The sequence below is a fragment of the Corylus avellana genome, chromosome 2, assembly GCF_965113065.1.
Source record: "Corylus avellana chromosome 2, dhCorAvel1.hap1.2, whole genome shotgun sequence".
NCBI classification, from domain to species: domain Eukaryota; kingdom Viridiplantae; phylum Streptophyta; class Magnoliopsida; order Fagales; family Betulaceae; genus Corylus; species Corylus avellana.
The window spans coordinates 38,017,093-38,125,153 of record NC_142491.1 but is presented as its reverse complement, the minus strand read 5'-3'; the positions used below and the strand labels follow the sequence as shown (position 1 = coordinate 38,125,153).

At 35.4% G+C, this 108,061-nt stretch overlaps 12 protein-coding genes and 2 pseudogenes across 13 annotated transcripts; 7 read left to right on the top strand and 7 right to left on the bottom strand.

The window, feature by feature from the left end:
* Positions 1-2,115: 2,115 nt before the first annotated feature.
* On the bottom strand, positions 2,116-18,054 carry LOC132165891 (uncharacterized). Its single transcript, XM_059576589.2, has 14 exons — positions 17,747-18,054; positions 16,559-16,640; positions 15,786-15,889; positions 15,104-15,230; positions 14,027-14,121; positions 7,347-7,470; positions 6,717-6,797; positions 4,856-4,954; positions 4,365-4,523; positions 4,207-4,267; positions 4,003-4,073; positions 3,518-3,562; positions 3,103-3,279; positions 2,116-3,020 (listed from the first exon to the last, which is right to left on the bottom strand). The coding sequence occupies exons 1-14, from the start codon at positions 17,782-17,784 to the stop codon at positions 2,517-2,519; spliced, it is 1,767 nt and encodes a 588-aa protein (XP_059432572.1). The 5' UTR covers positions 17,785-18,054; the 3' UTR covers positions 2,116-2,516.
* Positions 18,055-23,025: 4,971 nt separating this feature from the next.
* Positions 23,026-23,358, bottom strand: LOC148587725 (uncharacterized). Its single transcript, XM_088512781.1, has one exon. The coding sequence runs from the start codon at positions 23,356-23,358 to the stop codon at positions 23,026-23,028; it is 333 nt and encodes a 110-aa protein (XP_088368907.1).
* Positions 23,359-27,326: 3,968 nt separating this feature from the next.
* On the top strand, positions 27,327-33,345 carry GS2 (glutamine synthetase 2). Of its 2 annotated transcripts, none has more exons than XM_059578263.2 (14): positions 27,327-27,658; positions 29,131-29,400; positions 29,506-29,545; positions 29,682-29,785; positions 29,866-29,914; positions 30,019-30,125; positions 30,459-30,546; positions 30,654-30,782; positions 30,866-30,940; positions 31,685-31,738; positions 31,815-31,852; positions 32,051-32,210; positions 32,313-32,373; positions 32,918-33,345. In XM_059578263.2, exons 2-14 carry the CDS (start codon positions 29,147-29,149, stop codon positions 33,055-33,057), a joined length of 1,299 nt encoding a protein of 432 aa, XP_059434246.1. In that variant the 5' UTR covers positions 27,327-27,658; positions 29,131-29,146; the 3' UTR covers positions 33,058-33,345. The 2 variants fall into 2 exon arrangements, with proteins under 2 accessions (XP_059434246.1, XP_059434318.1); XM_059578335.2 differs by having other exon boundaries at positions 29,117-29,400.
* A 700-nt stretch (positions 33,346-34,045) lies between these two features.
* LOC132167522 (AWPM-19-like family protein) lies at positions 34,046-35,558 on the top strand. Its single transcript, XM_059578559.2, has 4 exons — positions 34,046-34,207; positions 34,293-34,512; positions 35,243-35,288; positions 35,381-35,558. The coding sequence occupies exons 1-4, from the start codon at positions 34,081-34,083 to the stop codon at positions 35,498-35,500; spliced, it is 513 nt and encodes a 170-aa protein (XP_059434542.1). The 5' UTR covers positions 34,046-34,080; the 3' UTR covers positions 35,501-35,558.
* A 1,494-nt stretch (positions 35,559-37,052) lies between these two features.
* ABCI12 (cobalt ion transmembrane transporter) lies at positions 37,053-42,414 on the top strand. The gene is made up of 7 exons (XM_059578451.2): positions 37,053-37,556; positions 38,298-38,414; positions 38,993-39,229; positions 39,518-39,682; positions 39,794-39,869; positions 41,282-41,346; positions 41,886-42,414. The coding sequence occupies exons 1-7, from the start codon at positions 37,203-37,205 to the stop codon at positions 42,036-42,038; spliced, it is 1,167 nt and encodes a 388-aa protein (XP_059434434.2). The 5' UTR covers positions 37,053-37,202; the 3' UTR covers positions 42,039-42,414.
* A 9,956-nt stretch (positions 42,415-52,370) lies between these two features.
* LOC132180473 (F-box/kelch-repeat protein At3g23880-like) lies at positions 52,371-53,594 on the top strand. The gene has a single exon (XM_059593348.2). It carries the CDS (start codon positions 52,371-52,373, stop codon positions 53,592-53,594), a length of 1,224 nt encoding a protein of 407 aa, XP_059449331.2.
* A 3,601-nt stretch (positions 53,595-57,195) lies between these two features.
* On the bottom strand, positions 57,196-60,846 carry LOC132166397 (protein FAR1-RELATED SEQUENCE 7-like). Its single transcript, XM_088514003.1, has 2 exons — positions 60,485-60,846; positions 57,196-59,708 (listed from the first exon to the last, which is right to left on the bottom strand). Exons 1-2 carry the CDS (start codon positions 60,526-60,528, stop codon positions 57,386-57,388), a joined length of 2,367 nt encoding a protein of 788 aa, XP_088370129.1. The 5' UTR covers positions 60,529-60,846; the 3' UTR covers positions 57,196-57,385.
* A 2,403-nt stretch (positions 60,847-63,249) lies between these two features.
* On the top strand, positions 63,250-63,783 carry LOC148587724 (uncharacterized; annotated as a pseudogene).
* A 527-nt stretch (positions 63,784-64,310) lies between these two features.
* LOC132167293 (large ribosomal subunit protein mL101 (rPPR4)) lies at positions 64,311-66,808 on the bottom strand. The gene is made up of 2 exons (XM_059578212.2): positions 66,367-66,808; positions 64,311-65,771 (listed from the first exon to the last, which is right to left on the bottom strand). The coding sequence occupies exons 1-2, from the start codon at positions 66,664-66,666 to the stop codon at positions 64,527-64,529; spliced, it is 1,545 nt and encodes a 514-aa protein (XP_059434195.2). The 5' UTR covers positions 66,667-66,808; the 3' UTR covers positions 64,311-64,526.
* A 3,254-nt stretch (positions 66,809-70,062) lies between these two features.
* On the bottom strand, positions 70,063-75,842 carry LOC148587723 (L10-interacting MYB domain-containing protein-like; annotated as a pseudogene).
* A 4,539-nt stretch (positions 75,843-80,381) lies between these two features.
* On the top strand, positions 80,382-82,648 carry LOC132184598 (Tetratricopeptide repeat (TPR)-like superfamily protein). Its single transcript, XM_088513567.1, is given in 2 exon segments — positions 80,382-82,468; positions 82,471-82,648. Coding segments are annotated over 2 exon segments (1,821 nt in total). The 5' UTR covers positions 80,382-80,728; the 3' UTR covers positions 82,552-82,648.
* Positions 82,649-85,018: 2,370 nt separating this feature from the next.
* On the top strand, positions 85,019-87,387 carry LOC132167507 (Bax inhibitor-1 family protein). The gene is made up of 4 exons (XM_059578501.2): positions 85,019-85,371; positions 86,284-86,397; positions 86,486-86,643; positions 86,969-87,387. The coding sequence occupies exons 1-4, from the start codon at positions 85,104-85,106 to the stop codon at positions 87,173-87,175; spliced, it is 747 nt and encodes a 248-aa protein (XP_059434484.1). The 5' UTR covers positions 85,019-85,103; the 3' UTR covers positions 87,176-87,387.
* A 2,665-nt stretch (positions 87,388-90,052) lies between these two features.
* Positions 90,053-91,610, bottom strand: LOC132189125 (uncharacterized). Its single transcript, XM_059603663.2, has one exon. The coding sequence runs from the start codon at positions 91,473-91,475 to the stop codon at positions 90,246-90,248; it is 1,230 nt and encodes a 409-aa protein (XP_059459646.2). The 5' UTR covers positions 91,476-91,610; the 3' UTR covers positions 90,053-90,245.
* Positions 91,611-93,089: 1,479 nt separating this feature from the next.
* On the bottom strand, positions 93,090-99,678 carry LOC132183626 (Mo25 family protein). Its single transcript, XM_059596989.2, is given in 12 exon segments — positions 93,090-93,407; positions 93,409-93,476; positions 93,595-93,697; positions 93,869-93,913; positions 94,635-94,733; positions 94,819-94,884; positions 95,339-95,398; positions 95,492-95,585; positions 97,431-97,505; positions 98,150-98,268; positions 98,356-98,520; positions 99,235-99,678. Coding segments are annotated over 12 exon segments (1,038 nt in total). The 5' UTR covers positions 99,358-99,678; the 3' UTR covers positions 93,090-93,386.
* Positions 99,679-108,061: the final 8,383 nt, after the last annotated feature.

The window sequence follows — 108,061 nt, the reverse complement described above, 5'->3', positions numbered from 1 at the left end:
ATATATGGGATTATATTTATAGTTTTTTGAAGTAACATATGTATCTATCTCTCAAAAAAAAAAAAAAAAAAACTCTTAAATAGCCGGTTCATTACTTAAAAGACCGGTTCACTCACTAAAAAATATGGGTTTATGCCATATGTCGTAATTCTAAGCTATTCTATGAGTCGGCTATTATATATATATTAGCTTAGAGCCCGCGCTACGCGCCTGGTTTTTTTTTATTTTGTAATTTACTCAAAAAGTCTTTAAAAGATTATCAACAACAATTTTTATTTTCTTCTCTTAATAAACTAATTAGCTACCAAAAATGACAAATGTTCATAAGATCCTTTTAAACCATAGTTTTACTTAATACATATCTAATAAATTTAAAAATTCATAAATTTTAGTTCTTATAAATTGAAACATATTAAATATTTGTTCCCATATATGTAGTTTAAAACGAAACATAAAGGAAAAAAAATTCAAAATAAAAACATAGATTAATCAATTATACAAAATGATTGATTAATCATTATATTCCAACAATGACACCACTTCTCCTCCATTACACAATCCATTATGGTAAACTTTTGTCTTTAGGAGTTGAACTTTCTCCTCATAAACAATTTTTTTGAGAAATTTTTCTATTACACGAACAAAAATAAAGAAGTGTTCTAAAATATATGAGCATATTGATATTTTATTACAGTTATGTTTACTAATTTTGTAAACAAAAGAATGTTGGTAGTTTAATTTTTCTTTTTAAAAATGAAAGAGATAAAAAACACTGGCAGGAATATTGACATAATCTAATTATACATCGTACCAAAAATAATGATAGGAAACTTTTTCACTATCATTTCCCTTAAATCAACGTGAAATTTACAAAAGAAAACTAATCAATTTGAATAAATAATATATAAATTAGTATAAAATTTAAGGGAAAAAAAATGGAAGAACATAACCACTTTTTTTTTTTTTAACAACCATCCTTCACATATATAAAGTATGGAGGTGTTAAACCATCATAGTCTTCAATAGCAGAAAGATTACCTTCAAAAACCCATGGCCTCCCCTCCAATACCCTTTTCTTATCTCTTTCATTCACAAAGTCCACCAGAAAAAGATTATCTCCGAGGATTTTGAACGAAGGTGTACCTGACGGTTTCCAGATCCTCATCAGCGTGGTTTGAATGGTCTCCCTTCCCACCAGATGATCTGCGATTAATTTCCCCACCACGCATGTCTTTCCTCGCTTAGTCCCCTCCTCCCACGCATTGCTTTGGATTTCGACTTCTGTCCCCTCTACCTCCGATAGAGAAAAGTTTTCCCACATCCGGCTTAGATCGTCCTCTACCTGTGCTTCTTCCATCATCGATAAACAGATCAAATTACTCCCACAGCTATGCCTGGAATAGGCAGCTTGAGAAACAGTCCTTCTCCCCTAGGTTCTTAGACGCCTAGAGAGAAAACATTTTTATATATTAAATGTTTGTTAAAAAAATTCATTAACAAAAATAGAAAAGGAAATTATTAAAAATCGGAACCGGTTCAATTTTTAACTGTTCAGTTTTTAAAATAATGAATTAAAAAATGGGTTCACGTTACATGTCGCGATTTGAAGGCACTTCAAAAAAGGGTTTCGGCTATTATATATAATATATGATTTGATTTGTATTATTTATTTCCTTATTTGATTTGGACATTGATAATACTTAATTTATGAAATAATTTATATATGAAAAACTCTTGAAATATAATTAAATGTCATATATATTATGATTTCTCTTTCTTTTTTTCCTTTTTTTCCTTTTTGTGGATAGAATATTATTATTTCCTTTTTTATTTAGAGAAAATAATTTTAACACCTTTCTCGCTTCGAGTAAATTTGATTTTAAGATTCCAATTCTTAATTTTTATTTATTTTAAGACCTAAATGTTAACCCATGTCCAATCAAAAACCTTATTTGACATTTTGGTCTATTTTTAGGACCAAGTCAAAATTTCATTAAAATAATTGTTTGCCCTAAAACATTTCAGGAAAGAAATAACTAATTAATCTCTCATTGCTAAAATGGATGGGCAAGGCAAGAAGATTAGCATAACCCTCTGAGAAGGATTTCTAGCATCTGATACCAAAAAGGGCTGTAAATAATATTACACTTTCTCTGTAAAAACAGCATTCATAATCTTGAGTTTAAGAAAATAGAAATCTGACCAATTACCAGATGTCAATTGTTTTTAACTGGTATTGAAAAATCATTTCTTACATTGAAGTAACACACAATCAACTTTTCTGTTTTCTAATAGTGAATGCAGCGTTGTAATAAAATGAGATGACAAAAAAAAAAAAATACAAGCCTTCTTACACACATATACGTCACTTTTTTTTTCTTTTTTTTTCCCTTTCTTTTGTAGGAAGCAATTTACAAACTACATTTCCTGATGCTTAGGTACAAGCACAATAAATCATCAGATTGCCCACCAAAAAAAAGAAAAACAAAAAATAATAATAATAAAAGCTTTTCATCTCATCGATTGTTACTGTTTCGGAAGAAGTTGAGATCCCATCGACGCATCAAACCATCCATAATATGGCTTGCCGGGTTCCGTTCAACAGTTAATGTCGCTTTTGTATTGGCCGACATGTCAGCATCCGATGAGCTCTGTGTGCTTAATGATGTATCATCACTACGAGCAGAAGTTCCTGTGGTTGTGGTTCCAGTTTCCATGCCAGGAGAAGGAGCACTGAATGCAGATCCCGCAGCCGCATTCGTGTCAGGAGATGCCAAATTTTGGGCATTGACCAGTACTGAAGTATCAGTGGATTCTGATTTTGAAGGTCCACGATCCTCCAGTGAAGTGCAAGTGGATTCTGTCTCTAAGGGCAGCGCACCACGCTCTGTAGGTGAAGCATCCTTATCATCTATATGTGAAGGCTTTATAGAACTGGCGCTAACACAAGGCGGCTCTCCTGCGTGAGGTGGTCTCATTTCCAAGTCTTTTAATGATTCAAGCACTGCTTCCATAAACATCTGAAGATATTTGACAAGTCAAAAGATCATTCAAATATCATTTTGGAATTAGAAGATGCGAAGAGCCAATAATTTGACTTACTCTTTCTTCCTCTTCCAAATTGGATGGAAAACCTGCCAAGTCATCAAGTGGGTATTCTACATATTGATCATCATCCGAAGTGGTAGGAACATGGGGGCCAAAAGGATGGCCATTGGATAACTCAAAGCTAATCATGTCGGAAGATGATGGGCAAAGATCGTCATCAACTTTTTCATGCTGCAGCCAAGTATCATGCACTGTTAATACACTGTGATACCTTTATTTTGATTAGTATTCTTGGATACATTATTTTTTCACTTTCCTTTATCCACTAAATTGTCGTTTTCGTTTTCCTCAAGTCAGGCAAGAGATAACTTAGGCACCGTGAATATTGGTGACCCAGAGGCTCATTGCTTTGCCAAGATGGAACAAGCTCCAGCTATAGTTTAAATATGAGAAAATGTAAAGAAGATACCTCATCTTCAGATTGATCATCTTTAGAAGGGAAATTATGAGGAACCTGAGCAAATTCAAAGACAAAATGAACAGACATGCCACAAAAGAAACAAAACAACATTCTCAATAAGATTGAAGCATCAAAAGTGCCACATGTTCTAGGGTAGGTCAAGTCAATCTCAGAACCCTGATTCCCGAATTAAAAAAAAAAAAAAAAAGTCTACCTAATTTCATAAACTACTGCTTGGCATGCAGTAGTAGCCATTTTACATGGTCTAAATTCTATTCTTTGTCCACTGGATTTCCTGTGTGCGGGCGTGAGAGTGTGGAGAGAGAGAGAGAGAGAGAGAGAGAGAGAGACTTGGGTGAGGACAGGAATCCTCGATTTGAAATACGCTAAATTCAATGATAATTGGTTTGAACAAAGTGGCATGTGTGGTCAACCCTTTGTATCGTCTATCAATTTGACAACTAAGAACAATAGAAAATCAAACAATCACTAACCTCTGTCCTACTCATAGGTCTTCTTGAACGGAGTGTTTTAATGGCATCTGCTGTGCTGCTTGTTGCCGGTTCTGCAACTCATTAGCAATTAATGAGAGAGAGAGAGAGAGAGAGAGAGAGAGAAATAGTAATTGTGAAATAAAGATCCAGAAAGACATCAGCAATTGTGAAGTTAAAGAAACATTAGGTACTTGGGAGTCATGCCTTTAGATGTAGTTGAAGATTCATGGCCGTAACCTACTTCATGTACAGTTCTCCAACCACCCTGAAGGTACAACAATCAACAATGTTAAAGTTTGTGAATATGAAACCTGGCAATTTGAATAAAATCAAAAAATAAAACCAGATTTATTGATGTTTACCTTACCAAAGTAATCATCCATAGGATCAAAAAATGCTCCAGCTACTTCATCCTCTGGAGGTTGCAAAACATTGTGGAAAAATATATTTATAGAGTCGAAGTAGAATTGAGGGCGTGGAGAATTATGATCTCCCTCAAATTTGATAATGTTTTTGTCTCCCTGCAAAAAAACATGCTTCAAAAGACAAGCCCGACATAGCAAACAAGGCAGGGAGATCCGACAAGTGTATCTTGCTTAAGAAAATTCTAGAAGACTGGGCTCCATGTATCTCTAAAATGAAACCTTCTAAACTAGGGATTTTCCTATTGAGTACAAGCTTTTTTTTCCCAGAAAATGGAAACCCTAGATGACATGAAGCGTGCATGACTTCATACAAAAAATTTCAACTTTTCCTATTAGGGAAAAACATAATTACCTTACAGATATGATGCATGCCTGCATGATTCTTTACAGATTAATCAATTTTTTGTATAAATATGACCGATAATTACCATATAAGCTCCAAATATACGATCCGAGTGATGGGGATTTATGAAATCATCATCAATGGCGTGCCCAAGTAAAACCGGAACAAAGCAAGAACTTGCCACCTGCGGTAAGAAATCAGTAATGGAACACTTTCGTCAATAAGAGTAAAAAACAAGAAATAAGCACTCAACAGAGAACACAGAAAATCATTCCATTTTTTAACATCATGAATATTGTAAGCTTCTTTTCACATATGCTTCTTAAATTTTTTTGCATTCCCTACTAGAATTAAATCCCTCCCCAATTTCACCATTTATGCATGCCCAAAAACCTTGGGGGTCCGTGGAACCAAGAGATTAGTGGAAACAGGAGTACAGGATCATGAAACAATGGTGACTCCCTCTTGCACTTCATTGAGTCACACCAATTAAACTCTCAATATATTATGAAAATAATTCAGTTAAATAGCCACGACAGCAATAGCAGGTAGAGTCCAAGAGTTTGTCTGACTAAAACTAAGGGCACTAACCCAATCTCATTTTATCGACTCCTCGTCTCTGTTCATATCCACAAATGAAAGGATTAGGAAAGCCCTAGTGAAAGCAAACATGGACCAGTTCTAGAAGGTTATCATGCATGGTGTATCAATTAGAGAGCCTGGGGCCAACGAGCAAGACCCATGACCTTCGGCCCAAACGGAGCATACATCGGCCCATCAGCCCCTTGTGAGGCCAAAGATTGCATAGCAGGAGATTATTCCCCCTAGCCAAGTCACCATAACTACCCTCTACAGGACAAAGGTGACAGCTGCAGTGTGTCAGGAAGCAAAGGCAAGGGGCATTTTTGTTGTCCTCCCACATGTACAGACAACTAGCAAGCGACATGTGGCTAGGCACCCCACGACACAGCGAGCCCCATACGGCCAGAGCATTCCATTGTCTTCCATTATCCTCCAATAGCAACCCCAATAACTTAAGCATCGAAAGCATCCCCCACCGGCACGCCCAGCAAGCCCCCTTGCTCACATTCACCTTTGTTGCAAGCATTCTTAATCGGATTTTTGGTGTGTGGTTAACAGTATCAGCAATGCATAAACAAGTGCTTCTGCCATTTGGTGATATCCAGCACATATACAGCGCTGCTTATGCCTGACATTACTTGCCAAAGGAAAAGTTCCCGCTTCTCACCAAAATGTAAAACCCCTGCCTGTTTATGTGCTGTGACAACAAAAGAAAACAAATAACAACTCCTTATCAAGCACCTAAATTGGCGCCAAAATGTATAACCCATATGTTGCTATTGAACTTAGCCCTGATCACCCATTGCTGCACTGTCTTCCAGACTTTTTGGTTCAGCACTGGATATGCTGATAGTGCCAAGATACACCTTTAAAGTAGATTTGGGTGTGAGAGTGCATTAGGGTGTTCTCATGCAGCCAAGAAAAAAGGGGAGGAAAAAAGGGCGTAGGGGTAAGTGAGGCAAGAAATATTTTTGTTATTAACAATCTAAACTGGTCCAAAGATCTTGTCTCATTGATGAAGCTAATTCAATAATTTCTGTATAGTCAGATTTGGTTCCTGAGTATGTTTTAGTGACTGATTTCTAAGTGCTAATTATTTTAGTAGGTAACCAAGGAAATCATACTGTTTACGTTATGATGGTGATTTTATTTTTGTACAAATGAAATCAAAAATCAAAATAAACAAGCTTTATTTAACCAACTTGGCAACTATCAACCCATATATATTAGCCAGAAAAGTTTTGTACATTATAAGGTTTTAAACATCATACAACAATATAAAACAAAAATCATAATCCACAATGCTTTTATTCAAAGTAATCAGCAAGACATGCATCAATGTAAAATTAAAGATAAGATATAACCTTAATGGTATTCAGGTTCGTTATGTCAAACTTTGCCTTCTTCTGAATAGCTCTTCGCATGTATTGGATTGCGAACTTCACCTAGAATTAGCGAAGAGAGAGAGAGAGAGAACAACAACAACAAAGGTGATCAGAGTCCTCAGAACATTTACACAATTGTGCCTGAATCATTAATAAAAGAAAATGGTCAAAAGAATTTGATTGTAAATTCAGGGTGAAAGCAGATGTGGACTGTTTAAAGGTGATGAATACTGAAAACATAGCAAGTACCCAATAAGAGCAAGATATAACTGCAACCCAATTAAAGTAAGACTGAGGGAGGCAAGTCTGACAAAGTTACGGAGGCCATATTCCAAGGAGTTCAATGGAAATGATTTCCGCTATATGTGACTAACTTGACCAAATTTAGTAGTACAATTCACTATTCCAGAAAACCCATACCTGCTAAAATTAACATATATTTCCACCAATTTTTGACGAACTTTACTGCCTACATGGCATATAATACACCAAGAATCTATCATAAAGATTCTTCATAACCGTGCTTGCCTCAAACCAAGTAGAGATGGGTTTTACAATTTTGCCTCAAAATTTGAGTATCTAATAGTTTCTGCAGATAAATTTACTTACAGTGAATTTGGGTAAACGGATCTTGTAGGTGTCTACCAGTTCCATCATCAAGTCAACTAGATCAGAGAAGGGACTATCAAGAACCATTCCAGCAATTGAAGGATCCTCAGCTCCATACATTAGGCTGTGAAAAAAGAAGTCTATATTGTCAATGGCATATAAACAACCAGAAAGACCCGACTAATAGAGCAAAAGCAGTCAAGCTAAAGAGCCATAAATAATACTTGGAATGTCAGCAACCCTACCCAAAAAAAAAAAAAAAAAAAAAATCCATAAATTTATGCTGGTATATTATAGCTATCAAATAAATCTGTTCTGCAATAAACCACAATTACAGTAAATAACACAAAACAATCACACAAAAATACATAAATTTGTGGTTCCCTCAATATGATGTACGTTCACAGACGGAGGCAATCACAAAGAAATTCACTAAATAAAGATGGAATACAAAATTATAGTTTAGAAAAATCACTCAAGCCCAAAACCTAATACACCCAAATCTCACTCTCACACAAAACAGAATTTTTCTTTTACACAAATTTCTAGTCCTAATACACAAAAGTGAGCATTAAAAAAAAACACACAATTTGCAGCCGGCGCCAAAATACCTTATTATGCGGCAGCTCAAACTCTCGATCTTTTTCTCCTTTTTCTTTCTAAACAAACAAAATTTCACTCTTTTCTCTTGTGTGGCAACACCTCAAACAAAGAAGAAAAGGAGCTCGCATGTGTCCCGCAACAAAAGACAAAAAGACCAAAAATATATGAGAACGTAGGTTTTTGTCGGCTAGGTTTTTCGTTCCTTTCTCCAAAACCAACTAAATTTGTGACACCTTTCTGCTTATTTTTATCTTCCAAATCTTGTTTAAACACCCTACAAAATCTTTAGTACCTTTTTTTGTGAAAATAATAACACTCCACATCTCATTTGCATCTGACTGAGATTCTTCATCCTTTGTTGATCGTGACTTAGATCGAGATTGTCTACTTCTGTCATTCTTCCCCTTGGACTTATTCCTTCTGCGATTTGGCTCAGACCTCCCCATAAGCCAACAGCTTTATCATTACCAAGCTTTCTACTCGTTTCATGTGACAAGAGAGCTCTAATCACCTCTTCTGGCTTTGAAGTTTCTTTCCCATACAATAATATTGTAGCCAAGCGATCATATGAAGGGGGAAGCAATTGTAACACCTCGACCGAGCACGTGTCAATCATAACTAAATTAAAACATTTAACAAATTTTGAGAGCAAGATTAAGGCAAGAAAATGAGTGGGGTCAATAATTAAGGAAGGATTAAGCTAGATGTGATTGGAATGTAAGAAAAACAGAGTTCAGAGCACTTAGGAGTTTTGAATCAAGTGCCACGTTTGGACGAGACAACTAGGTAGAACAAGGAAACCCGTTTAAATGGCCACGCAAGGCGCCAACGCCACATCTAATAATTTGGAACTACGGTTTGAACAAGAACGTCCTACATGCAAATCAGATAGGTCGAAAACGCTGCAGAAACAGGAGTAATGCTTTGAAAGCCCTAGAGAAACCCTAAGTCTTCATTTCCCTTTGTTTTCTAGCTGCCAGAGAGAGAGAGAGAGAGAAAGGTGGAGGTTTTTAGAGAACTTGGGCTAAAGAGTGGTGCAAAGCTTCAAAGAGGTAAAAGTATCCTCGCCCTTCTCTTTATTTTTAAATGTTAATGTGTATAGGGGCGGTGTTGTTCACTATGTGTGTGAGTTTAGGTTGGTTGAGGTAAGGAATGGAGGAAAGGAGGGGTTTTCTCAAGGTAAACACCCAAACTTTGGGAAAAAAAAGGTGGAACTGTTGAAAGACTTGGGCAACCAAACGAGTTGAGCACTATAAAGGGGTGAGCTTTTAGGGTAGATGAGTCCAAATGCTTAGAGATAAGGGTTGTCTTGAAGTGTTGATTGGAGGAAAATAGAAGTGGAGATGGAAAAGTTGGAATCTTTAGGATAGGTAGAAAAGCTAGGGTTTTTAAGGCTCAAAACGGTATTAGGAATAAAAAGATAACTTTAGGGTTTTGGGGTATTTGGGGAATGGTAAGAAAGAGAAAATTGAAACTTGGACAAAAGGTGGTTTGGAGAAGATGACGAACAATCGTTCAAACCCTATTCTAATGAGCGTACAGAGAGTCTTATTTGAACTCCCATTAGAAGGCCATTCTAAAAGAACAAGGACTAGCATTCAAACGATACACGGGACAAAATGTAAAATCTTAAGTTTAGGCTCTAAGGGTTTTGTGATTTGGGGAACCGACTAATAATAGAAAACACTTGCAAACAAAGGAACCAAGTTTTACGAAGGATAATTTGTTGAGGAAGACTACACAAGGTAAGAAAACGCTCGTCAAAACCTTAAAGTAATAATTTTGCAAGCACAACTATTTTTTATAAATGATAAATGTGCATATTGATACAAGCATGAATTGTTTTGTGAATTATATGTTGTGAGCCCTATAGTTTGAAATGAAATAAAGCAACTTTATGACATCCAATTGCATCTTTCTTTCTTTTTTTTAATAATCGGAGTATCTAGGGCTTCGCCCCAACTAGATCCCTAGGACACCATGCAAAGCGCCTCCTTCACACCAATTACATGTTTTACATACATAAAAATGAGATAAAGAGATAACTTATATGACATAGCCACCAATAAACTATTGTATAAAAATATCGAAAAGAAACTGTGGCATATTTTATTTTTATTTTTAATGAATAATAAATTTTGTGGCATACACATACCAGTTTATATTGACTTGACCCTATGGCCCAATTGATGAGATGATAATTGTACACTTGTTCTGAGTGCTACTGTGATTGGCACAACCACTTATGGGGTGGGGTCACCAGTTGTGGGCATCACTAGGGTGAGTGATGTCACCCCAAAGTCAAACCCAGCCAATTAACTAGTTGGGTATCACGCTATGTGCAATGCTCGGGGCATTGAGATTGTACCAGAGGTCCCACGGGATACAAAAACCTCACCATAAAAAAGTTAATGGTATGGATAGGATATATGAAGGAGAATTACGACCCTTGTTACATACATGTAACTATATGTATGGATACTTGAGCATATCAACATTATTTTGTCTTACTTTCCTGCTAAGAACTCCTAATGCATGAAACATATTTTACTCACGTATGTTGTAAAGTATGGGTTCACTTCATAATTATGTTTTCACGTGCAACTTACTAAGTCATGGACTTATTTCTCCACCTGTAAAACATTTGTTTTACATAGGAGAGACATTAGTGACTGCTCAAGAAAATTTGGAGGTAGATGTGGCTGTCTAGGCCTTAGATGCTCCTATGTTATGACTGATGTTCTCTTTGCAAGTTTTGAACAATATTGACCTCTTGCCTTAGCTGTAATTTGATTAAGTACTAGTTGATAGCGTGTATTAAGACTTGATGTGGTGGACATGTATGAAAGCCAAAGATGTGAACTACTACTATGCTTATGAGATCATGTGTGTAGATGACTTATAGATGCTCTAGTTTGTATTTACTTGATGCTTACTGCTGGTAGTAATTTATTCCAAAAAAGGAAGTGCCAAAGTTTTGTTGTTGCAAATCTCATTTATGAGGGATAGTAATAACACTCCAAGTTATTTTATAGTCAAATAATTTGGAGGAATAACAGCGATGCTAACAAAAGTACCACTTTATCTTCTTCTTCAATTTTCACTTCACACAAAAAAAAAAAAAAAAAAAGTATTTTACACAATTCTCTAGTCCTAACACGTAAAAGAGAGCATGAGAAATAAAGTTTGCAGCTCATGCCAAAACACCTTTTTATGATGAGGAACCGCTCCAAGGCAGGGCCACTTCGTGTACCAACCCTTGTCAGGTAAACCTCGGATCCATGCAAAGTGCTCACTCCACATGGATTGAGTAATACTCCAGTTTTGCTGACGAGAAGGCCTAAAGGAATTATTTGCACCCAAGGGGATTCGAACCTTAAACTTGAAGACCAAGGCCCCTACTATTTGAGCCAACCCCTAGGGATTTCATGCCAAATACCTTATGATACGGCAGCTCAAACTCTTGCTTTTTCTCCTTTTTCTTCCTATTCTACGACTAACTAAACAAACAAAATTTCTCACTTTTCTCTTGTGTGGCGCCTCAAATGAAGAAGAAAAGGAGCTTGCATGTGTCTCACCACAAAATACAAAAGGGTCGAATATATAAGCAAGAAAGTAGGTAGGTTTTCTGGCTCTTTTCTCCTAAAGCCACTTGCACAAAGTTTTGGGCCTACTGATGTGATGGAAGTCAAATCACCTTAACAAAAACCATATATATATTTATCATTTTCCAGATAAAGAGCACACGACAAATATATGGCATGGAAATTTCATAAAGCCATCGTAACCTTCTCCAGCCCAAGGTCAAAATAGTTGATCATAAAACTATTTGAGAACAAAATGCATCCCTTCTTTCACTTATCATTTGTAAAAACACATTCTCCCCACCATCTCACATGCCATAATCCCTTCAACTTTTGTTCCCATGACCATCATCAAAGCCTAATCCAACCATTTGAAATTCCTCCCTACCATCTTCACCTAGGCCTTAGCTCAACTATCCTCAAGCTTCAAATTAGGTACAGTTCTGTCCTAAGCCTGCTACATACTGGGCCAACCTACATCACTGATAAAAAATAAAAATAAAAATTACTTTTGTGACCACATTATTGTGTTTCATTTTTCCAATTTTCAGCTGGTGCCTTTAATTGGTAAATGACATTAAATTTTACATCGTTTACGTTCTTCCACTAGGCATGAAGTTTAAAAATTCTTTGTCAATTCTTCCCTGGTTCCTTGGTTTCCAAGATCACATTTGTGAGTGAGCAAATGCATTCTATCCAACAAAACTTTAACTCAATGGAATTTAAATCGAAAGACATCATGATGTTCAATTCCTGCTTTCCCAAGCCATACAAAATATTGATCACACCTGGTGTTGCAAAACCTAGAATGAATGGCTTCATCTAAACTAGAATCCTACAAACAATTATAGTTGAAATTACTCGAATTATTTTTTTCTATAAGTAGTCGAAATATCAAAAGCGCAAAACACAATCCGGACACACAGGAAGTACACAAGAGAAACGCCCAACTTAAAGGAGAAAAAGAACATGAAAATCATTAAAACTAATCACCAAGGGAGCTAAAAACACAGTTATTCAAGTATAAAGAGAATAAAAAAAGGAATTGAGCTCTCCAATGTCCTCTCTCGGTCCCTCGAAATTTTTATCATTTCTTTCCCTTCAAAGGCACCATAAAATGCAAGAGGGCACCATCTTCTACACAACAACACTTTAAAGCACCCACTCGTCCCCCAGCAAGCAAACAAATCAACTACCTGACTAAGCATAACCCAAGATAACCCAAAGCGACTGAAAAAAGCATTCCATAAGGTGCATGCAACCTCACAATAGAGAAGAAGATGGTCGACGGACTTTGTATTTCTCTTGCACATGCATCACTTATCGACCACAATGACATGTTGCTTGCTAATATTGTCCATAGGATCTTTCCTAAAGCCGCCAACCAAGCAAAAAAAGCCACTATCAAAGGAACCTTGGTCCACCAAATACTCTTCCAAGGGAAAAGGAAAGCCATCTTTACATGCAAGGACCCTATAAAAGAAGCTAACATCGAATATCCCTTTGCGATTTCTCACAATCAACTACACCATCCCAAATAGATTTGGCCTTGTAATAGGCCCCCCAGAGGAAGACCAAGATACTTCAATGGCAAAGAGGAAACCCCACAACTCAAAATGCCAACCTGCCCATCCTATCCACAGGAAAATTGACTAAGAAATTAACCTTCAAATTGGGGGCAGCTTTAAAACATGAGAATAAAACACGCAAATAGTGAATGTGATCAAAGTTGGCTCCACAAAAAACCAAAGCATCGTTCGCAAACAACATGTGTGATATATTTACCACATCAAAGTGCCCAGTCCAAGCACAGAAGCCCGAGAGAAGACTCCCATCAACAGTTGCAGTAAGCATTTTACTTAATGCCTCCATGACAACAACAGATAGAAGAGGAGACAGAGAATCTCCTTGTCTCAACCCACATGAGCTATTGAAGAAGTCGGCCGACACATGCTTTAGTTTAAATACCTATTTTAAATCCTTTCTCAAAATCTCATAACCTCCTATCCTATCGAGCAGATACAAAATTCAGACTCCATTGTTCTTTGCAATCATCCAAGGCTTCCAATTAAACTTAGGACATCCAAATTTTGTAAAAGCCTTGAACACAACCAAACATCTTAGTTTGCTAAGGCTTTTACATGAATCAAAGTCAAAACTAAGAGTATCTTACACAAAATCAAAAGTAAGTTCCAATAGATTGGTTCATTTGAAACAACACGTGCTTGTTCTTGTCATAAGAGGTTCAAAATAATTAGGTAAAACACATCGATTCTTGCATAATTCATTAGATTCTTAGAAGCCATTTCATCATATTAGAAAAATAAATAAATAAAGTATTCATGGAGTAAATTGCTATCTATTACAATCCCCTAGATGTTCAATGAACTTTCATTACTTCACAGCAAAGTAAAGAGGGCTTCTATGCTCTATCTATGTTCTAATCTATTTACAGACAAGATTGAAAGAAAACATCAAGTGAATGGAAAAAACCTAGTAACAGCGCCCATCGAACGGCCCCACAAGCCTATCAAAGACACATTTCCATCTGCCCGCAGACATTCAACCACAGCCCTTAGATCATCCCTCTGTAAAACAGTAGACTGTCAGACAGCAATTTCATGATGAAGAATGGTGATCTAATACATAGACAGAATTCTGGTGAATAAGTATGAACACTTATATTTATATAGTGTATCTAATAAATTAAGGGAAAAAATGAAAATGAGCACATGTGATAAGGGTAGGGGAAGTCATCCTAGATAATTTGGCCAAGTGCAACAAAGTCCTATAGATGCACCAATGAATTTTATTAAGTTGGGGTGCAAAATAACTAAGAGGAGATCAAAGATAACATGGGCAAAAGTAGTAAGGCAGGATATGGTCATCAAATATATAACCGATTATGCTTTTAGATAAGGCTGAGTGATAAAAAAAAAATAATTCATATGGTCAAACCCAATTAGGACTTTTATAGCCTACAAAGGCTCTAGTTGTTGAGTTATACAACATGCATTCTTGTGTGGCTGACTTTGGATACACAATGAATTTCCTTTTCTCACATGACATTGCCCTCAAAATATGTATTTGACTAAAATACTAAAGACACATTAGACTTCTCGATAATAAACACAAACAGATATTGAAAGACCCTTAGCAGATCTAAAGGTAATCTTTGCATATTATTTATCGACAGCTGCCATATTCCAAGTGCATGTGAGGTCATGCATGAATAAATGTAGATGTATTTAAAGCATTAATTATCTATAGTTATTAATTTCTTAAATTTCCAATGAACTAGGGAGAGTTATTCATTTCCCCAAAGCAACTCACTGGAGGCACTTAAAGAGGGAGAAGGGGGCAAAAGCAAGAGACAGGGAAAGAGGGGGAGGGGGGTTTGAAGGCTGCTTATCTTGTTTATCTTTTAAGTTAAAAATGCAGAAGCACTTTTGCTTAATCATAGTATAACATTGAAGAAAAGGGGGATTAAACACAAATAAGAGTAGACCATATCCTTGGTAAAATTTATCTAGATGATGAATTCTTTGAGTTAGTTATTCAGCAACTTACTTCATTCCACCCCAGGGTGACATGCTCGCCTCCAGAGAGTCCAGATCCAGAGAAATCAAGAGTGAAAACTGTAATGTTCGAAGGCAGCAAAATTATTGCAGCTTCACTGGCATCAGCCCTGCAACCACTGCCAAGACAATATGCCACCAGTCAATATAAAAAAGTTAATGAAACAGCCAAAAACTTCATGCACCACAGGCAAAGGAGCTGCATCCAAAGAGACGAAAAATAGCCATGCAGTTATAAATTTAATAATGAAGAAGATAGGATGGTGTATTTGTAGATGACCATCCAGTGGTTCAATGAATGTTACCCAGGAAAGCTGCAGAGATTTTGTTGAATTGAAGTTCAAATTTTCTAAAGTTGCAGAAAGAGACCTTTTAGGCTATTCAGCAACGTGTCTGTCACGTGTGAAGCACTAATATACATGTAACAGTCAGGCATCCCCAAAGCCTTGGTGAAAATTTATGACATTTAAACATTGGTTGCCCATTGCTATACTAATTTTATTTCCGCACATCACGAGCAGACTAATTAGGGAGCTTTACCTTCATTGTAATAAAAAATCTCTTTTTTTTTTTTAAGTTCTAAAATGTCAACAAGAACAAACGTAGAATTTAGAGCTGGATGAAAACTCTTTAAATCTCCCTACGCAGCCATAATTATTAAGTCATAGATTCACCTGTTCCCATGGCAATATATCACACAGGGGAGAGGCTTTCCTTCAGGACTAACGATAGGAACATAATGACTACACTGAAGAACATCTCCCCGGCTGTTTTTAACCTGCACAATGTTCAAAGCCCTTTAAATGAAAGGCAGAAACAGTTTTGAATTCTCAAAGGTCATTAAAGAATGTACAGGATAAAATTAGTCAAGGATTTTAAAAAGAAAAAAGAAAAAGAAAAAAAAAAAAAAGGAAAAGAAATATCAGCAACAAAACCAGAGTTAAACCTAGGTTGCAATAGAGTGATAGCATGGATATTAATCGTGTGGGCCCTCTGAGGCTAGCTTCTAATAGAGAAAACTTGCAAAAGAACTCATTTTATTTTGGGTTGGTCCCTACACACTATTTATAGATTATCACTCTCCCATTAAGTGTAGGCAAAAGGCTTCCTAATCACGAAGGACAAAAGCACACCATGACACCATAAAAAACATTTTCCTTAATCAAGTTACTGACAATGGTACTGTATGCTTACAATATTGTAAGGATTGCTTGGTAATCTCTAAAACCCCAAAGGAATTATCAATTGACAACATTTCATACGAATTCTCGGGATTTTAAACGGCCAAAACTTTCTTGAAAAGTTCATAAACAAGCAAGTGCATGTATCATGAAAAAGTAAAAATTTGCCAGTGTTCTTTTAATATTATGAACGAGTTTGAATCTCATTGGTGTCTATGGTTGTGCTCCAATAGAAGTTAAAACATTAAATAAGCATGGATCCTTACCTCCAGATCTTTCCTCTGATACCATTTCCCTTTCAGCATGAACTCTTGATCTAATAAATCATTTTTTGGGTCGTATTCAGCTCTGCAGCCCAAAAATGGAAAGACCGCTAATCAGTCAATTACTTGAAGAAAAGTTTAAAACTTTAAGCCCAAAACAAAAAGAAATTACTGAGGTAACAGAAGTTTGAACAATCTTAATTTCCTAAAGATATGCCCTACACAAGGTCAAGTGATTATAAAATAGATGCTGCCTTATGCTTCATTCAGATCATTCCATAAGTTGTGCTTCTTTTTGCAACCTTGAGTATGTGCATCAGCAAGTTTCCTTTTTCCTCAAAATTTCAATGCAAAAGCTTAAGATTATTTTCAAATTTCATTCTTAGTTTTATAAACTATCTCCATTTAATGCCTTCCGGATATTCTTCACGACCATCTACCTAACAACCGCAAAATAGTCTATACCTTGAAACATTGACGTTCAGGAACTTGTTTTTAACATTAATAACGGTCTTGTAATTTAACAAAATCAAATAATAGCTTCAAAATGCATAATTTCAGAATTACAGTCACTCTGAAAAGCCATGTGAACCTCATAATTTCATAAGCTTATGAAATCCTGAAGCCCAATGTAACCCATACACAAAGTAAGAACTAAAAACTAACAGTTCTAAAAATATAAATTCAAATCTGAGCAAACCCAATTGTTCCCATTTAAAAATTTATGCCATATTATCAAAAGGAAAGAATATTAGCGAAACAAATTCAGAACATCAGAAGAAAATCTAATACAGTTAAGACCCTGCATATCCACCAAAAAGAAAAAACTCTGCTTGGCAGCTGAGAAAACTAAAGAAAATTAAACAAAATCAAAATTTAACTCCTCGCTCTACGCTTTGCTTCTTTCCACACACATACAAAATTAGTAAATTAAAAAAAAGGTACAATTCAATTGTACTCGGCCAAATCTAAATAGTTGAATCAGGGTTAGTACTTAGTTGTTTGAAGGGTTTCCCGTTTCATTTTCCTACCGTCCCAGACCCAATACCCAACAATTTTTTTTCAATTTTTATCACTTTCCCACCTTTTCTCAGCAACCAAACGGAGCATAAACCAAATCCCATCTACAATTTCATCAATAAAATCGCAAACTTTATCAGAAACGACGAAAAACCGATGCTTGTTCGTTACCTGGGTGGCCGAATGATAAAGTTGACAAGCTGTTCCATGGATTCAAACGTAGACAACCAACGATCTCCTTCTCTAGCTTTGTCCCAGCTTGTTCTTCTATTACTTTTGTCGAATATGATATTAATGTTTACAATTTCTCTTCTTTTTTGTGAAATTGTTTCTATAATTTGACGGTGAGGAAGAAGCAGAACAAAAACAAAAGAGAGAAGCTTCTTGATGGGTAGTGATGCATATTTCTCTTCTCAAACAAAAAACCAAAAGTAGAAGAAGAAGAAGGAGGACCAGCCTTGGTTGGTTTCGTTCCCCATGTTTTTTGTTTTTTCTCTTTGGTTTTGCTTTTTTAAAACATATTATTAATAAAATATAATTTGAGAAGAAAAAAAAAATACTATCTCTAATAGAAATAGTTAACGTAATAACTTAGTATAAAGGTATAAATGTGTTATGGGCTCCAAATGTGTAAATACTATAAGAAACAGTAAAAACAAACAAAATAAAACAAAAGGAGAAGCTAGATAGTGGGCTTTTGAAGTGGATCCCACTGGGGGTATGGCCCAACTGAGATGAGCTCCTCTCCTCTCCTCTCCTCCCCACATGCCAAATTAGCAAAGTCCCAACAGAGACCAAATTCTGACCAATAAAAAAATAGGAAAGAAAAAAAAAAAAAAAAAACATGCCAATAAGATTCTCTCTCTGTCTCTCTTTCTTTCTTTTTTAATTCTCCCTGTGCTTATATTATGTATTTAATCAAAGTTATTTCTTCTTAATTCAGTTTATTGAATAATGCTTCCTTTTTTTTGAGTTATTGGAGGGTCCAAATTTTGCTCAAGTTATATACACTAAATATAAGCTAGCACTATCAATGGTTTTATAATTTAGTAGTATTTTTGGGAATTTATGGGATAAATGAGATTAAGGATGCTTTCATCAATTATAGGAAGAAGGAAAAAAAAAAACATATTAGTGAATATGAATGTTAGGGGCAATGGGACATCTTCTAATGGAGAGAAAAAGGGATTTATTTTTATTTTTTTATTTATTTTTTTATGAGTAATGGGGAAGAAAAAGGTTAGAAGAAAGCAGTGGGCTCTAAAGACAGCCTTATTTTGTATGAGAGGTAGAATAGATAAATAAATAGTGTGATGATGACTTCATAGCTTTATTTAAACTTATTGATGTGAAGGATCACCCTCCTTACCAAATGGTTCCACCGATGATATCATGTTGTGCCAACAACAAGGTGTTAAAGAGTTTTTGACTCTTTTTTTTTTTTTTTTGACTAATGCTTTTTTCGTGACGGTTAAGAAGCTTATTTAAAATGAGAGAGGGTTAGGGTTTTCACATTCAACGTTAACTTGTACCTCTAAGGGCTAAGGGTAGAACCACGCTTAGTCTTTGCGGGTTTTTGGCCCCTATATATAAAATTTTTAAAAAGTCACAAAATTTAAAATTATGAAAATTTCTTCTAAATTTTATGTATTTTTATAAAACAAACCCTCCAAAATTTATTCTTATAGCTTTTCTCCCCTATCCTCTTTTTTAAAAAATTCTAGTTCCACCCATGTCAGGTGTAAAGTTGGAAGGGTGATAAATATGTCTCTCATTATTGATTAGATTCAATTTGTAAAGCATAGATCATCACAAATCTAGATGAGAGTTTAATAATCTCATCATAAAATTTTAACATGTGGTATTACAGCATTGACGTAAATGCTCATGCTTTCTGTTTTTTGATTCTGCACTTTGTTAGATCCATGGCAAGCTGCACTTTGTTTTTTTCTTTGTTTGTATGAATATTTCATTAACCAACAGAGAAAACAAACACCCTGGTGCTAATTCAGCTAGAACTCTAGGAAACCAACAAGTCTCCTAAACACTCCACTGTACAATAAGGACAAAAAATTTAAAAAAAAAAACTTTACAGATCACCAAAGCAGACAGAACCAACAGGCCCTGCACCTACTTACAAACTAAACAAGAGTACTTTCTATTGTGCAGTACACAACAGAAAACAGAAAACTAAATGGCTATACACTTTTAAAACTCAACTAACATGGTTTGTAGTGACAGAGCACACTGGCAATCTGCAATACTGCCAGTGCCAGCAACTGCAACCTGAAGCACAACAAAGAAACTGAATCCCACCCGGTTTGCATTTGATCTGGTCCGACGTTGAAAGATTAGTCCACGGCCCAAGCCGAAAAGTTTTTTTGGCCCGTTTTAGTGTTTTGATTCAGTTGGAGGTCATATTTATGGTTGTATTTTACAAAGGTTTTGTATGGATGTATTATTGACGCTCATGTATTGTTTCTCTCGAAAATAGTAAAATCTCATTAAAACTTTGTAGACGTAGCCCTCAGTGGTGATAGTGTAGACAGTTATACGCCGCGAATTGAGAAAGTAACGAAAGAAATGAATAACAAAAGTTGTAAGTAAAATTATGAAATATGATTTTTACATAATATGATATATTGCATAATTTACTCGTGATTACGAGGCTTGCATATTTAAAGTATGTTAATATGAAATATCGCATGTGTTCACTGTATCTTTACATGCATGTTCACAAGACAATAATTTGAAAGAAATTAATAGGCTTTGGAAATGGAAAGACCAGCGTTAAAGAATAATGTTTTCTGAGAAAAGAAACGTAAAGATAAGCTTTACAAAGAACACAATTTTTTGTGAAATCTATTATGTCGCAACTTAGTGTTGAGTGGGGTGAAACGCTCAATGACCCTAGGGCTAGAAGGGGCGAGGGAGTATGCTCAACAACATAGTGCTAGGAGGGGAGTACGATTAGTAACCCAACTTTAAGCGGGGGAGTATGCTTAACAAATCTAGTGCTAAAAGGAGGATAATGACTAGAAACTCATAGTTAAGCGGGGGAGTATGCATAACAAACCTAGTGTTAAGTGTGAGTTAAATACTTAACGAACCCGGTGTTTGAAGGCAGGGATGGAACTGGGGTGGCCGGTGTAGGCCATGTCCCCCTCCCCCCCCCCCCACACAAGGAAAAAAAAAAAATTGGATTTTTTTTTTTTTTTTTTTTGTGGCCTATTGGCCACTACCCGCTAAAATTTTTTGCCCTTGGCCTCTGGCCATACCAAAGTCCAACTCCGTCCCTATTTGAAGGGGAGTAAGATCAACGAATAATAAAATGAATTTTGATTATGTGTGTACTATGTGACTATAAATGGGGAGGCCAAAGAACCAAGGATGCATGGATTTTCGGGACCTTACCTATTTCAATAAAGCGTTGTTGGCAAAGCAATGTTGGAGAATTATCCAAAACCCTGAAAGTTTGGTGTCACAAATTTTGAAGGCTAAATATTTTAAGCGGGGGTCTTTTCAACATGCAAAAGTTGGAAGCAGGCCTTCATTGGCTTGGCACAACCTCTGCTCGGCCAATGAGCTGTTATATGAGGGTTTGATATGGAGAACTGGCGATGGAAAATCAGTGAACATATGGGGGCCGATGGCTGCCAAGACCATCAACTTGCTCCATCCATCCCCTTGTAGGATCCTGGATAAGACTGCAAAGGTAAGCTCCTTAATCAACCCGAATACTCAAGGATGGAACGCTAACCTTCTACGAAGCATCTTCTAGGAAGAAGAGGTGAATATTATTTCAAGCCTACCTTTGAGTAGATATAATCAAGAGGATGAGTTGATTTGGCAGGCGACAAAAACAGGGGACTTCACAGTGAGGAGTGCCTATTACATGGAAAATGAGAGGCTGGACAGATAGAAAGGGGAGGCTTCGCAGCAAGGGGAGTACAAATGTACAATGCTATATGGAAAATTATTGGACATAAATTTCCTACAAACCAGTTTGGATGAAATATCTTACAACCCATTTAAAATAGTGTCAAGTGTCTATAAACAATTAAGATGCACATTAAATTCTTAATGTCATTTATAACAGTTTACTAACTTAGACTAACATTTTAAATATTTATAAATACTTAGCACTATTTTAAATGGGTTTGAGGATACTTCCTCCAAACCAATTTGGAAAAAATTTCTGTCCAAAATTATTTGGTCTCTTCTGATCCCTAATCACACTAGAGTTTTCCTTTGGAGGGCATGTAATAACATACTACCCACCAAAAGAAATCCGCTCAAAAAAGGAGTTGTGGAGGAGGATAAGTGTATCGTTTGTGGTCAATGAAAAGATGTTATTCCAAAAAAAAAAATGACTATAAATGGTGCATGCCTTGATTTAAATATCGTTTTCCATTATTATCTAATAGCAATTGTGTTAATTAAAAACATGTATATGATTATGCTAATATAATTTCGGAATAGAAAATGTCAAGAGCATTGATAGTTTCAAATCTATTGTGAAATAAATTATCAACTTTTTGTAAGAGAATTGATAATTTGAGTTATATATTATGCTATTATTTACTTTCCTTTAAATATTCTTTTCCATTATTATATATACATTGTATGACATGGATGAATTATGGCAATAATTTTTTTGAATTAGACATGATTGTGAACCACATGGCATTAGATCATTCTTTCTTTATAATCTATTCTCTTCCCTACATAAAAATAAATAAAAAAATCACAAAAAACCACATAAAGTAGATACCCTATCAATTTCCTAAGTATTGGGAATGCAATAGTTCTACCAAATGTGTAGGGAACCAAAAAAGTTTTCCTTTTTGACCAAAAAAAAGTCTTATTATTTCATTTCGAAGAATCGTAATAAGAAAACTAGAGTAAGGGCCCGTTTGGGAGTGCGATTTCAATAAGTGCGATTTAAAAAATTGCGTTTTTAAAAATTGCGTTTTTAAAATCGCTACTTTTTAAAATCGCACAGGCGTTTGGTAAAACAAACTTAAAAGTACTTTTTTTATCAATTGAGTGTTTTGATAACATTAGCATATAATTGCGGTTTCATAACCAAATTACCAATAAGGATGAACAAGACAGAGAGGATGAAGAAAAAAAAAAAAAAAAAAAGAGAAAAAAAGGGTTTTAATATATTTTAGGTGAATATTCTTGGTATTTTTTTCATTCCCGTTCTAAAAAAGGTAACTATTGCGCCAAATATCTTTTTAATAAAAATCATGATTTTGTTTTAAATTCGCACTTTTTCAAATAAGCACCCTCTAATCAACTTATGAAAATCGCAGATTTTTTTGCGATTTTAAAATTTACGTTTTTAAAATCGCAATCCCAAACACCCTAAAGTTGCGATTTGGTTTAAAATCGCAAATTATTTTTTAAAAAACGCACTCCCAAACGCACCCTAAGACAATGCTCTAAACAGGAAGAGCCAACCGCTCTAAAGTTACAATATCATAAATACTTCCTGGGGTCTCCTTCATCCGTATAGTGTCCAGGGCTTCCTTTGATGCTAACTTAGCTAAACCATGAGTAGCATTATCGGCTTCCCTTTTCACATGTTCAATATCCCATCTCCGAAACCCCTTCAGGAGTCCTTGTACGTCATCCACTATTTGTCCATATCGGCTCCAAACCGATCTATGGCCCTTAATGGCTCGTACAACATTCGTCGAATCGCCTTTGAAGATGACATCTTGCACTCCTATATCCCTGCAGAATTCTCTACCATCTCTCCTCTCATCTCTCATCTCTTTGTCTTTAATTGGGGATTGTACTGTAATTTTGTAAAAAAATTGAGGGTAAATAAAAACTTATATTTTGTAAAAAAAAAATATTAATTAACAAGGGAAATGTAATAAAAGTTATTGTTGAGTGTATTTGGATAAAAAAACAAAATTGTTCCTTAAACTTATGAAAAATCAAAAGAAAATTGCAGGGAATGCTCTTACGACATTAACCTTGGTCTTCACTATAAATGGTCATGTTGAATGAAGTTGCAAATGTTGTAGTATATGGTGCCTAAACTTTAGTCTTAAATCTATTAAATTAAAAACAAAAATCTTAAAGTCAAAATGATAAAAAACCAAATGGGATTGATGATCCTATTTCCCAAAAAAAATGTACAACACCTATAATTATCTCATTTTGGAATGTATCTCGTCCAATGAAAATCAGCTCATCATTTAGCTACTTGGTATTCTCTGTCCGATACTTGACTTTTGTTTGATGGACCTTTCAATTTTAAATCCATACACCATAACATAAAATTACATATATCATTAAATACACAAACTTTAAATCCTAACAATAAAATGGACCGACCTCTCAATTTCAAATAGAAATCCGTGTACATGGTTAGCATCGTATTGTAGAAGGAAGAATACCACTTTTATGTCTTAAGACTTAACTTGTAGAGTAATGCTATTTGAAATATTATGAAAATTTTGAATTATACGGACAATTACTAGAAATATGTGATAATAGAGCTACCTCAATGCCAATATGCCTGGAAAATTTGGCAAAATGGACACAACTTTTACTTTAATCGTCAAAAGGATATCTTCTACGCATAATCATAAATTAGAAACCTTTACTCCTTTTTGAAAGCAACCAAATAAAAAGTGTCTACTAAGCTCTCAACAAACAGGGGCAGTTGTTTGGCTTTTAGCAACTATATATTTGAACTTGGACATCAAAATTATCATAATTGTGAAAATTCTTGGAATAAAGATCAATACCGTATATTACACCTCCATCTCACAAGGTTAACGTACAACGCTTGTTTACAAAAAAGCAAAACAAAATAAAAAATAAAAAATAAAAAACAAAAAATCAGTAACAGAGGAACACAGTCACATTAACCAAATAAATAAAGAGCAATGCTACAAACTCGATCAACTTGAACAAGCCTTGAAATTGGGTTGGAAGAAGTTTTTCCAACATAGCTTATAAAAATGATATGTGAAGCACATACATTTTAAATAGCACGTGAGAAGCACATGCTGTTTGAATAAAGTTTCTTATAACTTTGTCTTTGCAAAAGCATGTACTTCTCATATACAGATGACATATGTCATTTTTATAGGCTATGTTAAAACTTGAAAGAACTTCTGCTAATCTAGTTTTGAGGAAAAATATGTCCAACTTAACGTTTTACAATTCTTCTACAACTGGGTTGATGTGGAATGCTCATAAACAATAAGATTAACTTTAATTAAAAAAAAGCTTATAAATTCAATAATTTATAGACACTCTACGTTAGCTCAATTGTATAAAATTTGAATTTTTAAATTTATTTATAAATTATAACTTAAAAGTGGGAGAGAATTTCTCATAATTGTTTATTAGGGAGTTTGTGCATCTCTACAGTAAGATTCCTTGTCAAAGTGCTTCAAAAAGTTCAAAAGAGAGGTCATGATCACCAACAACCATTGAATTCTCAAGCATTTGTTGGGTAATTGCTGAAAGACCAAGAAAGGGCTCATGTCAAACTCAAACACAAGCCAACTCGATTTGGTCCAAGCAACCCAAAGAATATTACAATCAATAATTGTCCTTCATTTTTTTTTTTTTGCATTTCTTGTGTGGTGGTGGAGCTGAAAGGTTTGCACTTTTGCATTAATCACCCAATTCCCCCCATTTAACAGAAAATATACAAATTGAGTAATTTGATCTTCTCTAGCTCCGTGCTCATTGTTGTGTTATTTAGTATTATTTCAACATTTTCAAATAAAGTGACATGCTCAATCCACATTTGACATATGATTACAAGGTTTGAATTTGAATGTACATCAATCTAGATATAAGTTCAATCTTGAATTTGAATTTATCATTATTTCTCTCTTGATATTCACATTTGAATTTGCTGGTGTATTATGTTTTTTTTGTTGGAGTAATGCTATATATTGTTTTTCAAGAAATGCTACATATCACAAATTTTTTTCTCAAAAGTTGATTCCCAAATAATGTGTCACCATCCAATGAATTTGTAACACATTTTCTAGAATAATAAATTTCATGAGATGGTGACACATCATTTTGAAACTAACTTTTAGGTGAAAAATTTGGGATGTGTAGCATTTCTCTCGTTTTTTATCTCACAATTATTCTATAATGTCCAACTAATTTGTCCTTTTTTTTTTTTTTTTAACAATGACTTATTCAAAAATTGGTTGGACTATTACGTCAACATTGTAGAATACAAATGTAGTTTATAACATTAATCTATGGGAAAAGTCCACATAACCCCCTCAAATTACCACTCAATTGATAATGTCCCCCTCAAACTTTCAATTGTGACAATGTCCCTCCCAAACTACCAAAAATTGTCAATGTTCCCCCCAATAACGAAATTACCCTTAGTAAATTTTTTTTTTTTAAAAAAAAAAAACCTAAAACTAACCAAAAAAAAAAAAAAAAAAATCTCCAAACGATGGACAATTTTTTTTAAAAAAAATCAATTTTATAAGAAAAAAATTAAAAAAATTCGATTTTTTTTTTAATATAAAAATTGAAAATTTTCGTTTTTTTTTTTTTTAAAAAAAAAATTTTGTTTTATAATTTTATTTAAATAAAAATTTACGTTTAAAAAAATAAAATTTTCGTTTAATAAAATGATTTTTTTTAAAAAAAAAAACTAAATAAAAAATAGTTTTTTTAAAAAAAATAAAAATTTTCGTTTTAAAAAAAAAAATTAAAAATTTTTGTTTAAAAAAAATTGTTTTTTTTTTAAATATTATCTTTAAATTAAAATTTTTCGTTTTTGAAAAAAATCAATTTTTTTTTTGAATTTATAGGGGTATTTTTGTCTTATTGAGAAATCTATAGGGGCATTTTTGTCTTATTGCTAGTCTTGGGGGGGGACATTGACAATATTTTGGTAGTTTGGAGGGGACATTGTCACAATTGAAAGTTTGAGGGGGACATTGTCAATTGGATGATAGTTTGAGGGAGGTATGTGGACTTTACCCTTAATCTATCTATTGTATTTAAATTTTAAGTTTTATCTTTTAGAGTAATGGTAAAAGTAACTTTTTTATTCTAATCTCAACCAATTCTTAATTTTTTTTTTTTTTTGTTGTTGACATATTCACACAAGGGAAGGGAGATGTGGATTCGAATTAGTAACCTTTACTTCATGAGGCGTGGTCTATAGCCGATTGAGCTACCCTTTGTGGTCGATTTATTATTTTTTTTAATAAGTGCTAATTTACAAATGAGTAGTGATATATATCACATGGGCGTGCATGAACAATCATGCACGCCCGTGTTTAATATATATATATATATATATATATATATATATATATAGTTAAAATATTAATTAAAATATAATATTTTAATTATATTTTATAATTAAATCACGCGGGCGTGCATGAATGTTTATGCACGCATGTGTGATGTACATCACTGATCTTTACAAATTATTTGAAAGTGTCAATTTAATATTGTAAAATATTTATATGGTAAGAATATCATTTCTTTTTTTTTTTCTTGTTTTATTTTAAGAATATCATTTCTAAACATAGATTGAGTGAAAATTGTAAGCAAAAATAGTCAAACACAAAATTAGGGAGTAGTTGAGTAGAATGGTACCCCAATTAAAATTTTCCATAACCACTGTCGTTTCTCAATCAAGGAAAATATTATATGCAAGTCACAGGCTTAAAGTCAAAAAGTAAACCATCTCTACCATTATTTTTTCCCACATTATTCAGCAAACAAATATTTTAATCACCATTCAAAGCTCCCTGGGAAGGGGCTGTGGAGAAAGCTGTAGAGGGCGGCAACCTGGGAGCCTTATCTCAAAGATGTTATTATAATCCAAGCCTCTCTTCGCCCCTCCAAAGAGACCAACAACAATTTTCCTCCACTCATACACCACCCCTATCTACTCAGGAAAAGCCAACAAAAGGTTTACATATCGACCACTATTTTAAGGATCCCCACCCAAACACCCACTTGTCTCCTCTCTCTCTCTCTCTCTCTCTCCCTTTTTCTCTTAAAGGAAAATCCAGCAAGACCCATCAGCAATCCGGCATTCCTGAGGTATGTTCTTTGTCTAGCTTTGCTTTTTACATGTGAAAATTCAAGATTTTGTGAAGTAATGGGCTGATGGGTTTGTCAGACAGACACTAAGGTGGCAATGTGTTTGGCACATTTGGTCATATAGCAGCCTGAATCTGGCAAACTGGTCACCAAAATTTGACACATGCCCCATTTATTGCAAGTATACATTTTTTTTCTTTCTTTCTTTTGCTTTTGTCTATACATTACCCCAATAATCTTAAATCATTTGTTCAAGAGTGATTTTTAGTCAAGTGCCTGCTGGTGGGACTATAATCACCATTGGTTTAACTCTTTCTGAAGTTTTTGAGCATTGTCTTCATCTTTTTATTATTATTATTATTATTTATTCAATTTAGAGGTGGCTTACTTAGCAAAAAAGTAGAGTTTCCCTTTTTTTGAAATGATTCCTACGCATATATGGTCCACTTGAGGCATGGTTGGTATATGGCAATAAACAAATAGTTTATGACCTCAGAAAAAATAATAATAATAAAGAAGAATAAATAATGTATGCATCTACAAAGTCAACAATGTTGAACTTCATATTTGCTCATTAATATATTTTTCCTTCAACTTATCATTGACAAACGTCACGTTTGACTTCTTTTAATTTTTAGTGCTTGATTTCTTATTTAGTGTTGAAATAATTATGATGCGGAAATAAGAGTGGAAGCAATATAGAAAATAAACACAAAGAATTTTTATGGGTGATTCGGTGTTAGACATCTACGTCCACCACTCGGAATACCCTTAAGGTAGTGTCTAAATACAAGTATAGTAATCAAATCAAGGGGATTTGATTACAATCCCAATATTTGATTACAATCATGCCATAAATAGAGAACATTTGATATCAACATAATTATATAATATAAGGAAAATATAATATATTTTCCATATATTCTAACATTTAGCTTAAGTGAATTTGATTTCACGATCTAAGTTTTTTTGTTTCTTTCTGAAGGTAATTTAAGTTGATAATGGCTATCCATGGCTCTGCAATGATTATAAATGATGATACCAAAATAGATGATGAGAAACAGAGCAGAATTTTTTTTGTTGCTTATTCATTTACATGACATTTCAGCATATCACTGTGCTATGACGAAAAATACACATAATTGTCCATACAATAATACATAATCTAGTCCAGTGGGCTGCTACCTGAAATGTAATGAGTTCCACACCCACATCTCACTTTATCGGCTCTATTGGTCTGATAGATAGTGGAATGATCCACTCATCCACACCCCATTACACACACCCCATGATATACTTATCTTTGCTCAGAAAAAAGAAAAAAGAAGAAAAAAAGTGAAACGTGATAAGAACCATTTTACATGATATTTCATTGTTCAATAATGGTTTCCATAGGAATAGTACGTGTTCTGTTGTTGGATTTGTGCATGTACTAAACTTTTCAGTCTAAATCCAAAGCTGTTAATTTTCAGTGGGAAGCAGGTGAAAATGGCGCAGATTTTGGCACCCTCTACCCAATGGCAGATGAGAATTACCAAGAACCCCGCAAATGCAAGTCCCATGACAGCAAAGATGTGGAGTTCTCTGTTATTGAAACAGAACAAGAAAGGGTCATGTAAAAGCTCAGCTAAGTTTCGGGTTTTTGCTGTGAAGTCTGATAACAGCACTGTCAACAGGCTAGAAAATCTACTAAGTTTGGACATCACTCCGTATACTGACAAAATCATTGCTGAGTACATTTGGTACACGTTTTTTGCTTACATATGTTTGAGGCAATTTATGGTTCAGCTAGATCTATATGAGCACTCCTTAAATTTTAAGATAATGTCATAATCATTTTGAAACAGGATTGGAGGATCTGGGATTGATCTGCGTAGCAAGTCAAGGGTATAATAATGCTAATGACATGATAGAGTAGAATGCAAGCGTCCATTATTTCTCAATGTTTGATTTTTATTGTTATTTTTGTAGTTCCACATGTTAAACATTGATATTGTTGTTACTTCCTTTCTAAATTTTTTAGACAATACCCAAGCCTGTTGAACATCCATCTGAGCTCCCCAAGTGGAATTATGATGGATCAAGTACTGGTCAAGCACCGGGTGAAGATAGTGAAGTAATTCTATAGTAAGATCTTAAGAACAAAATGACATTTTTCAATTTTAGTGTTGGTTGCACCATAAGATTGACCTAGTATTTTTCTCCAGCCCTCAAGCAATTTTTAAGGACCCTTTTCGCGGTGGTAACAATATCTTGGTAAGTGACTAGTTAGTTCTGAAGATAATGTAATATAATCATGGAAAAACTACAGCTTTGAAATTGTTTGCTTTCTGATGATATTATGCCTTCGCTTTAAACAGGTAATTTGTGATACATACACGCCAGCAGGCGAGCCTATCCCAACAAACAAACGCCACAGGGCTGCTGAGATCTTCAGTAACAAGAAGGTTGCAGACGAAGTACCATGGCGAGTTTCCTCTGATTATTTTTAGCTTAAATTTAGCATCCCATGCTTTACAATCAGACTGTTAGCGTGTGAGAGACAGGCAGATTGCATCCACACTACTATGTTTGAAAGGTCTAATGTACAATTAAACGTATATAGTTTAGTGTTAACATCCATGATTATGAAATGCAGCTGTGGTTATCAGCACATTACTCGTATTTTTAACTAAATAATGATCATTACGTTTCCTGAATTGGACAGTATTTATATTAATACATAGTGAAGAAGTACCATCCTCGTAAAATATATTTTACGAATGAAAATTGTGCTTATGGTTTCTGAATAATAACTCAGGTATGGGATTGAGCAAGAGTACACCTTACTTCAAACAGACGTGAAATGGCCATTAGGTTGGCCTGTTGGAGGCTATCCTGGTCCTCAGGTGCTATGAATTTATATTAGATAACTATGATTATAGGATTGTGTAAATTTGATTGTGTTTTTTATTATGCGACATGAATGTATGTGATACTTTTTTGCTTGTTTCAGGGTCCATACTACTGTGCTGCAGGGGCAGACAAGTCATTTGGCCGTGACATATCAGATGCTCATTACAAAGCTTGCTTATATGCCGGAATTAACGTCAGTGGCACCAATGGAGAGGTTATGCCTGGCCAGGTTCTCATCTCACTCCTGTTTCTTATCTTGTTTTTGAAATCATGTTATGTTTATCACCATTGATTCTTGTGATTGCCTTGTAGTGGGAGTATCAAGTAGGACCTAGCGTCGGAATTGATGCTGGTGATCATATTTGGTGTTCAAGATACATTCTTGAGGTAATCAACTCCTATTTATTTTTGGGGCACATATACTATAGAGGCCAGCTTAATGAAAAAAAACCTTCATATCAACAATAGAGAAAGACGAACCATGGGCTTGCTGGTGGAGCTACGCAGGTTCTGCCGTAGTCTTCAACTGTGATTATTATTCTTAAACTCCATGATATACTCTAACAATGGTCACAAGAGATCTATTAGAAACATCTGCTATGTGTAATGCATGTCACTTACTAAACCTCAAGAAGTTCCATTTTGCTTATGCTCAAACTTGACGAATTTGCAACTGCTATGCTAAAGAATGTTCAGAAGTCAAAATTATAGCCAGGTTTTTGTCCAAACATCATCTTATTGTTCTTAGCCAGTGGGTGTTCTATGTGATATCATATTATAGGAAATATTCAATCGGGATATCAATAAAGAAACTTTTCTATTGAAAGCACCATGCAGAAAAAAAATGTCTTGGTTTTTTTTGGTAGTATGTTTTATTTTTGTGCTTTTTTTTAGAACCTACAAGATTGTTATTATCACAAACAAATGATGACCAACATAAGTTACACATGCTGAATTTGTGGATCAGATATCAAGCATGTAGCTAACAAGTTGGGGGACCAGTAGTTTAGGATTTTCCCTTTGTTGACATTTGTTCATGATCATGTGCTAGAGGACATGTCCTTGTGTGTGTCTAGGTTGGTGGGTCTTTTCTACCATTTACTCATATCTCGCTTCTCCTCTGTCCAACAGAGAATCACTGAACAAGCTGGTGTTGTTCTCTCACTCGATCCAAAACCAATAGAGGTAATAAACGCATATTGTATAGTATTCCATACTTTTCATGATAGATAAAGCTCTCATTACTTATTTGCATTCACAGGGCGATTGGAATGGTGCAGGATGCCACACCAATTACAGGTGTTTGACTCTGCTAGCTTTGTTTTTCTTCTGATTTTGGTTTGGCCTCTTTCTTTATTTGCTTCATTTTGTATCTCCTCTCTTCAGGCCCAAAAAGGGGAAAAAGAGAGGGACAGGATTCTATCAATTAAATCAATAATATGCATACATGGAGAGCATGCTAATTCTATGAAATATTCACTTATTGTTGGTTCACAGTACAAAGAGCATGAGAGAGGATGGAGGCTTTGAAGTTATAAAGAAGGCAATTTTGAATCTGTCACTTCGCCACAAAGAGCATATTAGTGCCTACGGAGAAGGAAATGAGAGAAGGTTAACGGGAAAGCATGAAACAGCCAGCATTAACACATTTTCTTGGGTACGCTCTTCTCCAAACCTATTTATGAACTTAAAACAATCAGAGAATTAAAAATATCTTCATAATTATATTTATAAAATCTCTTATGACTTCAATCTGCAGGGAGTGGCTAATCGTGGTTGCTCGATCCGTGTTGGACGTGAAACTGAGCAGAAAGGCAAAGGTACCAATTCAGCAGTACTGCAACAATTCTCTTGAAGGCTCTAATTAAATGATAGGGAAGAAAGCAGAAGATCAATTCAAAATTCTACTTTTATCATATTCTAAATCCAAATAAGACCAGTGGTTCTTTGACATCTAACTTTAATAATTCTCCAAAGAGTAGGAAAGTGTTGCAATTCTTTAAGTGATGCCACAACTATGATGACAAATCTCCTATTCAACTTCAGTGATAGACTGAGATTGAAACAGACACATTAAAAGCATACATGACTTAGCAAAGTAATTCTTTTTGAAACTGAAATAAAGATGTTACCAATGAATACTGTAAATCCTGCGCGTCACTACTGATCTTTTGATCCTGGAAAGGTATTATAATTTTACTTGGTCAAATTGTTTCAAAATGCTAGTACTCTTCCCCTATTTTGTTTTCACCATTTGCTTTCTGACTTTTCCATTGTTTTCTTTCCCCACCTTTTAACTATGAATTCTGAAATTGTTTCTATCTTGATTGCTAAATCTTTTGATGTTGTCTGCTACTGTTTTAGGGTACTTGGAAGATCGGCGTCCAGCTTCAAACATGGACCCTTACATTGTGACCGCACTGCTGGCAGAAACTACACTATTATGGGAGCCAACATTGGAGGCTGAAGCTCTAGCTGCTCAGAAGCTGGCATTGAATGTTTAAAGTGGATTGGTTCAACATTACCTGAAGGCATTCAGAAGGAAATCACTGGGAATTAGCTAGCAGACATTTAGGGAAGCTTTTTGCCTTCTACACTTGTTAGAGCAGATCTGTTGTAAATAAGGGTTCTCCAAGTGAGTAATCGTTCATGCCCAAGCTTGTTTCTTGTTTCTCAGATGGAAGATGTCCTCCCCACCAGATTTTCATCATGAACACATTTGACAGCTTATGTGCATTTTACTTGAGTTGTGTGCACCTTAAATGTTCTTCAATAATGACATTTTATGGCCATTCTACTCTAATTTTCATGAATCAAGATCTTCTCTAGTTCATTTAAACTGGGTAATATCTAGTTCAAATGAAATAGAGATGATCCTATTTCAATTTTTATACCACGAGAAATCTATAGTCATTTCAGCTATTTTTATATTACTAAATGACGCATTTCAGTACAAGTGGCACTCATCTATTTGGGTGCAAAGACATCGAGCTGGCCATATCAGAATGTTGACAATGATGATATATAGCAATATGAATTGTTGAGTCATAACTGTCAAAGAAATGTACAAAATAAATTATTGGGCATCATTTGTCATAGCCATCACCGATGGTTCTGGAGTGAGCCCTCATAAAAGGCTCAATTTGAATACAGGAACACTTCAAACAAGAAAGGAACAGAAAAAAATCTCAATTCTTTTCTTTTGTTTGTTTAGGCAGGGAAAGATATTCCAGCTTGATCATGTCCTGCAGATTTTACTACCAGGAAATTGCGAGAGATTCTTTTCCCTTCCATGAGGCAAGCCACGCAATGGAAAGGAATTTAAGCCGTGTCTTTGAGTCAAATACACTCCATTTTAATAATGAAAAGCAAGGAACATAGGGAAAGAAAAAAAAACATTATGGCTGGGTCTGGCAAGAAAAGAACAACTCCTTGCTTATATCTATATATTTCTCTCCTCAGCTCAATAAGGGAGACCCAGTTGAGGTTTTTCAGTTGTAGATTGAAACAAATATCAAAAAAGGGCCATGGCTTCTGGAGGATCAAAATCAGCGGCCTTCATCCTCCTAATCATCAATCTTGGTTTATATTTCATTGTAACTGTGGTTGCTGCATGGGCTGTAAATCATGGGATTCTAAGGTCTCGCGAGACAGGTAGTTTTTAGATTGTTTTTGACATCATAAAACTTAGTAAATCATGTCGTGGTTATAACTAATGGTAGCATATGTGCATTTGCAGCATCTGTTTTAGAAATTCCTGCTCGCATATTTCCAATATACTTCCCAGTAGGAAACATGGCGACCGGTTTCTTTGTCATTTTCTCGCTCATTGCTGGCCTTGTGGGCATGGGCACCTCCCTTATTGGACTCAATAATGTTACTTATTGGGATGCACCCAACTTACACGCAGCCGCCACCGCTTCTCTCGCAACTTTGGCACTGACTCTACTAACCATGGGGTATATATATATTATTATGCTCTTTTCTAGGTCTCTCTCTCTCTTTTCTTTTTTTTTAAATAATAATAATAACCAGGGTGTCCGGGTCATCTGAGGCTTTGCCCTAACTATCCCTAGAGCACCATATAAAGCGCCCCCTCCATATGGGTATGATAAAGTTCTGATGCGTGACTCTAAGAAATTGTTTGCACTCAATAGGGTCGAACCTTAGACCTGATGCTCAATGAGATACTATTAGGCTATGTGGACCCTGGTTTTGTATTCGAAATAGTTCGGACAAACCCGGTTCAATGTTAAAAGCCCTATAGTTTAAATGAGATTTTTTTTTTTTTTTCGAGGCTTAATTCATACTGTGGATGCTTGGGCCGATAGACAAACCCAATTGGGGGTCATATTGATGCTGCTTATATTATCTCTCTCGTAAATAGTAAAACTTCGTTGAAACTTTGTGGTCGTAGGTTTTAGTGGTGAATCACGTAAATATCTATTTTTTGTGTTCTTAATTTTTTGTGTCTCACCGGTCCTAAGAAATAGAATAGACTCTCTCATAAATAGTAAAACCTTGTTGAAACTTTGTGGTCGGAGGTTTTAGTGGTGAATCACGTAAATATCTATTTTTTGTGTTCTTAATTTTTCGAGTCTCACCTGTGCTAAGAAATAGAATAGACTTCCTAAGGGTTAAGTGAGATACTGCTGCTTCAGTTTTCTGATACTGAATTGAATGTTGCAGGTTTGCATGTAAAGAGATTGAACTTGGCTGGACAGATTCAAACTTGGTAAGACATTTTTTTTTTTTTCAATAAGCTTCAAAATAAAAGAGAAAATTGTAATTAAAGGACATTTGTAACATTGCTGTATTAATTTACAGAGGACTCTGGAAATCATCACCATTGTGGTGAGTGCAACTCAACTGTTTTGCACAGGTGCTATCCAAGCTGGGGTTGAAGATGTCGTTGCACGACAAAGAAGACAGCTTGGGGGATTTTGAGCTCCACTGCTGCTCTGCTTATGTGTTGATTGCCTTTCAGAGAAGTACATATCCATGACTGAGGATTATTATTGTATTGCGAGTGACTTCGCTTTTATGGTTTTTTTTTTTTTTTTTTAATTGTTTTAAGGAGAGAATTTCAAGGGATGGTTGTAAGTCCATTGTGTTTATCTGAATTGGGCAATGTGGGGTGTGATGATCCAGTTTCATCTTTACAAATAAATCAATATAATTGAACAAAAAAAAAAAAAACCTTCATCGACCCAATGAATTCACAAAACATGTAAAAGATTCAAAGGGATGAAATCCAAACAAAAAACCCACTTGATCTGCTCGTGAACCGTGGCCACGCACTTCTTGCGAGCGAGAGGTGTGGGTGGGACGGTGGGGATGAGATCGAGCTCCTTCTTGGCCTCCTCGAAGGGCTGGAACACGACGCCGGTGGGCAGAGGTGTGGGTCATTCGGACCCTTCGAAGCCAAGCAGATAAAATTAGAAAGAAAACACCGAAAAGTGAACAATCAAGTAGTTGAGTTCAGTAAAAAAAAAAACCAAAAAAGAAAATCACTCTCATCCAATACCAACTCTCAAATCCTCGGTTTTGGGTAGAAAAAGAAAACAGAGAAAATAATCAACCATTGGAGCAGATATGCGGCTGGTAGAGGTTCAATAATCCTGGCTCCTTCACCAAGATCCTCAGCCCTGGTAGCTACTACAGCCAATGAAGAGCCGGTTCTGGGCATGGTGAGGAAATAGAGAGAGAATACGGTTTGGTCACTAGAGGTTACCACTTTTGATGTATAATTGATGTTGTTAGACTTTTGATTATGGAACACTAGCAGCTGTAAAGGAAGAAGGTGCAATGATGGTTATGAGAGCTCTGGTGTTATTTTGTGATGGTGAATTGGTGATTATGATTTATGAATTTTTGCTGCATGTGTATGCTATTTGTCTTGATTATGTGTTGGGGGATCTATCTTACATCTAGTTTTAAAAATAACTGGACATCTCCTGTTGGTAGTAAAATGGACATAAAAGATTCAATAATGGACAGGGAATTCTGAGAACATTTAGTAATAAAACTCTTATTAAGCTGATTCATGCTGATTTACCAGCTTAATGTTTAAGTCTTATGTTGTGCACTTAAAAAAATGGACATCTAGAGTTCAAATTGTTACTTGCCTGGAATTGTGAAGCAGATAGAAGGCGCATCCAAAAACCCTAACAAAATCTACTGCATTTTTTTCACGATATATTTGTGTTTGAAGCATTCTCACTTAATCACTTACTCTTTGTTAGAATTAGAAGTCGGACTGATTCGAAACCGGATACTTTCTGGTTTAAATGAACTAGAGAGGAGTCGTTCTTTTAAAAAGAAGGGCAAAATTGTCATTTCACATTTGTTTAGACAATTTTATCCATTTGTTTAAAAGAACCGACTCCTCTTCGGTTCACTTGATCAAATTCGAGTGATCCTACCTTGCAAGTCTCCATTTTGCCTTGCATTGAATAAAAATTAAAAATTAAAAAATTAAAAAATGGAGGAGGTGGGATTCGTGGGAATTAAGGCGAGTCCGACTATAAACACTTGGCATGTCAAGAAAGAGGCATTCCCGCCCAATTTGGAGGACAACCAATTGCGCTAAGCCGCTAACTGAACGGAAACGCCTCTGCTTTCTTTTTTTCCAATTAAGCCCTCACCAATGAACTGCACGCACCGTCCCTTCCCAACGGTCACATTCCCTCCAAACCCTACTTCTCGCAAAACCCTAATTCCCCCAAATCTCACTTCCTTCCTCTTCCATACCCTCCCAAACCCTAGACCCCTCCTTTCTCCGAACAAAACCCTCCAGCCAGCGAAGAAGATAACCCTCCGAACTAGAGCTTCCGCCAGCGATAATGGCGCAACCGGGAACTGGGTGAAGTGGTTGCCCACCGGAGCTCTCTCCGCCGATAAAGTTCTCAGGCTGATTTCCGGCGCCACCGCCAGCCCCATTTACCAGTTCGTATCTTCGCCCACCACTTTTCTTCACTCCGTGGACCCCAGAGTCAAATTGGTGTGTTCAATTTCTAATTTTCAATTCATGAGTTTTGTTTAGTTTTGAGTATGATGGGACCCATTATAGAATTGGTAATTTGTGTTAGAAGAAAGTTGATTGTTTGGGAAATGTAAGTCATTTATCAGCATTGATTTTTCTTGAGTTCATTTATTCAATGTCTTAGAAACATAGACTTTAAATTTGAAGAACTGTTTATAGTTCGTTTTCATTTTGTTTTTCCCCTTTTCTTTTTTCATTAAGCTGGAAATCAGAGAATTAAGGAACCCTTAATAGGTTACACGATGCCTGAATTATAATTGAGGCAGTTAAGCTGGATAAGGTAGGGAGAACAACCACATCATACTAAAGGTGAAGTCTTTGAGATTTTGCAGATGTTAAGTCCTTGATAAAGAAATAAGGTAGTTAATAGTTGAAAATAAAAACACTTAGCAGGCGACTTATTTTTCAACCTAAAATTTCCAATCACTATATGTCACGAATTAGCATTTGAATGCTAGACTATATGTAGATTTAGTGAATGCATAGACTGGTTATGGTTTTATTTTGTATTCCGAGCAAATTTTGTCTATCTTCTAAAAGTTTACTGGTGGACCATCTCAACATTGGTAATTTTGCATAATAAGCAAGTGAAGGGAAAGTAAACAATATGGCTCTGTGGATTCTATTTCTGCTCCTTTTTCTTTTTCTTTTTTTGTGGTTTTGATTTTGTTTATAATATCAAGTTGTCTTGGTTTTCAGGTATGGCTTTTGGCTTTAGTTGTTCTACCAGCAAGGTCCAATGTGATAATGCGTTTTGGACTAGTGATATACTTGACTTTTCTGTCTATATGGTTTCTCCCAAAACATGTTTGGATGGTGAGTACTAGCCTTTAACTTATAAAGCTCAAGGAGCTGGATATAATTTGATAACTTTTGGATGTTCTTGTACATTTCTTGGTTAAGAAATTTGGTCATTTGAAGCCATAACTAGTTTGCATTCTAAATTATTAAGCGTGAAGAGGTGTTCGTACATTATCAATTTTTTGCACAAGAAACTTGGTTATTTCAGATAAGTTGGATATGCAATGCATGGAATGAGGTAATTTGTTTGATTTTAAGATTTGAGCCAATAAGTTCAGGTTCCACTTTCATATTGTAACAGGGAAAATACACTTCTTTTTAGAGTTAACACCTTGTTAATTGCTGCCTCCTCTCATGGTCATTGCTTACCCCCCCCCTCCCCCCCAAAAAAAAAAAAAAAAAGAAAAAGAAAACAAATCTTCTTCTTTTAGGTTCCGTATTATAGTTGTAGTTCAAACATGTATTATCTCTTCTTTCTGGTAAAAGTAAAAGTGCATACTAAATGCATATACTAGTGTGTCTATTTTGAAAACAATAACCAGTGTGCTGATGCAGGGAAGAATATCGTGCTAATTCTCTAACAACTCTTGTAGGACCAACTGGGAAGAGTGGGTTTGCTTTCTGGAATTTTATTTATTATGTTGGGGCTGGGTTCGGATGGTGTCCCTCCTCTTGTCCAGTTGAGAACTCCACCACCTGCAATGATGGGATTGCCTAATGTTCCTTCATCTTTGGGAGGTTACTCATATTTAATTATGCAACTGGGACCATTACAATTTACAAGGAAGGGCCTATCGGTAGCAAGCACTGCTGCATGCTTAACCTTCACTGTAAGTTGTTTAATAACTTGTTTTGGTTCAGACCTTTTTTTTCCCCTTACTAACTAACTTGAATATACTCTTGCCTTTCATTCAATTAGGGTGTGTTTTAATGTTGCAAGGTAGCATTTGGAGGCTCAATAATAGTTTTATTCAAGACTGGAGTCATTGGAACAAGAAAGAGAAAAACAATGAATATATAATAGTTATACAATTAATTTGAGGATTCATATAATTGATTTAAAATAGACTAATAATGAGTGCTTCGAAAGACATAATAATATATGCTTTTTCTGAAAGGTCTTCCAAAGTGCGAGCCTTTGCCTATCAACAACAACCCCTGAACAACTTGCATTTGCCTTGCGGTGGTTTATGCTTCCTTTGAAATATATTGGCGTCCCAGTGGCTGAGGTTATTCTTACCCTCATGCTTTCATTAAGGTTCATCAGTCTAGTGTTTGATGAGGTAAATGTTTAATAACTCTTGTGCCGAAACTATATGTTTTTCTTTTTTGGTTACAACACCTTTTCATATTAATATTTATCCTCTTGGAATATCTGCATAATGTCTTTCCAGGTCCGTAATATTGCATTGGGGATTGTTTCTCGTAGGATAAATTGGCAACAATTGACGATGATGGAGACAATTGATAGTAAGCATATATTTTAAGTGTAGAATTGTTATGTGATGGCTAAATGCTACTTTAAATTTTGGAAAATTTTGCTTAACATCTCTGAACTTCCATCACTTTTGCAATGTCCCTCCAAAGTTCAAAAACTCTCAATTTAGTGTATCGAATTTTCAATTTTTTGTAATGTCATCCCTCCGTTAGGGATCGGGGTAAAATCAGACGGCAAAAAGGGTGAAATGAGTCAAATGACCTTTATACTCCTAAATTTACCCTTAATTAACAATTAATTAATTAATTTTTGGAAAGGTGACTTGCATTGGGTCACAAGACCTTGTGTGGGTCATGGGGTGACCCACGGCAGGGTCACCACCAGACCTTGCCATGGCAGGGTCACAAGGACCATTCTTTTCTTTTTTTTTTTCCTAATTTTTTTTAATTTTTTATTATTATTATTATTTTTTATATAAGTTGGGGGTATCTTGGAAATTTCACGCCCTTCCGTTAAGATTTAAAAGAAAATCCTAATAGAGGGGGTGATATTGCAAAAAATTAGAAGCTTGATACACTAAATTAAGAGTTTTTTTTTACCCCTCTCCGTGATGTGTATTCTCTTGGGAATGTTGGTGTATTAAATCTCACTTTGGCAAAAAATTCTTTTTGATTTGATAATTATATTTTTTTTCTTCTTCTGGGTTCTTATGCTTTGGCAAAGGTGTCTCATCAGTGTCTTGAAATTAGTTACTCTGGTATTTTGTTTTACGTCTTACTCCCTCTAAAATAAACAATAAGGCCTCTCGAAGTTGCAATTTATGTGTGTGTTTCACACAGGATGGGTGAGGCAGCTACTTTAATTCTTAGAGGTTAAAGCCTTTTCTGTCTCCTTTTTCTCAAACTAACTTGACATCATTTGGATATCATGGTTGTCCTACTCTCTCTCTTCAAAATAACATTATAAAAACTTCTGAAATAATGCTGAACTCCTCCTTACCATGGTTGGCTTGAAAGTTTAGCCTTCACATTTAAGTTAACTTGCAACCCTCGGTAGTTGATATCAACTAAACTGTAGCTCATTGGTTTCCTTTTTCTTGGTATTGTCTTCATATTATTTCCAGGCTCTTTCCATGGCGGGTCAGTCTGTGCAATGATATGCAGCCAGTCATCTTTATTACTTGAATTTTTTCCTATAGATTATAACCTTCACTTTGGTCGTTACTTTGTACATTATGTCTCAAGGAATGAGAAGTCAGATTAATCACCATATTTGAAGAACCGCTTCATTTCTTGAAGCATTTTGTAATAGAAACGGTCTCATGGAATAGTAGTTGTACAGAGTGATGCGATAGTTCTTAAATGATAATCTATGTGATTGTGTCTGCTTGAATATGCTTTCCCATTACGATGCTTATTTTTGCTCATACCTTCTGTTTTTGCAGTTTTCTTTATCTACTTTCGTCGGATCTTCAAAAATTTATTTAGCCATGCAGAGCAGATTTCACAGGTTTATGTTTCAGCTAGATGCTTACATATTTTTAGCACTCCTTTTTTTTTTTTTTTTTGTTGGTATTCTGACATATGAAGTTTGCATCCTTCGAAGAGCGTTGTTTGTATTTGTGTTCACACATGCTGTTGTGCATTTGTGATGTTTGTGTCTCACAATGGTAAAGTATAAAGAAAATAGTAGATAATATAAATAAGTGGACCCAAACCCATTAATTTAGGCTTTTGAGACTCCCTAACACACATGCATGCATGCATAATGAAAAGTCTGGTTTTTAAAGTCCTAAGCTTTTAAGTTTAGGAAATTTACCAATGCCTATGTTAGAGTTTTTGGTACATTCAACCAACCATTGCAAATACCTATCAGGATTCTACATACATTGAGAGACCTATCAAGCCTTTGAGATATGATTAAAGGGTGTATAACCTATTTTGGTCAATCTGCATCAGGGTATTTAGTGTGTTTTGCTAACTTGAAAGAAAATGTTTTCTTCTAAAGGTTCTGATTTTAAAATTTTATCAAATTTGTGGCTTTTACAGGCAATGATAGTCCGAGGTTTTAGAGGGGACAGCAACGCTCATAAAATTTACTTTCTTTCAGACTCATCCTTTGGGATAGAAGATATTGTTTCCTTGTTGTGCCTGGTTGGTGTTACAGGTGCTGCCCTTTTGTCTGATTACTTCTTCGTGTGATACCCTTGCCCACTCTTGCTTTGGTAATTCTCTGATCCTTCTAAAAATTTTATTGGGAGTTCGAATGGATTTTGCTTATTTCTGCACATTTGTCACTTGATTAATTCAATTAGCAGGTAATGGAGACTCTTTCAATTTCTAATACCATACATCTTTTTTTTTTTTGGACTTATCCCATTACTTTAATGGGGAGCATGGTAATATACAACTTGTAAGTGTTGTGATTTACCAATCTTAATACATTCATGGGCACTTCATAAAGAGAAGCATTAGAGGTGCATATATCTGTAAAGGATACATGTATATTGCTCTTTACTGATAAGTATCTAGCAACTATACATCTTATAAGCATAAGTTTAGAAGTCATTCCTCCTCCTTGATTTTATTCATAGCAACTCTCAAGCACTGTGATTCTCATTTTGTTTGAAATTTGCAAATGCTTCATAAGCGTGGCCTGCGTGGGTAACCTGGAAAGTATGCACACAATGATGTCCTCCAGAACACTTGGCATGGCTATTTCGATTTTGATTGGGGTCACTTGGAAATTGGAATTCTTCTAAGACAACAAGGTAATGGGGAAAAAAAATGTTAAATGGGTAAATATAAAATAAATTTTCGAGTACCATTACAGATCATTCCGCTACTTTTTGAATAATAAATTTACTTAAATAAGTTTTTATTTTTTGTTTTTATTTTTTTTAATTTTTATTTATTTTTAACTCAATTGTCTATTGGTTCTTTATTAATGCTACTCAATGCCATCCCATATTAAAATAATAATTTTTAAAATTCTTATTTAAAAAGGAACTTAAACAAATTAAAAACTTAAGAAAAGATAAAGATGCAAAGGGTGGTCATAGCATCCACCCCCTCTACCGAAAGTGGCTTGTGCGACTAATATCAACTAAATGGACCATTCTCTAGAGGTAGGGGTGGCTACACAAACTACCACTAAAAGTGAGGGTGAATGCACAACCACTCAATAAATTAGGGCGTTCACTCCAGTAAATTAGGGTGGCTCGAGCAATCAACTCCCGCAAATTGAGAGAATCATACTAAGAGAGAATCATACTAAGAGCAAAGCACTAAAACTAAAACCCCAATAACTGAAACATAAACACACATCAATCATTAGAATAAAAATAAAAAATAATAATAATAATAAAAAATTATCAAAACAAAGGAAAAGAAACTTACCAACCAAATGGCAGAGCCGGCTGGTGAGTCAATTGGGTTTACATTTGAGTAAAAATATACTTTTCGAACATTTGGCTTGAATGGGACGTAGCTCAATTGGTAGAGCTTTTATCAGTGCTTGGATAAAAAGAACGAGGATCGATACCACGCGTCTACAGACCCCCTCTCTTTTTGTTTAAAAGTTGAATGAGTAATCTTGTATAGTTGTATTGATGAAAAACAATCTGTACAAACCAACCAACAAAACCAATACTATTGTGCAGAGATACAGCACTAAACAACTGCAAAAAAGAAAGAACAAAACCGGCAATTGCTGTCAGAAAAAAACCAGCACAGCAGACCAGCAACCTTTCACAGCAGACAGCTTCAGCTCCTGCTCACCCCAAACAACCACATCTATGAGGATCACTTACAATGGAAACCAAACCAATCTCCAACAAGAAACACAAGGAAACTTAATGCATGCGAACAGCTTCTCATGTCTCATAGCAGGAATATTGTCGCTTCTTGGATGGAGCAATTGGGTTTTACTCGTAAGGCTTGCTTGGTTAATCTATCGGTTCACCAAAATGCACCTCAATTGAGCCGTTACCTTATAGACACCAAATTGCACCTAACTTTCCTCAACCTTTCTCTCTCCTATATTTCATAAGATACCTGAACCTAGGTGTCTGCACTTGCACTACAAAGGTTTCACAACTCTAAATTGTTGATTTGACGGGCCAAGGAAATTGTAGCTGCCACCTAAGATTCATCTTGCAAAAGCGAGTGGACCCTCAACATTAATGCATCACTGAGCTGCCTGAAACTCACCAACTGACATGGAAGCTTAGGATCAACAACTTCTCTTCTCATTAGTGGCTGCAACTCTACCCTGCAGGAATTTGTGTACTTTTATCTGCTCCGATCACTTGGCTTCCAATGACACAGCAACATCAACAGCGTCCCTCCTAATAATATCAACCCAAACAGCCTTTTTCAGAAAAATGTTTTCTTCCAATATCTAAACGCAAACCCCATAACATTCCTCTGACAGCAACCAAAGAGAGAATCATATTAAGAGCAAAGCACCGAAACCCCAATACCTCAAATTCAAAACGCACACAAACCCACATCAATCATTAGAATAAAAATCAAATTTTGATTATCAAATAATGTTCCTCATAACTCATAAGAAACTTACCAACCAAATGGTAGAGCCTACACACAGCGTTGGTGGTGGTGAGACAATTGGATTTACATTTGATTAAGTATATACTTTCAGAACCGTGGAAATGACGGGGATGTAGCTCAATTGGTAGAGCGTTTATCAGTTCTCGGATAAATGGAACGAGGATCGATACCTTGCGTCTCCAGTCTTTTTTCCTTTTGCCAAAAGCTTGCCCAAAAAACTTTCCTTCCATATATGGGGATGGGGGATCTTGCTATTTCATGGCACATCCCAAAATTAAGAGAGCTAGACTTCTGCTCTGCTGCTCATAACTTTTAATATATAGCCCCATGAAATTATTTTCCAAATTAAGGACCATTCTGGAAGCAACATGTTAACTTACATCTTTTTTTGCCTTTTGTTTTCACCACATAATGGTTTAATGTTCTGCAGTTGAGATGGCAGGACTCTTGACGATTCTGTAGATGATGTTCATAGGTGTGGCGATGCCAATGTAGTTAACGGAGTGCTTTCTTTCATTTTCCTGAACCCCATTTTGTCCTTGTTCTGATACTAACTTTAGCATTAGAGGAGGTGCCGTTGAGTCTCTCCCAGCATGCCACTCTAACTTTTGGTTGTCCGACAAGACATTCGTGCCATGAATTCACATGTTAAATGATACTTGACACTTATTAGAGTAGGTTAGAGGAAATTTCCTCTCAACCAATTTGGAAGAAATTTGTGTCCACTAACAAATCATGTGCTAACTACTCTTTCTCGCCTGCCGATCTCAGCTAATACATTATTCTTGGAATTTATTGAATGTTTAATGTATATGATTTTTACAGGTACTTGTTGGAATGTTGTTGCTTTTGATTTATCGAAGGAGACATTCCTAGAGGTGCCACAGCCTAACTATGATGAATCTGATGATGATAGTGTCAGTTTAGATTTCTTTCTAGAGTTGGTGGTTGTACGAGGATCCCTTTGTTTGGTTCGTGATCACTATGTTCAATGTCGTGGAGCTGGAAGCCATTCTGCTGTGTGGATAATGAAGGAATTAGATGGAGTCTGGACCAAATTAGTGAAGATTAATCTTCCATATCAGCAAGATATGAATCAGGGCCAACAGTTGTGGCGATTCCTGTGGTTTTCAACAAATGGCAAATTCTTAATGGCTGCAAAGGACATGTTGGTTTTATATGTGTTGGTATCTTTTTTTTTTTTTTTTTTTTTTTTCATCATCGCATAATAGTATAATACCAAAGCTTTTATCTGAAATAACATATTATAAAATTATCCATAATGTCATTACAATAACATAAGACTAATATTGTCTTGACATCAAATCAAGAGATGCCTCAAAAGGCATTTATTCTCATAATTTAAATAAACTCAACATGAGTAAAATGTGATAGGCCTCCTGCGAATCTCATGAACCAAAAGCCTAGTTAGGCAGCATAAGTATCGTTATCTAACTTGTCACCAATATCTGTAGAATTACCATCATTTTATAGGAAAAATGTGTGAGTCCACCACTCAGTAAGTATAAAATATGTTAATTATACGTGTGTGATGTGAGTCGCTCTTTTTTCCTTGAAAATCTCTATCTTGAATTTACTAAACAACAATCTCACATAAATAGAGTTTTCATAAAAGTGTTTATTTTCTAACATTTCATAGTTGTTTTGTAAATCAAGTCTAGAGTTTTGTTAATGCATACTTTTGAAAACCTCAAATATTTTCCTTTGAATTTAATACGTATCAAACCCCACATATTAGTAAAACAGTTTATAACAAGATAATGAAAAATACAAATTAAAAACATAAAACAATATATATCATATCATATCATATGCTTGATTCACACAATATAATATCAAATTCATTTTCCATATTCTACATCTACATGCTCCTTTTTCATTTATGTCAAGTGTACTCCCACTTGGCCACCGAAGTTTGCTAAGTGTATATTCCCACTTAATCGCCGGGTTACTACAAATTTATCCATCTTATAGTTTTGAGTTTCTAAGTATATAACCCCACTTAACCGCCCCGTATCCATCTTTTACAAACTTTTCACTTGTCTCATATAATCATATCTCATTTTCATTTAAAACTCATTTTCTTTTAACACATTTCTTTAAACACATGTAATTATAATGTCAACATAATTTATCACAATCATATTCCAAAATATATAGGCTCATAATCACACTAAAAAAAATTATTGTATAGTTTATGCAATAAAACATCAAGTGTAGGGTCAGTAAGTTTTATACTTACAACTTTGGCTTAATCTCTTGAAACGATCTTCACTCTTGCTGAAACAATCACTACCCCTTTAGAAGCAAAACAAATGGTAGCAAATATAGGAAGTAGCATAGCTGAAGGGTTCAGAGATTTTTGAACTATTTTTACGCGATTTGTCTCTCCGGCCAATATTTTATTTTATTATTATTATTATTTTTTGACTCGTTTGGTTACCAGACTTTTAATGCAGCCTACCTTTTCTTTCTAATCTTGTTGGTAGGCGGCATGCATGCGTCTTTTGAATTTCTCATAACACATCTGAACATCTGAAGAGGGTTGCATTTTTCTAAGTAAACCTGAGAAGAATTGATTGGAGAGAGACATAGGAATTCACGTTGTTAAAGAAATAATTAAGTAATTAAATTTATCTATTTCTATCGGCTTAAGTTTTTGAGATAACTGGTAATTTAACATGGTATCAAAGCTAAAAGTCTTAAGATTAAACCTTGACTCCATCAATTTACTCCATTTAAATTAAATATTCTATGAAAAAATTGTCTGGCGTGCATGAAAGCTTGTCTTGTCATGGCATTTACATCTTTTATTATTATTATTCTTATTAATAGGAGCCAACTTTCACAGATGTGTGAAAGTTAGCTTTCTCTCCAAGACTCCAACTATTCACGCCGAAGATGTGAGTGTACTAATGTAGTAGAAAATGCTTCTTCTTTTTTATTTTTTTTATTTTATTTTTTTCAAACTAATTAACCACAGAATTTTAAACAATCTAATTAAATAAAAATTCATCAAATCTTAACTAATTAATTAATCCAAATATTACTAATTAATAACAATTCATTTCACAAATTTAAGCCAAAGTAATCTTGCACTATTTTACAAAAGTATGTGATATATGATTAATTCTATCGAGCTCTGATATTTTTGTATATAAATATGATTATAGTTTTGGTGATTTTCATGTGTTAAAATAAAATATGTTTTAAAAGGAAAATGTCTTATGAAAATTTGAGGTTTGAAAGTTAAACTAGCTAGTTTTGTGAAAATATCATGATATTGCATGTGAAAGATAAGATAAAGTTATGTAAAATAAAAATAATGTGATGATGTGATAAAATGATGCATGTGAGTACCCCGCGGTTAAATAGGGTAATACACTTAACACCCCGATATTAGGAAGGGAAAACAAATTTGTCTAATAGACCCGACGGTTAAATGAGGATAAAATTGTAGCAACCCGGTGCATTAAGTGGGGGTATTTGCTTAACACACTATGGGTAGGAAATTTCGATTAGATGTAATGGAAAATCATAACGAAATAGTGTAATTGAAAAGAATTGAAAGTTTAATACCCTTAATTGAGAATTTTTAAACATTGGGAGAATAGTATCAAAATGAATGGAAGTTCTGAAGAATTTTTTGAAATTTTACCTTTCTTTTTTCTTGAGCACTTGCTTGTACAACAACTTATAGAAATAGTTTTGGATTTTTTTTGGAGGCATTATTAGAAATACAACAACTTTTTGGGCTTAGAGCATTCCCAATGGAGGAGCCAAATTTTTATGCAAAATGACTCATCAAAACTCGCTTTATCTAGTTTAGTTTATGAATTTTTAAATGCCTTCTACATCCGATTAGTAATATTTTTATCTATATCATTTAAATATTATTATTATTATTATTATTTTATAAGGATTGTATTTTTCCTAAATATCATTTTTTTCTACTTTTTGGAAAAAAGAGATGTGGAAAGAAAAATAATATGAGAAAATTTTGGAAAAAGAGAGATGTGGAAAAGAAATAACAGGAGAAAATTTTGGGAAAAGATAAAATAGGTAATAGAAACAAAAAAAAAAAAGGGATAAATGCAAAATTGGTCTATGTGGTTGGCCTAATTTACAAATCACTTCATGTGGTTTAAAAAATAATTTATAGGTCCCTAGGGTAAGCCAAAATAACATTTTACTCCCTGAACTTATTTTCCGTTAAATGACTTAACAGAAACTGTTTCATTACCACCTTACACCCAATTAAAATAAGACACGTGTTCTTTTTTTATTTATGCTTTTAAAAAATTCAATAGCTACTTTTCCACGTCATTTTGAAGCTCTAGTATACACTCCACGTCAAATTAAATAAACAAAATCCCTCTATATCCCCTGTGCCGCCGTCGTCTTCATCTTCCCCACCGATTCACTATCCATGCCATCGTCTTCATCTGTGAGTTACTTTGAGATTTTGGGCATCTGCGTTTTTGGAGTAGTGCGTTTTTGGGCAGTCCTTCTAAGAAAATTTGGATTTGTTTTTGGGCATTGAAACATCTTCAAAAATTATTTCTGGGAATCAGAAACAATCTATCTCTCTCTTTCTGTGTCTTTTTCTTTTCTTTTTTGTTCTTTGGCAAGCACAAATGTGTTGTTTACTGGAAAGCACAATTCTTCATTTTGGAGTAACATCATGCACAAAGTGCGAATGATGGATACCACAAAGTAGTGTCTTAGGAAAGGAAAATAAATAAAGGAGGAAAAAATTGGGTGATGTTCATACAACAAAGTAGTGTCGTGCTACGAAACCTAACAACTCACCTGGAGATGGACGCAAGAATTGGTGGGGAAGATGAAGACGACAGCGGCATATGGAGATATAGAGGAATTATGTTTATTTAATTTGATGTGGAGTGTGCCGGCGCCTCAAAATGACGTAGAAAAGCTTATTTGTCATTTTTTAAAAGCATAAATAAAAAAGAACACGTGTCTTATTTTTATTGAGTATGAGGTGGCGATGAAACGGTTTCTGTTAAGTAATTTAACGGAAAATGAGTTTAATGAGTAAAATGTTATTTAAGCCTACCATATGGACCTATAAATTATTTTTTAAACTACAAGGAGTGATTTGTAAATTAGGCCAACCACAATGACCAATTTTACATTTATCCCTAAAAAAAATGAAATGGCTCCTAAGAAAAGTGATGCTACATCCTACATATAGCATTTTATTTGGCTAATCTAATAAAATATCCATTTTACATTTTTTTTTTTTTTGACTAATCCAATGTAGGGGGTTTTTTACAAATCTGATTAGCAATTTTAGATAAAAGTACAATTTGGCTCCTCCATTGGGAATGCTCTTACGACTCCAAACTATTTTTTCTTTATTTTTTATTTATTTATTTTTGACATGTCTACACAAGAGGGGAATGAGGGATTCGAACTAGTGACCTTCGTTTCATGAGGCGTGGTCTCTAGCTGACTGATCTACCTCTTGGGACACGACTCCAAACTATTAAGATTTTTTTCTTGAACAAAATAAAATAAATTTAAAAATAAAAAGTACAAGTAAAAATACTAGCTAGTGAGAGAGAAAGAAAAGGGCCGGAGATTTTTACTTCTTGAGGCTCACGGTAATCTATTTGAAGAAATTATCGATGCAATTTTTGTAGCTCATCTCGGTAAGTGGAGTCCTTAATTCGTATCCTTTTGCATTTCTTCACACAATCTTTCTGTTCATCTGTTAGTGGAGCACGATTTTTCTGTTCACTAGCACCTCTTGATCTCTTTTTATAACTCCTATTTACAGGTTTTCCATCACCATACGGTGAGAGGGAGGTAATTAATTGGAGGGGAATGTGGAAAATGAGGGGGATGATTGGGAGAAAGAGAAGAAAATGACAGGCGTTCTACGTACTTTCACTACAGCTTGAATAAGGATGGCCAACGCCACCATCATCATCAAAACAAGTCCTTTCGTAACCTTTTTATAATATCACTCCTCCCTTCTATGAATTCTTTCGTTTTTATGTGTGGCAGTCTTGTAGGAAACTACAATTTATAGCACCTACAGAACCATTTACATGGCAATATAATGACGTTTTATTATTAATTTTTTATTTTTTTCTTCGTGTCTTTTGGTTTTGGTTAAAGTCATGCAATTTACTCTTCGACTCGTTGATTAAAAAGGTAACTTTACTATTAGGTTTTATAGATTGGATCATTCGGTGTCCAAAACTCTACTTTGTGTTTTGGGTAGCTCTAGCTCATACGTAGGTGTGCAGTTGATAAAGATGGAAGAAGAATATCCGGTAAAGTTACTACCAAATTTCTATTTACCACTATTGAACGAATAGATAAAAGAAGTGTAGACGTTGTCCCTTCAATAAAAGTAATAGAAAAAACTTTAATTTAGACTCCTAAATTATTACGCGTTTTAAGAAGACTCCCTAAATTTTAAAAACTCTCAATTTAACTTCCTGAACTTTCAATATGATTTAATTGACCCCTTCCGTCATATTCAGCTGTTAACCCCAACATAAATTACTAAAAATACCAAATTACCCTTTGATTTTTTTTATTTTTTTTTTAAATTTGAAATTTTATAAAAAAGCCAAGAATATAAAGGTAATTTTATCACTTTTAATGTTTAAAATTTGATGGAGATGGTACATTGAATCCAATTGAAAGCTTAAGAGGTGAAATTGAAAGTTTTTAAAGTTTTTAGAAGTTTTCTCAAAATGTGTAATAATAGTTCATTCAGGGGTTTAACTGAAGTTTTCCTAAAATAATATAAAAGAACAAATCGAGTAATATGAATTGAACCATGCTATACAAACATGAAATGACACAATATAATGGTCAAACTTAAATATGAAATAAGAAAAAAATATACTTTAGCCCCTGAACTATCACCACATTTTCACTTACGCATCCAAACTTTAGAAAGCGAGATCAAACTTTAAACACCGATGCTTACGTTTTTTCATCCCTTTTGGTTTTGCAGTTTTCATTATCTACTTTTCGCCGGATCTAATTCAAAAACTTTTTTAGCCATGCAGATCGAGCAGATTTCACAGGTTTATGTTTGAGCTAGATGCTTACATATTTTTAGCACTCTTTTTTCGCTCCAAATGGACCAGTTTTTCACTCTTCCTAGGAAGCATTGCTGTCGTTTACTGCCCTCTTCTCAATCTTTAGCTTGACTGAAGGATCAAATACCCACCTTTCTGTGCTTGTTCTTTCTCTTATCTTACTATATATAAAAAAAACAGTAGTTTTCATTAAAGAGCCACAGCCACTCGACCTACTAAAGAGCCATAACCCTTAAAAGTCAATTTAAAGTATTAAACTAGTTGCCCCAACTTCGCCTTCAACGGCCACGCACAGCCACTCGACGGACTAAAAAGACACCACATGTGTTAAAAGTATGATTAAAGCTAAAGAAGTGTTATTTAATATAATTGAGAGAATATGATCCTATCCTGTCCATTTTAACTGGATTTTTTCTAGCCCAAAATGGACCGAAGAGGATCCTATTCCATAATTGAGATGACCTATCAACGAAAATCAATTATTAATGATCTAAAGGTTTATTTTCATTGTCACGTTATATCCATTATGTATTAGTATTATAACAGTCTACTAAATAGCATTATTCTTGGTTAAATTTTTTTTATTTTCTATATGTTTAAACTTTTAACATAAATAATAATTTAACATGGCATTAAAGTAACAATCTTAAGTTCGAATCATGTATCTGCCGTTCACCGGACGGGCGAACCTTAAAAAGTTAAGTGGACACCTTAACATCATCTTCAACAGCCACCAAACTAAATCTTAAATATGTGAACTTTGTTGAAAGCCATCCCTCACAATCTCTTAGCTTACTGCTTTACTTGCTCTTACTATTCATCTTCTTCATTTACCCCAAAAAAGCTTTAGCCAATGGCAAGTCAAAGCCATGCAGCAACGATCCAGAACATTCCACACGAAGTCATCACAGAAATACTCGCAAGGCTACCCGCCAAGTGTCTCATACGATTCCGGTGCGTCTGCAAGTCATGGCGATCTCTAATCTCCGACCCCCAGTTCCTTAAAAAGCAACTACATTTCTCGCACGCAGAGTCCAACTTCACTCGTCAAAGAATCATTGTGTTCAAACAAGGCCTTCCCAGTTCCGACCACCGCATTGCCAGTTCTTACTCTGTTCACTCTGTATTCAACGACCATGAAATGCCGTGCTCTTTTGATGTTCCACTTCCGATGACCGACCCCGCCAGCATTATTGAGTTTGTGGGTTCTTGCAACGGGTTGGTTTGTTTACGTGAAGGCAGGATATTACACCTATGGAACCCGTCTACCAGAGAATCCAAAAGATTGCCGCGCTCAATTGGCTACAACGACTATTTTGGGTTTGGTTACGATGAATCCGTTGATGAGTACAAGGTGGTGAGACTCTTAAACAATGAGGGTGATACGTGTAAAGTTGAGGTGTATGAATTACGGGCGGATTGTTGGAGAGAAACTCAAAACTTCCCTTACAGTTTAAATCGTTTTGCTGGGACTTGGAGTACTGTATACGCCAATGGTGCTCTGTATTGGGTAGTTGTGCGTGAACACGGCCCTGAAGGGACTCGTTGGAACGTCGTCGCTTTTGATTTATCGACGGAGAAATTCGCAGAGGTGCCACAACCAAACTATTTTGATGATGACAGTTGCAGTTTATTGGCCGGCCATGGCATGTCGGTGTCGGATTTAAATTTCGTTACAGAGCTGGTGGTTGAACGAGGATCCCTTTGTTTGGTTTGTCATTATATTTATATCCAATGTTGTGTTGGAAGCCATGCTGGTGTGTGGATAATGAGGGAAGATGGAGTGTGGACCAAGTTAGCGAAGATTCCATATCAGCAAGAAATGAAGCAGAGTCAACAGTTCTGGCGATTGCTGTGCTTTTCAAGAAATGGGGAATTCTTGATGGCTAGAAAGGACAAGTTGGTTTTGTACAATTCAAAAGAAGATACCTTTGAGGACCTTCCGATTCATGGTGGTGGTGAGCTTCTTCTTCATGATTCTATACTTAATAAAATCAAAACCTATGTGGAGAGTTTAATCTCTCCCAATTATGCTATGAATGAGAGCGAACAGTCGAAGAATTTGGTAATGGAGTAAAATTTCTACTTTTTCAATCAGCTCCATATCCCCCTGGCATTGGATCTCATCAGCTGGGAGGGATTTGGTTTCTATCTATGAGCATGAGTCTGTAATTTCATATGTATTGGTTGCCTAGCTGGAACTTGTATACATTTCCTATTGCGTAGTTCTGGAGGGAGCCATGTCTAGTTTCTGTATCGAATTTATAATTGGCATAATGTAAGCTTAAAATAATCCAATTACACAGGATCTCAACATTTCACATGGTTTGGCTTAACAATCACACATTCATTCAACACATCTATCTACACATGACCCATAGCAAACATTATGCCTACTTTACTAAACACTACGAGATGCTGTCAAAGTAGCAGAAAATTCAATGATCGATTGATGGAAAGCAATGCTCGATCGATTGATGCGACCTATGATGCAAAATGTCACTTTTTGAGCTATAAAAATATTGTTTTTGGACAGGAGTTCCATTTTGTGCGTCTTTAAACTCTAGACACGGCCCAACAGCCTTTTGAGAGAGAGAGAGATAAATGAAAAGGAAAAATGAGAACAAGAGAAGGGAGTGTGGTAGGAGCAAGAGGAGTTAGAGCAAGTTTCAATGGTAAAATCCTAACACTCTTTTTTAAGTTTCTTGATGTTTTGAATGATTTGTGGCACATGAATTCATTATTTCGAGATTTATATGGCATGTTGGTGTTTGGAGGTAATTCTGTCGTTTTCACCAGGTCTGCGTCTACTCTTAGAGTTTATTTTATATCTAAAGACATGATATATATTATTCTCTCAACTATCTCATTTTATAATTCCAATAAATCCACCATTGAAATTATAAACTCACGGTTTGATGATAACATTTCATTTAAAACTAACTTTCATAAATTTTATGGACTCGATTTTTTTTTTTTTTTTTTGGCAGTTTTGCAGTTTTGCATTTTTGCATTTTTAAACATTTACTAATCACTTTCCCTTAATTTCCATAAATAACCAAAAGTCCACAAAAATTATTTTTCACCTCGTTTAAAATTTGAAAAAATAAAATAAAATTATTTTACTGCTGAATAGACCAGGATCCCAAATGACATTGACCCTTAAAATTTTAAATATTTCTAATTATTCTAAATTCTTAAAAATTCTTATTTAAATTCCCAAGTGCTCCTAATAATAAACCAAAATTTCTCAGAGTTTAAATAATATTTTTTAAGCCTAAGGGGGGATATTACCTCTAATTTCTCTAATAATACGATCAAACATGAATCCGTGACAACTAGAAAAAGAAGGATAAATATAAAATTGGTTCATGTAGTTGGCTAAATTTACAAATCATTCTATGTGGTTTAAAAAATAATTTAAAAGTCCTTAAGGTAGGCCAAAATAACATTTTATTCCCTGAATTCATTTTTCATTAAATGACTTAACAGAAACAGTTACATTGCCACATCACACCTAATAAAAATAAGACATGTGTTTTTTTTTATTTATACTTTTAAAAAAATGACAAATAAGCTTTTCCACATTATTTTGAGGCTCCAACACACACTCCATGTCAAATTAAAGAAACCTAATCCCTATATATCCATTGTGCCGCCCGTCGTCTTCATATTTCCTAACAATTCTTGTCGTTGTCTTCATCTACGTTTGAGATTTGGGTATCTGCGTTTTTTGGCAGTGCTTTTTTATGGAAACAATCTCTCCCTCTCTGTGTCTGGTTTTTTTGTTTTTATTTTATGGCAAGTGCTTTCTAATTTGTGTTAAATAGATGTTGGAAGATGGTGGCTTTAAAAAGCAAACCGTAGGTTCATCTTTTAAAAAGTGATCTCTTTTTTGAAATATGCAATTGTTTTTTTCTTTTGTGGGGCTTGTTTTGTCCCTTAGTGTGCATAGGTAAGATGGTGTTTGTGCTTGTAGGAATATTCATGTGTGGATGTAAGTCTTAACGGAAAACGCAAATGAAGACGACGGTAAAAATCGTTGGAGAAGATGAAGATGACAGCGGCATAGAGAGATTAGGTTTATTTAATTTGACGTGCAGTGTGTGTTAGAGCCTCAAAATGACGTAAAAAAGCGTATTTGTCATTTTTTAGAAGTATAAATAAAAAAAAAATACGTGTCTTATTTTTATTGGGAGTAACGTAGCAATATAACGATTTCCGTTAAGTCATTTAACGGAAAATGAATTCATGAAGTAAAATGTTATTTTGGCCTACCCTAAAGACTTATAAATTATTTTTTAAACCACATGAGTAATTTGTAAATTAGGCCAACCACAATGACCAATTTGCATTTATCCCAAAACAGAAACTTGCATGACAATTTGAGGACGAGACGTGCAAATTAAAAACTTTTTCACCCTCATTTGAACGTTTCATCCACAAGGTGCCCAAACGTGGCGTTCAAGGAACCCAAATCCAAAGAAATTTTTATTTTTATTTTTATGAATACGTTCTCCATTAACAAAACACAAAACAACACAAATACAACTCTCCAGTAAGACAGCTGAAACACAATGATACTATCATGCTACAGAACAGTATCATACCAAAACAACCACCAAAAACTTCACATCAAACAAAACAGGCCAACTATACAAACAACAACTAGCCAAAGAACAAGCAACTAACATCAAAATCTCCCCACGTCTTACATCCTTCGCTGCTACAGAAACCACATTCTGCAGCCACTCAGTAAAAAAAAACATACCAAACCAACAACCAAACACTTGTACAAGCAGCAGCTCCTCTCATAGCATTCAACTTCCACCTTCTGCAGAAACAACTTTAAACCAAATCCAAAGATTATACTAGTAACTAGTGAGATTTTTGCGTTAAACTTCCAAGTAATTACGAAAGCAAATACATGACAGGACTCGACATTAGTAAAACACAGGTACAACAAACCCCAAAGTTCAGGAACTCACTGCTGAAGCAGAGACAGCAGGTATGACAGAATTGAAGTCCACACCACATGATGACAAAGAGTTAATGAGGTTAACTAATCCATGGAAGAGGCATACAGTGACATTCATATTCAGCATCCATTTGATTTAGTAACATTTTGCAGACAATATATTAATTTTTCTCACAGTGCCTTTGGTGACTAAGATGCAGCCCAGGCGCTTAAACCCGGAAATGCAAAAGAGTTATCCAGATCTTCCTCGCCACTGCCTCTCTCCTGCACCACCATGGCCACCACCTTCTGCTACCCTAAATCCCTTTTGAGTACCTTGTGTGCACATCTTAGTAACTTTTCTGCCTTGTATATATTCCATTCATTCACTGTACAATATTACATACAATACCACAAAATGTGGTCTTCTTTTCTGTTTATCATTTGTCAACATGTTCGCAAACAAATGCGGTTACTAGAAACTATACACCAAACAAATTTGGGGATTTTTGCAAAGAAAATTTCAAGACGAGAAATGGCACCGTTTTGACTAATTACAGTCATAATTGATATAGAAGGTTGCCTGCTCCTTCATGGGACCAACAAAACAAATTCTGGGGAGTTAAAGGAATTGATAATTCAAAGAATCAACTCTTAGGCATCCACCATGTCAGTCTGCACTATATAAATCTCAAGTCCATCCAGGGATTGGATTTCATAATAAAAAAAATGGCAATCGACATCCATGCATATTTCACATCGCTTTGAAAATTGAACAGGGAGAAGTATTGTTGTCCATGGTAGCTCGATGGTCTATGTTACAAAAGTTGCCATAGAAAAACCTAGCTACCAATGTGATTCAAACTACAAAATCTAGAGCTAGAGAGATGCCCAGCAATTGTTTAGGTTGTTTACCTTTGCCAACAAAGCTTTCTTCCACCCTCTCTCATAATCTCATAGGCAAGTTTGTACTTTTCATGAGATGCTGAACCAGCCTCTATGTATTTAGATGCTGTCTCTCTTAAACTCCACAGCATCAGAGCTCTAGGTTCTTGAGAAATACCCCCCGATTCAACATCACGAACAATACCATACTCAGCATTTCTTGTCCATCGATGTAAGATGTAGCGAGAGGGAATTTCTCGTACATCTAGTATTTGGAGAACTCTCAGAACATGTCTGCACAGCACGCCTTCGAACTCAAACATTTGACAGCTGCAACTCACGTTGAGATTGGATGCACAGAGAGTGACCATGTTTTTATCATAGTCATTCCCACACTTACGCACCAAGTATCTACTGGTGGCTCCTTCTTCATAAATCTTATATCCAAGATAACTATAGCTTTGCAGAAGCTCCTTCTGAAATATCTTAAACACAGTAAGTGTGTATAATCTTCTACATTGTTCTTCCACTGGTTCTTTTGTCTGCAAAAAGGCCTGTAAGTTAAAAGAGTTAAAGTCCTCGTTTCTCTCTCCCTCGCGATGCCGCTCAAGGCCTCTCTCATATCTAGAAACAAACTCTGAGACTGGCGTTTGGGCATTAACAACTGTGCCAAAGAATGGCTCAATGCTTTCGTTCAGGGACATTCCAGCAAAAAACGTGCCCCGTAAGTAGAGTGGCACCCAACTTGCACGTTTTTCGTACATATCTGTCAGCCAAACATTCTCCTTCAAGCCATATCTGTTGAGAAGGGCATTCCATGCTGTATCAAATTCATCAGCCGTCTGACTCTTGAGAATGCAATTTTCGTACTCACATTTAAAGGCATTATCCATTAAACTGAGGAACTCCTTTTCTTTTGCCTTAATTTGCCAAAATGAAAAACGATGATGGGTCCCAGGAAAGACTTCCGCTATTGCTTGTTGGATGGCCTTGTCTTGATCAGCTATTATTGACAGTGGATGCCGCCCTGACATTGCCCTGAGCCAAGTTTTAAATAACCAAATGTAAGATTCCTTAGATTCATCAGCAATCAAAGCACAGGCAAGAAGCACTGGTTGCTTGTGGTGGTTAACTCCAACAAAAGTAGCAAAAGGAACCAAATATAAGCTGTTCTTGTATGAAGTATCTAGAACAATTGCATCACCAAACTGACTGCATGAATATCTAGATCTGCCATCAGCCCAGAAAATACTCATGCACTTACCATTATTAACTTCGACTGCATAAAAGAATCCTGTGTCATCTGCTTGTTTGCTTTGAAAATACTCAAAAAGTATACTGTACCAGTTACTTCCAATGTGGTTTTCTCGACATCTTTTGACAATGTTGCCATTACAAATGGTAACAAAATCTTTATTTTCCAACCGATCACCAACATCCTCTATGAATTTATTTGAAGCATCAAAGCTTTTCTTATGCACTTCCATTTGACACCCAATATCATGATTATGATCTTTTTTGAGACGGTCCACTACCCACCCTCCAGAATCTTCTCTCTTAATCCGCATATATGCCCCACAACCTACTCGTGAAGGGTGCTGAAACCCTTCCTTGGAGCATACAAATCGCCTGGATGTAATTGACCCATCAAGCTTCGAGCGAAACAATTGTCCAATCCGAACTCTAAATCCTTTATTTGCTGCATATGCATGATAAAATTCATATGCTTCACTAGCTGAATTGAACTTTAGACCCACATAAGGTTCATCTTTGAATTGCCCTTCATTTCCTTCCCTTCTAGCACGTTTAGCATTAATAATGCCAGATGGGCATGGCCGTCCACCCTCTACTTCCTTGAGCAATTTGACTTTTGGCCTATGGCTTACATCAGCCACCAAATTCTTAACTATAACTGTCTTCTGCTGCATAATGGGAGGGCTGTTTTTGCCCGTAGGTTCAAGATCATGATTGTGATCCTTCTGGAAATGGTCAACCACCCACTTGCCAGAATCACGTCTTTGTACCCTTATGAATGCTGGACAGCCTGATCGTGAATTGAGCTGAAACCCCTCCTTTGAGCACACAAATCTTCGAGAAGAAACTGACCCATCAGTCCTCGATCGATACAGCTGACCTATCCGAATCTTAAAACCCATTCGCTTTGCATATAGACTGTAAAACTCGCGTGCATCATCTGCCGAATCAAACTCTAACCCCACATGAGGTTCAGCTCTGCAATCTCCATCCTCCTCTCCATTGAGATTATCTATTGCACGTACCATACCTACGGGGTATGCCTTTATAACCATGATACTCCCACACTCTTCGCTGTTAGGATCAGTATCAGAACTGCATTGATACAAAAATAAAAATCATGGGCCATAAATTTATACATCTAATGATTAGCAAACTAAAAATACTTTTACATCGCTATTCAAAAGTAAAATCACCTAGCACCTCTACCAAACAAAAAGAGGAAACCACAATCAATTTGCAATCAATAGATAATGAAACGAAAAAGAATGAAGGAAACGTTATAGAAACAAGTTACTCGCAAAATTGAACAAAAGTTCCTAGATTGTAAATACTTTTTTTTTGACAAGTAATCGACTAGACTGTAAATACTAAAATGAAAAGGCAATCAAATTCGAACTCATTTCTCAGCTAAAGGCAGTAGAAAATTTCCAACATACATTTCCAATAACCCCCAGAAGGGGAGAACGAAAAAAAAAAAAAAAAAAAAGGCACCGAATCCAACCCAGAGCTTCAATTTTTTTCCTCATCCCCGTTTTGTTCTCTCTTTCTCTCTCTCTCTCTCTCTCTCTCTCTCTCTCTCTCTCTCTCTCTCTCTCAGAGAAGGCTTAAATCGTGAGCCTGATAAATTTCCTATAAACACTTTCTCAGCAACCAAACAGAGGATTATACAACCAACCCAAAAAAAGAAAGAAAAAAGAAACTATATAATACCCAATCCAGAAAAAATAACCCGCACCAAACAAAGAGGCTATGCAAACACATCCGATCAAAAACAAGAAAATTAGAAGCCAACACATCACAATCACATTAGATCAATGTAAAAATCAAAGAGCAATCAGGGTTAGGGTTTTATTTCTTTCGTTGTTTACCTTCTCGCGTTTCTGAAGTGGGTGGAGCTCGATTCCCTTCCCATCACACGGAAACGATTCAGATTGTAAATCTTCGAAGGTAGACTTCAGGACTTAGATTAACATTTTGGCGGGAAATTACCAGAAATTGAGAGAGCGAGAGAGAGAGATAGAGAGACTGGTTGTATGATTGGGGTTGGGAAAGAAAAAGCTATAGAGCTTAGGATTGACCGATAAATCGGAGCCGATATGGGTTTACGATCATCACCTGGACAAAGGGAAGGAAGTTGCAAAGGCAATCATGTAAAGTCGATGGATCTGGTAAAGCTTTTCCCATGACGACATCAGGGTTCTTTTGTTTTTACTGATGCCTCATAGGCATCGACACGATACCATCATGTTTTTTAAAATACTCTTTTCTTTATATGTTAATATTTTCAGCCTGGTTGATCGTTTGAAGAGATTTTTTTTTTTTTTTTTTTTTTTTGTTAATTTTTCGTTTGAGATATACAATGAGACCAAATAAATAATAATTTACTCTCAAATTACGTACTATCATATTGGTATTTACGCTTTTAAATTATGACTCACGATGCACGAGTTGTTTTTAAAAATGGCAAGATGGAAAAAAATAATAATAATTAGAGCATAACTTCTATGGGTGTGGCACAAAGCCACCCCTTTCTGCCCACCAATGAGAATTTGACATCTTAGAGTAGAGCATATTAGGAATATAAGCCCAAAACACCTTATTATATCAGGTTTCTTAAATTTTGTTTTTTTTTTGTTTTGAAGAATATGTAGGAGGGGTGAGGGTGGCGGCGCAACCCATCTAAGGTGGCCAAAGAGCCACCCCAGATTGCCTGAGAGTGGCCGCGCGACCACCCCCAACCCATCTGGGGTGGCTAGTCGGCCACCCCAAATTTGCCTGGGGGTGGCCACGCGGGCCACCCAAGCCCATTTGGGGTGGCTTACTCATGGGCTGGAGGTGGCTCGCCGGCCACCCCAAATGGGCTAGGGGTGGCCACGTGGCCTCCTCCTCCCATCTAGGGTGGCTCGCCAACCACCCCAAGTGGGGATGGGATGGCCAGCCAGCTATCCCTTCAATTTTTGTATAAAATTAGTTGGATTTTTAATATATATTTGGTATAATTTATTGTGATAGTGTTTTTTCTTTAAATTTAGGTTTATTCTAATATGTTGAGGTGTCACTTGCTAAGTGATGGGCACAAAGGGGTGGCTTTGTGCTACTTCCGTATAGAAGTCACTCTCTAATAATTATTGGGTGTATAAATGACAAAAAAATAATTAAAAAAAAAAAAGCCCTTCTATAAAGCTTTAAAGAAAAAGAAAAGCATTGAGAAACCATTTACAACAACACAAATGCTCAAGATAATATTCTAATATTTATCCTAGTCATCTTAAACATGAGCTTATCAGTTGAATAAGTGATCAATCTAATTATAAATAGTATTTGTATAAATATTTAAAATGATAAATAATACTAAAGTTCATAACCTCGTTTGATAGAATTTATCTTTTTTGGCAACTTATCGTTTGATAAAACATGGATTCAACATGAAAGTTCCCAAATAGGGTTGTAAATAAAACAGTTTGTTCGACATCCCACTCGATTTAACTCGACTCAAACTCAAGCTCGTTATTGTACAAATCCGCTCAATTAGTATATATATATATAAATTAGTTATATAAATGTAAGTATGTATATTAGTAAGTAATATAAATTACTTAATATTTATACTATAGATAAGTGTCTGGAGGTTGGTTTAAAATTCGGGCTTGAATTCTGCTCGGATCATATATTAAAGAATTTAATAACTTAGCTCAAGCTCGAGTTGAGCCCGGCTCGGCTCGAATAACATTCTCAACAAACTCGAGCTTGAGCTCAAGCTCGCCCGAACTTTAAACAAGCCGAGCTTTTTCATAGCTCGACTCGAATAAACATCTTCGTAAACGATCCAATCTTGAAATCCTAAAGCTCGGCTCAATTACAGCTCTATTCCCAAACATGGATTCAGGAGTGGGAACGATCCTCCCATGTAATCCTTATTTAATTAATTTAAATTAAAAATAAAAAATAAAAAATAAAAACATAAACCTACATATCATTTATATGAATTAAATTTAGAAATTTATAAAGTTTAGTCCTTATAAATTGAAACATATTAAATAGTTGTACCAATAGATGTAGTATAAAACAAAAGGAACTATAAATATTTTTTTGGCTTTATAATCATTCAAAACAGTCTTTTAACCTTTTTTTTTGGCATAAAAAACAACATTTTAACTATACCCACCATAAAAGTCCAACTTTAACAATCTTATAAGTATCCAAACGAGTCTTGTCAATATTCCTGACTATCAAAAGAACGCATTATCACACACATCATATTTCTTTTTCTTTTTCTTTTTTTGAACCAACACATCATATTTCTTATATTAACCCCAAAAATTAATTTGATATAACCTCATAAAAATGGAAGCATGTGTAGGATTGAACCTATCAACTAAGGCCTGCAATTTTGACACGACCCGCGAACCCTACACGAACACGATACGAAAAAATAGGTATTGGGTTTGGGCTTTTCGGGTTCAGGTCGTAAATGGGTCTACCCGATTAAGACCCGGTAATTTCGTGTCTGGCGGGTCGACCCGCGAAACATGGTTTTTTTATTTTTATTTCTTAAGGATAAGGCAATCATACGGCAGAGGCACTCAGTATTCAATAAACCTAAAGGCTAAACCGCGCCTCTACCACTTCTCACTACACGCCATGAACCGCAGGCTTAGAGCTTCTACCAATTCCTTCTCCACCTCCCTGAACTGGACCGAGCCGTTCCACAAGTACCTTAAGCCCGGTGCTCTCGCCCAAATCCACTACTCGCGAATCAGTGCCCGGACTCACCGAGTCAACTCGTTCCACTCTCTCTACGCATCGTTTCAGATCTCTCTACACCGCGTGACCCCGCCGTCATCCCAACTGCGAATGCCAGCAATCAACAGTAGTCACCGGTCAACTCGATCGACGGTGTGCCATGCTTTATGGGGAGGATCTACCGGTGCCCGCAAAGGAAGAGGCTCGCGACGGCCAAGTCCGTATTGTTCCTGAGCCCGAGCCCAGTCTCGGAGTCGCTCGATCCGGTGGTGGACGCGTTCAGTAGTGACATTCTTGTAGCACATTGACACAGAATAGGTCCATTTTTAATTTTTTAGTTCTTCAATCTGTCAAAATTGTAGAGGGATTTTCATGTTGTAGAGCGGTTTCTATTTGTAGTTGGTGGCACTTTGATGAGCAATGTGCACAGAGAATTTCTTAGATAGAACTAAAATTAATAATAATTCATCAAAAAAAAATTCCAGTTTTGGATCTATCATCTCATATCCTAATTTTATTTTGGTTATATTTTGAGTTCTTGAAGCTCTAATTGTTATTTAGGGTTATATTTTGAGAATTGTTGTTTTTAATTTTATAGTTTAGGGTTTTAACGGGTCGTGTCTACCCAATTAGACCTGATTATTTTAGACGGGTAAAACGGGTCGTGTCGGGTTACCTAGCTATTTTTGTATCATAATCGTGTCAGACCCGATTACCCATTTAGCTAAACGGGTCGTGTCTGTGTATAGGCTAATCGTGTAATGGGTACCCGCGGATCGTAATCAGGTTATGTCAGGTACCCATTTTGCCACCCTTATCAACAAAACCAGTATCCGATTTGCATGCTACGGGCTTTGGATATGTGGCCAGTGTCAGGCAACAAAAAATTCTCAAACATAGCTGCATAATATTCAATAGCCGTGTACCCATACTTACAATAAAATCCACAGCTTTCACCATGTAAATGGAGCAATGCATCCTTGGTTCGAGATTTCATAATTTCAAACAGATGACACACTCTTGAATGGGCTATGCAATGTGTCACCTCAAATTGATACACATGAAGGGAAAAAATTATTGTAGAAACTGAATAGCATGTAGAAACCATTCAAAATTGCTTTTACAGAAACTGAAATACAAAGATAAGAAAGTGAGAAAAAACAAAACTCACTCAACACATATTGTTTCAAGCAACTTCAAGCAGTCCTCATTGACCTTAACATTCTCCATTTTCAGCCGGCGACGTATTACAGGGCTTGTCCTTCCAGCAGCTGCATATGTTCTTATTAGTGATTCAAAAACCTCAGCCCCTACATTCACCTCAGCCTTGTTCAAAATCTCCAGAAAACCTTCTGCACCATCGACATCCTTCTCTTCCTCAGAGTGCCTCATCAAACTGCTGACAATCACAGATGATGGGACCCACTTCCGACCATCCCCTCTACCAACAGATATTGCATTGGCAACACAATCTACCGCCAATTTAAAATTCCCATTTTTCAAATAATAATCCAAAAATATCTCCCATGTTTTAGCATTAGGCTTGGTTCCTCTCCTGCGAGCCTGCTCCTTGAGCTTTTCTGCATTCTCTAGCAAACCCTCTTTTGCATAAGCTCCTATCAGAGTATTAGCGATACGGATATCATAAGTTGAGCACCCAGATTCCCACTCCTTGAAACACTTCTCTGCTCCAGGTAAATCTTTTAAGTTAACCAATGCCTGAATCATATTCAGATAGCTTATGTTTGCAGTTTTAAGAAAAGCCAGCCTCAAAGAACGCCAAACTCGATAAACTTCAAGCAGTTTCCCTGTTCGGCCATACAACGTAATTAGGAACTGGTAAGCAGAAAGGTCTCGGCAGGCATTTCTCTTCTCTAATTCCTTAAGTGCATTTCCGGCCTTCTCAAACAATCCCGCATCAACATATATTGACGCTAAGTTGCTATATGTTGTCCAATCTCCAGTGACTCGGCCGTCCCTCTTCATTTCATCAATAACCCTTTCAACCTCGGCAATATCATTGACAGCAGCAAGAGCCCTCATCCAGACATTGTATGTATAAGAATCCAGCATGATATGGGAGGCTTTCATTTCCTGTATGATGGTTGGGATCTTTTCTGGCTGCCCGGTTTTTGTGTAAAGGGTCATAAGGCTGTTGTAAGGCATGGAGCTTAAAGGAAGGTTGAGTTCCTTCATCTTTTCCATGAGAGCTTCTGCTTTTTCAGTCATCAGTTCCTTGCAGTAACAATTAAGAAGGGCACCATAACAGAGATGATTTTTAGATAATTCAGGAAGACCAATGAAATAATTTTCTGCAGCAGCAATGCCTCGTGATTTCGCAACTAGATCTAGATGTATAGCTTGATCACTGACCGTCTGATTCATGCCCCTTTTAGTCATAGTTTCTGAAAGCTGTAGTAATAAAAATAAGACTCCAATAATCTACAACTTGCAGTACAGATTAAAATCACAAAACTCAAATATAATAAGCGTGTGACAATGAAGAATGCTATAAAACCAAGCAGGTGCCCCCTTCCCCACTCCAGGAGGGGAGGGGGGGGTGCTTTTCTACTTTCATAGTACTAAATCAGGGGGCAGAGTTTGCTACTACATTAATGAAATGCGATGCCTAGGTGAACCAAAGAGAGCAATAATTTGTTGTGGAGTTAAGATATTCTATTGATTGATGCCTAAATAACACAACAAGTCACACATACAAACCAGGAATAGATCTATATTGTACATAGCATTCACATTTTGACATGCTTGAATTCTACATACAACAAAAAAACGCAGCCATGCTGCAAAACCCTATTAAAGCTATAACGAAAAGAAGCAAGTCCATCAAATTTGGCACCAAGTCACAGAGCTCCCAAACTTAATAACTAGAATTATTAGCATTTGACGAACCGGGATAATTCATCCCAAAAAATAAAAGAAAGAAACGGGATAGAACAACAACCAAATATTTATAGAAACAAAGATTAGACGGTTTTAGAAGGAGAACCTTGACAGCAGGGTAGTAGAGCTTGCGTTCGCGAAGCTTCTTGAGGGTGTCGCCCACCTCCCATTTGAATACTCGCTTGGGGTAGTAGACCTTGCGCTCGAAAACCCTTTTGAAATTGTTTCCCACTTCCCATTTGTGGACTCGCACGTTACTCTTGAGGAACTGGTTGAGCTGGTGCCGAACGCTCACCTCTGCGCTACCTTCCCTGAAGAGCCTCACGTACAGCGCTTCCTCCAAGTACTTCTTCGATCGCTTCGCCACGCTCTTCGTGCGCCCGAAATGCAGCTGCTGCACCGCCATCTTGCAATTGCAATGGCTTCCAGTCTCCGAGGTTTGGGTTTTGGTTGGATTTCTCTGAAAGATGCACTAAACCCTAGCGTTGCGAAGGAGGAAGGAGCTTGAAGAAATGGTTCGGCCCGTATGGAAAATTTTGGGCTGTGAGCTTTAGGGCCGTTTGGGAGTTCGATTTCAATAAGTCTGATTTTAAAAATTGCGTTTTTAAAATCGTACATGTGTTTGATAAAACATGCTAAAAAGTGTTTCTTCTTTTTTATCAATCGAGTGTTTGGATAACATTAGTATATAATTGCGGTTTCATGACCAAATTACCAATAAGGACATTTCTTTATAACAGTAAAATAACTAACATTGTCTATAAGCCTCCATTTTTAACACATATGCAAACAACAATACTACTTATAATTTGACATTAACTTTGAGTTTTCTACTTAGGCAATTATATATTGCTATATTACTTGTTTCTATATGCTTTTTTGTTTTTGTATTTTTTTTTTCTTGAAACATATTCCAAACAGACATATAATAAAAAATACAAGAACATATAATAAAAAATACAAGAACAATCCATCAAATTAAACTAATAATGTTTATCAAATTTAACTGTTACATAATTCACCAATAATTTAAATTAGTACTTGATAAATCACCAAAAAAAACTTAAAGAACATTAAAAATTAGCCTAAAACATAAATAATAAAGCATTGTTTACAGCCCACAAACGGATCTAGCTATATTGTCACGAGCCACTTTCATCTCCTCGTCATGTATATTGTCAATGTTTTCCTGACTGTTACTCCTTACATCATCATCATCATCATTATCGAAGTTATCTTTATCCCACTTAAACCCTTATCCTTTCTGTCATGTATTCTAATAAAATTATGAAGGACCGCGGTAGCAACTACAATGAGCATTTGGTCGTTAATATCATAAGATGGCATTTGCCTTAAAATATGCCACATATTCTTTCACACACCAAAAGTTCGCTGTATAACACTTATAAGTGATGAGTGAACATAGTTAAACCTCTCTTCTATCCCATTTCCTCGACCAGCTCATCGAAAATCGAGAAGGTAATATATCTCCCCTTTGTAAGGTGTCAAGTACCCTTTCATTAAGGGGTATCCAGCATCAACTAAATAATATTTTCCTACACACGATAATAATAACCATCTATGAGATGTACATAAACAATATGCATTCATAATCAATAAGATTAAATAAATACTATACCTGGTGGTGGTTTAGGAAAGTTTGCAGATGGTTTACGAATAACATATAAAAAAATACGTGTATCATGTGCCGCACCTTCCCATCCTACCATAATAAATGTGAAAAGTAAATCAAAATTACATGCCGACATCACATTGTGAGTTGGTGTTCCTTTTCTTCGAATGTATGAAATTTTCTTATCCTCTCTAATAACAACTGGGATATGTGTTCCATCAATGGCACCGATTCAGTCCTAAAATACACATGGCATTAAATTTTAGATATTTATTAAGCTACTTTAACAAAATGTAAGCACACATTGAGCAATATTGATAAACAAATAAAATAAGTACCTTAAAATGTGGCCAATACAATGAATTCTGCCAAATTTTTTTGGGAACTTCACTGAAGGTAGGATCAGAAGGTTTGATGAGATCCATTGCCATTAGGTTAAGCGCTTTTAGAACTGTATGAAAATATCTATGTATAGTCTCACCAGAATGTTCGAACCTTTCTTGAACCATTCTATTACATGATCCTTGTGCTAGAATAAACAAACATATACATACTGACTCTTCTAGTCTAATATGCCTCGTGTGCTGAAGTCCATATGTATGTTGCAGAGCATTACATAATTGAAAGAAAATACGTGGTTTCATTTTAAACATATCATGACATATAGTCTCATTTCCAGTCATCATATGTATCAACCACCTATATCCAGTTTCTTTAGAATTTCTACAAGGTTGTTTATTAATGTATTTAATGGCATACGTCACTATTGCACGACATCCAGCAAAAACAAAATGGTAAAATTCATCATCACTATCATCTTCATCATTCTCGTCATCATCATGAAAATGATCATCATTACCATAATCCATATAATCATCATAGTCCATGTGAGTGATACCTAAAAAATATTAATAATTAGGGAAAATGTATAACAAATCCCTGAGTCAACCCTTCAAAATTTTAATATCCTTAAGTTTTTTTTTTTTGAAAATTTAGTCCCTAGATCAATTCAAATGACAACAAAATCCTTGCCGTTAAAATTTTTTAACAGACGTTAAAAAAATTCAAAATGCACCGTTTTACTCTATTAAAATATTAACTTTTTATTAATTTAATTAAAAAAAATTAAATCTAAAAAAAATAATAAAAATTAAGGGTGGCCAAGGGTGGCGCTGCCACCCCTGGCCACCACCCAACCCCTATGGGGTGGCCGCAAGCCACCCCCAGGGGGTTTAGGCCACCCCTCCACCCATGGGGTGGCTCACGACCACCCCATTGGGGGTTTGGGGGTGGCCTGCGGGCCACCCCAAAACCCATGGGGTGGCTCACGGCCACCTCAAACCACCCCATAGGGGTTGGGTGGTGGCCAGGGGTGGCGGGCCACCCTTATTTTTTTATTTTTTATTTTAGATTTAATTTTTTAATTAAATTAATATTTTATTAGAGTAAAACAGTGCGTTTTGAATTTTTTTAACATCTGTTAAAAAATTTAAATGGCAAGGATTTTATTGTCATTTTAATTGATCCAATGACTAAATTTTCGAAAAAAAAAAAACTTAAGGATATTAAAATTTTGAAGGGTTGACTCAGGGATTTATAATACATTTTCTCTAATAATTAATAAGATAAAACACATAAAACTATCTTTTAAAGAAATTGTTCAACAATCACACTTATCAAATTTTCATTATTCAAATATAAAATAACATAAGTCGTATCAAGTGGATAAACTAAAATTACATTGTCCAAATATAATAATAATAATAATAATAATAAAAACACACATAGTTCAAACATCCCAACACCAAAAATAACAAGTGTCTTATTGCAAATTTATCCACTTGCTAATCAAGTAAAGAAATGGCGGTTGTCTATCGATTTTGCTTCATCTTTTAGAAACATAAGCTGCAAATGTGGCTTTTCCAACGCAGCGAACACCTCTCTCTTTTCTTTATTTTGAAAAATACGAGCTGTCATACGATGGAAATCAAAACCCTCCTCAACACCATCCAAAGTGCACACATGCTTCAAGACATCACGAATTCTATTATTTGAATTTGCTTGACTTGTGGCCTTTAACTCAACAACATTACTTATTTTGCTGAGCTCGTTTAGCAGCTTTGACACAGTTCCTGCTTTCTTTCCTTTACTTTGCATGACGGTACTTACTCACTTCTTTCTCATTTCTTGGGGAGGTTGTGTAGGATTAGGTGGCTGTGTAGGATTAGCTGTTTGTGTAGAATTAGATGGCTGTGTAGGATTAGGTGTCTTGTAAGACTAAGTATCTCAATATCATCATGATTATATTGAGGACTCAACTTACCAGACGAGTCACCTGACACCTTCATAGGAGTCTCAAAATTAGTAGGTAAACCACCTGAAGAAGAAGTCCATGCATTTTCTCTAGTAGCCGCAGTGTCTCTGAACATTATGTCTAATAAATGAAGGTTATCTAAACCATTTTCCCAGAATTTTGAAGCCTCAAGAACCTCCTACATAGTTAAAATGCTTATATTAATAACTAAAAGTACAAACTATTACTAAAAAAATCATATTAATTGATGATGAGAGACACACCTTTAACTTCCTTTCCCACCATTCATTTGTTGCAACTATTGTTCCTTTGGTTGCATCTCATCCTAATCTAGTTTCACTTCCTTTCAATTTGTTCCAAGCAATCCAATCTTTTTTCAATGTGTCCCACTTATTCTTGAACTTACGATATTCTCATGACTTACCGGTCTTATTTCTAAATGCTACCTCAATATTCTTACAACCATGTTTTGTAAAGTGGGTATTTGGTCGATTACCTTAACACCTCATCCACATAGAGTTCACAAAAGATTGTAGTAAATTGTGATGTCCAAAGAGCTCTAGCATTTGAGTTACTTTGTTTTGATTCAGCGTTAGGATTGGATATCGTATTTTGTTTATCCATCTACAAAATTATAATTTTAGAAATCTAGTAAGACACTAATATATTAACCATCTCATATACCAATAAAAATCAAAAGAATTATTAACATAAAAGTATAGCATTCAACTATATATAAACCATCAAGCTTTATTTTAGTCTTTACTTTCGTCATTTTTTAGCTTATAAGTTGCAACATGTTTCTTTAATATATAAATAATGTTTGAATTTATCCTTCACTATATTTCATCTATAGACATGTGGAGTTGAAACCAACATTGAAATGAAATAGCACTAAAAAAAATAATTAAAAAGTCATTATTTTAAATTGTTACTATGCAATGCACAGTGATTAGTGCACAATGATCTAGAAAAATACTCCGGTCTCTGTGCACTGCACAATAAAAAAATCATAAATTATCATTGTTTATTACCCATTAAAATATATATATATATATATATATATATATATATATATATATATATATCACAAACTATTACAGCGCAATACCCATTAAAAAATAAAAATAAAAATCCATCACAAATTGTTACTGTATAGTACCTTTAAAAAAAAAGAAGCCGTAAAAAATCGTCACTGTGCACATCACTATGCAGTGCACAGTGACCTGAGAAAAATCATCATATTAATCACTGTACAGTATTTTTTTTTTTTTTAAGAAAAAGCCTCATACGGTTACTGTATACGCACTATCACATTACTGTGCATGTATAGTGATCTATCACTGCATAGTATGATGGATTGCAGATCACTATGCATGCACGGTAATCTAAAAAAAAAAAATCACAACTTTACTATGTAGAAATGGTCGAAGAACATAAACGCATATATAAAAAGGCACAATAATCATACAAACCACATAAAATAACACCGAGAGATGGAGAGAGAGGTCCCTCCATTTATACATAGAAAAAATAGACGGTAAAAAGAAAGAAAACAGGGATTTTTGAGAGGACGCTCCATCATTTTCACGGGAGAGAGTGTTGGTGGTGTAAATAGGGAACTCAAAGCCCTTTGGGTGTTAAGCTTTCCATTTCAGCTTCTAGAACCACAGAAACAGTCACTCGCTCTCCTATACCAAATCCTTGTTAACCCAAATCAGGTGAGAGGGATGGAGAGGGAGGGAGAGAGAGAGAGAGAGACAATGGGGGTGGACTTGAGGCAAGTAGTGACGGGGATACTCATGCTCACCATGTTCATCATGCTCGGGAACATAATCAAGTGTGACCATTTTTGATTCTGCCGAAGTAACCTCTCTCTCTCTCTCTCTCTCTCTCTCTCTGATCCAATCCTATTTCATTGTATATTGTTACTTTCTCTACATCTGATCTGTTTCACATTTCACTTCAAACCATATATTCTTGTTGCATTTTTTTTTTTCGTGGGATATGTGTTGTGTGTGAATTTTGACAGAATTATTTGCTCCATCTCTGTTTGTTTGGTAGGAAAAATAGAGAAGAAAATGAAACGCATGTATAAAAAGGCACAGTGATCATATAAATCACATAAACAGTGGAAAGTTTTACAAAAGCAAATGAGTTATATAGAGAGAGAAAATATTAAGATGAAATTATTACCTGGCAGAGGGGCGGAGAATTAGACAACAACAACGCACACTGCTACAAGGCGGAGAAAGGATGAATGAGACAGAGAGGATGAAGAAAAAAAAAAAAAAAAGAGAAAAGAAGGGTTTTAATATATTTTAGGTGAGTATTCTTGGTATTTTTTTCATTCCCGCTCAGAAAAAGGTAATTATTGCGCCAAATATCTTTTTAATAGAAATCGTAATTTTGTTTTAAATTCGCACTTTTTCAAATAAGCACTCTCTAATCGGCTTATGGAAATCGCAAATTTTTTTGCGATTTTAAAATTTGCGTTTTTTAAATCGCAATCCCAAACACCCTTAAATTACGGTTTGATTTAAAATCGCAGATTATTTTTAAAAAAACGCACTCCCAAACGCACCCTTAGTTTATGGGGCCTTCACGCCTTATTATTAATAACCTCACAAATCCCACTCTACCTTAAAACAAATGAGCTCGTTTTTAAAAATGACAAGAATGAAAAAAAAAAAAAAAAAATTTAAAAAATTTAAAAAATGTCAAAGTAAGTCGGGGAAAAAATTTAGCATTGGCAATACGCCCAGAACATAATCATAAAAAATAAATAGAACCAGATACCAAAATTCTATTCAAAAAAGTGAAATGAGTTAAATTAAAAACATTAAAGAAACCGAAAGTTGAGAATGATTATAGAAACTTAAATAAAGATTAAAAATATAAGATTTTTGAATTTCTAAATAATCATAATGAAAAGTTTCTTATCAATAGAACCTTTTCCAAAACCGCACACTCCTAAATTTTTATTTTTCGTGAAATCAATTTGGAAATTGTAAGGATATTCCCAAAACCGCTTTTATCGGTGTGATTCAACTTTCAATTTTTTTTCTGCAACGAGTTTAAAGAAAAAGAAATTAATATTAACGTAGAAAAAAAATAACCGCTTAAGAAATCAATTCATATTCTTTCCTACGCATACAAGCCTCATGATCAAATAAGGAAATTAAAATAATCAATATCCAACCACTTTTTAATACTAATTTAGATATTAATTATATCAATAAAAACACAACGTGGTTTGACCAGGACATGTTTATTTTGCACGTGGCTTAGCGCTTTAAGCTCGGCCACTTTCACTTGAAACGTGGCCTTTACCCTTTAGACAGTTGGATCCCTGCTGTACCCTCATGGGCTTGTATAATTGATCGATGTATGCCTTGTCTTCATGGGCCTGCACAATCCTTGGTTTAGGGGTCCCTCTTATCTGTATTTGGCTGATTCATTACCCAACAAATATAGATGAAAAATGTTGGGGAGTGTAAATGAGCCAAGCTTGGGCTGTCTGAGCTCGGCTCATTTATTTTGGGCTCAGGCTTGAGCTTGACTCGAGCATGAAAGTGTTGCTCGAGCTCGGCTTAATAGGGTTGGAACACTGTTCAAGCTCGACTAATTTTTTCGCCTCAATTTGTTATACCCATTTCAGAAAAAACTCGAAACTAGCCTAATAGAATCACAAGCGCTATACACATTTCAGAAAAAACTCTTAATTAGCCTCTAATATAATCACAATCATTATCCAATCAAACCCTCATCCAGAAACATCATTTAACGCAAATTTATTTACGAAAACGAATACTTGATTCGAACCCATTTCTATTTCTTCAAAAAAAAAAATAATAATAAAAGGCTCAAATCCATACCTTTATCCGATAATAAGTGGCACATGATTGTGATGGGAGAAATGGCAGACACAAAAGATGCTGAGATAGATCAGGAGAAGCGTGGGACAGAGGTGTTGTTCTGTCCTACTAGGCGTGGCCGCGTGAGAGAGACAGAGAGGCAAATGGCTGGATAGATAGGAGGTTAGGCTCCAAGAGAGGTATATATATGTGTGTGTGTGTGTGTTTTTTTTAAAATTACATAGTTTTGATTTCAATTAGTTTTGTTTTTAAAATGCTTCAAAATGATATTGTAAATTCATATGTAAGTTCAAAACGACGTCATTTTAAAAAGTCTGAAAAAATGGTTAAAAAAATAAGACAAAAAATACCCAAATAAATTCGAAAAACATATTAAAAAATATTCATTATTTTTTGTTTTCATTTTTTTAAAAATAAAATAAAAACAAAATTTTAAAAAATGAAAGGGGCAACTCACATAAAATATTAAAAAAGAAACAAAATAAAAATGAACACCATCTCATACAAATAAAACACACTCTCATACATTTATACAAATTGTGTTATTTAGTATTATTTAGAGTCAGTTTGTTATTTCAGTTTCAATAATTGTAATTTTAAAAATTGTGTTTTTTTCAATCACGTATTTTTTTCTTATTTTAGATTAAGTGTTTTTTACATCACAATGTTAAACGCTTTATGTCACACACACTAATCACTATTATCATATTACATATAATATTATTTAATTAATATGTCAAAATGTTAATGCTTAACACGTGTCAAGTATATGATGTCAATATTAATATATATTATATCTTATATGTAAACATTTATATATTTATATGATTGTATCATTATATGGGTCAATGTTAATTGTTATATACTTATATCATATGATCTCATGATCACGATTCACGACATATGATTTAAATTCAAATTGTTAAGTTTTTAATTACCGCAAATTATGATTATAATGTATAAATTATAAGAAATACATTAGTTGCTTAGTTATTAATCATTTAATCATTTAATCTGATGGTAATGCTCAAAATCTAAGTCCTAAATTCCTCATGATCTAATGGTCATACACTTATACTTAAATTATATGATCATATTATCTCACAATTCATATTAATATTATTTAAGATCATGTGATATATGCTTTATAGGAATAAAATATCTAATTATAATACATTGATTAAATAACACAATAACTTATGCAGATATATCATATAATTATATGATGATTAATGATTATGTGATATACGATTCCAATTTCCAAAGTATAACTATCTAATGATAATACTTTTATTAAATGACACAATAACTTGTACCATATGATTATATCATATGATAAAGTGATTAATGATAATATCAAATATTTCTTATTATATATATAAATAACAAAACATAAACTAACAAAGGTATATAATATATTTGTTATCATTGAGTAATGTTGACTATATATTGTTATTTGTTACTTAATAAAAAATATACGAATTGAGCCTAATAAATGAGGCAAACCTTATACGAGCTTAGCCGAATCGAGCCGAGCTTGCTTCATTTAATATTCGAGCCAGGATTCGTGTTCACGAAACACTTCATTTAATATTCGAGTCAAGCTTATGCGAGCCGAGCCCGAGCTTGTTCGCGAGCGGCTTGCTCTCTTAACACCCCTAGTAACTTACTTGCATGTACTTGGCATTGACACCAGGCCGTTTATATGCTTCCGAAACTACCATTGCCTTGGATGTGTCAAATGACAGAACTGCCATGGGGCCATCTCATGAGTTTAAAATTTATTGATTTCACAAACTACCCCATTTAGGAGGTATCAAATTACCATAAAAATTAAAAATAAAACCCTTAAAAACCATCGTCTCATCTAAAAAATATTTATTTAAAAAAAAAAAACAAACAAAAAACAAAGTGATAGCAGCAGAGATTGAGGTTGATGAGGTTAGTCCTGCTGGTGGTGGACAATGGAGGTCATGCATACAGGTTAAGAGGTGTGACGGGGTAGAAGATGGGTGTTGGTTCCTTGAAAGGGCGCCTCTTCGAATCCCTTGGATTCAAGGCAAGGGCAAAGAATTAAGATTGTGAAAAATCATGTATACTATCCCGGATAATTATACCTATATATTAAGTTAATATTTTTGCATAGAGTAATTTTACAAGTCTCTCTTATGTCATCATTGCACTCTTCCTATTAACTCTTAAAGAATGTCTTTTCTAACATATTGCACTCTTCCTATTAACTCTTAAAGAATGTCTTTTCTCCCTTCAAAAAAAAAAGAAAAAAAGAATGTCTTTTCTAACATATTGCAACCAAAATATAGAACTTGAAGACTAGAGCATTAATGAGTTTTCTTTATTGTGTACATACAAGTTCACGAGAGCTCTAATAACTATAAACTAATGCAAGCATTACACAACTTGTTTTTGAAGAAAATCTCATCATATTGATAAATCAGCAAGCTTGCTCGGCAAGTACATTACCGTGGATACACGATGGAAAATCTCTTGTCCACATCTTCTCCTCCCTAAGGGAGATGGCAAATTGTGCTAAATTATGGGCTGTTACATTGGCTTGTCTAACAACATGGACCACATGGTGTACACTCCACCCCGGAAACATATGCAGATTTCTCTTAGCTTCCTCCACGAACATGCAGTAGCTTCCTCTCCAGAAACTGTCTCGTTGCAGGGCGTGGACCACCTCCAAAGCATCTCCTTCAAGGATGATATTTTGAGCTCCCAGTTTTCTGCACACCTCCGTTGCATACCACATTGCCATAGCCTCCGCCAATGAGGGTTCCATAGTCGCCTCTTTATAGGTACAAAAAGAAGCTAGTACAGTCCCCTCATGGTTCCGGACAATTACACCCACCCCCGTCAGGTTCAGTTCCTTTGAAATGGAAGCGTCCCAATTTACCTTCATCACGTTCTCCAGCGGCTTCGCCCATCTGTCTTCCCCGCGAGATGACCCAGTGGGAGTCGTGTTGTTTGTTTGGCCAACTCTGGCCTTTTCAAAATTCGCAATCTGCTGATAAGCTTGTTTTAAAACTTGTTACATCAATATTCCTTACATAATAATCTGCATACCTCCTAACTATACATATCATATTACTCACTTATAATCACATAATGTTTTATACCTTAGGCTTACTATCATTAGCTCGTGCTTCCGATCTTGTTGTTGTCCCATTTTTTGATATTATTTTGACCTACCTACGTAAAAAAATGTTTAGGAATGATGAGTCCACGACTTAGAAAACGAGCAAGTTGGTGCTAGTGTGTCACTCCGTGAATATTTCATATTACTATTATAATCATATATACATATGGTCAACTTTGCTAAATCCATTACAATACCTTTCTAAAAGCATTCATTTTGTGATTGCTTTCACCAATATGTTTTTTATGCAATGCGGTTTTGGGTGCGACAAAACCGACATAGTTGATTCCAGAGTCGATTCCAAAGGTTTGTGTTCTCCCGAAACTTGATGTAAAAAGCGCTTGGCCCATAATTTTGTAAGTTAAACACGTGTTTTTAAACAAAATTGCAAAAAATTTCTCATTTGGGTGTGCATTTGAAAAAAATGTTAGTTTGGAAAACTTACAAAAAAAAAAAAAAATCCACATTTTCATGCAGTAGGGAAGGGGTGTTTTTAAAAATGCGTTATTTTAAAGGTAGTTTAATGCATCACTTTTTCAAATGGCAAATTTTACCAAACACTGAGTAGTGTTTTAAATATCGCATTTTCATTAACTGTGTTTTGAAATTGCTATTTTTTCGAATCATACATTTTAAAATTGTTAAACCAAGCTAAAACCTAATTGACAATCCCACTCCACCACATGCGCATATGTTATATTCTTATTCCTACCGTTGATAACTTCATCAATATTAATATTTTTCCTAGTTATGTGAATCTACATTTCAAATAAAAACAATGTTATTTAGTAGACTATATGATGACATAACAGTGAAAATTAGCTCTTGGATCATCATTTCTATAAAAAAAAAATAAAAAAAAAATAAAAAAATTAAGGAATGATTTCTATTATCATATCGTTTTAATTATATATCAGCGTATTAAATAACACTACTCTCTAAATAATACCCACCTACAAACATGTAAGTGAGGTTTTGTGGGAATTAGACATTTAGATTCCCTTGAGTCATTTGCAATCAAACAAGAAACTATCAGAGAATTTTAAAAGATAAATCCAATGCTACATTAATATATGATCATGATAAGTTGAAAAACTATTGCTTAAATATAATCATGACAAGGGCAATTATGACTAACAAGCACAATATTTCTTAAATGAAAAAAAAAATGTTTGAATTCATAATCCTTCTTAATCAACAATAATGTTGTAGCATAACAATATCTATTCTTTTAATACAAAGATTGATGCAGCTTATCATAGATAAAAATCCATAGAATTGAGATTTCTTGTATTTATATCATTTTGTGAACAAAAAAGAAAAGGTAAATTCACTTTACCTATGAAGTTTCAGGAGTTTTTCAATTCGAACCCTAATGTTTAAAAATTAGCAATGTACCTCCCCTAACGTTTCAAAAATTTTCAATTCAAACCCTCAATTATTAATTTCCGTCTAATTGGACGGAAATCGTCTCACGTGCGTTTTACGTGAGATTTTGATGCCCTCTATTCTAATTTTGTCATCATTAAAACCTGTAAAATTACGTAATTACCCTCAATTTTATAGGTTGTAATAAGTGTAATTACGTAATTTCATAGGTTTTAATGAGGACAAAATTGGAATAGAGGGCATCAAAATCCTATGTGAGATGCACATGAGATGATTTCCATCTAATTAGACAAAAATTAGTAACGATGGTTTGAATTGAAAATTTTTGAAACATTAGGGGGTACATTGCCACTTTTAAATATTGGAGTTCGAATAGAACAACTCCTGAAACTTAGGGGAGTAAAGTGAATTTTCTCCAAAAAGAAAAAAAAAAAAAAAAGAAAAAAAAAATCCTTCAAATGAAATCACTGTCTTATTGAAGTAATAATTTTCTAGAAAGTTAATTGCATTATAAGAATAATCGTATTTTCACTACTTTTATTCACAAGCTTTTCGTAAACCTTTGTCATTCACATTTAATTTTAAAAAAATTGATGGTTGTTAAATGAGATAAAATAGTGTGATTAAATAGAAATTTGTAAAAATTAGTATTATTCAAGACCTAATAGAAACGGTATTTCAGGGTTTAAGCAGTATACTTTTTTTTTTTTTTGTCTCCTAGTTAACTTCTTCTAAATCCTTACATATTTATTTTCTTCTATTTCTCTTTCTTATGGAGCTCCATTTGTTTTTGTTGGTGTAAGGAATTAGCAACGGTCTCAAGTTGCCTTTTAATGAGGAGTTCCGTCAGCAAAAGAAGTAGAAGACGTTAGAAGCATGTCGACCCTAGAAGACTGGAAGGATTCCGACACCCAAGTCAGTAAAGGGCATAAAGAGAAAATTCTCTCAGGTGAAAATGTGTAAGATAGTGAAAATGTGTACCTTAGCCCTTATATATAAGCATGGAGAGCATTCGAAAGAATACCGAAAGGAGTAATGGCTCTAGGTCCATTGAGTCTTGGGCTCCTTCGGTGGGCTAGAGGTAAGTCTATTCAGCATTTTCTATGTTGTGGGATTTTTAGGATATTCGTAGGTCCTACAGTATTGGCATAAAAATATTTTTTGAATTTTTTTTATCGTATTTTTTGGTGTTTGATGTAACCGAGACTAATAATCAAACCGAAAATATTTTTGGTTTGACCCAAAAAGCTTTTTTAGTTTCAAAAAATGGTTTCCTTTTTCTTAATTTTACAAACCATTTTTCGAGTTTGAATTTTTTCTTCTTAAATCGCCAAAGTTCTCCGAACCTCTTCATGACCATTTTTCATCGTTGATCAATTTCTGTACGAGCTAAACGCCAAAAAATAATTTTTGAGAAATCATTTTTTTCGTTAAAAATATCTTCCGACGAATAACATTTTACATTAAAACAAATCAAGCCTTAATTATCACAACAATCCCTTGCCTCTTACCTTATGTTTGTTAATTCAGTATTTATTTTCCTAATCAGAATCCAATCGGCTCCCTCTGTGATTATTAATTCCAAAAGCCACAGATCAAGCATTATCAATTCATGAACTGTGATAATAAATAATGTATAAAAAGTAAATCTTAAAGGAAAAAAAATAAAAAAGTTAAACTACAGGGGAAATAAAGTATTTAACCGTAAATAATAATGCTAAGAAATGTAGCAAAACCGCTGCTTGAGCTCACGCTTCCACGAGTTCTACAGAAAGCGGTGCTCCGAACAGCGGCTTTTTACCTGTTGAGAAAAATACAACAAAAAGAGACCCATATAGCGAAGAAAGAGCTCCGAAAGCTCTTCTTTTACGCTCAATGGCCTACCATTTCTTCTCCGATATTTGTAGATTTCATTTTCAAGGTTGTGGTTCCGCTCCTGCAATTCTGCCTCAAGCCTCAGAGCCCATGAATCTGTAAGTTCATTTTGAAGCTTTCCTCTATTTGATTCATTGTCTATATAGAAAGCTTCCATTTTTTGTTTTTAGCTTGAAGACTTAGAATCCCATTGATGAGAATCACAAAGAGTGATACTTTATGGCGAGGGCACCATCATCTATCGTAGTCTTCATTCGCCAAAACCCTCGCACTCGCCAAAACCCCAATACTCAGATCCGAAGCCTCACTTTTGAGAACAAAGAAGGTGATTGTGGCAACGAAGAAACCAAACCAAACCCACATCGCGAACCATCACAAAACGCACAGAATGAGTTGACGGAGATTGCCAAAGAGGTTTCTAAGATCACGAGAACGAAACCCAGATGGGAGCAGACCCTGCTCTCCGATTTCCCTTCCTTCAATTTCTCTGATCCCAGGTTTTTAAACGAGGTAATGAAGCACCAAAACAATGTGCTTCTCTCGCTCCGTTTCTTTCACTGGCTATGCTCTCACAGGGGTTTCTTACCTGATTCGTTGTCGTTGAATGCGCTTTTTGATGCGCTTGTTGAGGCTAAGGCCTGTATTGCTGCAAAAGATTTTCTTGATTACACGGGTCTTAAGCCCGAGGCGGCTTCTTTGGAGTGTTACATTCGGTGTCTATGTGAGGATGGGTTGGTCGAGGAGGCGCTTGGCGTGTTTGATAGGTTGAGAGGGGTTGGAGTTTGCCCATCGATAGCTACTTGGAATTCGGCTTTATCAGCTTTTCTTAAGGTTGGGAGGACTGATCTTGTTTGGAAATTATATGTAGAGATGATGGAATCTGGTGTTTTGACAAAAGTTGATGTTGAGACTGTTGGGTATCTTATTCGAGCTTTCTGTGATGATGACCAAGTTTCAAAAGGTTATGAACTTCTTAGACAGGTTTTGGAAGATGGGTTAGACCCTGGAAATGCTGCTTTTAACAGATTGATATCTGGGTTTTGTAAGGAGAGGAAATATACCAAAGTATCTGAACTCCTTCACACGATGATTGCAAAAAACCGTGCTCCTGATATTTTTACATATCAGGAAGTCATCAATGGGCTTTGCAAGAAAAGAAAGCCGCTTGAGGGTTTTCGGGTCTTCAATGATCTAAAGGATAGGGGGTATGCCCCCGATAGGGTCATGTACACGACAATGATTCATGGTCTTTGCAAGATGGGATTGCTTGGGAATGCTAGGAAGCTGTGGTTTGAGATGATTCAGAAGGGTTATATTCCAAATGAATACACATACAATGCACTGATTTATGGGTTCTGTAAGATTGGTAATCTTGGAGAGGCCAGGAAGCTGTACAAGGAGATGTGTGATAGAGGTTACAGAGAAACCACGGTCAGTTACAATACAATGATTGCAGGGTTGTGTTCAAATGGAAGAACAGATGAAGCTCATAAGCTGTTTGCAGAAATGCCTTGGAAGGGTGGTGTTCGTGATGTGATCACATACAACACTCTGATTCGAGGTTTTTGCAAGGAAGGCAAGATAGTAGAGAGTACAAATCTGTTAAATGAACTCCTGGTGCAGGGATTACAGCCATCAACTCCCTCATTTACCCCCATTATTAAAAAGCTTTGTCAGGTGGGAGACATTGAAGAAGCCAAAAAGTTGTGGAATGATATGCAAAGTAGGGGTCTGACACCGATGGTCTATACTCAAGATCATATCATTACTGGCTTGTGTGAGCAAGGATATGTTAAAGAGGGGATGGAATGGTTGTTAGAAATGCTGAAGCATAAGCTCAAACCAAGAGAAGATACTTTTAAGAGACTGGTCCACCGTCTCTTACAAAAGGACCAGTCTGATGATTCTTTACTTGTATTAGATTTTATGTTGAAGATAGGTTATACTCTCGAAAAAGGCATATATGCCAGTCTCTGGTTAATAAACTTTGCAAAGAGAATTCCGGATTTGCCGAAACACGAGTAGCAGATATCTTAGGATGAATTTGAGGTATCAATACTCTTCTGGATGTTGTTTGTAGCTTTTATCCCATATTTATGATCAAATTTACCAAGAGGATCAGTTGGGTGTTTTTTTAATGATTGTGAAGCAAAAAGTATCAAGCAGCTTTTTCTTAGCATGATTTGGTATGTCATGAAGGCACTGATGAATATGATGAAATTCATAGCTGAATCACTAGTATTTATGCTAGATAACAGGACCCTGCTAATTCTTAAAATTTTCATTTTTACAGCTGAAGATGCAATCAGTTTCCTGATGTAAAAATATCATACAAACCAGTGGTTTCTTCTTGAATTTTGATTGCTCAGAATCTTTTGGGCTTGCCATTTGGTGCTAACAAAGATTAATTGACCTCTAGGTATACTTACAGAGTTGATTTATCTCCCAAAGTTATTCAGGTGGCTTGCTGCACGAAATATGGATCTACTTTTTCAAATCAAAACCAAAAATTACTTTTCAGAACTATTATCAAATTACAACCTCGTTTTTGCGTGATCAATACAATGATTGTCCTAAAAGATGTGTTAAGAATCAAAGACAACTTGCTGCAATTGTTACTTATAGTGCCTTTCTGCTATAGTTTGGGAAAAAAATGTGAAGGTCAAACGTGCATAAAAATTCAATTTTCGAAGGGGAATTTAGAATAATTCTAGAAGTCACTCTTGCGTTCGTCTTGCGTCATTCTAAAAATGAGGTGTTTTTTAAAACTACCATTTGATCAAAATTCAATGATGATTAATCACAAGCCCGATGATAATTTTAGAAACCATATCATTCTTGGAATAACACAAAAAAGATATAAGAAGAACTTCAAGCATTACTTGAAAATTTGTATGAGTGTTCATGAATAATAATTTTCTTGAAAATTTATATGCCTGGTGGATAAGGATTAACCTCTATAGTTTGAATTTTGTACTCTTATTAACTTTTCATCCAAATCGAGTTAGAATAAATTCCTCTAACTCATATTATTAAACTTACGTGTGTTATTAAGAAATATTTTTAATTCTCACATGCATTTTTAATAAAACAAATGATTCTCATATACATTTTTAAAAATATATGTAAGAATCAAATGCTCTAAAGCCACATATTAGTTTAATAAATTGAATTAAAGAAATTTCTTCCAACTTAATTTGGAGAAAATTGTTATCCTTTCATACCAAAGTTAAGTATTTAGAAGATTTTATTATATATTCACATGGAAAAACAAATATTAGACATATTAAGAAGTATGCTCCAATCAAATTAAAGTTTGAGATAAACATTGACAACCAGGTAGTAATAAGGAAGGTATGTAGACTTTTTTCTACTATATAATATATAGTAATATAACTATATATAAATATAAAATATATCATATAATATATATAATTATAATTTATAAAGTATATAACTATATAACTAGTATATGAGACGTTTGTCTCAGTTAGTGATTATTTTCTTTAAGATCAAATGGTCAAAAAATAAAAAATAAAAAAAATTGAGAACCATTTGGGGGTGGTTGGGGCCAAGTACACAGACTTTCCTACCTCCTCTCAGACGTTGACATTGACTTCTCCATTCCAACCTAGCTAGGTCAACATCACTTTTGTGCATAACGTTTTAAAAAAATAATAAAGTAAAGTCGTTGGTAATGGAACCACCCGACCTATTACCATTCTTACTATTAATTTCAAAATACATTATTGAGCTTTTATGATAATTGGCATATAGCATTTTAAAATATAATAAATATGAAATTGAAAAAAATGATAAATCTAACAATTTAAAACCTTAAAGAAATCTAAAGAGAAATGTTAGGTGTTTACCTAATTTTAGGTGAATATTATTTTTTAAATTTTTTTTTTTAAAAAAAGTGGCATTTATTTATCTTACTCAGTTTTTAGAAAATAATATCTATCGAGGACGTGAGAGTAGGAAAACACCAGGAGAGTACTTAGCATTTGCCGTAACTTATATATATATATATATATATATATATATATATATATTTTTTTTTTTTACATGTTCGCACAAGAGGAAGAAGGAGATTCGAACTAGTAACTTCCGCTTCATTAGGCGTGGTCCTAGCCGATTGAACTACCTCTTGAGAACCCGTAACTTATAATTGATTTGGCACAAACCAAGTTTTTGCCTTCTATAAAGAGAATGTCACATCAACATAAAACAACAAAAGTGAGTATCGTAAAAACAACAAATATTTATTTTTTCTTTTGATTTTTGATTATTTTTAATTTTTTTAATTTTTTAATTTTGCAAAAAGATAAAAATTTAGCATTTTTAGTTTTCACAATTTATTTTGTTATTTTTTGCTGATATATATATATATATATATATATATATATATTTTTTTAAAAAAAAAAAACTTAATTTGTTCTCTAATAATAATAATAATAATAATAATAATTACAACTTGAATTACTATATCGACGAAAGTACCTTGAAAACGTGGAGAGTCATCATCCACCAACGAGGTAATAGGGAACAAATCAGAGAGAAAATCCAGAGAGACGAAGAGAAAACAGAGAAGATGATGTTCAAAGACGGATACGCGGGTGTGACCTCGAAGGGTGGTGAGGAGGTTGACCTTGAGTCAGGGGAGACCCTGTACCCGGGTCTTAGCTACGGCGAGAACCAGCTCCGATGGGGCTTCATACGCAAGGTCTACGGTATCCTTGCCGCCCAGCTTGTCCTTACCACCCTCGTCACCTTCGTCACCGTCCTCTACTCCCCGATCAACGATCTCCTCCGAGGCAATTCTGGGCTGTTGCTCTTCCTCATGTTCCTACCCCTCATCTGTACGTAAACCCTCAGATTCCGCCCTTTGGCTTCGCTTTTTTGTCATGTATTTTGTGTATATGTGTGTATCGATTTGTGATCTGGGTATTTCGTGAATTAACTTGTTTTTTTTGGTGATCTGTGTTTTTGCTGTTATGAATGTTTATGCGTGAGTGAGATAGATGATGCTCTTTCTTATTTAGAAAGAGGGGTTTTTTAAAGAGTGAGATCGGGTCTTATTTGATGGGCGTTTGATTGTTGGTCTATTTGTTTACACTATTCTGAGATTGATAGTGTTTCGATGTTCTTGCTTGCGGTGATTTAATTTTTGCTTGTTGGAAAATTCGAGATTGGTATATGAGAATTCCCATTATGATTTCTTGCTTCCCAGCAAGATGAGTAACTAAAATGATTTTCAAAATGTTTTTTTTTTTTTTTTTTTTTTATTGGGTTTTGTTGACTCATATTTAACAAAAATGTGTACATTTTCTGCGATATAATTATCTACCAAAAAGAGAGATTTTTTACTAACAGGATTCTCACCAAGGAAAATTCGAACCTAAATTTGCTTGGTTCAACTTCTATTGTATCATTATGAGTGAGCATTGTGGACATAAGTTTATGTGGAGCTCTCAAAGACTCGTCCTTTCTGGCTCAAATAAGAACTGGCTGGAGGGTGTGCTCAGGGTTTGAAGATCCACTGGGTGCATGTATAACTTTATCAATAAAAAAAATGAAAAAAAAATTAGTATTTTCCATATTGATGCCATACCTGAAGCAGATGATACTCTCAGCTGGATATGTAGATTGCTTGAAAGCTAGTTTATGCTAAGTTGAACTTACATCAGCCGTGCTAGTGTTAGTCAATTTTTTCACTCTCTGTCGACTCAGTTGGATCCTTCATGTGTCTTGTTTTTGTTATTGATGTGCAGTGTTGTGGCCCATGTATGTATATCAACAAAAGCACCCCCTGAACTTTATCTTCCTTGGGCTTTTCACCTTGTCGCTGAGCCTTACAGTTGGTGTAAGCTGTGCTAACACAGATGGTAAGTATTTCCTGCAGAGAATTCTAGGATGAAATATGAATTCTTAGGACCGTGATCTGATTATCCTTTTTGCATTGCGTTCATGCAGGAAAACTTGTGCTTGAAGCATTAATTTTAACCTCAGCTGTGGTTTCCTCCTTAACTGGGTATACTTTCTGGGCGTCTAAGAAGGGCAAGGACTTCAGCTATCTTGGACCAATCTTATTCACCAGCCTGTTTGTCCTTATCCTTACTGGTTTTCTCCAGGTCAGATCCTGCTTTCATTTACCTGGACATGTTCTTAATTAGTTCAATGTAACTCACTTGGCTTTGGTGCCTCAAGAAACATTATGTCCAAGTTTCAACCCCAATGGGACCACGCTCACTGGAAAAGTTTGAGCTTTACCAGACCCGTGTGCAGGGGACGCTTTGCACAGTGTCCTGGGGATCTAGCCGGGCCAAAACCCCAGATACCCCAGTTATAATAATAAAAAATAAAAAATAAAAAATAAAAAGGTTCAGTATGAACATATTCACACATGTACATGCATGTGCAGTATTGGTCTAACTTGGTGGATCCTGTGTTGTGCAGATGTTCTTCCCGCTTGGCTCAACATCTGTTGCTATTTATGGTGCAATGGGTGCTATAATTTTCTCGGGCTACATTGTATATGACACTGACAACCTGATCAAGCGCTTCACATATGATGAGTACATTTGGGCCTCCATTACTCTTTATCTGGATGTTCTGAACCTGTTCCTTTCCATTTTGCGGATGTTGAGACAGGCCAACAATTAGCTGTGTTGGGCACTTTGTTGGCGGTCTGGGTTTTGGCTGATCAATCAAACGGTAGTACGCATATTATCATCTAAAACTGAACACAAAATTGTGTATAAGATATGTTTCCCTATACTATTTTACAACCGAGTTGGCTGTTTATGACTTGCAGATTCTAGTTTAAATTTGCCTTATCATGCTCGGCAAATATATTTTATATGCTTTGTTTCCCATTTTCTGGCTGCAATATGGGCAACTTCTTTGTGTTTTGTTTGTTCTACATTTTGCTCGAGAAGAAGCCGCTAGTACGGTAAAGTGGCATCGACCCTTTTTGATTATTTTGGCCTACTTTTTGTCATGCGAAAAGTCAGCTTGATATCCAGTAAACACGTCGGTGTTTGGCCTGCATGATTGAATAATATTCCTCTTTGGCAGCACTCCTTGGCAGGCTGTAGCCTTTCTAAGTAATTGCATATGAGAAAAGAAGGTTAAATGTGTAATCAGCTTTCATTATTATCTGCAGCTTCTTGCCTGGTTTTTTGTTTTTTCTTTTCTTTTATTATTATTATTATTATTATTATTTCAATAAAGTAATTCTGCACAAATAAGAAGCTTCCACTTCCTTAGGTAGCCTGTCTTCTTAATTGGTTTCTTGCTCTTAGCCTTGTTAAGCAGTAATCTTTTTTCTTACCCTTTAGCCTCTTTCCCTGGCAGCCCCGCCCTGCGGCGGCGCTGTAAGTAGCCAGTTAGATGGTCAGATACTCAATTGATAAGAGTTTCAGATAGCCAGTTGGATGGTAAGATGGCCAGTTTGATGGTCAGAGACTCGATTGATAAGGAGGCTTATTCTTTGCAAATCATCTGTATACAATTGGCTCCACTAAACTTATATTATCCAAAGTTTGAAATTCTGCCGGTGAAAATTCTAATAATTACAAATTGATATTCTCTTTTGCTCAATCAACTCCGTTAGAAATTTGCTAGAAGTTAACTCGAAGTCCGCTAGAAATTGGATTGAGCCAAGTCAAGATAAAGTATTTCGTTAGAAGTCCTCTCGAGCCAAGTCCAAACAAAATGCGCGGCTAGAAGTCCGCTCGAGTAGATCATTGGATGCAAACTAATTTGAGCTATCTTCTAATTTTGGCGACGAATCAACTCAATCCCATTTGAGTTCTTTATTGATTTGGTTCACTTTTTGACTTTTCTTATTTCCATGAATTTCAATCTTTATGCGATTTGGTCAATTTTAGGTTAGTGCTGAAATTAGTTTCTTACCTTTCTAAGCTCAGGTTTGTTATAAAAGAATCATGATTGTATGGAGAATCCAATTTTTTTTTAGTTCAATAATAATTTAGTTTTCATTATCGTTGTGTGTTAATATATGAATTGAAAACATAGCTTTTCAATCACTGTTATCACTTTCGTTACGTCAATTAGTATTAGAGCTTTGAATAACCCAGTCTGATGGTGAACGACAAAAATGCAAGCAACCACTCTGGTGATGAAGAGTTTGAAGTGAAGGCCCTCTTCCAACTTTTTTTAAAGAATAATAATAATAATAATAATAATTTTTTAGTTTTAAATTTACATATATTTTATGTATTTATAGTTTTTATATTTTATATATTTACATTTTTTATTATATAAAAATTTGATTGGTGCTTACATGTCATTTCGACAGTTTTTGTAAAAAAATTGGATGGAAGTTGTGTGCAAGTTACTTAATTTATTTTTTGCATACCACACTGAACCCTCAACAAATTTTAATATTATATGAAGTTTATTGCAAATTGGTATAATCAATTTTGTTTTACTCCTTTAAAAAAGTCAAACAATATATAGCTTAATTTTTATTATTATTATTTTTTAAATTACGTTTATTTTATCACATGGAAATAATGCTATTTAAAAGAGCTTGTTTTGTTCGATAGAGCTGGCAGTATGCCCTAGCCAAATGTACTCTCCAAAACAAACCCCTTATTCCATGGTAGTTTAATTTAGATATTTTTTTTTAATTATGAAATTCAGAATAAGGACTTGCTATTTTGTATTCTTTCATTTTTTTTTTATTTATTTTTTTTTTAAATCAACTATTAGTCCATCCAATGGTTGATTTAATTAAAAAAAAGAAAAAGAAAAAGAAAAAGAAAAGATGAATGGAAGGCGAATGGGAGAATAGAAAATGGCAGCCTGCCTCTCTGTTGAGGCAGCTGCCGGCGGTGTCTCAGCCACATGGGGTACAATGATTTGAGAATATGCAAGAAATCTTCCAGCTTTAGATCATTGAGATTTTAATGGTCACTAAAAGTAATTAAACCCTAATACAGGATCACACCAGGGTCAAGCATTCAAAGAAGCTGAGCTTACCCAAGCCACTGATTCTACAAGTAACATGAAAGGAGAAAAGGGGTGGGGGAAATGATTCTTTAAGTTGATTTGGAAAGAAGAAAGGCATAACACACTCTACCATATCAGCAGGTGGATTGGATTGCCCAATGCTTGGGTTCCAATCCATTGCAAAAAAAGATAAGACATTCTGGCTTTAATATACAGTAAGAAGAAAGCCGGTCAAAAAAGTAAGAAAATTTGCCTATAATTTGAAGGATATGGTCCTAGATAAAGCTAAAATCATGAAAACAACTCCATGTAAAAGTTATGGAACTGATCCAAGTCATTGGTGTTCAGCAGCAAATTGACAATCTCTACCAAATGTCGATCATGCCAATATAATCATAGAACATCATATATTTGGTCATGACAAGCACCACTGGCTCGATATAGTCTTTAAGTTGAATGGTAAGTTAATACAAAATATTGGGTTGTGCAAGGACCTTCCATTAAGAGAGTGGAGGGGGGTTATTGAAAGTTCCAAATTGAATTAATTACAAAATGAAACAATAGGATGAATCTGATAAGTTTCAACTAAAAAGAACAGATACAAAGTCGAATATTTACAAATTAATTTATAAACACCAAATAATCGAATATCACTAACATGTAAATGGAACTTTGCAGGGGGAACCCAATCAGGGAGGGTATAGACTCAATTTTATTGAGTCAGAACACCTCTGATCTATAAAAGCTGAACTAATCACGATTTAGCAGGCACATTATCATCATCATCTTCAATATCCCAACTCAAATCCTCGTCTTCCTCTGCTGCACTCAGCCGCTTATGCAAATCAACCCTATCTGCGCTGCCAACAGCATCCCCTATGTTCTCATCATTGCTTCCAATGTCTTCAATCTCATCCCACCCAAGATCTTCCTCCGGCAACAACGGCTGGCTTGAAACAACTGAAACATCACTATCTCTCCCAGATTCCACACCATCCGTCTTCCCCTCCACCACCCCTTTCTCATCTGATCTCACTTCCAACTTACCGCCACCACCCGCATCATCATTCTCTCTCTCCAATCCAACCTCAACATTTCCAACATCACCATTACTTCTTGATTCGACCTTTGTCTCGGACCCATCATTCTCTCCATCTTCGTCATCAAAATCCCAACTCAAATCCTCCTCTTCCCCGGAAATTGCTCGCTTCACAAGCTTTGCTCTCGCATCCTCCACTTGTCTCAGCTTATGCACCCTATAAAAATATCTAGTCCAAAAGCTCTCCTCATCAACCCCACTCGGAACAAGCCTCCCATATATCTCTCCAACTGCCCCATTCTCTCCAATCAAATTCCCAATCTCCTCCCTCTTCTCCTCCATCACAAACCCTGGTTTCCACTCATTGTAACCCTCCAAATCCTCCGGTTCCTCCAAATACGTATTCATATCACACTGAATCGCACGCAATTGAGCATCAAACCTACTATACCGTTTCAAATCCAAACCTTGACTGTTACTACTACTACGATTCAATTGCTTAGTGTTAGAATTATTACTATTATCATTATCAGAGGAATTGGAATCGAGGTCAGGAGCTAGAAGAGAGTCCCTACCGTGAGCAATGATCTCGGCTGTCGATTTCCAGACGGAGCTCCCGATATTGTCGATGGCCTGGCCGACCGACTCTAGCGACTCCTGAGCGACGGACGCGCCGACCTCGAACGACCCAGGGAGGTCCTCGACGGCGCGCGAGGCGACTTCCCGGATCACCGCCGTTTCTTTCTTCAGGCCGGACCCGAACTCCTCGAGGTCCCGCCGGTAGTTCAGGATCACCGACTCCGATCTCGACGCGATCGTCTTGATGAGCCCGCCGAAGCTCCAAGCGCCAGTAGGGTTCGGGTCGGGGTTCGGATCCGCAGCTTCGTTGTTGTGAGGATCGGAGGGGTGAGGGTCGTCAGAGAAGGCGGACTTGAAGAAATCCATGGGGAGGCAGGGAATTGATATTTGGAGAATTACAGAGTGTTTGGGGGGTTTGAGGGGTGGGTTTGATATTTGAAGCGTTTACGCTGTGAGCGTCTGTTATAGGAGGAGGGCAGTAATTAGGAAGCTCTTCATCAGGCAAAAGCGATATGAAAATGATGCCATTACTGGCATTTGTTAATATTTGTAGGGGTCAACCTCTGACGTGAACTGGCTGATTTTACAAATATATTAACTTTTGTACACCAACTTGCAATTTTAGCATTAATCTGTTTTTTTTTTTTTTTTTTTTTTTTTTGGTAATAATTTTTAGCATTAATCAAATTCTGCTTGGACGTGAACTGCTTGGCATGTTAGGCGCTCTGTAATTCTATAATTAATTATTCATACGACATTTCTCTACTATATTTGTAAAAACAAAATTAAATTTCTTACGTAAATAACTTTTTATTAAACTGTCATAATGCACATGATTCTCACTATATTTCTAATGAAATATGTAATTTTCACGTGTATATTATGTAAGAAACACTTATATTTTTACATTTTGAATATGAGTGCATTTTATGTGCAGTTATGGCACGAAGGGGTGGGTTTGTGCCACCAATCAGGAAGTGACACCTAAGCTCATTATACCAAACTTAAGTTTCAAAGAAAATAAACACACCTACACCTAATTATATCAAATATAAACAACAAAAAACTTTAAAAAAATTAACTTTAAAAAGAAAAAAACACACACACACAAATTAGAAGGGGTGACTGCTGGCCGCGCGGCCACTCCCATCAGATTTGGGGTGGGGCGCAGCCACTCCTAGATTTGCTGGGAGTGGCACGTGGCCACCCCCATGGCTTAGGGGTGGTCGCGAGCCACCTATGGGTGGAGGCTCCTCACTCACTTGGGTGGCAACAAATCATTTTAAAAAATTAATTAATTAATTAATTAATTAAACCTAATTAATGAGGTGTTTTAGTTTTTTTTTTTTCTTACCATGTTCCATGCTAAGGTGGCAACTCCTTAATGGTGGGCACAAAATGGTAGTTTTGTACACCATCCTCATTGAAGTTATTCTCTTTGAATACATGTCAGTTTAATATATTTGTATTGAAAAAATTTCTCCAATCTAATTTAAAAAAGAAAAAAACTTTGTCCATTAATAAATAAAAATAACGAGACAGTAACTTCTTGATGTTGGTATTCAGAAGTTCATTGTCGAAGAGTGTTATGTAACAATAAATTTCTATCCCAGTAATTTGGTGGATTAGAGATAATTGGTGTCTCACGCGATATGATGAATTAAAAGTCATTGACAATAGTTAGGGGCCATGAATTAGATATCTTGCTTATTTTTGTTATAATTTTCCATTTTTTTAATTATAAATCCAATGAGAATTTTAAAAGTCACATTACTTTTAGATAGACAAGAATGAAACAAACGCCTTCCTTCTAGAACTACTCTTTTTCCCTTTCCCCTCTTTGAATAGAAAAAAATTAAATAAATAAAAAGATGAGGCTCATGCTTATCATTCATACTTAATGACTTCTCACAACTATATTCTTGGATACCGAGACTGAAAATCTGACAATTAGGCAGATTCATGGGAATACATTACATGTCACGAGCAATATAATTTGAGTTAATTTGATAGCTCCAAATCAACAACATAGGATTTTCTTTCAGACCTTATACAACAAAAGTGTTAGATTTTTGAATCCACATGATTCATAGACATACACAGTTCTTGTGGATGCTCTCCTACTAGTGCGTTGAAATTCTACAAAACACATGATTTTTTTTTTTTTAATTCTTGGTCAAACCGTGTTTGCAGTCATTACCAAGTATAAGCACTAAACCTTAAAAATAGGATATGAGAGTGAGACCAAAAGGAGAGGCAACAACTAGGAGACATGACCTAGCATTCAAGAATAGGCAAAACCAGATACTCTTTCGATTTCCTTAATGATCAGTTCCTTTTCCTCTTCAAATTGCTCATCTTCAGCACCTGCAAAGTAAATTAAGTTAGCACGGAAAAGGAAGGTTTTATATGTATTTTGAGCCATGTGGAGTCAACACGCTGCTGTCTAGGAAACTACATTGTCCAAAAGATATAATATAATAACCTCTGCCGGCAGAGAGATTCTGAAGCAAATCCAGCAATTTCTCATGGTTTTTTGCCAGAATAACCTTTACTTCTCGGGGCTTGTTAGGATTAGCAACAAACACCTAAAAAGAAAAATAAATAAGGAACATGGATGGTAGCAGCAAAGCCTGTCAAAGAAATAGATATTTTGCAGGATGCCCTTGGTACTTCTTAAGTGCACCAGAAGGAACATGAAAATAAGCATAATTAGCAACTACAGTCACCAAAGAGAAAAGTGAGAGTAATCAAATCACCTTGAAAATGTGGAAAGCAGATATCTGAATATTTTTGCTTGAGTCCTGCTCAGACAAGCAAAAACAATAACGAACAAGCAGAAGAGTTAAAGCACAGAGAAGGAACATTACAAACATGTTTTTGTCAATGTAACAATGATACAGCAAAATTGGAAAGCTAGTCTAATATACTTTGGGCTTCCTGTTAGTTCATTAAGAATTAACATTATCAGCTCAAAGTTTGAGCCTACCCAGGAGGCAGAATAGGCAATCTAGCTAGACAGGCATATAGAAGAACAAAGCTTTGATGGCTCCAGTCGATGCCACATATCTGAAATTCACAGCCAAGAGATTGCTACATAATCTAGTTTCCTATAGAACAGGGACCCCACCTAGCAATCCACAACCCATCTGCACTTAAGTAATTTAGACTTCAATTTGTATCACAAGGACAAATCTAGGATCGCATTGGACCATTGATCAGATCTCACTCCTTGGCATAAAGAGCAGAAAAATGCCTGCTTGGTGATGATTTCAATATGAAAATAACAGTAATTAAAACTGTATGTACGTAAACTACAGGTAGAGATGAGAAGCTGAGCAAAACAGAGTAAGAGCATGAAAGCGATGCAAATAATAAAGACATGTCTTCAGTTACACAAAACTAAAATTCCATGACCAAACCCATAAGCATCCATGTAACAGTATAAAAGCATTGCCCATGTAAACAAAATAACACCAAAAGAATCATAGAGGATAAAGGAAAACAGAAAAAATAATCCTATACCTTCAGCAATGTCATCATGACTTTCAAGTACCGAACTTCCGAAATGTAGCGCTTCATAATATGGGAATTTGGAGACTCCAAAAGAAATTCTGAGAGAAGCTAAAATTCATGAACATTCTATTGTTAGCACATCCAATGGATCAAACAAACAAAGAGCAACTAGAAAACTATCATGAGAGCTAACCTTCAAAGATTGCCTCCTTGTCACATAATTAGTAGATGTCAAGAGTTTCTCATATGAATCAAAGAACTGCAAAAAGAATTTCCGATTAGATAAGCTGAAAGATAACATGGAGGCTATCTTCACTACCTGCACCATGCACTTATACAAATCAGGGCATTTGTCCTTGATTGTCTCCAAAAAAACCATGAATTAAGATTATTATTATACTAACATCCAAAAAAATTGAGTAGTGCTATTCAGTAGACTCTCATACAATTGTCATACAACTATGACAATGTGATAGTACAAATAGGACTTGTAAAAATAAAAATCAATGGTTGATATTTATTGCCACATCATCATATTTGTATAGCAGTCGTATGAGAATCTACTAAATATTATTTCTCAATAAAATTTGTAGTCAAGCAGATCTCCATGTATAAAATATTTAAATCAAACATACATTAAAAGTTCCAGCGCAACAGTTGCTGACCAGATTTGTTCAGTTTCAGATAGTAAGAAAGATACAAAGCAACCAAACCTCATCATAATGAGCAGTCAAATATTCGGAGACCACCGTTCCATGTTTAGTAAGCAGATCCTGCCAAACATTTATTTAGGGGCATATAAAGGAATATCAAAGAAAGGGACTGGAGTATTCAACAGGAAAACACAAAAGAATAGAGGAACTAACCTTAAAGGTAGAAAATGCATCAGAAGCAACATCAAAAGTAGGCAACTCCACAAATTTGAAGAACAACTCAAAGCTTGGAGCCTCCAATATGTATCTGAAAAATCACTACAAAATTTAAACGCGTGAAAAAAAGAAAAAAAAAAAACACTTGCTTGCAACAAGATAAGCATGAAAGCCAAAATTCCCTAACATAAGCAAAGACCACAAGAACTACTTTTTGATTAACAACATTGTAGCATTGCAATCAGATTGGAATTTGAAGTTTTAAAGGACTGTAAAACAACAATTTTAAAGCGAGTGACAAATCCTCAATATCTGAAGCTATGATATGTCCCCCATCACACTCCGTACAAGGACAACCAAATTCCTTTTACTTTTTCTTCAACAACACAATAGAAGAACTTTGAACCCTACAAGTCCCAGAAATATTGGGTGAACACCAGAATGCCTCAAACAAAAACAAAAAAGGAGAGATACCACTTAAATATAAAGTTTGGTGATCAAACTGCCATATTTCTGAATGTTGGTCTAGAAAACTTAACCCATTATGTGTTTAAGCAGTTCCAAGACACATGTTTATAGTATTCATTTAATTTAAGCAGGCCACCCAAAAGGTGATAAAAGTAATATTTGTCAATGAAAGCTTAAACACATATAAAAGATCCTCCCACCCCCCAAAAAAAAAAAAAAAAAACTAGGTGAAAATGAGCTAGAGGCTTCACATGAAGGGAAAACTTAAAAACTTATGATAAATTTCATAAAATGGATTCAGAGTCAGAAATGATTCTTAAAAAGAAGTGGCAGAAAATAAAAAATCATCTTTTGCATTTGGAAAAAATACACTTAACCTCCTCAAACTTACACCCCATTGGGCCATTGGCACTTAGGTCACCAAACTTTACAAAGTAACATTTAAACTCCCCAAACTACCACTTCGTTATTACAACTTCAGTTAGCATTTGGCAGTAAAATGGACAAAAAATGACACGTGACATACAAATGCCAATTTTTTTACTTGAAATGCCCAAATTATTTCTAAATTTTTTTTTTTTTTTTTTTAAATAACTCAAGGTGTGCCCAAACGACCCCTTCAACCTTGTGGGGGTGGTTCTGCCATCCCTTGACCATTTCAAGGGTGGTTAAACCACCCCCACAATTTGCCACCCCTACCTTGTGAGGTTTGTTCGGCTACCCTCTTGCCAATTTACAAACAACCGAACCATCCCCTCACAATTGAGGGGTGATTCGGCCACCCCAACAAAAGGGAAAAAAAAAAAAAAAAAAAAAGTCACATGCACATCACATGTGCCATTTTCCATCCATTTAACGTTAGATGCTAGCGGATGGTGGAACTTGCAACAAGGTAGTTAGAAGAGATCGGGAGGGGGGGGGGGGGGGGGGGGGGGGGGGGGACTATGTTTAGGAAAAGTAATAACTCTTCAAAAAAAAAAAAAAAAAAGGAAAAGTAATAACAATACATAAGTGAATACATCCTAAGTTGAGGATAATCTTCGGATTTTAGGCTAATGCCTCAGGCTTTGTCACTTCTAAAACCAAGCAACCTTGTAAATAAACCATGACAAGTAACAACCAACAATATATGATATCAAAAAATGCAATAATTCCGTATGCGCAAATTGTATGCGAGTAGATTTTTGTATCTAAACAATGAAATACAGCTCAAAAATAATGGGGGTGATAGTGATGAAGGAAAAGTCACATTTGGAAGTTTTGTGAACTGGAAGCATACTAAATATGCCCAAGCACAAAATTAAATCACTTCTTTTTCTATACAATCCTGTACAATCATCACCGATGAAGGAGTAACAATGGAGCTCCTTTCACAAAATTGCACCAACTTTAGCAGGATTATTACGAAACAAGAATTAGAGAAGAAAAAGGAAAAGAAATGAAAAACATGAAAATTTGAATATCTTACTTTGCAAGTGTCGAGAATTTGATGCATTCCCTCAACATATTTCCACAATTTAAAGCAATTTCCTTGTTATCATACCTGGTCGGAAAAGATAACAATAAGTCACACACAACATTATCTTATTAAGTTTACTAATAACACAGGACTGAATGGTAAGTACACGGTAAGTACATAACAACTCAAGAGAAGCATAGCTACTACAAAAAATAGCAATAATCGGCTGCACTGGATGGTAAGTACATAACAACTCAAGAGAAAGAATAGCTACTACGAAAAATAGCAATAATCGGCAGGCAAGGCTAAAACATTTAAGTGGGGCACTAAATATTTGATGGTAAGTAAACAATGCAAGAATCAAAATTGAATTTCTACATAGAATCAAAGTTGACTATAATTGGTGGGACCTTAATAACCAAAATAATCTAATGCAAAATCCTTTCAACATTAGTAACAACACTCTGCCGAAGTATGGCAGCATTTTTCTCACTACATCTCCCCCATGAAAATTCTGTAATTACCAGAGCACAGACTCCACAAAATAGTGGAAAGCCATAATAGAGATAGAAGGGGAATAATCTCGTCAAGTTGTTATAATATCCAGTGTGCCTTTTTTGATTTGATAAGGATATACCTCCAATGTGCATGAGAAAAAACAAAACAAATGGGGCAAAGAAAAAGATTAAATAAAAAGATGAAGGAAAATATTTAAAAAAAAAACTCACCACACCACAAGAGAGTCTAGTAACTCCAAATGGTTTTCAATGTATTGCACACAGCAAAACGTGGTGCCAACCTTCTGCTTCAAAAATATGGACCAGCAGTGAACTAAATCCTTTCTTGCCTGCGTCAAAAGCACTACATCAATGTGAGAAATCGGTTAAGCCATATGCGCAACAAAGTGCTCACTAAAACTCCTGAAAAAACTTACTTCCCATCCCAATGTCGGTAATTTGTGAATCAGAAGAGCAATAATGTCTTCTTTACATATTTCTTGGACCAGCTGTGTGACCTGATCCATATTTGGTTCGGCCTCCCCATCTCCGCAAAGCATACATCTCATAGTTCCGAAATTCTTTTCGACTTCTTCCAGGGCCTTTAGTACATAAAAACAAGCATCAATATCCAAAAAAAACATAACAAAAAAACCAATTCCAACACAATAAATGACTAACACTCATGGATTTTTTTTTTATTTTTTCTAACTTCCTTCCATAACAAAACTCTTACTAGAAAATGGTTCCAAAATGAAATTTAGATCAGGATCCTTAGAAATTCTTAATTCTATCATGTAGATTTTCTTCCTCACATCAGAACCATGTTTTCAACTAAATGATCACGATGTTGACATATCGGTATTTATCACTTCTATAATTCAGCATTTATCACTTCAGTATTTACTATATTTCTCGTATATAAACGTTGAAGTGACAAAATCTTAACTATAGCAAATGTTTAAGAAAATGTACGTGGTATAATACCCTGGAAATTATAAAGCATCTTAATCCATGAACGTTTGTAGCCATTTCAATTTCCTCCTTAGACAGCATTTGCATGATAGTAATATAAACTAATTTCCCCTTTTTATGTACCGTAGAATTTGCAAAGCGAAAGCCTTTCACTTCTCTCGCTTCTAGAAACAAAATTACACTGCAGGTGTAGCCAAACAACACCTAAGCAAAATCTCGACGTCAAGATTGTCGCAATCAACAATCGCGAGGGGAATGATATTAATTCTCGTACAAATTGATCGTAGAACCATGAATCTGGTAGTAATTTCGCGACATTTACAAGAAAGAAAGAGAGAGACCTTTTCGAGGGCTTTAACTTCGACGACGGTTTTGGTGTCGAGTGCGACGAGGCTGTCCTTGATGGCCTTGGCGACCTCCGGCGGGGTTTTGGGCCTCGACGGCTTGAAGAACGAGAACGACATGGCCGATTGCGATCTCCTGCTCTCTCTGTGACTGTGTGTGCGCTTGATTTTTGCTAGAGCATGCTGTAGATCGGCCGACGATCATGCAGATTGCAGAGGTTCACAGCTGCTCAAAGTTCTAAGTCGATTTCTCACTGTTTTACCAGATTGGAATGTCGTTGTCTGAGATATTTATTGAGTCGAAGAATACATTCTGTCTTAATAGAGAGAATAACCAACGGTTAGCTTTCTTGTGCGCTGCCTAAATATCTATCATGACGAAACTTAGAAAGCAGAAACCGCCTCCATAACAAACAACTATATCGTTGCCCCCTTTCTAGGTCGCACTTCCACCGGAATTAAGATCATCAGGAATTGGCCCCGCCCATACTTATATTTTTAACTTTTTACTTTTTGATAACTAAGAAGATATTTTTTAATAAGAACGAGAGAGATGACCATATTTCTTGAAATTGAGGTTCTTATTTCCTCCGATCTCCTAGCTTGTGTTTTTTGGTGTTTATTCTTTAAGTGGCACGAACATTTCTTTTCCGTGTGACGTCTTTTTTTTTTTTTTTTTGGGGGGGACATTATTGCCATATGTGGCCTTCTTCATGTCTGGCATCCTTTAAGATTTTCTTGTGGGCTATAGGCCCAAACTCTTGGCAATAATTATCACACTGCAGTCTTCAAGGAATAGTTCAATTTAGGGCTGACAATTTTGACACGACTCATAAACTCAACATGAACACGACACGAAGTTAACAGGTATTGGATTTGGGCTTATCGGATTCGGGTCTTAATCGGGTCGACACGATTAAATTCGTGTTTGGCAGGTCCACGGGTCGACCCGCCAGACACATTTAATAAATGGGTCTGGCGGGTCAACTGGGTCTGTCGAATCAATCGGTTTTGGCGGGTCAGCCGGGTCAGCCGGGTCTCGGGTGACCCGCCATACCCATTTATTTATTTATTTAAAAAAAAAAAAAAAAAAAAAAACCTATGTCTAAGTTCTAAGTTAACCCTAACACTTATTAACTCACTCATGGCTTCACTTCACTCTTCACCTCACGGCTTCACTTCACTAACATATTCCTTGTTTTTCTGTTACTTTTTCTATGTGGCTCTATATATTAAAACATTGTCTTTTAAATCATTATTTATATATTAAAACATTCTCTCTTTAAAACCTTTTATTCTTCTTGGACGGTTATGATAAATTTGACTAGTTCTTTGACCGAAGAGATCATTTTATTAAATTATTTTTTCCCAATTTTGATTAAGGGTTTTTTTTTTTTAATGGGTCGGGCCGGGTCGTGTCTACCCGATATGACCCGGTTATGCTAAACGGGTTAAGCAGGTCATATCGGGTTATTCGGATATTTTCCGTGTTATAATCGTGTCAGACCCGCTGATGCAGCGTAGGATTGTAGTGAACAAGAAAACATCAAGTTGAAGGGGTAAATATTTCTAAGACTGTGAGACTATCACAAGAATCTAAGAAATCTTCTTAAAAACTATAGATTCTATCTATGGTTTAAGGAAAAATACAAAGAAACTCAACTCTGAGTAATTCTTATTAAACAAACTCAATAATAATCATAAACTGAATTGTTAAAGGCTATAAGCATATATTTATAGCCCAAGACTCCTAGTCCTAAGATAACAATGAAATAAAGTTAATTTAGAAGTCTACGAAAGACAACTAAACCAAATAAAAGACTAACAAAGAAATCTAATTCAAATAAAGACTGAAAGATAAGATAGAATAAACAACTAACAAAGAAACCTAATAAAAGACTAAAAGATAAGATAAGATAAGATAAGATAAGCCTTGAATTCCAATCTACATCATCCTCCCGAGGTTGGAGAGAATTCGCCCTCGAATTCAGACTGTCTTTTCCACGGTCCTTCGGGTGTCCTGTTAACTCGTTCCATTCTCCGTTCCTCAAGATCACAACAAGGCAACACCCCAAAATAAACGTGACACTTCTCATCATCGAAATACTTTGATGGTTGTCATGAAAGCCCCACACACCACTTGGCAATACTTCAGATTTGCCGTTCTTTTCTCGTTCCTTCTCCCTTTCACGTGCCATGAAGATACTCAAGGACGGGTCAACCGTTGTTTCCCTTGTGAACATATAATTCTCTTCATCCGCATAGAACTCATCACAATTGTTGTTAGGAGAATTTAAAATATTTTCAACACCAATAAAATCAACATAACCCTCTTCATCATTATAATTAGGCACTTCACCTGAAAAGACTTTATCAACCTCTTCATAATTGTCGATGTCACTCGTGGGCTCTTCCTCTTCCAATTGATCATCTTCGGGGTAGAGGCCGCCAAACATGGGAGAAAAACCATCTTCTTTATACTCTTCCTCTTGGTCATCTTCTTCGGGGTAGAGGCCGTCAAGCATGGGAGAAAATCCATCCTCTTCGTGCTCGTCCTCTAGGTCGAATGCCAAAGGTCCTTCACTCGGTTCTTCCTCATTGACATCGTCATCATAGGTTGGTGGAAAATCCCAATCCACAAATCCTTGCGAAGGATCTACAACATCTTCATGTCTAAACTCTTCATCAATGAATTCGGACTCCTCAAACTCTTCATCCATAAATTCTTTTTCCTCCTCCACAGAATATGGATTTGGTTGATAGATTTGAGGCTCGCGAATAATGGTCAAGTTGGCTTGTCGCGGCATCTCCGTCTCAAATCGTGCTCTCCGTTTTTCAGAATACGCCTTATGACCGACAACCACATTATCCTCATCCAAAAAGCGTTGATTCGTTCGATGGTGACGAACTTTACGGCTACCCCGGTTGTCAACTCGAGTTGTGAAGATCTCTATTTCTTTCCGTAGTAGTTCTAGCTCATCCACCATGCGTTGCCAACGAATCTCCGCTTGATTCGCCTTTAATTTTTTCTGCAGCATCTCCACCTCATCCACCATGCGTTGCCACTGCTCCTCCGTACGTGTTTCACCGACTGCTTCCTTACGTTCATACACGTCCTCCAGATGTGCAAAGCGGTTGCCCCTTCTTCTTGTGTTTGGCGATGCCATGGAAAGAAAACTGGAGCTCTGATACCAACTGATGCAGCGTAGGATTGTAGTGAACAAGAAAACATCAAGTTGAAGGGGTAAATATTTCTAAGACTGTGAGACTATCACAAGAATCTAAGAAATCTTCTTAAAAACTATAGATTCTATCTATGGTTTAAGGAAAAATACAAAGAAACTCAACTCTGAGTAATTCTTATTAAACAAACTCAATAATAATCATAAACTGAATTGTTAAAGGCTATAAGCATATATTTATAGCCCAAGACTCCTAGTCCTAAGATAACAATGAAATAAAGTTAATTTAGAAGTCTACGAAAGACAACTAAACCAAATAAAAGACTAACAAAGAAATCTAATTCAAATAAAGACTGAAAGATAAGATAGAATAAACAACTAACAAAGAAACCTAATAAAAGACTAAAAGATAAGATAAGATAAGATAAGATAAGCCTTGAATTCCAATCTACATCACCCGCTAACCCGTTTAACTAAACGGGTCGTGTTTGTGTCTCGGGTAATCGGGTTGCGGGTCTTAACGGGTCCTAATCGTGTCTACCCGGTTACCCGTTTTGCCAGCCCTAGTTCAATTGCCCGGAGATCACACCTTATGATGGAAATCACATCTCATGAAGCGAGAGTTACTAGTTATAATCTTCTTCTCTCATTTTCCTGTTTAAGCATACATGAATAACATATGAAATATCAATCACACAACATCCATGATGATTAGAGTGTAGCACTAAATAAAAACTTTCATATATGGATATATTTTGATTACAATTTACATCATGGCTATAGCACAAGCGCCGATTGAATATGGAAGGAAGAAGTGCAACCTTTTTTTTTTTTTTTTTTTTTTGAAGGAAAATCATTCTTATCTCATGAATAGAGGAATCAAGAGCATTAAAACTCTTACAATCACAGAATATAACGTTCTGAAAGATCCTAGCCGAAGCTAAAAGATCAAAGTCGTAACTAAAAGATTACACATCAAAGACGCCAAACATCCACTAACCTATAACTAATCTTCAGTTGGAAAAACAGATCTGCGCTAGGCAGACACAAACTAATGCATAGGTAGCTATTATTCCTCGACCCTGGGATCAAAAGGACCCCATGCTGACACACATCTTCCTGAACCCAAAAGCTAGGATATCGTTCACGTCTACAACCCCAGGGGTCTAGACTAAAATAACAAGCGAGGAGATCAAGAAAGAGGACATGGCCTTATTACAAGTTGCAAGAAAAATATAGGGAAAATCAAAGCAATACAACTAAAAATTTAAAAATATGAGCACACTAGGCAGATGATAGCAGCCGGAAGAAAAGCCAATCGTGTGCTTGCTGGAAACCGATGCATAGATGGCGTTGGAAGCGCATCGCGGTGGGGACGCGTGAAAAGACCCAGCAGAAGACAGTAAACGGCAAAGCTGGTGCGGAGGAGATCAGCGGTACACTCAAAGAAATTGGGGGGAAGTTTGAGTGAATCCCCCATGAGCGGCACCCACAAAGTGTGCCCAAACAAACACCTAGCAATAAAAAATAGACAAGCAAACAAAGAACAACAACAGGAAAAATAAAACGAAATCCAAAAACAAACACAAAAAAAAAAAAAAAAAAAAACACAGATCGGGGAAGAGAGGGGGGTAAGGAAAATGGGGAAGGGAGGGGGGAACGGATCAAAGAAAGAGAGGGGGAAAGATAGGAGGGGGGGAGGGGGAGAAACCCCTCCCCCTCAGCTGTAAGAAGTGCAACTTTTAAAAGAATATTAACAACAGGCTCATAGAATTCGTTTTGTAATAAGTAGTTGAGTAATTCTTGTGTTAGGGGTGTGTTTACTTATCTGAGTTGTTGATCAGTTGAGGAAAACTATTCCATGATAATTAATCACACAAGCTTGTTTAGAAAAATGTTATTTTACTAAGGAAATTCCTCGTGTAGTTTTCCTAATAGAGTAACTAATTTGAGGTTTTAAGTACTTAAATAAAAGGGTTAAATAACTTTTTAGTACCTAAGTTTTAACGTCTTTATTTTTTTCTACTTAGGTTTCATTTTGTATCATAAATAATATATAACCCCTAGGTTATGACTAAATACGAAGATGGTACCTCAGTCCATATTCCATTAATAAAACTAACAAATTTTCGCTTCAAAATTCAATTAGAGGGTGGTTCGGTCAACCCCATACTGGCCTTGGGGGTGGCTAAGCCAAAATTTGGGTGATCAGCCACCCCCATTTGGCCAAAAATGAGTACCATTTTAGTATTTAGTCATAATCTAAGTATCATTTATAATACAAAATGAAAAATAGATAAATAAATAAAAAGCGTTAAAACCCCGGTACCAAATGATCGGGATCCCCTCGAATTCCTTAGGGAATTCAAGAGGCTCAAATTAAGCATATGGTCCGTTGGATGTGATCCAGCGATCCAGAACAATCTACTAATAAAATAATAAAAATAAAATAATAAAAATAAAATTATAAAAATCAAAATAAAATTAATAAAAAACTTTAAAAAATTTGTAAATTTTTTTTGTGGTGGCCGATCACCACTGTTTAAACTCTAAGGGTGGCTTCGGCCACTGTTTGTCCCTTAGGGGTGGTTCGGCCACCCCCAAGGGCTAAAAAAATAAAAATAAAATAAAAAAATTCTAGTTGGCCCTTGGCCCTTGGGGGTGGCCGAACCGCCCCTTGGGGGCGGTTGGGGGTGGCATCGGCCACTCTCAAGGGCCAAGGACCACCTAATTTTTTTTTTTAAGCCTTGGGGGTCGCCGAAGCCACCCTCTAACTTGTAATAACATGTGGTGGCCAGCCACCACAAAAAAAACATACAAATTTTTTTAAAAGTTTTTATTAATTTTATTTTGATTTTTTAAAAATAAAAACTAATAATTTTTTTTTAGTGGATTGTTCTGGACCGTTGGATCAACATCCAATGGTCTAGATACAAAATTTGAGCCATTCCCTAAGGAATTCGAGGGGATCCCGATCCGGTACCAAAATGGTATTTGACTCTTAAATAAAACTACTTACTGCCTAATACTCCCAATCATCGCATAAATCCCTTAAAACAATAATAATCACTACTTATTAATTAAAACTGTCCAACTTAAAACCTATCGACAAAGTTTATAACCAGTTAATCTTCTAACAACAATCATTCAATTATAAATTTGCCAAGGGACCCTTTACTAAACCTTTCCGTGTAATTCCATTTTGTTTCCTACAACTTAGACTCAATTCAAGTCCTTCAAAACCTGAACTTAGTCTCAATTAATCCTTACATCAATTATTGTTAAAAAACAAAAAAAATCTAGAAATTAATTAAGGCTACGACATTAGCATTGTGACATAATTATAAGATAAAAATGTGATATATATATATCATTACTCTAAAAATAATGAGATAGCATCCTTACTAATTATAGTGGATCTTAATTTTTTTTTTTTTTTTTTTTTGACATGTCCACACAAGATGGGGGAAGAGGAATTCAAACTAGTGACCTCCGTTTCATAAGACGTGGTCTCCAGCCGATTAAGCTACCCCTTGGAGACAATGGATCTTAATCTATTCCAATGCGCTACGATAACAAAGAAAAATATTCTTATACACGTTAATTTGTATAATAAATATATGTTATTTACTTTTATAAGCTTTAAATACTAATTCCAAAAACCTTTTTATTTTCTTTCACATCCTCAGTAACAGGACTTGATAGTTTTTTTTTACATGTTCGCACAAAAGGAGGAGAGGGGGATTCAAACTAGTGACCTCCACTTCATTAAGTGTGGTCTCAGCTGATTGAGCTACCTCTTAGAGAACGAGACTTGATAGTTAAAATTGGAATATAAAATGATAATTTTTTCATAATGGTCCCGTATTATTTGAAATGTGAATGTATTTAAACTAATGTCGCATTATATATATATATATATATATATATATATATATTGACACCAAAAGTCAAATATTTAATTGTTAAAATTAAAAACGCATAAAAGTATGGGCAATTTCTGTTTCGTAAATTTTGTGACACATTTGTTTTCTTGGCTTGACCGACGACGATGAATAAGGTCACTGCATGGCGAATAAATTGGTATACATAATACGTCCACTAGTATACCAATATTTTACTCCAAAGGTCACTGAACGGCGAAAATGTAATACTTTCTTTCTCAAAAAACTTCTAGTTTACACACGATTTTGGAATTTTCATCTCTCTTTAAACTTTAGTGAAAAAGACCCACAGCATATATCATAGATGAATTTTAACTTGGTGGGGTCCGACCAGGGTGGTCGCGGCGGCCCAGCAAGTTCAAACAAAGTTTAGATGGTGGCCCGGCAAGTTTCAACCAAGTCCTAGTCGGATCCTTGCGGTGGCCCGGTGAAGTTCCTGCAGGTTCTCGAAAGGGTCCATGTCGGGTCCCAGTAGGCCCTGATAGGATCTTGGTTGGGGAAGACGGGGTCTCGACGATGGCTTGGTGAAGTTCTTGTTGGGTCTCAGCGTGGTTCATATTAGGGTCGCAATGGGGTTATGGTCGGGTCCCGACAGTGGCTATCTTTATTGATTAAAAGGGAATGCTATATGCTCTCATCGTATTCTCCTAGTCATATGTGGATATTATTATTTTTTAAAAAAAATAAAAAACAAAAAATAAAGTTGTTTTTATTTTTTCTCACTTGGTTTTTAGAAAATAATATCTACTTACAACTTGGAGGATACCAGAAGAACACCATAAAAGCATTTATAATTCTCTTTGATTAAAATACCTTAAGAAATAACAAGTTATCTTTATTGATAACATGATGATTATGATTTAAATATTAGAGATAATATGATATTATAAGTAGTTTATTCCTCTTAGTATTTTATTTATATTATAAATGTTTGAAGTATCAAATCTTTTACCAAGAGATGAATCCAAAACGATGTGGAGTTTATTCAATGGAAATGATGAAAGCAATTAATTAAAATAAATTATACGAGTATCAATAAATAAGTTTCACATCATTTTGGTATCCATTTCTTATGTGTTGTAGAAGTGTCACACACTACCTAGTTCATTATGAAATTAAGTAAAAATTATTATTATTCAGCTCTTGATTTAGAATGTATTAGGGTTCTTCGAACTACTCTTATTTATCTATTATTTATACATTATGTGCTTGAGCAATTAAGTATGTAACCGAATGTTGTGATTCGTCTTTTATTTTTTATTTTTTTTTAAGGGTATAATTATTAGAGAAATGATTGATATCAATATTTTTTTCCATCTCATCTTACAAATCAACTATTATATTTGTAGACTTATGTGAACCCCACAAATCTAATAGCTGATTTATTGAATTTGTAGAGAATATGAGAAAAATATAAGCAAATTATTGACATCAATTATTTATCTTATTATTATTATTATTATTATTTTTTTTTTTAGAATAACGTTAAACTTCGTATTATAAATAGGGGTGTGTATCGATTTGGTTCGATTAACCGAAATTGTCAGTTAAATTAATTAATTCACCAATTACATTTCGATAAGGATTTATTTCGATAAGGATTTATTTCGAAATTTCGGTTAAACGGATATTTCGGTTTAAATTGGTTCAATTAATGTGAATTTTTTTAATTGGGCAAAAAATTGATTGTTTTGGTGC

Coding starts and splice junctions, on each gene's coding strand:
- ABCI12 (XM_059578451.2), top strand. CDS start 37,203: ATGAACTGCACGCACCGTCCCTTCCCAACGGTCACATTCCCTCCAAAC. Junction 37,557..38,297: donor TGGACCCCAGAGTCAAATTG/GTGTGTTCAATT, acceptor CTTGGTTTTCAG/GTATGGCTTTTGGCTTTAGT. Junction 39,230..39,517: donor CTGCATGCTTAACCTTCACT/GTAAGTTGTTTA, acceptor TTTTTCTGAAAG/GTCTTCCAAAGTGCGAGCCT.
- LOC148587725 (XM_088512781.1), bottom strand. CDS start 23,358: ATGAGAGATGAGAGGAGAGATGGTAGAGAATTCTGCAGGGATATAGGA.
- LOC132189125 (XM_059603663.2), bottom strand. CDS start 91,475: ATGGATTTCTTCAAGTCCGCCTTCTCTGACGACCCTCACCCCTCCGAT.
- LOC132167507 (XM_059578501.2), top strand. CDS start 85,104: ATGATGTTCAAAGACGGATACGCGGGTGTGACCTCGAAGGGTGGTGAG. Junction 86,398..86,485: donor AAGCTGTGCTAACACAGATG/GTAAGTATTTCC, acceptor GCGTTCATGCAG/GAAAACTTGTGCTTGAAGCA. Junction 86,644..86,968: donor TCCTTACTGGTTTTCTCCAG/GTCAGATCCTGC, acceptor TGTGTTGTGCAG/ATGTTCTTCCCGCTTGGCTC.
- GS2 (XM_059578263.2), top strand. CDS start 29,147: ATGGCGCAGATTTTGGCACCCTCTACCCAATGGCAGATGAGAATTACC. Junction 30,941..31,684: donor GTTCAAGATACATTCTTGAG/GTAATCAACTCC, acceptor TCTGTCCAACAG/AGAATCACTGAACAAGCTGG. Junction 32,374..32,917: donor AACTGAGCAGAAAGGCAAAG/GTACCAATTCAG, acceptor CTACTGTTTTAG/GGTACTTGGAAGATCGGCGT.
- LOC132167293 (XM_059578212.2), bottom strand. CDS start 66,666: ATGGCGGTGCAGCAGCTGCATTTCGGGCGCACGAAGAGCGTGGCGAAG. Junction 65,772..66,366: donor TCTACTACCCTGCTGTCAAG/GTTCTCCTTCTA, acceptor TTATTACTACAG/CTTTCAGAAACTATGACTAA.
- LOC132165891 (XM_059576589.2), bottom strand. CDS start 17,784: ATGGAACAGCTTGTCAACTTTATCATTCGGCCACCCAG. Junction 15,231..15,785: donor ATATATTGCCATGGGAACAG/GTGAATCTATGA, acceptor TTGTCTTGGCAG/TGGTTGCAGGGCTGATGCCA. Junction 4,955..6,716: donor CGAACCTGAATACCATTAAG/GTTATATCTTAT, acceptor TTCTTACCGCAG/GTGGCAAGTTCTTGCTTTGT.
- LOC132167522 (XM_059578559.2), top strand. CDS start 34,081: ATGGCTTCTGGAGGATCAAAATCAGCGGCCTTCATCCTCCTAATCATC. Junction 34,513..35,242: donor CTGACTCTACTAACCATGGG/GTATATATATAT, acceptor TGAATGTTGCAG/GTTTGCATGTAAAGAGATTG. Junction 35,289..35,380: donor GCTGGACAGATTCAAACTTG/GTAAGACATTTT, acceptor ATTAATTTACAG/AGGACTCTGGAAATCATCAC.
- LOC132180473 (XM_059593348.2), top strand. CDS start 52,371: ATGGCAAGTCAAAGCCATGCAGCAACGATCCAGAACATTCCACACGAA.
- LOC132166397 (XM_088514003.1), bottom strand. CDS start 60,528: ATGGGAAGGGAATCGAGCTCCACCCACTTCAGAAACGCGAGAAG. Junction 59,709..60,484: donor CACTTCAGAAACGCGAGAAG/GTAAACAACGAA, acceptor GTATCAATGCAG/TTCTGATACTGATCCTAACA.